Source organism: Tetrao urogallus, assembly GCF_951394365.1.
Source record: "Tetrao urogallus genome assembly, chromosome: 2".
Lineage (NCBI taxonomy): Eukaryota > Metazoa > Chordata > Aves > Galliformes > Phasianidae > Tetrao > Tetrao urogallus.
Genome location: NC_136814.1, coordinates 14,313,461 through 14,457,639, shown reverse-complemented (window position 1 = coordinate 14,457,639; position 144,179 = coordinate 14,313,461).

Genomic DNA, 144,179 nt, shown 5'->3' with positions numbered 1-144,179 from the left:
TTCCTGTCCCACCAAGGATTGAAAGATTAAAAACATTTGAGATTTTCCCTCATGTTTGCTGGAGGCCGTTATACATCAAGTAGCTTTCCAATTTAATCTTTTGATTTTAACAGCCTTTGTATCTAAATTAAATGATATATCCTCCAGGGGACAAGGAGAAAGAATGGCCCCTCTGTTCTCCAGCCATTTCAAATTTTCTCTCTCTTTGCTAAAGCAGGAATAGGATGCCACACGTACTACGTGATGATAGTGACCAGGGAAAGGTTTGACTTCATGCAGACCTGGCAACATCATCCCAACAGTTCTGTTGGCTCTGGCTCAGGGTGCTGGAACACCGTGGGGCTGTGATAGCATCAGTTGAATGGGGCTGTCCAATGGCACAACGCAGCCTGCTGTTTTCTGGAACACCTGGAAAGGGTCACACTCAAATAGTTAAATAAGCCCCTGGATTATTTGTCCTTGAGCAACTTCTTCAAAAGTGCATCTCCACTAGAGAAAGCAGCCCCAAATAGCAATGCAAAACCATGCCCTTTGGGATCATCTTCTTCAGCTCAGCCTCCTTGGGAGGAGGAGGTGGTGATGTGGGTTCAGAATGGAGACGCGCACTCGGGAGGGTGCAGAGAGTACATGCTTATCTCCCCGACAGCTACTCCTCCCATCCACAAATGGGGTTAAGCTCCTACAGCAAACTCTGTTCATTTCCCTGTTTGGCATGCAGCCAGAAGCTTTTGCCTTCCAGTCATGTGAACTTTTCATTGTGATTCCTACAAGCTGAGCTTACATGAAACTGTTTCCTGAAATAACTGTTTTCATTCCCCCTCCATCCCTCTCTACCTCACCATTTCTGCTAGAGCAAAACCAAGCCTGTTTATCGATCAGTCAATAAACAAATACTCTGGAAGCTCAAGGAGTACTTTAAAAACCTACAGTGACAGTCTCCTATCAGATTTGAATAGTTTAACTACACTTCCCTCAAACATTACATCCCTTAACGTGTATTTAAACAAGTCTTGGCCTCTTGGGTACATTTTTAATGACCTTTGTTTTAACCCTGCATAAATGAAACGCTCGAGTCATGAGTTTTGCTGAAGTGGGTACTGGATCACCAATTCCAATAAAAAGAACACACATCAGATCTAGAAAGGAATCTGATTGCTGTTTTTACCATAGCTGAACATAAGGAGCTAAAGAACATTATGCCCTGGGACATAGTTTGCAGCATGCACCATTGACACGAGCAGAAGAAAACTACAGCATGCAATTGTTTCATTCACTCAGAACCAAGACACACTATTAAGCAGTAGGACATTCCAAAGGAAGATGAATGGGTGCAGGATAGGAGATCTGCTCCCAGTTAAAGGCAGATATAGGACACTAGGTGGATTGAAGCAACACACATAGTGGAGTCAGAAAGTCAGCAGGAGCAAGGAATCCCTGCCCACAGGGAAAGCGGCACATTTGCAAGCAGGGATGAAAAAAAGCCATAAGAATGTGAGGTGAGGACAATAAGGTAACAAATTTTATTATTTCACAGGCAGATGGTGAAATCTCATCTGGAATAACATGTCAGCATCTGCTTGTTTTTCTTGAAGGTGAAGTAGATTAGAAAGAATTAAAGATGTTGAGAGCCACAAAGTGAGAAAGCAAAAGTTAAAAGAATACATTTGAGAGTAATAGATACTAAAAATAGTTGGCCTTAAAATTTTTTTCACAAAAAAAAAAAAAAAAAAAAAAGCCAAACCCCCACAAAAACCCACCACCACAAAACCCCTCAACTCCCCCTAGAAAACACACAACTTCCTAGGAGATGTGTTCTCCTTGCTTTCATTTTTTATATCTCTTACATTTATTTAGAAAAATACTGTCTTACTGAGCGGTTCAACATGACCTTAACCCTGACATTCTGTATCCATGCCAGGTCTTGAAAGCACATACTTAAGTTTCCATTGATTCAACTGGGATTTTAATATGCATTGAAGACTGAGGTTTTCCAGGATTTGGGCATCTCTTTGGCCCAAATTCTCAGAAGAGCTGAGCAAAGCATTATGTACCAGTTACTCATATCAAGAAACGCACAGCCAGATGACAGGAAGCACCAATGGCTGGAATTCTGAGAGATGCACAGTGCTTTTGGCTGGGTTTGGACAACCCAAGAGACAGGGGAAAACAAACACCACTTCTCAATAAATCTATTAAGATAAAACTAGTGCACTCCAAGGAAAATGTAGGACCTTAAGGGACAGGAGCACACCATGGTACCGAGCACACAAATGCAGCAGAAAATATTTGAGGATCTTCTGCTGGTCTGCCCAGCCCTAGGGTCTGATCTGGCCAGCTGACGTACAGTTTGACTTATCCAAATTACAGAAGGATTAAAGGAGGTCACTTCACCTTAGCACAAAAGCCTAAGCCCAGCTTTCTTCACAGCAAACTACCTTCCTTTAGAGGCATGCTGATTACAATCAAGAATGCACAAGATTTCTACAGATAGAAAAAGAAAAGCTTATGCTCTGCTCTTTTCAGTGAATGCTTTTCTTGTGTGTGAATGTTTTTCCAATTTAATATTTGTTTTCTGATCTACCTCTTCCCTGTATTTTTTCAATAAGCAGTTCTGGTGTTCAACCCAAGGAACTGTCAGGCTGGGTTGGAAATGCTGAGACTTGACATTTCTAGATTAAATGTCAACCAGATGTTTGTGCACTTCCCTTACAAGCCTTTCAAGAAGCTTCTCAATTTAGTATTGTGTTTCACTATTAGGGGAAACCCAAGTTTGTATGTTACTAGTTTGGGCTGAAAGAGATTGAAAGCCTCAGGGAGGAAAAGAAATCACTGGTACCTGAGCAATAGGAAATATGATTCCAAATTGCAATCTGCAATAGCTGGTGTCCTTTTTTTCTTTGCAACATAGTTGAAGTCCAACTGAAATAAATTAGCTTCAAATCCAGAAACTATTTTTATATAATACTAACATTTTCCCTCAACCACTGAAGCTAGGGAAACACAGAATGGGATGAGGCCCTTCCCTTAATCCTCTCAGCCACAGTGCCAGAGGTGGTACTGCTTCTGACAATGGGGAGTAGGATACAAGGGAAAAACTGAAGAGATTTATTAATGAAAAGAGACAAGAGAGAGTGAGAAGTACTGCAGCTGTAACAGTCTCTAAAGCACCCCGGGTTTTCCACTGCCCTCCCATCTGCGTGCAATCTTGGAAACAGCAAGTCTCAGTTCCTGCTCTGTAAAATGGGATTTATAGTGGGATTTCTTTTGTGCATGTGTTGCATCTTGTACAATCTTCAGGGCAAAGGACTTACTATGTTTCTCCCATGTACTGCAGCAGGGTCTCAGGCAGAGATGGGGAACTCTAGGTGCCAATGTATTCAATAAATAAGGACATAAATAATGCAGTTACAACATGTGGCTAAGAACTGGCTCTCATCCCAGAAATTCAGAGTGAATTTTCCTGTTTTTGTTGGTTTAGTTTGATTCTAGTTTCTTGGTCAAAGTAACAATATTTTAAACTGAATTTTCAATGAGAAATCCACAAGTAGACCTGGACAATGGCACTACAAATGAGCCACCAATGAACATCAGCACAGTGAGGAAAGCATCAGCTAATTACAGTTCATGGGGTAAGAAGGATCAACACTCCCATCCCAAGCCATATCTTTATCTTACAGCTGCATCCAAATCCCAGGATCCAAGTTCTTTTGGATTAAGCCTCTCTGTAGGAATAATAGTAACAAAAAACATGAAAGGTAGTTATACATGCAACATACTCTGCTAAAGTTAAGGTCAAATTCTTATTCTCTGCATGTAACAGGTTCCAAAAATAGTTGTTGGAAATAAAAACCAAAAACAACCAAGCCTACTGGGACAAGCATTCTGCAAGAAGCAAAACACCTCACCAGTCTGAGTCCGCCCTCCCTGTGTGCAGTGGGAGCCATGCTCATCAGCCAAGAGCTGGTTCCTACCCATGAAAATGCAGGCAAGGCTTCCCACTGAATTTCATTACTGAGAAAAAGGAGCAATTCCACTAGACTGAGTAAATGGCTTCCAGACTGTGGCGTGGCGCAACCAGCTGAGAGACTGACCTCGCACACTTGTGCAGCAGGAGGCTGGGAAATATACTGGGTGGAATCCTGGCTCTGTTGAAGTCCATGGCAAAACTCCCACAGACTTCAGGCAGGTCTGGGATTTCACCCGTTACATTTTTGTATGTGAGGGCAGCAACCCAATACCGGATCCTGTTCCACCCTCCCAGGTCTGTTCAGAGCCACTTGTCAGAGATCAATGACCTCTCCAGAGCTGCAACATTTTCCCCCCCACAATCAGCCCTTGAGCCCAGGGGAGGTGAACAGGTTGAAGGACTCTAAAATGCATTGCTCAAAATCAAGTGGAAAGAAAGAAATCTGATAATGTGGAACAACTCCTGCGTTACAAGGACCTGGATTATGCTGCTTATTGTGGGGGAGCTTTGCTGAACACTTTTTGAAAACAAATATGGTTAATCACTACAAGGGCTGGGTGACTCATTGTCTTGTGAAAGTATCTTTTGACAACACAATGGCATCTGAAAAGAACAGATAGAAGAGATGCTCAGAACAAAAAGATATTGAAAAGAATAGTAAAAGGAAGTGAAACCAAGGCAATTAATCTATCCACAGTGTTACAGAACAATTCCATGGTACTATCTGTGCATGAATTCAGAGATTGAGAAAGTGCTGAAAAATGAGTTCATAAACCTCTAAGGAAAAAAAACAAACAAACAAAAACCACCCAAAACACCAACACCTCCTCCATGGGCTTCTATCCATCACCTGCTAAAGCGAATGAAAACTAGTTCAGTGAGTCAATCAGAGCATGTAATTTTGACATATTGTTTTGCTACTTGTTTAAAAAAAATATCAAAATACTTTCTCTCAACTAAGTGGTTAAGTCATAACCATATCCACTGCTGAGGACATAGGGAAGCATACATTCAGGACCAGCCTCAGGTGACAGCTTTCTCTGGGAAGAACCACTATCTGCTCCTCCACTGTAGAGCAGCACAGATAGAAAAGAGTTCCATTTTGTTTACAGAGACAGGACAAGTGGTAGCCAAGCACATAGTTTCTTCAGGATTTGCAGAATAAAGTTTTCTCCAGGGCAACCCAGTTCCAAATATGATGGCACGACACAGAAAATACCCAAGTCATTGTGATCTTGAGTACTTGAAATGAAAAGGCAAACGATCAGGCCTAATTTAATATGAGTAGCATCGACAGATAATATACATAATCCAGCATCTAAATCACAAGACATAAGCAAGTGCTTCCATCACATTTCTGTGATTGGAAAACACCTAATTCAGACAAGATAGCAGCAAATCTCAAATAAGAGGACAGCTGTCTCTCACTGAAGAATCTAGATGTTATTTTATTGAAGAAAACGTAATTTCTAGTTACCAAAGCCACAGCTAAATATCACCAACTGTGCAATCACAGACAAATCTTTTTTATTTAATGCATACTTGAACAGACGTGTTGTCTGGTTTTGTTTACAAATAATTAGAAGCCCCACCTGTAAAAACTGCCTTAGTGAGTTTATATTGCTCAAATGATTTTCTCCAAACCTGACTTCTTTTGTAGTGTTCAGGCCTTAAGTCAAAAAAAGTTCGGTGTGTTTATAATCAACAACTCCTAAGACCAGCTTTATATATAATCACCTTAGCCCAACACACATGCAGGTAAGAACATGCAGAATCAGAGTTCATCTCGCAAGGCAGGAGGTGCTGGAATGCTCACATATAGAACCAGAAAACACGTTCCTGTGCACTGAAATAGTTTCACTGTTCAGGGACATTCTCATGCTCTTCAGAACTACACTTAATTAAAATCTGATAAGAGGAATTGCTGAATTGCATTGGTAGCAGTTTATCAGTCTTTGACCTAGTAAAGCAATGGCAAGAAATACACCACAGCTCCTTTTACACCCAGTCTGAACTGAACAGCAGTGATGCTTCTAAGCATTGCAGACTACCAAACCCACATGGCTAAGCTTTTTCTTCACATCTCATGTTAAGAAAAAACAAACCAAAACCAGAAAAGCAAGTCTTAAACTATGTGCATCAGTACTGTCCAAACACAAAGTTTCCCAGCTACGTGTTGTTAACACAGGAAGCACAAACAGCGTGACCAAACACCCAGTTTCACCTGTAGGTTGTGACCTAAAGAGGTTGCAGTAAAAGCTCTGTGCAATTGCAAGTCATGCTTGGAACAGAGATGGTTCTTAAAGATGCCAAAAGCCTAATGCATTCAGTAACAAAACACACATGCTTTGGAATGACATCTGTAAAACTTTTCACTTGTGTAACATACTTCTATTCAGATTCAAGTTATCCACTCCTGTTAAGCCATTTTCCAAGACTATTTTTTTTTAAATGGATAAAACAAAATAAACGAAACAACAACATATCAGCGCTCCTACAAATTACGTGTTTTTCCAGTCTTTCTAAAGGAAGCTAAAAGGACAATAGTAATTCTCAGTGAATGATGAACACTTACTGTTTGCAGCTAGTACAGTCACCTAAATCCCCCCTTGAATGAGTGCCTAGCATGGTATCACAGAGCAAACACTGAGTAACAAGTGACCTTAAGACTTAAGTAGACAAGAGAAAAAAACACTGAGAAATGCATCATAGATGTCACCTTAGTATTAGAGAAATAAACCACAGAGAACAATTTGCTTGATGGCAAAGAAGAAACAGCAGGTGGAAAACACAGCAAGCCTCAGCCCTCCTAAGACCCATTACAGCATATTCACTGCAGAAGACAAGGTGTTACAGGACAAAGGAATAACTCAAAGCTCAGCCCCATGCCATTTCTTATACTACTTACACAGGCATAGCGGGACATATCCCTCAGACAGGCAAACCTAGTCAATATTGTTGTATTGTCATATTATGTACACACACAGCATATAGTTCTATTATCTCCAGGAACGCTGTGAGAAACTCTGTGTTTAGCTGCACAAGCCTCCCCATTGCTCAATGCTGCAGGAAAGCTAACAGCCAAACACTACAGGCCATACTTCTAGAGCCCACACCACCTGCACCAGATCACCCATACTCCTTACAGCAGCTGAAACAAAGCTCATGGTGAGCACAACCAAACAAAAACCCATTTACTACTACTGTTTTGTCACCAAATTACCACCTGTTCTAAAACTTACATGTAACAAAAATGCGTGCCAAGGTTATATCACATCTTACCTGCTGTCCCCCCCCAAGCCTCAGGCAGAATATCCCCACAGCAGCATGATACCTCAAGCACCACCATCAACTCCACACAAGAAGATTTAACAGCAATATGGACAACGTGGAACTTCACCATCACCTTTAAAATACAAAAGGCTCCTCTCACAGATGGTCTAATCAGTGGCACACTCTCCCAGCATTCCCACTGGCCATCAGCCTTGAGCTGTGCCACCTGTAGACAAAGTTTTCTCTGCATGTGATGATTTCTCGACTACTCTGAGATCAGCTGCTGGATAAACTACAAATCTAGTCAGTAGTATTTGTTCTGTTGGGATAAACCCCAGACATTTGTTCTAAAGGCACAGCACTACAGCCAGTTACTATGGCTTTTGCCTAAGCGCTGCTTAGCAGGGAGGTGAGTACCCTGCACCTGTGGTGTGTGGGTGGGTGCATGGGTGGCTCCTTGCACAGCAAGTGCAGCTGTTTCTAATGAGGGCAGGGAGTGAGCCAGGGCACTGTAGGGGACCTCCTGCCTGCCCTGACTGCTTTCTTAGGTACAAAGCAGGATTTGGTCTGTGGATGTCTCAGAGAATCTCCCTTTGAAATGCTGGTTTCACGCAAGTGAATAAATGAAAACATTTTAAAGTGGCCTCCCATTAAAGTAGTACATAATATTAAAAAGAAACAGGATCAATGGGAAGTGCTCATCTTGAGAAAAAGATATGCCATTGTTTTACATATTTGACCCAATTTGATATTTTCAACCCATAAAAAAGTGTCAGCTTCAGAGCTATCTCCTTTAAAAATGTTGATGATTTTTCCTTAATGTTTGCAGAAATAAAATTCCTTTTCCTTCCAAATTAGTTACAGATCAACCTACGTGACATAATAAAATACATACATATGAAAGCACACAACAAAATTCAGCAGTCCCTGCTTAGCCCCAGTGATCCTGTAATGTGCTATTGTCCACTCACTGACATTTCAGAATGAAAAGTGCCCTCAGAACCTCTCATGCTATCTGCACAGGAGATTGCTGTATATTAGCATTTCTAGATACACTATGTCAGTCCACCCTCTGCTTGTTTGGAGTAGAGAGTAAGCAAAGTTAGACGGCTTATGCAGACACCAACATGTTCTGAACTAGGTTTAAAGTCTCTGGACAGTAAAACATGCTTTATTTATAGCAGAGTGCTTCCTTCACGGTTCAGGCATAGTTCAGTCCCAGTCATATAAATAATACTCTGACTATTTTAATAGGAAAAAAAAAAAAAGAGACTATAGTCCTACTTATTACACCAAGCATGATAAGCCCTTTAGGGCCAAAGTAATTTATTGACCTAGCTGGAACATTTATGGGGTAATTTGCCAGAGCTACATTGACAATGGATTTTATGGACACGTAAGAAAGTATGCAGATGAGCTGCCTGGCAAAACATTTGATGCCCCACAGCTTTGAAGACCATTCATCCAGTACTGGAACGATGCAGCTGCAAAGCAGGAACATTGCTCTCCATGGCTGGGGTTTTACAGGCAGACAAACAACACAAAGCAGCATCTGGCCCTGTGCTTAGAGGGACATAAGGCAGATTCTGCTGCTGATCTCAGCCTCTGGTCTTTCCTGGAAAACTGAAGACAGGAAAATGTTATTTGGATGGCAAATGGCTGCCACTGAAGCACAAAGGCACCAGCACAAAGAAGCAAGCTCAAGGCTGCTTGGAAGGTTCCTAATTCTCCCATATTTCAGGAGTAAGCTATTATCCTTCCTAAGCTTAAAGAAGCATTAAGTCAGTTCTGATTTTTTTAGGTATGAAATTAGTCCAAAGAGGTGACTGCCTTGGTCTCTTGGCAGCAATGGTTTCATGGTGACCTTTGAGAGCGAGGCAACATCTGCTTCTGGAACTACCTGAGGGGTTGCTGGTAGGACTGGGAGGAGGACAGCAGGTCTGGCCTAGGCAAGCAGAGGGGCTCAGGAGGAGAACTGGTTGATTTTCAGGGATCTCCTTCTCCAAATGCAAGAACCGTCCATCCACGCAAGCAGGAAAGTAAGCAAAGGTAGCAGGAAACTTGCATGCTCAACACAGAACTTCTGTCAAATCTGAGACTTGTAAGGAAATGTACAGGAGGTGCAAGGACAATTAGATGAGCTACAAAGGAATACAGAGAGCGACTGGACACTGGAGCAGGTTGCCCAGAGAGGTTGTAGAGTCTCCAATCATTCAGGAATTGAATACCCAACTGGACATGGCCCCAAGAAATCTGTTCTAGTTGTCCCTGCTCTGAGCAAAGCAGGTGGATACAACGATCTCCAGAGATCTTTCTAGCATTGGTGAGTCTCTGGTGTTAGTCAACAGAAACTACTGAGGGCAGAGATGCATGTGAATGGTCACACTGCTGGTGTGCGGAAGCTATCTGAGTCAGAGCAGCTGGAGAGCTGTTCCCATCTACTTCAGACCCCTCTCAGAAGGTCAGTGTTTACAGCTCATTTTCTCCTCAACATAAACAGGCACTGGTGGTGTCTTTTGTACAACAGACAGAGGTCTGTTTTTGTATTTCACGATAAACAGTCTTGGAATAAAACAAAGCAAAACCCAAAGAAAATAATGTCAAGAGTTTGGATCAGAAGCCACGCAGCCTACCTGCTAGCTGGGTGCTCTTTCTCTTCATACATTGGCACTGCAAAACTGCATTCAGTGCCAAACTGCTGCTCCATCAGATGGGTAAGAGTGCAAGAGCAGGGAGAAATGCTCACCTTCCCTTCCTGTCCTTTTCCTCAGGGTATTTTCCTTCTGAGTAAAAATGGAGATCTTCCTCTTTATAGGCCCAGGCTTTGACCTCAATGTTATGAAACAGCAGGTGACAGACACAACTAGTCTACTTCTGAAAGAGAACAGACAAGAAGGCCAGGACCTATGCTGAACCCAGTAGTATGACTGCCCTTTGAACGTCTCAGCTGAGCCAGATCCTTCAAAAGAGAACATGTTCCAACACTATACTCAGCCCTTAGCCATAAACTGACTCAAAGTAGGCTAAAGCACATGCAGAGCTTTGAACACTGTGAACAAGGACAGGAAGGTTCAGAGCTTGAGCAGCAGTAGTTGCTCAGACTTCAGCCTTAGCTGAAACCTTCATCCCTTCACTGTGGCCCATTCATTTCTATTCTTACAGATAACTTAGTATATAGCTGTTTTTTTTTAATCAATCATGTACAACAAGAAACAATCTAAATCTACTTCCTTTATGGGAACTGTTGAGTTATGGCCTGAACCACTGATTGAGCACCTGGGGAAAGGACCGGTCAGCCCTGGGAGCACAGGTGAAGGCAATTCAGCTGTGTGAGCAGAAGGGCTGGAGCCTGGCTGCCTCTCTTAGACCTCATTTAAGGGCCTGACTACCACTAAGGAAAGTTCTCTGGTTGGAGATCTCTTCCTTGTGGAATCCGTTCTGCAAGCCTAGATTTTCAGAGACAGATGACCAACTTTCCCTTTGTAATACCATTTAAATTGTGCTAATCTTTCAGGCTGTAGCACTGTTACATCTGTACCAATCTTTCTAGTTATAAGACTTCCTAATCTTGTCTATATTCTGTTTTCCTATCTTTAAATGGGAAATAAGAAATCCGCTCCCATACAGTGCAAAATGCTCCAACTGAACAGAGTGCCTTATGCTGTCGAGAATTCACTCAGGATGTCCTAATGTGAATAAACATGTCACACCTTGCATCTGCTGAGGTTATTAAAGGTGATGGGTAAAACAAGCAAGGGTTCTTTTACGAATCATCCTTCCATGTGAGGTCCCTGGAACCAGACTCTGCTAGGTGAGCCATTATGTGGCTGGTAAGGATGGTGGGGCTGTTGGGAAAGAGGGTGTATGGGCACCTGGAAGGAGCCACCATGACCATGGGAAGAGGAGAGGGTCTATTCATTAGTGGGATAAGCTGAAGAAACTGGACTACTAAAGCACTCAGCAATATATACATTCAATCTCCTGTTGCTTTCTTTCTTTCTTTCTATTTGCTTGCAGTGCCACATAGCACATTTCAGAGTAAAAACAAACAGCAGGGAGATCTCTCATCCTCTTACTGCTGTTCCTGTGCTGTTATCTTGGGGTTGAAGGTCTGGCTTTGCAGCTGTACATCACCTCACATCTCAGCCTAAAGAGCCTCCTCTGAATTATGGGTGTAACTGAGATTAGAAGAGGTTCCTGTTCAAAAACTACATGATGAAACATAGCACAGTCAGTAGAAATTAATTTGAAGTCCCTAAATGCCACCAGGAATATTCTTGTGCTTCTGAGTCAAACGCATGCTCTGTGGGTTACAGGTATTTCTAAGTGCAGCTCAGCTCCCTGCTGCTCACCTTAAGTGGTATTTTTAAGGGTATTTACCCAACTACAATTGTAAACTGAAGGTAAATGTGACTTTCAGAATCTTCTAAAACAATGTTTACATAGTACCTAGATCATCCAAGAGCTTTGGGAGTTTCCTCTGACTGAATTAGGAGATCTAAACCCCAAAATGAACTGGCTTGGGCATACAGAGCTCAGAGACACGGTCCCTAAAGCATCCAGACCAATGTGCTTTCCCAAAATCTCACTCTGAGACAGCCAAGAGAGCTCCTTCAGGCCAGGAGCACGCAAGTATGCAGCTCCAGGACTTCGCACAGATTCTTCCCTTGTAGTGCTACACAGCATGGATGTAAAATAGCAAAGAGAAAATACTTGACCTAAAATCTGTACTCGTTAGGATATAAATTTTGGGCCTGATAATTAATTTGAGTTACATCTAATTATTGATAGGAAAATAATATGGAACCATGCCAAATGCATATCTCTACATTTGGGTTCACTTTCCAAACTGCCTTCATGTCCGGTGAGACAAGGCTTTTTTATTAATCCCATTTCTCTGCATCTGGAGCACCAGGGTACTTCACATATGGTTCAGAGCATCAGTCTCTGCAGGTGGATATAATCAGGTGAGATAAACTCTCTCTCTCCTGCCATACCCTATTGAAATTAAGCAGGGTGAGATGCTCTGATGCTAAGAGTATCCCACCAGTCTCTACCATTGATTCTTACACACAGCAGTGTAAGACTTGACCTTTTGTCTTTGCATGAGTCTGCGTGGTGCTTGGTTTTCTGGGGCAGCAAGTGATGTAACAGCATGGGCAGAGCTGGCTGAAATTTCTCAAGAAAGCACCTGTACGTCAGACACAACCACCTGTAAATATATGTGTGTATTAAAACAATTCAATAAAAAATAGTAATCCAAAGACAAACGTCAAGACTATCGATTTTTTAATGAAATTTTGGACTTTCTTTCAGTTTTTGAAACACTGAAATGATTTTTACATTATTATTAAGTTCTTTCATGTTCTCCCACTTTTTTTACCAGTGGTAAATGTGGAGAAGTTTAAAATAATCTGATAGGTTTTGGTCACCTTTCACATCTCATAGTGTTTTCCAGTAAAAAAGGATGGAAAACAGGAGAACCGTAAATGAAATATAGGAACCTGGAAATGCAGCTAAACCATGGCAATGCCATAACTGAATAAGGAAGATGAAATGCATTGGTTTGTAGAAACCAAAATATATAAATCTTTCATTGTAATGTTTCATTTTAAAAAAGAAAAAAAAAAAAAAAAACTTCCACTATTTCCTCCTCAGTCTGACTGCAGATGAAAACTCCCGCTGTATTAATCCCTTCCTAGATTAGGTATGCCATCTGCAAAGGAAAAGTGTATGGACCTGTGCTATAAAAGGCCTAACATTAATTGCTGTAATTTCCCCATAGCTGAAACACGGGTGTTGCATGGCCTTTTATTCCCCTAAATTATCTTCATCCTTTTCTTTAAATAGCTGAAGTGTGAATGTCACTTGACATTTCTTATTCTTTGGGGTGCATTTATACCACCCATGACCCTTGGCTGCATCTCCCAGAAGTGACAGTCATTTTCAGTTAAGGGTAATTGGCAGCAGAATACACTTTGTTCTGTGCAGTGTTAAAAATGGGCTACTTTGTTTTGCCAACCTTCCTGAACTTCCTTTCAGTTCAATGAAGGAGTGCAACATTTGTGTAAGAAAGAAATATTGTCTTCAATGGGAAATGTATTCCATGTGTGTTATAATTTATATTATGACATGTCTTTCTTAGCTTACAATATTGTTATTCACTGTCTGGAAAGAAACTTTATCAACTCCTTTCTTTCTTTTTTTTTTAAATGTGTTCTGTGAGGCAACCATAATTTTTATTTGCGGAAATATGTGATAAATTTGAATAATAAATTTATATTAAAACTCCCATTTGTATTCGATATCCTTCATAAATCTGGGTAAGATGTCAGCTGAGCGGTTCATATATAAAATATTAGAACAAACATTGCCTGTCTAATTGAAAAATCTGTCTTCATCAAGGACCTGGAGCTGAGCTTAAGAATGAAAGATAGAGGCTTTATTTAATGCAGTTCTGCCCCGACTGTCATGAATGCTGTCTTTTTCTTCCCCTTCACCACCTCAACATAAATAGCAAAGCTCTATTCCCTGACTGATCTTAAAGGGAGCAATACAAAGATATGCAGAGAAAGGAATGGTCACTGCTGTCTGTAGAATGGTTTAACATACTTACGTTGCCAAGCGTTAATCCTGCTGCACTTAAAGGATGGGAGTTGCAATCCCATCTGTATTGGCTGGCCTGGGTTCAAAATTTGCAGCTAATGTAATAATCTTCCAAGGTCACCCCAGGGGGTCACTTCTGCTATCATCAGAAAACGTAACTGCAACAGTTGTGAAAGATGAAGGTGAAAGCAGGAAGGGAAACGAAAAAAAAAGAGGCTGGGAGGCTTTTGCAGACCAAGAGAAAAAAAAAGAAGGAAGGTAGGGAAGGAAGGAAAGGAAGAAAGGAAAGAAAGAAAAGAAGGAAGGAAGGGGGAAAAAAGGAAGAAAAAAAAAAGTGTATGTGTGTTTTCAGAAACACGGGGATTTTCCTTGCTGATTTAAAGCACAGAAAGTGAGTGTGAAAACTTGTCAAATTCACCAGTGTCCCCTGATCCAGCCAGGCTTTCACAAGAGCAAGTACAAAGTCTCACAGTTTGAAACAGAGGTAGGAGAGTAAGTGTCCCTGGAGCTGGGTGCTGGAGTGTGGGAACACACAGAGCAGCACTCAGCTGGGGCACAGGGAGGGACAGGGAACCTGATGGGAGGGTGCCTGCTATGCTTGCAGGATGCAGAGCTTCACCCTGCTGAGACACATGGTGGGACCTTACTTTGTTGTTATCAGTAAAAATGTGCCCAAGTGACTGGCCTGACACGTAATAATTTGAGGAGGTCCCTGAAGCTATACTGATGTTCACATGATAAATATGTGAGGCTTTTCTTTGCCAAACTCAGGAAGCTCAGAGGTGAATGAATGAAAAACAAATCTGTTTTTCACAGAGCAGTCAACACAGGAGATAAAACCCTACTTTCCTACAGCAGGATACTCCCTAGGACCTAACAAACACATAAGCTCAATGAGATGGGGACCACAGTGCTACAGACAGAAAGAAGCAGAATTTAGATGTGGAGTAAGCTCGCAGCAGGCAGATTTGCGCAACACTTGGAGCTGGGTCAGATCAGAGATACGGCCCTGGCATCTCCTGCAGATGTGAGTAGCTGCTGGAGTGCCAAACTGCAGTTTTGGAAAACAGGTGTCAGTTTTTGTCCCATCACACACTTCTTACTCTTTGTTCAAAGCACTCAGCTCCTCCAAAATATACTACTTCACTTAATTCCTCCTGTGGTGATCCTGATGCTACAACCACAATGTAGAGGAACTTTGCATTGACTTCAGTGCTGCTTTGTGCCCATTCCTAAGCAAAGAAGTTGGCAAGCGACATCTGGAGTTTTTTTGTTTTTTTTTGTTTTTTTAATAAGAAAGGAAATTGGCTTCATCTTCAATAATATGAAGGAATCCAAACAAACAACTAACACAGAGATCTATGAAGATGCAGCATCCAGAAGAAGCAAAAACTCCATGTAAGTGGTGATCATGAGATTACTCTGATGAACACTAAAAACAGACATAATGCTGTTACACTAATTGTTGTCACAGATGACAATGACAATGAAAATAATCAATCTGGATTTGGGGCTCTTTCAAGAATCTCACCAACACCTTTGTGAACAGAGGAGGCACACTCCATGGAATTCCCAGTAATGCATTAGAAACACAGGAACAGAGAAATACCTTGTTTCAACACCAATAATGCAACCAGGGTAAAAGAAAACCACAACTTAACCCATCTGTCAGAAAACTATCAGTCCATCAAAAGCGAATGTACTCCATTCTCACAGATCTCTCAGAAATAAAGTCAATTTCAGCCCAAGCTTTTGAAGTACTGAAGAATATGTTTCTCTTCATGGTAGCTGGAAATTCATCCAAGGCATAAAGCAGACTCATTAGTCTCCCATCATAGGTTTGTGGCCCTAATGATTTTTCATGTAGGCAGCACCGCTGCGGTGGAATGACAGCCCAGCAATGCCTTTCACGTTTCAGAGAAAAACTGAAAGGGAGGGAACGGTGACTTTCTGTAGAAATATTTTTTCTTCAGCCAAAAAGATAAGTTAAAAAAAATAATAAATTCATCCTAGCACAAATTTTCAGCATGAACATTGGAAAACTGGAATGAACATTCTTCAACTCCTTAACAAAACTGCAAATTAAATTGTCTCATTTTCTTGTTTTGATGAAAAACAGAAGCGCTCCAAGGAAAGTAGAAAATTTCTGTGATTTGCATGCTTTGGCAGAAATGAAATAGCTTTTGATAATAATTTTTATGAAGACTATTTTTGCTGGCCTTTGCTCTCACCATTGCTTTATTAAAAACTAGGGAAGCTTCTTATTAAAATATGTGTGAAGAAATAAGCTAAAAGCAAATCATCATCCCTATTTGCACAAGACATTAAAGGATAATGGAGACATTAAGGTGGTGGGTTCCAACCAAAGGTTTAAGAAAACTCTCTGTGTCACCTGAGGCAAAATTCAGCAAACAGTAAAGGTTTCAGCAGCAGCTGATCATGGCAGAGATAGGGACTACTTCCTTGCTAAGAAAGCCTGGCTGGGGACAGGGCCCACACTGTGGGCCTCTCATGTCTCTGTCCATTGCCTAGTTCGTGCTCAAGGGGGAGAATTTCCTGCAAAGATTAGTGCTGGGGGCATAAGCCCTGAATGGTGTTTTAAGCACACCATTGTAGGGTGACAGCTGAAATGGCTATCAACTGTTCTACTTCACCCATACAGCATCCAAAACGTGAAAGGTTCAGCATGAAATGCAGCATCACTGCATGTTTCCAGAGCTCATCAGTGAGTTGTTTCCTTCCCAGGTCTTCTAGCTAAGTGCATAAACTTTGTATGAGTGAAGGGATGGAAGAGGTTAATGCTGGCTCTGGAGGTTACTGACTGTGGAAGATACAGTTGCTGATGAGAACAGTGTTAGCAGTTCACCATTTCAATATGATACTGTAATTTATGTAGTGACCTGCCTATTAACCCTGCCCCACTCCCACCGCATCGGCAGCAATTCAGGTTGGGCTGAATAGCCTCCATCATTGTCCCAGCCTGCCATGAGGTTTCTCAGCTCAATGCCACACTTGAATGACACTCTGTCATTATGCTATATTTAGGTAATGAAAGGTGTAATTAGCTTTGTTCTGCTGCAAGCTGATCTGACCCTGTATGCATTATAAAAGGTAATAAAATAGGTGCACAGATATAAAAACCTGAATAAGCATATTATTCAGTGTAATTTCACGAGCCAAAAACTGATGAAAGAATTGGGGTAGGTGAGCCTCAGCTTCTTCAGTGCCCAACCTGACTTGTCATGAGAAACCAAGCAAAAAGTGCAGCCAAGGTATGTTGAGGCATCAACTGGGGCATATTTAATCAGTTCCCCAGTGGTGCAGCTTTTATATAATTGATGGCATTTTGTGATGATTGCTTTCTTATTACAGTACTGTATCTTATCTCTCCATTGTGAGGGGAGCGGTTTTATGCAATTGTCAGCAGCCCTGCAGAGCCAGCATTATCCAAGGCCCATGCCCTTTGTGAGGCTGTTGGCTTGTCATTAATTGTTCTGCCTGGCCTTTGTCTGGGACTTCGGCCATCTGCTTTATCGCACTCCATCAGCCTTCTGTAGGAATGAATGGAACTGATAATATAAAAGTTCTGGCAGAAGAGATACTGGGCTAGGAGCTCGGGATGCCAAATTAGTCAGTCCTTGGGACATCACACATTTTCTTAGCATGAGTAATACTAGCTGGGGAAAGGAGTTTTGCAGTATTTGCAAAAAAGTGATGATGTGTTTGATATGGATGTTATTTTTTCCAGCAGATCTTCTGTGATTTACACCAGGTGAACAGCACACCCAGTTTTGGTTAGTGCCTTAGTTCTTCATGCAAGATCCTCAAAGCTTTGTTGGTCTCTAAGACAGTGAAAAATCATGCACTGGTTCAGGCACTCTCCCACACCCAAACCTTTCTGCTGAAGATGAGATACTCTTCAGTCCCTGTTTCCAGCTGGACCAAGGCTATGCAGTCAGATACACTAGCAAAAATATCCCCTGCCTCCTCTACCAGAGACTGGTCTGGTACTTGTGGGTGGTGGGAGCACAAGAGACTTGAGCAAAGGACATGAAGCCAAGAAAACACATGCACCCAAGCTACTGGCTCCTGGCAGGGTGGCCAGTACTCCCAGCTTGCACACACCTGCACAGACCCACAGGCTCCTGGGCAATTTTGGTTTTAATGTGGTGCCTCCAAGGAGAAAGGGAGGGCAGACAACCCACCCACACCACTGTCACAGCTCTACCAAGAAGAGCAGAGTTTCAAATCCAGCAAGACAAGGAGCTCCACAATTTTGAAACATCTCACACACACTTGGGTCTGTGCCATGGCTTTGGCAACTGTAGAATACATAGGTTCAACCACTTGTGCCCACCTCAGATGTTGCTTAATGGACATGGTTGCTCATGGGTGTCTCATGGCGTGTTCACCTCACATGGTAGAGGAGCTGGGAGTGTCTGGCCAGTGCACACAGAAAACAGACCTTGGAGGAGCTAAATGAATGGTCCTACACCCTTCTCACATAGTGGCAATGATCAAAAGGCTGTTGGAGACATGGGAAAGAAAGGTACATCTCTCCCATGGACTTCAGTGGGCTTTAAAGCACGGCTTGTGATCAGCAGCATATGAAGTCTCCTTACAGAAGTCTCCCACAATAAAGATGTTCCACCAGATGCAGATGCTTGTAAAACATTTCTCAAGCAATTATAAACAGGTAATGCTTAAATTGCGTGGGAATATATGTACATAAAGTGAAACAGTTCTGCTTTTTTTCACTGATGAACAGGAATATGGGTGTTTGCTTGTGGTGGGAAGAAGGAATTTCTCAGACATATTTCCTAGGTGAGGCCGGAGCTGTTGGTGAATTTAACTGAAGTACAAAAGGCAAATATTCCAGTCATTGCTGTCTGGAATGGCTGTGACCACCAAACAATTCTTGCAAACCCCCCTTTTCCACCCTGCTACACCACCACCTGGGGTGTCTGTAACCCTATTTTGTTTGCTGTGTACAAAGGAATAAATATATATTTTTAAATAGCATGAAACTAGTTCTCTCATGAAAAAAAAACACTGACTCTCACAGAAGTGCATAGACAGTACTAAATGCTTGTAAGCATATTGCCCTATGGCATGGGTGTCCAAACTTCTGGCTTGCCTGGGCTGCATTGAGTGAAGAGGAACTGTCTTAGGCCGCATATAAAATACATAATGTAGCTAATATATACAAGCAACAAATCTTTACTATTGGTTTATTAAATTGTTTATGAAGTAACACGAGTTCAGTTTTAATAATTAAATAAGAAAACATATGTGTCTGCTCAATAAGAAAAAACACGTGTCTTCACAAGCACACACACATAGGTAGGCTGAACTATTATTACAGGCAATCCCTGCGCTTTGCTCACCATGCAGCACAAGCACCCCTAACATGTAATACACAGAGTTCAATTTGACCGTGTGCATGTGGCAGTTATCACCACACTGCTCCCTCGCTTTACAGTGTCTGTTGTCACCCATGCAGTCCACACTTGAGCTACACACAATCAACTCGTGAAACATATCACTAAAAATCACATTACAATGTTATAAGTTTGTGATCTTGTGGAGTCTCTTTACTAGTTGTCATGGGCCACAGGGTGGATATGCCTGCCCTGTGGTAACGTGACAAGAACGACAAGAAAAGGAGCCCTTTAAAGTTCACAGTATTTTTTTTTCTGTGTGATATATAACCAACTTTTCCAATTACGAATTCCCCCATAGCAAATCACCTTTATCACAGTAAATCAGGCTTTTCTACCCACATGCCCAGTTCCCACATGCCAGGACATAGGACTGAGTTCAGGAAGGAGCCAGGAGCATGAAGGAGCAGAGGGGACACAAAACCAAAGCCATGGCTGCCATCAAACACTTAGCCCAGGAATTACAGGGAATAAAGCCCCGCATTTCTTGGGAGGCCAGAAGAGATTTCCTAATGATCCTCTCAGGTCTTTTGAATTAGTACATCTGGGGTTTAAGCCACTACCCACCCATATCAACAGACCGGTTGCAAGAAGTTGTAGCTCCTATTTTTTTTTTTTTTTCTTCCTTTTTTCACCTGAATAGCCAGACAAAGCCGCAGTGAGATCCTCCACATCTACAAGCCCAAGCCTGCCGTGGGCCCAGGTGGACACAGCCTGGGAGCAACCCACAGCAAACAGCTCCCCAGAGCTGCGGTGTGACATTGCTGCCACCCACACTTTCACTCAGGAATGCCTCTGGTCTCTGGAGATGACGGATATTTTCTCCTGATGCTACCCCATGGAAAAACAAACACGTAAACCTTCTGACAGCCCCATAACCTGCCTGCTACCGGGAGGTGGGAAGCCACACCCTGCAAGCCAAAAATTACCCCGGGTTAGGGCAGGCATGGGGAGCACTGGGTACCCGCTCTCATGCATTGCTCTGCCTCAAACTTCCTCCTTGAGCTTGGGAAAGTCACTTACTGCCACCGTGTAGGTAGTAATAGCAGCAGGCATGTAAACATTTTTCCATTTGCTGTTCATAAATAGGGTGGTGCCAGGGTCCTGCCCTGCAGAGGGGCATGAAGAAAATGCACTGAAGGTGGTGACGCAGTTGGAGTGCGGGGTTGGGGGCCACACACATTCCTGAAATAGATTTTCTTGGGGTCAAGTTTCTCCTGAGGTGGTGTTTCAAAAGCTAAATATAAATATAAAGAGGTGAGTTACCTCTTGGGATAAATCTGGTTCTTAGCTATTCATAGCTTCGATATGTCTCATAATGTTTTTATCAGGGCTGGCTCCTGTGCTTATTAAAAATGCTAGTAATGTCCTGTTTGACTGGGTTTCTTTGGCCTTAAGTGATATTGCTTGCGGAGTACAATGAAAATGTGACACTTCAAAATAAATGTGTTCTTTCCAAGGAAATCTGGCTAGGCTGCCTGATAAATTCTACCATTCAGTCAGTTTCTGGAATTTAAAGAATCCCTCCCCATCCTTCAGCTGGTATTTTCTTAAAAGTAACTATCAGGAATTATCAAACGTGGGGAATTCCCAAAGGCACTAACATCCCAGCTGGATCAAAGCGTGGCAGCGATAAGATCGGTGACTGCATACATCCCTATTCTGTGGAAGGTAGGTGGGCGGAAGAATAAATACAGTAGAGGCCATGCCAGAAGCTAATGCAACACAAACACTCAGCTACCCCAGATGCATTTTCATCAGGCTTTGTCTGTGACAGACCGTCTTCCCACCTGCGGAGAGAGGAGCAGTTCAGTTGGAGTTAATCTGGCACTGGGTCACACTCAGCATCTCCACTCCTCTGCTAACCCTTTGGCTGAGAGAAGAGCTGCTGCCCAAACTCCTTCTCCCTTCCCCTTTCTGAGCCAGGCAAGTAGGGCAAGAACCATCAGAAATACTGTGCATACTGACGGGCACAAGCCTGATGATGGAAAAGATGGCATGGGACTGAAGAAGATGCACCGAATGTGGTTTTCCACAGTTACTGCAGAGTTTACATTCCTTTACAGATCCCACAAAGCTGAAGTTCCTTTACAGTCCTTTAAAAGATATTGTGTCTCTGATGATTTCCTGCCAAAAGGTAGCATAGACTTCACATTTCATCCTACATCAAAATAGTTTTAGTGATTTCACATTTCCGTAGCAGATGTTGGTATCTGCCACAGAAATGTGCTTTAGGAGTACAAGAATCATCTTTACAGTCAAAGAGGTTCAGGCAACCTTTGCAAACACCAAAATGTGTATATTCAGATTCATGCATTTATTTAGAACGATAGAATCTTTAGAGTTGGAAGGGACCTCTAGTCACCTAGTCATCTAGTACAGGTCATCTAGTATAATTCCTCCTCTGTGGCCCATCCTTTCTTTTGCAAAAGCTAGTTTTGCTGCAAAATTGCCACAATAACAGTGCACATACCACATACTTGACACAGGATCTCCAGTTCAGGAAATACAGGGACCTAGTGGAGAGAGTCCAGAGGACGTCTACAAAGATGTATAGGGGGCTGGAGCACCACCCTTCTGAGGAAGGCTGAAAGACCTTGAGGACCAGGTCGTAGGCACCTCCAGGGATGGGGCACCGCAGCTGTCTGGGCAGATTGTGTCAGGAGCTCACTACCCTGTGTAAAGATTTTCTGTGTAATATCTTACCTAAGTCTCCTCTCTTAGTTTAAAGCCATTTCCCCTTGCCCTATCATTATCTGCCTGTGTAAAAAGTATGCCTCCTGCTTATCAGCTCCCTTTAGATACTGGAAGGCTGCAAAGAGATTCCCTGGAGCCTTCTCTTTTCTGGACTGAACAATCTCAGCTCCCTCAGAATGTCTTCATGGGAAAGGTGCTCCAGCCCTCTGACCATCCTTGTGGCCTCTTCCAGACCCACTTCAACAGCTGCATATCCTTCTTGTGCTGGGGCCCCAGGCGTGGACACAGTACTCCAGATGGGGCCTCACAAAGGCAGAGCAGAGGGGGACAATCCCTTCCCTGCTTCAGTGCCACCCCTCTTTTGATGCAGCCCAGGATGCAGTCAGCCTTCTTGTCTGCATGCTCACACTGCTGGATCATGTCCAGCTTCTTGCCCACCAGAAACCCCAGTATGTTAGGGCTTTGTCCACTATGGCTTTTATGACTATTTTTACTGCTCATTTCTTTGCCAGAGTTTGCATTTTCCACATACTGATTGCTTTGAGTACATCAATTCATAAAATACTAGCAGAGGATGTGCTTTTAACATGTTTTTTTCAAGGACTGGGAAGAGATGGTTAGGATCATAGAATCACAGAATCATAGAATCATTTGAATTGAAGGGACCTTTAAAGGTAACCTAGTATAACTCCCCTGCAATGAACAGGGATACCTACACCCAGACCAGGTTGCTTAGAGTCTTGTCCAGCCTGAACTTGAATGTCTCCAAAGATGGGGCATTCACCATCTCTCTGGGCAACCTATGCCAGTGCCTCACCAGGCTTATTGTAAAAAACTTCTTCATTACATCCAATACAAATGTCCACACTTTTAGTTTGAAACCATTTCCCCTTGTCCTATCACAAAAACAACAGCAACAACAACCAACCAAACAAACAAACAAAAAAATCCAGCTAATGAGTCTGTCCCCTTCTTTCTTATAGCCTTCCTTTAGATACTGAAAGGCTGTTATCAGGTCATCTCGCAGCCTTCTCTCCTCCAGGCTGAGCAGCCCCAACTCTCTCAGCCTGTCTTCATAGGGGAGGTGTTCAATCCCTTGGCTCATTTTTGTGGCCCTCCTCTGGACACACTCCAACAGGTTCACATCTCTCCTGCACTGAGGACTCCACACCTGGATGCAGTACTCCAAGTGAAGTCTCACAGCTCAGAGCAGAGGGGCAAGATCACCTCCCTCGCCCTGCTGGCCACACAGCATGCATGTCAGCCACACTGCACAGCTTGGTGCCATCCACAAACTTGCTGAGGGTACACTCAATCCCACTGACAATGTCACTGATGAAAATTTTCACACTCTTTGGGGTCAATCACAGTGTTGGCTCTGTTAGTGTTGCTTTTCCATTTAGCTGTTCTAATTCATCGCATTAGGATGCTAATGCGGTGAATTAATATTATTTAAAATGTGCTCAGTGCTTCACAGGCAAGGCACACATCATCTCATAAATGTGACAAACATCAAAGGAAAATGACAGCATGTAATAATATTATCATGCTGAAAGTTTGGGTGAAAAGGCATTAAAAATTCCCCCTGATCAGAAAAGTGTTCTGTTATTTTTTTACATTCCAGTTTGTGCAGAAAACAAGAAAGCACTAGTGCTCAAAGACAAATGTCGTTTTTCCAAGATCCAAGTCAGGCTGCAGTTTTCTGCAAAATGCTTTTCAGAAGAGGAATGTGCGTGGAAACAGCAGTGATAGACAGGTAACTATTAAAGATGACAGAAACAGGATATGGTGCCAGGAAGTATTTCAAAGACACAACCAACAAAATAAAAGTCTGGCAGCTTTAAGCCAAATTTGCATGCATGCTCTAAAGGTAAGCGTATGTCTAAATAGTGGGCTGAATAAGAACAGACTTATGCATATATTCAAGTTCTTTGATGAACAGTTTCTTATAAGCGGGTTTAATTTTATACAGCGGAAAGTGCCGGAGCAAGTTACTAAGGGTGTTAATAGAGAGCGTAGTTGCTGACCATGCTCAGCCAGTGGCTGCAAAGCCTTGTGGAATGGTGTTAAAGAGCATACCAGGGCAAAATTAGCTCTGCTGTGAATTAAATATATTTCAAAACTTAGCCAAACTGCTAATAACAAGATGAGACATCAAGGAACGCATCAAGGATAACCAGTTAATCATTAAGTTATTCTTGTCTGTTTGTATTGTCAGACAAAGTAGCAGTCAAAACATTCAGAATGTTGCCTCGGTGCAAGAAAATCCACAGGGAAAATACCTTTTTGGCACTTAAAATAACAATTTTCATGCTACTGAGTCATCAAAATTAGTTCTGCATTGTTAAACTTTAAAGGAATTCTACAGATAAATGAGCCAATGAAGTGAGTCTGAGAAGTACAGAATACTCGATGCCAATTGTGCTATGATGGAAAATAATGTATGATGGAAAATAAAAACCCCTTACTATTGCTTTTAGTACTTCCTTGACTTCCCTAACATCAAACACTACTGACTGTGTGCTTGACTAAAGGATATTTAACAGACTAACAAAACGAGAAGGATCTACTTAACGCCTGCACTGATTCAGAAAACAGATTAGACCCGCTCCCTGTCTCAGCCTTTGGAGAGGACATTTTTCCTTCCCTTGTTGGGATCAATGGTATCTCAATCAGTTTCATGGGCTTGCCAGAAAAGGTCAGAAATTATGGGGAGAATATCACAAGTTTTCTCAAGATTCACCTTCTCATTTCTAGTAATGTGGCTGGCAAGTCAGAAACCAACCTATCCTGGTAGGCCTATTGTTAGCACAGAAAGCTGTAGAAGGAGAACAAAGGGAAACTACAGATGTCTGCCCTCTGGTGACTGAGCAAAACCACTGGAAAAGAAGTGCCCATAAAAAGCTCATTGCCAGTTTGGCCATAGCTGTCTTGCTGATTGCTGAAGAGTTATGGAAATTGGGAAAATCCTTAGGAAAAGGAAGATATGAGTCTAGAGAATTTTCTGTGTTTCCTTAGGGAAACTCTACAAATAATACCTACAGTGTTACTCCCACTTCACATGAGCATAATGTCCCTGACAAGGAGATCTAACATGTTTGGGCAAAACACTGCAAATTATTTTTATCAGTCAATGTCCTCATTTCCTCAATAAAACACTCTCCTAATGAGTTCCTTAAGATATTCCCCTGTTATTTTCTCCATTAATACTGGCCACTACCATTTCACTTTTTATCTTATACCTGGTATAGCAGCACAGCTGGCTGTGAGACACTCACAGATGTCTAATCCTCTATGATGTCAGGGCATTTCAGAAGCCCAAGCGGCATGCTGCACTATCACAGGCTACAAGCACATATCTGAATGCAATCACCTTTCCTGGGAAACTATTGTGTGTCAGAGATCCCCAGTCAAATTCCTGTAGACGTGATCATTTGTAACTACAGCTTTTCAGCCTACCAGCAAAACGTACCTCTGAATCTAACATGGTAGAAACAGCTTAGACTCCTGTCTCTAAGATGCAGAGAAGTGCACGTAGCCCTTCGTCAGCCCCTTGGGTTGACACGTGAATTTTCCTGAGAGGGTCAGTGGTGGTGTGAGCAACACAAATGTGCCTTAGCCTTCTGCACTCCCACAGCTCCTGCACAAAGATATTTCTTCATCTTGCAGACTCCTCATTACCTCCCTGCAGGGCCATGTTTCTGCATGCAGGGTGGTGGTTCCCCTTCACCCTCGTGCAAGGCTGCAGAATGCGGATGAGATAACTGGTCCCAGGCAGCCTCAGGCAGCCACGCAGGTATTAAGCCCTCAGCCTGCAGTTTTTCAAGCACCGAGAGCAGGTTTGTGATTATCAGCAATTACCTAACTGGGTTGGGTATTTCCACTCCTACCCCTCTCTTGTTTGGTCACAAGATGTTTAATTAGAGAGATGAAGAGAGTTTCATTATATCCTCATTGCTGCCTTTCAGGAGAGAAGAATTGCAGAAATGCAACAAGCCCAATTTCCTTGCAATCAAGATTAATTTGAAAGCTGTCCAGTGAAAGTAGACTTCTTCTGAACTGCAACATATTTGCAGCTACTGGGATACTGGAAGCTGTAAAAGTTCTGGGATGTAAAAGACAGAACAGACAAAGTTTATTTCCCTCAAGTAAGAACAGTTTCAAGAAAGCTTTCAAAAAAGTTAGCTGCAGGATACAGTCACTGTCAGTACCACATGCTTCAGTAGATTCCTTGATGATTATGCTTATTTCCCGGTAAAGAAAAAAACATATATTACTTGGTATGTTCATTTACTGGGCATTTCTGAGTAATAGCTGTGAGAAAACAAAAAAGTTTGTTGTTTTACTAGATAAAATAAGACCTTTACACTGAAGTGAAGAGCAATGAAGTTCTTTGGTTTTCTCAGAGCCATGTGGATCCGTATGTCACCAGATAGAAAGCAGTCTGGTCATTACTACAGAACACAAACACAATTTGCAAAAGAATGAATTTGGAACAGATTTTCCAGTGTTGGAAATAATCAATTTTAAAAAATATTTCCTAATTATTTTGAGCTATTTTCTAGAAAAGATATTTTGAGCACTTCTAAGACTGTCACAGAACAGGAGTTTAAACAAGATTGAGAAGATAATTCCTGACTTTTCCTGAATATCATGTGCTTTTACTTCAGTCAAGAATGATTCACAGCAACTACAATAACTTACAAACAGAATCCTTGTGTATACACATTCACAGTGAATACTTCAACAAACCCACTGGTGCGCAGCTTCCTATGATAATATGCCACATTTCACTACATTCCACACAGTGCTGTGCACATCATAGCCCAGTGAGTGGTGCCTGCTTTGAAGCAACTTTAATCACTAGAGCCCAAATCTGTGAGCTTGCTGCCATGGCAAAACACTCCAGTGGTCTAGAAAAGGATCCACACAACACGAACAAATAACTGCAGAGCATCAGAGCCCAAAGTCAATGAGATGCAACAGACATCTGATTGTCATCGAATTCTTTAATAATGGAGTGGGCAAGTGCCCGTGTGTCCACAAGCAGCCAGGAGGAACCAGAGGAAAGGACCAGAGCCAGATGTGGTGTCAAGCACATAAACTTTATGTCCACATTCTTTTTCAGATAATATTTTTTCCTTCCTAGTGCTGCATCACTATCCCTCCTCCTGTGAATCTGTAGCTGAAAGGACATCATTTTATCAGAAATAATTTGAGGGGCAACAGTATTGCCATCAGGATGTGTATATAGTGTGCATATAATGCGTATTGAGTATATTTCAGCCTACCAGCAAAATATATAGACTCAAATTGACTTGTACTGATCCTAACTGCAGCTAATGCAGCAATTAATACTCATGTCATTAAGATAAAACATGCCAAGTACTGTTGTGCATAACCCCAACTTCACAATTGTTTCAATAGTAGTTGGAGAGCTTAAACCTAATTTTCTTCCATATCTATTAAGAATTGAAAAATGATATTTCTACCAGCATATATTTGTTATCATTGTTTTTTGCAGTCTTACAGGAACCAGAGCCCAAAAGAGCTGGGTGCTAGATGGGGCTCACTGAGAAGACAACAGTACTATGCCCAGATATCCATTTCTGAAACAGAAGGAAGAAGTGCTATTAAGTGCCTTGAGGAATCAGGATACATTTTATCTCCATCTTCTGAGCTGTTATGGGTAAGTGATCACAACTTTTATAGTTTATTTTATGAGGTCTGCTCTGAAAGTAATGCCTCCTGTTTTATGATGTTGGCCCACAAAGTCAGAGGCTGATGCTGGTGGTATGGCAGTAGAGGCTGAACCTTCCCACAAATATCCCATGACATTTTGTTGCTGTGTGACAGATGGCAGCAGAGGGGCAGTCAGACAAAATGGTGTCTGACGTGGAAGCATGTATGAAGCAAAGGTGTGGAACTGAATTCCTCCATGTGGAAAAAACTGCATCCACTGACATTTGTTGACACTTGCTGAATGTTTATGGATGGATGGTGGCCGTGACATGAAAGGCAAGCTATGTTCTGGACAGCTACACACAGCTGTCCCACCACAAAATTAAGTGTCTCAATCAGCTCATCTGCTTCAATCAGCTGATTATAACCAAGGAACTGTGTGTGGAGCTGAATACCGACTTCAGTGCTTTGGAAACAATGGTAAGAACACTGGAATATTGCTATGTTTGTGCCAGGTTAGCCCCACAAATGCTCATGCAGGAACAGAAAGAACACTGTGTGTCAAGATCTATTGAACCAATAAGGGGCTGAAATTGACAGTTTGCTGGATCTCATCATTACTGGTGACTAGACGTAGTGTCACCACTATGAGCTGAAGTCAGAATGACAGCCTACAGAGCAGCAGATATGTCAATTCCTCATTGAAGAATAAGTTCAAGACAAAGCCTTTAGTGAGTAAAGTGGTGTGCACTGTCATTTGGGATAGGAAAGGGGTGATCCTTCTGGATTTCCTGAAATGCAGACAAACCATCAACTCTGACCACTACACAGTGATGCTGATTAAGCTGAAAGTTTGAGCTTCCAGAGTAAGGCCAGAGAAGACAGTCTTTCTCCTGCAACGCTATAATACCAGACCCTGTATCAGTATGAAGATTATGGAACACACTGCCAGTCTTGGCTGGACTGCCCTACAGCACCACCATATAGCATGGATTTGGTGCCTTCTTAATTCCATCTGTTTGCATCAATGAAAAACGTATTTCATGGGCAACGTTCTCCTAGCAATGACATTGTCATAGCAGATGTGAAAGAACGGGTCACCTCTGCTGGTACAGATTTTTGTAAGCGTGGCATGCTCTTGCTTATCGCTGGTGAAAATGCATAGTGATGACTATGTTGAAGAACAGTGTTTTGTAGCTGAGAATTTGTTCTATCAAATAGTGTTATTGTGCTCTTTGTATCTGCTGTAGATTCCATGGAGGCAATACTTTTAGAGGATATGTGCTTCTACATATAGGAGAAACTGTAAGATATTGGATTCCTAGGCTGGTGCAAACAAGCAGACAGATGTTCCTTTCGAAGGCATACAGTTAAACCAAATTCTCCTATAGTCCTATAGGATTACCAAGAGAGCATTTCCTCACTCTCCTTAGTGCAGTTAGTGTTTCTCAGCACTGACTTCTCTTGCTATGCAAGAAATACTTGTGGGTGATTGAATCCCGGTCTTTTGCAGCAGAACACATTGCCTTTTTCACTCAATCCATGGGATTTTATGTTTCAAGGGTTGCAGGAACCAATGGCACCTTGAGTGGGAGCAAAATCCCTGGTTTTGCTATTCTTCGCTTTTGATGAGATAAGACCTGACAAAGCTGATCCCTGATTTCCGGCTCTGCTGACTGCCTCCCCAGCCCACCATGGGGATGAGGACATTGCCCTGCTCACCTTCCTCCCCACACCACTCTGCACAAATTCAGACACATGAGAATTATACATTACGGGTGGAAACACCTTGCAAGCTGGTTTCCCGCAGAGGTTATTTACTCACTTGAAATGTCAGCTGGGCTATTTTGCTTCCCCTCCTTTCCCCTCCTCCTCCCTGATCCTCATCTAACAAAGCAGATGAAATGCCAGGAAGAAATGTCACTCCAGCAAGTAAGTTCGCTTTGGGGCATAAGTTGCACTTTGATAATGGTATTTGTTCTGTGGGTGGTCAAATTCCCCTCCAACTCCCCTGTTTGGTCCCAACCATTATCTCATGCAAAGATAAGGTTCATTAGTAGCTCCTCTAAGCTGTGGACACTGAGGAGCTCGTGAAGAAGCATGTTCATTGGCAATAGTGCCTATTAATGATTGCTGCTTTTGTGCACCTTTTAGATTTATTTTGCTGCATTTTCTGTATGGAAAGTCTTTTAAAAACTTTCAAAAATGGGTACACCTCTGAAGAGTGTGTATGTGTGCTACACATGCATACACATAAGCATACATACGTTTATTAGTACAGTTAAAACTAATGAAGCACAGTGTATCCAAGTACAAGCAAAGGTTTACTAAAAATAGCAGTTTCTAAAACCTAACTTAAACTCAAGTCCATTTATACCATTTATATTTTCCCAAGTTAGGCTTTAAATTCATATATCTCACTTCACTGCAGCCTAATCAATTGCATTGTACTACAGATCTAGTAGCAGAAATAGATCCTCCTGTTTCTGTTGGTTAGAAGGAGGCTTTTCAATTCTGTACCTAGTGAAAATAACACCAAGAAAATGTAAACTGATTTGCTATAATTTCTCTTAAAACTGATTCACACTTCAGAGTTTCATCCTCAAAATATTTACTGGCTTTATACTGGCATAACTTATTCCATGTGGAGGAAAAAAGGGGATCTTGGAGTATATCCTGCCTCTACTCTAGGAGTAAAGTGTAATTTTTAAAATACCAGCCCTGTCCTGAAATTTTCTAGGTAGGGCCTATATGAAAAATAGAAGATGAAAAGGAAGATTTAATATAAGCACATAAAATAAGGAGCAGTACAGAGAAAGTAGGCTGGAACACCTATCTATCCTTTTTTTCTAGAGCATGAACAACAAACTTTCAACATGAAAGGAATACTTTTCCACATAAAACAAATCTAGATAGCACTACTCTTCACCACAAGATTACAGTGCCATCATTAATGCAGAGAAAATAAATTTAAAAAATGGTGTCTATAGGAAAATAAACAATATAATAGGTACAAAGGGTAATATTATAGAAATATAATAGTTACAAATGTTAAGTATTTAACAAGTAAACAAGAGCTTTTGAAAGCATAAATCTTCAGATTTTTCAGTTTGAAATGGGATCAAATTTTGTTCTCAAATTTATTTCATTTACCTTGCTAGAGGTAGTTGCAAAGACAGACATGAACAGCATTTGTTCTGTATGACAAGCTTAACTTATTAGCCAGAGTCTGGAAATTTCTGTTATCTCAACATTAATTTTTACTCTGATCAAGGAGAAAATACACATTGAGTGTTTTTTCTGATGCCCAAATTATGAGGCCATATAGCACTGGGATCCAAGGACCTTCTTCTCTGATCCTCTTATCTGTTCATACAATGAGTGAAGTCTTTTGGATGGAGAGCAGGTTCCAATTTCCCTGGAAATTGTATCTTTCAAAAGCAATCAATCTGGTGGTAAAACTTCAATATATAGCTAAGTCTCTGAGGATCAATATATGAATTATGCATACATGAACACTCAAATGCAAACATATGCATGTTTATCATGGGCTTATCTATCCAGGCTTTACATAATGATGTTGGAAATATGGGAATCAAGTAAAAAGTGACAGCTGGCAAAATTTTAACTTTGCCTATATGTATGTGTAAGGCTTTTTTGCTTTAAGTGACCTCCCCTCTCCTCTTCTTTTGACAACCAGCAGCAATGTTGCCCTATCTTATGGAAAAAATCCATCCCCTCAAAACTGAATCTGAGATAATCAACAATAAAGCTGACTTATCTCCAGGAGGTGACAAATACCAGCTTCTCCATATGCTAATGTGGAGCATAAGCTTTCTGCAGTATGATCACAGAAGACAAATAGTGGAGGTCCTTCCAAACCAACCAGGCACCTCCTTCCTGGCAATCAGTGTGAGATGGGTGTCTAAATACCCCGATGACCTATGTCACTGAGTCAACACAGAGATCCAGTTTTTTGGTGCTAGGAAAACAGCGATCTGGTTGAGAAAGGGTCATGACTGATTCATGCCATGCATATACACATACACATACATATATACATCCCTTTTCCATGTAGGATTGAAGAAAGGTAGAGGAGAGCACAGTACATCCAGAGCTGTCACTGCCACCCTGCAGATACACATATTTCTGTGCTGTGAAAGTGCTCTAAATATGCAAATGCTATGGATTTGGCTGTGGAAGGGCTCTGTGAGGCAAGCTCTCATGGAAAAAAAAAAAAAGATTAAATAAGAGGAAGATAAGTATATAAAACATGAGTGCATGCAGTTTTGAGTCCACAGTGCCTATGTTTTCAGTGTGCAAGCAGATATGGTTAATTCCTTTGCTTCTGACAGTTAGAATCAGCATCAGTGTCATGGCAATTCTTGGAAAAATAATAAGTTGAGTTTTTTTCACAACACTTGTTTGTTACAGTGATCACTCAACTGCCTGGGGTGCAAGTAGCCTGGCTCAGCAGCCTCCAATGCAACAACACGGCAAGCCCAGCAGAACCTTGCTCTGTGCAGAGAGGCAGCAACCATCCAGGCTTTGCTGCCCCAGACGCAGTGCAGACAGCAGTGATGGCCTGACAGCCAACCTGTGGCTTGTTGGCCCTGAGGGTGGTGGCAGGGTGGCTTTGCTGTGTGGGACTACAGAGTACAGCCTTCTTTGTATAGCTGTGTATATATATATATATATATATATATATATATATACATCTTCTATTCTATTCCAGACGTGACCTTGGTCATTGGTATTATTTTTACCATGTACATCTGCATGGGTTGGCAAAAGAGGGAAGAAGAGAATGGGAAACCCAACTGAGCAAAACATTAGAGTTTCTTTAGTTCTTCCCACACCATGCCCCATAAACCCCCATCAGAAAATCCCATCTAACCTTGAAAGCAACAGATACACAAATGGATATTTTGACAGATTCAAAATGATTGTTCACATGGTTCGGGAGCAATCACTTATCACGTTTCATTCCTTGCAAGTATTGCATGCACTGAGAGTCTGAAAAGAAGTTTGCGGTCATATCATCATCTGCAAGGACAGAAAATATTTCTCCAAGTTCTCACGAAGTTTCACTGTTGTCTGCTCCACCAGCAGTATAAGACTGAAAGCTTTATAGAAGCATTCCTTTTCCTGCACCCCTTTGGAGAAATTTCTATGAGATAGCTCAGTCCACCAGATATGGACACCAAATATGAAAAGACTCAGGCAGGTCTCTCAAGTGTTGCACACATGTTCCAACCAACAGCCTTTCAACTTGGAACCAGAAAGCATCACTTAGGAGACTTAACTTGCCATGTGTTTTAAGCAGTCGAGTAAAAGGGTGGCAGTGTCCTAGGATGCAATAAGGATAAAAAGGTGAAAAATTCTGTTTGGCTGACCATAAAATGTTGCGCTGCTAGAAGCTCATGGACAATGCTTTTGAACATTTTTACAGGCTTTGGGTTTAGTTATGAGCTCACCAGTTCATGAACTCCTTGTTGGCCAGGACCCAGAGCTGACACCAGCTGGGCACTTTTCAGTCTTTATAAAGTAAATTATACTTCAGGAGGCTGTCACTTTTTGCACAAATAAGGAAAACCTGAGATCACGCCATACCACAAAATAACGTGCCAAAGCAGAGTCATTGAGGTAAACCCTGCTGTACTCATCTCCCAGCTTTGGAAGGCAGATGCCTGGGTGCTGCTCATGGACACAGGCAACACACACAGTGATGAAACAGTTTGAAAGTGAAGGGTTTGCTGGTGTAACTGGTGTTGCTGTGTCTGTTAGCAAGCAGTGCTTGGTCTGCAGGCTCCAATTTGAGGACAGCCTCTGGTCTACACTGTAAAGCAATTTGAGATTGAAGCTGCTGGCTATATAAGGGGTACAAAATGAGTATAACTCTTATTTCCAAGGAGCTGCAGGTGACAAATTCATCTGGACACTTGCGATCAGCTTTCAGCAGCTCTTGTCACAAAAGGATGAGTACTCTTACGGTGGGTGCAGAGGTCAGTACTTGGGAGATCTGATCTCAGTCCCATTACAAGAAAGTATGTGATCTGCAGCATGAGTCTTAATATCCCAAGGCTCAGTTCTCCCAGCTCTCATAAATAAAAATAAAATACACCTGGACCCTTTCATTTCAATACTCTGATAAGTCGCTGTTGCACTGTGTAACTCTATTGAGTAATTTCAAGAGGAAAGTGAAAATTGTGTTCTTGATTGCTATTTTATGAAAGGGGATATTCATTATCTTCTGATTAGCCAATAAAGAAGAGAAAGTGAGTTCAGTGCAGTAAATAGAGAGAAGAACTGAATTTGAGAAGCAATCTCTCAGTACTTTGTGGGCTGTCTGACCTTCAGCTGAAACCACTACATTTTTCATTGTCCAACCAACACATCTGTAAGAAAAAAAAGCAATGTAAGGTACCACAATTGGGTCTGCCATACAAAAATGAAGTAACTGAGGACATCAGGAGGTTTGTTGCCACTTCTGTTGGTAGTTATAAACTTGCATTTAACAAGCATTGTAGTATTCAGAAGTCTGGATCAGACACTACAACTTATCCTCTGTGCTGTAATGCTACCACACAGCTCCATATAGGTCACTTTTGTTCTATTTAAGGCTCTTTCATGTAGACATATTGAATAGTCTTTCTTTTAGTATAAAACAGAGAATGATGTCTCTCTGACGGCCAGCACTAATGGCAACCCCATGAAACACAAGAGAGGTAGGAGTGGGCTAAGAAGGTAGGCAGGGCTTTGCAAAATTCCACAGAGTATGATGGAGCTGAGCTGGACATCTCGCACCTCTCAAGGCTTCACTCTTGCTCCTTTGGACTATACCCACCAAAAAGCTTTTCTCTGATATATGAGCAGAGACAAGGTCCCATTACACAGCCTGTTATGCAGTAGAGCCCTGGGCTTAGCTGCAGTCCTAGCACTATAAAGGACTCTTGCTCAAAAACAGACTTTCCAATCCAGCTTGCATATTTTCACACAGATGTACTTTCTCCAGAAACAGGTCAACACCAGGATGGCAAAATTTGCAGATGAGCTAGTGAGTTTATATCATTAATACCAATGAAGGCTATAGGGAAACTAAGAACAATCTGGGGCAAGCAGACGAATGGGAAAATCACTAATGGCAAGTATAGGTAATGCTTACTACAAAGTGCAATGGAAAATTACTCATACTTGCACTTGGTGTATACATTACCTGTCACTGTTGCCTGTGGCCAGGGAGAACAGCTTAAATAGGTGAAAGAAAAATCTCCATACCTGATACAGGGAGTCAAATAAGTAAATAGAGTATTAACAAGTATGAAGGATGTGACAGAAAACCAGAATGAACATATTCTAGTAATGGAGTTTTTTTAATGTGAAAGGAACTAATAGCTGCTTTTGACTGAGTCACTGGTCTACAGCAAATATCAGCTCTGCAAAAAGCTAATGGGTGTTATGTATCTCCTTTTTGTGTGTGAAAGGAGAAAGTCACTTATAAGGTAGCTGAAAACAGTGGGAGACACTGTCCATGCCAAGATCCAATCCGGAGGCAAATGTTTGGGCAGAGGTGACTGCAATTGAATGGGTGTGAACACTGCTTGGCAATGTGTGTGTGTGTGTTGTGGCAGAGCAAGGAGAAAACCCAAGAGATGACAGGCTGAAGAGCCACAGAGCTCCCTGCGGCTTAGAAATGATTGGCAGAACAGACACAGAGATTGCAAACAACAGGACTTTGCACTGTATGCTCCTGTTGTGTTCATGGCTAGAAGAGTCATGAGCATTCTTTGCAAATAAACAGGTTATGTCAATGCATGTATCTGGTTTATGTCATCCATTTCTCCTCCTAAAAGAAAAAATCCTACAGGGCCTTAACCAATGGTTTAGCTCTCAGACCAAAGGGAAAGTGTTCACTGTACTTGGTAGCACGCTATTAAATGTGATTGAAGAAGAAGAGAAGAGGGTATGTGGTTCAGGAAGGAGAAAAGGAACGATAAGCAGTTGGTAAGTTTTTGTAGAGAGTCTGGAAGTGTAGGGGTGTTTCCTTTGCAAGTAAGGCAAATAAACAGAGATGGGACAGGAACAATCCCTCTAAACAGTGGAAGAGGATGGGGAACACCTCATATGTACTTTGTATTCCTTAACACAAAGACAAAAGAACATTCAGTGAAACAAACAAACAAAAAAAAACAAAAAGAAAATTAATAATCTGCACCTACACATATAACTAATCTGGAAGAAAAGCATGGTGACTAAATGCTGAGAGACCACTGAAATGGGATTAAACTGCTATAAGAATAAGGATATGGAGATGACCAGTTTATTTCTATGGGGCTAGAAGATCCTATATTTCCATACATAAACAAAACATAGGCTGGTAGAAAACCACCCATAATTATGTACAAGTTGGATATTTTTTGGTACTATCCTGAAAACATCTAGAACTGCTCAGTACTCAATAAATTAAATAAGATACTGGTCAGAAGTACTGGATGAGAATATATATTGGGGCATGCAAGCTAGCCTATGGCTTTCATTAGAATACCAGAACATCTATAAACACAGGCAACTTAATGTTCAGGGATAGAACTAAGTTATAGGGAGAGGTATCTGAGCAAGTACCTCTAGTCCTATTGCACAACCTACTCTGCTGTTTCGTAACACGGTTACAGTTAGGAACCGATCCTAGAGGTTTCCTGACTTTCTGTGGTGCACTCACCAGGTCCCAGTACAAGAGATGTCTCTTGGAGAACAATACTTAGCATGAGCAAAAGTGGCAGAACCAGATTCAAAGAACAAAGGGTAAAAAAGAAGCAAGAGGTTTCTACTTCATGTACATTCAACTGCTTGGTACATCTCTTAAAGATCTGCTTGACTTTGGTTTATTCTTTCAGACTCATAAACCAGGGCTCTGGAAACAAGAAAACTGCAAATGGCAGCTGAGAAATAGCAGCTGATGTAAAAGTAGCAGCTAAGCTTAACATGCCTTGATTCTGTATGCAAGGAAAACCTCCACAGGAAATCTACTGGGCTATGGGGTGAAGTCTAACTGGCTCTGAAGGTCTACATTCTACTGGCTATTCTGGCTAGGAAATCCTTTGAGTACTCTCCTCTGTTCAGATAGCACGAGAGCACAGAGAACTTGACAGCAACATGTAGAATGAGCTGCAGAAGAATCACAGAACCACAGAATCACCAAGATTGGAAAAGACCTACAAGATCATCCAGTCCAACCATTCACCTATCACCAATTGTTCTCACTAAACCATGTCCCTCAACACAACGTACAAATGTTTCTTGAACACCTCCATGGTCAGTGACTCCACCACCTCCTTGGGCAGCCCATTCCAGCGCCTGACCACTCTTTCTGAGAAGCAGTATTTCCTGACAACCAGCCTGAACCTCCCTTGGCACAACTTAAGGCCATTCCCTCTAGTCCTATTGCTAGTTACACGAGAGAAGAGGCCGATCCCCAGCTCACTACAACCTCCCTTCAGGTAGTTATAAAGAGCAATAAGGTCTTCCCTGAGCCACCTCTACTCCAGACTGAACCATCTCAGCTCCCTCAGCTGCTCCCCACCAGACTTGTGCTCCACACCCATCACAGCTTCACTGCCCTTCTCTGAACAAGCTCCAGGGCCTCAATGTCTTTCCTGCAGTGAGGGGCCCAAAACGGAACACAGTTCTCGAGGAGCAGCCTCACCAGAGCTGAGTGCAGAGGTACAATTACTTCTCCAGTCCTTCTAGCAACACTATTTCTGATACAAGCCAGGATTCCATTGGCCTTCTTGGTCATCGCAAGAAAGCATCTTTCCTTGTCCAAAGCAGAGCCTATGACAAGGAGTTCTTTATGGGAAGGGTGAATTGCCTTCAGGTGATGAACCACCTTGGGCAAAATGCTCTCACCCCTCACTGCAGCTGTGATTCAGACACTGTCAATCACTCCCCACAACCCCAAAAATACACATGAAGAAAAGCCCTTGTCCTGTGCTTGGAGAGCAGCATAGTTCCTGGTGTGACAGACTGGAAGTGGGTTTGTCCCTGTCAGGAGTGGCTCCCCAGTAAGACTTGCTCTGAAAGTAGGGCTGACCTGCAGAGCAAACTGCCAGCTAAGTCTCATCCAGCAGAGAACTAATTTGGTCTCTTGTACAGTTGATGAATGAAGAATTTCCTCTTGGGACTAAATTACAGGCCTTGTCAGGGTTGCTCTTTCATGATCTGTTATTTAGATGTAATTTTCCAACGGGGCTGGAACACATAGCCATGAGCGAGAATAGTATTTGCAGTGAACAGCTGCCACACACCGTCCTTCGAATCCCACACCCTTTCCACCCTCCTCGGTATCCCCCCGTCTTCCCTCCCTCTCCTCCATTCACACATGCAAGAACCACTAGGCACAACTCACACTGCGTTTGTTAGATCCTCACTGAGGTCCTTAATTAGACCACAAGAATGGCATTTGCCCACCTTCCCTGCACCCCTGTTGTACAAAGAGTCATGTCTTGTTTGAACATGCTTAAAAACAGATGAGAAGGCTTTTTTCAGACACCGATGATTACAACCCTGTGTCAATCTTTTTCCCCTTTGGCTTGAAGATAGACTTGTGATCCTGCTTTGGCTTTTTGAACTGTTGGAAGCTGTGTAAACACACAGCATGTTAGTAAAGCTCTGTTGACCTAATGGCTTCAGAGCGCAAAGTGATTACGTTAAAACTCCCATATTTCACAAAGCTGCAGTCTCACCTGTTTTGAGGTCATTAACAGTGAGGTCTGAAACTGAAGGGAGGAACATTCTAGCTAGTCATTACCTAACGAAGAAATGGCTGGGTAGGACTATTCAAAGGAGTTTTATAACAGTCCAATAATTGTTTCAGGCTTTAATCCCAGGATGCTATCTCCAATTAAGAGGGTGACTATTTTAATGCAGAGCAGTAGATCTGAATGCTGAGGGAACACATTACATTGCAGTCCATAGACGCATTTGGCAATCACTCTGCTAGACATGCATCATAAATCCACAGGGCATGGAAGTAATCCAAGACGCAGGGCTCTATTCTATCCTCTTGCACACAGTCACGCCTTTCCTCTACACAAACTGGGACTTGTGCTTAGAAGAAAGCTGTATAGCCTGCCTAATTGAAAGTTCTGTGGGTGAAGAGCTGGGATCTACGTTGTATAAGTGACAATGACCAAATAACCGTAAGTAATTTTCAAATGCAGTGGTAGTGTGAAACCTATACAAATCAAGGAGCTGCTGACAGAAGATTATATATTTTTAGAATAGCATAAAGCAGCTCAGAGAAGAAACTGCTGAAGGATGATTTCTGAGCCCATCTGCACACATGAGTAGAGAAAGGGCCTTATTTTATAGTTTTGCTGATGAGATTTAGTGCTTTGACACTATCTGAATGTAAGCCCTGTGATGGCTTTGACACCAGTAGGATGGGTGTGTGCAGGGCCTAGAGCCTGGCTCAGTACACATCCTTGTCATGGCAATGGCAAGGACAGGGCCCTAAGTGCAAGTGCAAGGCAGATGATGACCCCCTGCGGGACTTCCAGGCTTCCTGCTGTCCAGTGGCCTTTTCTCTGCTGAAATCATAGCAGCCCTGCACAGTGTGGCTGGATGAGCACAGAGCAGGGTTGGCACCTTTCTCTTGCCAGCACAAAGCCTTCATTCCCCTGCTTTAGCCCCAAGGCCATGCTGTGCACCAGATGGAAACCATGGAGTTCTCATTTGACTGCATCAGAGGCAAGATCAGAATGCAGAAGAAGAGTGAGGATGACAGATCAGGCATATACACGGATGCTCTCCCAAGAGAGGCGCATAACTACACGGCCCCATGGGCACTGCTCTCTGGGAAAGGGGATTTCTATTTGTACTTGGCCTCTAGGCTTCCTGACTCCAGCTGCCCTCACCACAGGTGCTTGAAATGCTGCTTCCTGAAGAAGTACCATTTCCGCCCTCCTAATACTCAGCTTTATAGGGAGCTCTAGAAAAGCAATGTGGCCATCTTTTTGGACTGGCAATAGAAATAGTGCCATCTACTGACAAGTAGGAATATGTAGCTGTAGAGAGTCAACGAGGTTATTGTGACTGTGACATGTAAAATGCCATCACAACCCACATTTCATATTCTGGGATGAGAGGGTGGGAGCATAAATGTTACGGTGTATTTACACCCACTCTTGACTCTGAACAGCATGTATTAGTGTGGCAAAATCCCTGAAAGAGAGCACGAGGATCCCACCTGCAAACCTATTCCTGTTCTTTCTCCATGCATAAAACTTCCACCACTGTCATTTTCTTAGATGTGTTTGTGATTTGAAAATACCTTCACAGTCCATATGCATTGGCTCACTGGAACATATAACAACCCCCAGCAGAAACTGGTGTCCCACTTTCCTAAACAGCTGCATGAGCAATACAATAAAAAAGACAGATCCGGATCCTGAAGTCCACCAGTATGTGCAGACTTTTTAACAGTGTGCAGGCAATTATAACTCAGTCTTACAAAATTCATTTGAATGCTTTTCTTCCAGTTTCCACAACTCCCTGTGAGACAGCTCTACCTTTCCTATTTACTAAAAAACATCTTCTGCCCACAAAGAACCAAGCAGGAAACCTTCTTTTCTATCTCTTGAGCTCTCATGGCTTTTTGTGTTGCCTGATACACTCTGACCTGTTTGGTAGGATACCAACAGCAGCTCCTGCAGACATCCAAGAGAAGATCAAAATACAGGCTGGCAGCTTTGCACAGAGTGCCAGCTTTCACAAAGCCTGGGTCATGCAGCCACTTACTCCTCAGTTAGGAACAAGGCTTGTCTTAGCACCGCCTCCTCTTGAATGTCTTTTCTCCCAGCCCCTGGGAGTGTACCTGCTCACCAGCAGGAATGTCTGTTGGCTCTCCTTGAAAATAAATGCTCCATGTGATGAACAGTCTTCATCTACCACTGATTTCCAAGTGTTGGTTACAGTTGGGCTTTTTGTACACAGGTACCAAAACTGTTGGTGAATGGCTGCTCGCACCCAGATAGGAGAAGGAATACCTACAAATACTGACAGTTATGCCCTGAATGCAAATGAAAAGAGGACCAAACCCATTTTTCATGTAGTTTCATTACCAGCAACACCCCCTCCATCTTACATTCCTGCATCTCCAAACTTGGGGAAAATGAGGCTCCCCCAGGGCATGATACGAAAAAATGGTGGAGAGGTGAGGGAAAAGCATTTTGCAAGTGCTGCTGGGGCCTCACTGCTTCTCTGCTTCATACACACAGCACAGGTAGACAGATCCTTGCACCTTGGACAAAGCTGTCTTAGAACTCCTCAGCCAAGTTTCCAACTGCAGTTGGTGGCCACAGCCACAAGGATTCCTACACCCCAAAGCCGATAGAAGGCACAATGCTCGTCATGATGGCAAAAGCAATGTCAGGATTGAACCATCCTGCAAAGCAATCCCCTAAGTCAGCTGACATATCATGAGAGACCACTGCATCAGTAAGATAGGAAAAAAAACTTAGATTGTTTTATATCCTGCTGGCACACAACTCAATCTCTTTCCCAAATAAGAGAGCTTTTGACCAAGATGAGAATGTTCTCTGCACCTCTGCCCTGCCTGCACCCTGCTTGTGCTGAACTGCTCTGTACTGCCTCCTTTGACACCATCAAAGGTGAGAGGAACAGCACACATCCCTGCCGTGCAGAGTCACTGAGCAGTGAGCAGCACCAAGGAACTGCAAAAGCCTTTGCTTCTTTGAGGTGAAAGAAAGGTAGGCCATGTTTCTCCTCAGTGGTGTCCCCAGCTCTCATGCTAGGTAATGTGAGGAATTTCGCAGAGGGGTTGGTGTTTTCCTGAGAAACCAGATGATTACGTCCTTCAGAATGCTGCTGCTTTTTCTCATGCTCACTATTTTTCCACCTGAAGTCTTCAGGTGATTTGAAGGTAGTTCAACATAAACTCAGTAAAAAACACCCTCAGATATATGGTTTTTTTTTGTTTAATCCCACCACTTTTAAGGCAGTCTCAGAGCCAACCAACGCCTGTTAAAGCATTGGCAATCTTGCTTGGAGCATTCTAGAGCAGCTTTGATTCTTTCCATTAATGGCCTCTTAAGAGCTACACCCTACAGCTGCCACATTTTTTGCAGGCATAAACCCTGACATTTAGCATTTAGCACTGCTTGTTTAAGAGGGACTTGTTCTTGCTCTTCCCCATCAGTCTCAGTTAATAATTCTGTGGTGATTTTATCTCCTTTTTTTATCTGCTGCAAACCTCTGGGTGCTTGCTGCATTTCCCCAGCTAGCAGCAACGCTATCAATGCCAAATCTTTTAAGCTGTCAGGACATTACTGAACCAAAATTCCTTGAAGCCTAGGTAGTCTAAATGTGAAGGGTTTACCTGCACTGAATCGGGGTTAACAACCTCGATGGCCTCTGTGTAAGCCTATTGGTGATAGCCAGCTGCTGCTGGTGGCCGTGTGAGGACAGTGTTTGCATGGTCCCTCCTAGAGGAGTTCCGCCTTCCAGCTCCTGACTGGGAACAGGAGCCGCTGGGACTTGCTGTCTTGATCTAGATTTCTCTGGATTTTCCTGAAAGTGTGATGTGTGTTGCATTTTTTCATGCTTCTCAGTTAGTCTCTAGTAGGAGAAGGGGTGGGGTCAGGTCTGTTCTGTTTTTAGCATATTTTTCCTTTGGTTTTAAAGTTTATTTAAACTGACTCACATTTAATTGTCTTAAGGTAAACAGATGAATCACCCAGGGGGGAATACACCTCCAAAGGTCAGGGTTCAGAGTAAGTTTTTTTTCTTTCTTTCTTTTCCTTGGGTTTAAATAAGGAAAACTGGGTTGGTTGGAAAATAAAACTATTTTATTTGGTACTTTAGCAGACAGTGACTCAGATTTTTTAGTTTCCTGAACTTTTTACTTTTATATAAGTAAGTCTCTTGATAAACAGGTATTGGGCCCACACCTGCCATGGAAAGAGCAGCGGGAGTTCAGTGCAGCGTGTTAACAGAAGCTCTCTTGTTCTGCCACTGAAATTAGCTGCTTGGCTACAGGGAGGTTCTTGATAACTCCTAATTCAAGCCCTTCCGACCAAGCACGCTGCTGGGCCCCTTTTTTCCCATTTTGGAAAGATCGTAATCAATCAATGAGAAAACACTATTAAAAAAATAAAGCCAGTAAAAAGACACAAGTTAATTTTGCTACTGGAAAGTTAGCTGTGATCCCCTGAAATCCCTTGATAATCTGCTGCTCTAATTTTTCTCTGCCATTAAAAGCCTTTTACAGTAACGGGTTGCTATTTCTAACCTTGCTTGTCTGTGCAGGACATGTCTCCATATCCCACATGTATTGATAGTGTCAGAAAGAGAGGTGCTAGTTGGTGTGGTGTGAGACTGCCAGAAAACAGGCTGTATATTTGTATTTCCCAGCATTTTAACTTTGATCTGGTGTAGGGGCTCAGAGCTTGCTGGAGTCTATCTCAGGTCATGCTAACAGCATGCTGCATTCCTGCAAGAAGCACCTTGCTCATTTGGGTTTTGTTGCTGCTCCCTTTCCTCCTCTTAGTAACAGAAAAAGAAACCCAGTTCTAAAAACATATGGCTGTAGAACTCATGCTAAAGTAGGAGAGATAAAGAAAGATATTTGTAGCAATGGTTGCAGCCAGATTTCAGACCTTCGTATCTTTTCCCCACTAAGATAACTAGGGTTAGGACCATCACATAATCTATCAGATTTGTAAATGAAAGGATAAACTCATGTTTTTGGAGCCCTTGTCCCATCTAGCTCTAGGACAATTGACAAAACTCTTTGGATGTGCTGTCTGGACCACGGTCTGGGAATCTGGGACACATCTACTTCCCTCTTTTGCTTCATCAACAGAGAGGTCCCCAAAGTGCCTCTCCTTTCAGCAAATGAGCCATATCATTCTGCCAGCGTGACAGTCAGTCGGATATGGCAGGCTTCCCCGAGAAATTCCTGATTTGCTTGGCTGTGAGTGCGTACTCATCTCTGTAAAATCAGGAGGAGTAAAAACACTTCCAACTGAGATCCCTCTGAGACACTCAACTACCATAGCCATGGTTTGATGAGATACATTTCTCTGTGCAAAAATAAGGTGATAGTTATTTTCCCACTGCATTTCTCTTGATGATTTTGAGGGTTCAAGACATTGGATATGAGAGGAAAAGAGTCCACGTTTCTAAATCATTCAAAGTGTTCACAGAAATGAAATACTCTCACCATATATTTGCATAACCAAAAATGCATTTCATAAATTTATTTTGCTTTTTTAATTACCACATTCTTTTTCTCCAGATTGCTAGGAATATTTAAACGTGAACTAGTAGCTGAATTACTTGGTGAGAATTAAAGCATTTGTGACAGTAGTGACTCTAAGGAGCAAATGCTGCTACATTTTGCTAATACTTAGGGAATTAAAGATTGAGGATTTCACTGCAATTACTTTGGGAGAACTCACTTCTGTTTCTAGTTATCATTTTGATTGTAGCATAAATCCTTGTACAGTATTTCAGAGTTTACATGTGTGTAACTGAAAATTTTCCCCAACTTAACTTAGATTTGATGTAATTAGCTTTCAGTTGTTTAATTTTCCATAAATTCTTGAGTAAATTAGCAGAAATGACCTGGAAGTACCTACAAAGAATGTATCTTTATTTTTCACAAAGTCTTTGATCTGCTATGGGAGCCTGGTAGTTGGTAGTTGGTAGTTGGTTGGTAGTCCAGGTTGCTCTCTATATATGCAGTGAACCTTGCAGACCAAACCTGGAATGCTGTTCTGAGCCTCCCATTAAGATGGATACGTTGATAAATCAGAATGATTTGATGTAGAGCCATCAGGGGCTTCAGCACTTAGCCTGACGGGGGAGGCTGTGGGAGCAGGGGTTGTTCAGGCTAAGGGAGGGGGAAATCAACAGCAGCCCCCAGAACCCACAGGGAGGTTAATGAGCAGACAGAGCCAAGCCAAAATAAGAATACATTGAGGATCTGATTGGACATAAAGACAGAATGTTCCGCAGTGAGGACACTGAAGCACTGGAGCAGAGTGCCCAGCAAAGGGACCTTCATTCTTGGAGATTTTCAAAACTAACCTGGTCAAACCCTATGATCTTCCCTTCACTCAGGGTGACCCTGTCTGGAACATGAGGCTGGACTGGAGACTTCCTGTGGGATGTGCCAGCCATGGCAACTCAGTCATGCTATATACAAAGACGAAATAGAAGAACATCAACCTATGAAGCAAGATTGACCTTGTGATTAGTGTACTGGGTTCTAACTCAGAAGGTCTGAGACAAACTCTTGGACTTCTTGCTTGATCTTGGATGAGTATTTTACAGCCAGACTCATCTATTCCATATGTTCTTAGGGATTCAGCTCAGAGACATCCAGGTTGCTCTTGGCACCCTTTGAAGGTTCCCAGCTCCTTGGAGCATGCAGGATTGCATAAAAATCCAAGAAAAGGATCAGGAACATTATTTCAGTGTGCACTTTTAGATGGGATGTATGGGACTGGTTTCAGTACTTGGGCCCGAACCATCACTGTACACCGAGGAAAATTCCTCATTTCTTTCCCTTGTTTCGCTTCTCTCTTCGACTACCAACTCTGCATGCAAGGCACAACAGATCTCAGGCTAAGTATTTTGAACTCAGCTGGCCAAAAATAGACATCACCAGCAATTGGCCTTACAAAAGTAAATCCATGGTGAAGATGTATGGAGATCCTTAGGGAGTTTCCAGCCGTTCAAATCACATCAGGATCTGGACAATTCCTCAGCTGGAATCAGTTAAAGGGCTTTAAGACTACCTAAACAATATATACTTGCCAGGTCTCTGAACATCCACAGATAGCCCCTTCTGGAAACAGAAGACAGGTCCTCTGCTATAACCCAGTATGACCATTTCCATGCTCACTTGTCCCTCTGTGCTCACACTAAATGCCTAAGTGACAGAGACACTTTCAACAATCAACCTAGAATGGAAGACTTTAAAATTAATTTTGTAAATGTAGAGGTTAGGAAGTTTAAGGGTAGCAAACTTGGAAACATAGTCCACAAATATTCAGGAATTTGTCCACCTACTGTCTTTGGCTTTGAGCAGCCCCAGGTGCCTACAGGTACTGAAAGAAGTGGAAAGTCACAGCCACAGTTGGTTTGGTATGTTCTGCAATGGTAAGCATTCTTTATTACTGAGTTCAAAGACCTCCTTCTGACTATACATGAAGCCCAGCTACTGTTTCCATGTGAAAAAAAACCTAATAACTTACCTATTTCATCCCCTAGCCCTGTTAGGTTCCTCAAAGCAATCCCAGAAACCACTGTATCTTGCACCTGAAAAGAATCATTTGATTCCAGACCTACTGAACATCCTTCACGTAATGTGTTTATATTTGTTTTGCACATGTTTGCTGTTTCAAATCGTCTTAACCAAAACCTTGGGAGGACCCCGTGGTTTTCCCTTCCTTACGCAGAAAGCCTTGGTCTTTGCAGAAACACCTCAGTCCTCTTGTAGCGCCTTTTCTCCCGGAGAAAGCAAAAGCTAAAAGCCAAGATGTTTCAACATTTTGGAAATCTAAGGGAACACATAGCAACATGGGGTCTGTTTGTATTTATGCTGTAGTTACCAGAGCCTGTTTGGGCTTTTTCCCCATGCTCTCTCCTTCTTGTTCTTGCTCTTTTCTTTCAAACAGTGAATGTGTATTTGGTAAGACTGGAACTGTTCTGTATATTTCTTTAGTTCTGCCTCTATTAGTAACTTCCGTCCGCTCTTCCAGCCCCAAGACCTGGCAGTGAAGAGATCAAACAAACACAGCTGCTCCTGTGTCCCTCCAGCTGCCAGCCGGCTCGCCGCTTGCCCAATCCTTGAGCCCACGGCAGCCAGGGTGCAGGTGGAAGCGGATGGCTTTGAGGTTGAGGTGTAAATACCCATAATTAGACATGAATTATACTTAGTGCCTATGACGGGGTCTGGTGGGAAACAGGTGGGGCAGAAAGCTGAAAGATGCACACTGGAAAAAATTCTCCTTACTCAACTTGATCTCAAGCCTGTGGAAGCACATGGAAAGAATCCCCCGGAGTTATGATGGGCTTCAGACCAGGGTTTTGTGCAAAAGCAAGGGGAATGCAGTAGGAAAAGCTGTATATACAATATGGATTGGCAATTTTAGCATCCTCCTCCTTGGCAGGGAGAGTTAAAGGAAAAGGGGTTGAGGGGAGGACATTAAAAACAAAAAGAAGAAAGAAAGAAAAAAAAAAAAGGACTGGAGGGCAGGGGGGATAGCAGAGGGATGGCAATGTACATCTTCATTTCAAAGCTGCTCATATGCTGTATGTTGAGACACCTTGCAGAAAGTAAAAAAACAGCCTGGGTTGCCATAAATAAATAACTGTTACGGCTCTCATGTTCCGAGTTCATCTCATTTTTCCACAGAGCTATTTCAGACATTTCTTACAATTTGACCCTTGAGCTGCTTGGAAGATTTACTGAGTGCCTCAAATGCAGTCATTTCTGCAAAACTGATGTGTTAGCTATAAGAGAGTATTCCAGTGACGTGCAAATAGGCTAAGGAAAAAAAAAAGTGAACCAATAAGGTAACCAAACAGGAATGTAAACTGAATGGAGCCTTTTATGCAAGGGTGAAAGGTTCAATTTTTTCCAGAATTATAAAATATTGAAAAGCTTGTGTCAGAGCTCCCATGTGCAAAACCTTTTGATAAGTAGAGATGTTTTTAAAGCTACCCAGGCTTTAGTGAGTTTGTCCTTACAGCTCTGAAAATGTTGCTCTTGGAAACTCACCTGTAAGTATAAATGCTTGGTTGGAAAACATAGCTTTGTTGTAGCGCAAAATCTAGGGTAAATCTTGAGTAATGTTTGCGTGGCATAGTTTCAGGATTGGCAATGTTATCTGTTATCACTTCTACCTTGTCTTTTTTTTTTCTTCCAGTAGAAAGCAAGTAATCTGCCTCATGCTATCCTATCCTTAATCCCCTGCACTTCCACCTAAGTTTATCCACACTCCTCCTTACAGAACCTGTGGAGGCAGATCCCCAGCTGATGTTAACTGACACAGTGGTTTTGATACTTACTTAAACTCTAACTTACTCTCTACCCGAGTAACATCCATGAAGACCCCATGCTCATAGGTTTGCTTAGCAATAATCAAGACTCAGTTTACAATTTTTCTTTCCAGGAAGACTCATCCTTGTGAATTTATTCCTCCTTTTTCATGACCAGAGTACCATTTTTTTCACTTGACCAGTCAGGCAAATCCTTCCTGAAAGTTTATGTTCATATTTTAAATCCCTTTGATTTCTTCCATGCTCACACTTGAAGTTCTAGAAATTTAGTCAAGAAACACAGGTGACACTCAATGACCCAAACAGCTGAAAACATACCACCAACACCGAAGTCAAAAGAAACAAAAAGGGATGGATACATGGAGTAAGTCACTATTTTTTTCCCTCATTTTAAACGATCTGATAATTTCAAATTAATGCCAAACTTTGAAAAGTGAAAGTCTATTCAGAAATATTTCTGAAATCATAATTGGCTTGATAAAGTATTTCCAAACAGTGAGTTCTCTGCTGTATTGTGTTTTGTTTCTTCTTATGGAAAAACACCAAAGGGAAAAGAAGGAAAAGACACATCATGCCCACCTACAATGCCCTCTTCTTTTCAATGGATACCTGTTTCTCCAGTCACAAGTAAAAACCCTTTTGTGCTCCACTAAGTGCCACTGAAAACACGCAATTCCTATTAGGAAAAAGCCGGATTTTGTCATCAAATTTTACAAACTTAACTGTGCTTATGATACATTCATTTTTTTCCTACTGAACTTTTTTTTTTTTTTAAAAGGCAGTGCCAGAGATGCCAAAGTCTTTACAGGTCCTTTAAAATATTTCCACCCATTTATGGTGGACCCTGCGGTGCCTACATCTAACATGTAGTTTGCAAGGAGCCAACAGCTGCTTAAATAAATACATAGCTAACGTGAACCTGCCCTGTGAGACTCTGCAGCATGGAGGCATTGCTAGAGGCTGACAGGCACTCTGTATCTACAGATGGTCTCTCTAGAGATGGCTGTAGGCTGATGCCTGCTGGAGAAGTAGCATTGGGTTTCTGCACCACTGAGATGCTTGTCTTAAGGGAAACTTGCCTGGTAACTGGTATAAGCAAAAGTAAAGAGTCACTGAAAGACTGTTGGCGTTTCATTAACACCAAAGAGTCAAAAATTTTCATGACTAGCCTTCTCGTGGCTTTTAGTCATACTTTAAACCAGAGAATAGAAATGCATGTGATAATTAAAGAAAAAAGATTTTTTGAACATTAAAAGATTTGAGTTTGACTGAATTTGAATTTTAGACAAAAGTTCACATGGGTTTTTATTTCATCCAAGCCAGTTTATCCGCCCTTCCTTTTCAGACAGGCTTAGATTTTAATTCTCAATACCCATGAAGTTATTTATGCTAGCCTGTTTGTTTGTTTGTTTCCAACTAACTTTTAATTCATTTTGGGGTCTGAGCAGGATATTTATTTTTTTAAATGTTGGGTGTAGTCATTTATATAAACAAATCTGCCTGGTTTATTTTTTCCATTGCCTTTTGATGTTGAATCTGTTGATTTCCATTACGTTTAGCACCATGTGTGATGAAGGACTCTTCTACATGATAACCCCCTGATGTCCCCACTCTTCAATACCCATCAATCACCTGATCTATTCCAAAAAATATTAATTGATCAGAGCACATGAAAACAGACGTGATTAATGATAGCCAGGACGTTTAGTGTTAGAAGCAGCTAGAAGTTGAACCATGTTTAGATTAAAAGCATCTTTTTAAGCAGTTGAATACATCTGCAGAACATGACTGGTTTTGTCAATCTGTCTGTTTAATTTACATCTGAAAACAATATTCACAATTTCAGCTCAAATGGACAATTCAATCTAGCTTTCTAGATTAGGGTATGAGAATATTTTTTATCTCACTATGACTCTCAACCAGCCTTTACTGTAGCAAATTTAGGAACAGACTGTGGCCCCCCATAAGGCCCCCAGAAAAAGCTGTGTGTGTAACACCCCTGTCTACAAGGATAAAGAGCAGGAAAATGCACCCGGTCCTATGTAACCTCAAATATCTCTATTTGCTACCTCCATCCCTCTAGGAAGCCCTGCCTAAATGACACAATTGAGATTCATTTATTTAGAGGATAAAATTGTATACAAGTGGTACAAATTGATTTGAGATTTATGCACACATGGAAGCCAGTGGAGATGAATTATCCCTTGGGTCTGCAATGCTCTTTACAAATGCAAGGCACTACATGAACTAATTATCATTATTTCTCTCTGTTTGCCTACTAGCAGGCTTTTACATACCAGCTGATAGCCAAACTATTGTAAAGAAACTAATAAAATTTATACACTGGGAATACAGACATATTTTCAGCTGTCCAGGGACCTCTTTTCTATCACAATCTGGAGCAGTGCTGAATTGTTAATTCAGGTTCAGCTTTTTCTTTAGCTGAAGGATGATGCATTCCATCTGCCAGCAAATATTTGGTATCTAAAGGCAAAAGGTAGCCATCAGCCACTACAGCTGATTTGTCCAGTGCTGCTATGATACAGATGAAGGAGCTCAGACACCAGGAAATGAAGCTTCAAGGTAGCCTAGCCAGAATTGACACTGAGTCACTGAAAACTTTCTGCCTCTGAACGCTAGAGTGATATATGCATATCGTTCCTGAAAGGACACTGACACAGGGAAGGAAGAAGGGTCCATATAGATGTCACAATGAAATAGCTCACTTTAAGTTTTTTTTTTTTAGTTTTTTAAACACTCAAAACCAGGCTTAGTCCATCTATGAAAAAAAAAAATAGTAGTAAGGCTGAGTAGAGCATGTACAAAACTCTCAGTTCCCCTTGAGAATTGTTGAGATCCTTCATGTTCGTGAGCAAAAGTAACTTTTTTGTGATACTTCATGGTTCCCTGCAGATACAGGTCTCAGCTGTGTCCTTGCTGAATGGGTTTGAAAGGACACTGTGCCACAGGCATGAAGGGATTGGCTTATTTGCTAAGACAGGATGTGTATTAATACCTAATGCCTTGATTACACACACTAATTCCTTTTCCTTTTCTTCTGGCAGTCAAAAGGGGACAACAAATTTATACCGATGCAATTTATGACTACTCCGCAGCTCTGGGAAAGAGAATGAGATCTATAGATTTGAAAGTCCTCAAATCCTTCAGCTTGAAAATGTGAATAGTTCTGGCTTGTAGTACTTAAGGTTTTCAAGAGTTGTGGTGAAGAAGGTAGGTACGTAATAGGTCTGTTTGTTTGTTCTTTGGCTACTTGAATGGTTCTGCCATTTTCCCAAGAGTTGAAAGGCCGATACTATCATAAAGATGACTATGAAGGCATACAAATTTCATATGTGCTGGTGAATAAAAAATTCACTTCGAAATATTGGGTGTGTTCCTAAACTCTCCACACCTCCCAGATGCGGTCAGGAAACCTCATAAGAGCTGACTACACTATAAATGGTCTGAATCCAGTTGGGCCACAAACATCATGAGAAGAAAGTTTCTCATGCCACGATAAACAATTTTTCCCATGTAGACAAGGCCTTAATTAATCTTTAAAGTGTTCTACTTTTAATTTTAGGTCACAGTTGGGGCTGGTTCTTACCGTGGCTCTCATCCAGCAAAACTCTTAAGCACATGCCTAATTCTAGGCATTTAAAGTAGTCTTGTTGACTCTTACAGGATTGCTCACATGCTCAAAACTATGCAGATGTTTAAACTTCTGCTGGGTAAGGGACTGCCTCTGAACTTGACTGTCATCCTCCAGTCACAACAACAAGGCAATGGAAGAGAAACTGCTCCTAAGCCAACCTTCAAAGTTTTGTCTGAAGGCGTACTGGAAGGGCCAGACAGCTGGAAGGCTTTGCATTATTTTTTTTCACCACAGTATAAATTACCTCCGATTTGCTTAATGACTGTTTGGAATCAGGATGTCTCAGCCCCAATAATACAGTGCCCCACAGGCAATAATCCTCTTTTTAGAAGAGTCATAGTCAAAGTACATTTTCAGCAGAATAAATCACTTCACACAACTCCAGGCGAGCTATGTGCTGTGTAAGTATCCTGGCCCCGGTGAAGAGTGCAACAGCAAATTGGTGTGTGCTCGCTTTATGTGCTTGTTTTTAAGGAGTGTGGTTTATATCTTGCTAAAAATAACATTTCTTAATGAGGATATATTGGCCAAAACATTGATTAAATGTGGATTTTAACAGGTTACTCACGAAGGTATGAATTTAATAAGCCCTCATCAAAGTGAAAAGAATTAGTGTGAAGCTGTTTTATAACTCAGTTCTCCTGGCTGGGGGACAAAATGAAAGGAATCATTTTTTAAAGAGAATGATTGGAAAGGTGATTAAGTGATTCTGTCATGTTTGCTTATGTTCCAAATAAAAAATTTGTTTTCTAAAAGCAGAAATATAGAAAAAGCAGTTGTTGAAATGCTGAAGGCCTCCATTTGTCATGTTGTGGATGCTGTAAGCCTGATTCTCCCACTTGCACTACATTAAAAGGCATCACGAAGCAACACAACCAGTTAATGTGAATGCAAAGTTCAAACAGAAGGTATCCTATTTGTTTAGAGGTCTGCCAAATGATGTTCAAGAGATGCAAACTAGCTGACTTCAAAAAAACGCTTTTTCTCACCTAGACAAACCATCCTTTCATATTGCTATAGCACATCCAACAAAATAACCTGTATTCCATGCTGTGAAACATTAACACTGGTAAAAATCAAATCAAAACCTGAAATCTAAATGAGACATTTTTTTTTTCTTCATTAGTATTGCTCCTTGAAAAAGTCTTGGAATTTTTAATCATTTTCGCATCATACTTCTAAAAATGTATTGAAGGTGCTGAATGTCCTAATGGAAGCTGACAGAAATTACCCTCCTATTGACAGAAATTGTCCCTCCTACCTTACTGAACAATCCCTACTAATTGCTTTCATTACCAGCTGAGGCTCTATACTGAGGTAGGAGATGACCCACCTCCTATCTGGGCCTCTCTGAATGCCCCTTCAGAAGAATCTTCTGCCAAAAGTGAAGCCAGGTGATGCTCCCTGCATGCTATTAGGACTGCATGGCACCAGCAGACCTTTCTCTGATGACTTGCAACTTGCCCAAACAGTGTACGTAAAGAGATCCAAGTGCACGTACCTTGGAACTTCAAAATCTAACCTGTGATGTTTTTGCTGTTGGGACCAACTTGGTTCTTCTTATGTCAGCCTCTTTAGCTTTGGATCAATGTCACTGATTTAAAAAATAAATAAATCAAAATGACAGAAAAGCTGCTGAGGAAGGGCTATAAACAAAAAGAACCTACTTAAAGCAGGCTTCAGAAAGCCTATAGCCAACAAGCAGGAAGGAAAAAACAAGAGGAGTAGAGACACTCTAAAATACTGAAGTTAGAAAGGGTAAGGATCTGGAGTCTAAGGTTGCACAGAGAAGAGGGAATACTTGAAGTTTTTCTGGCAAAAAGGCTGCCAGAAACAAAGCGCTTCCACTGTCAGGGGCCCCCAGGGCTGATAGAACATGCTAACACTGAGCTGAGCAAAACCTGGAGATTTTTAGGACAACTGTGGCTTTTTTGGTTGATGTATAAGATAGGCTGAACTCTGCAAAAGTAATTGAAAGCAGTAGCATACCAAGAGGCAGATCCCATTTTCAAATGATTTATTGTTATTATTCAAGATGTACACCTAATTGAGAAAGGTATGTGATCTTAGATGAAGGAAAGCTTCTAGCCCAGGAGATCTTACCACGGAAAAAAATCCACCACTGTGATTTATTTAATCCTTCTTATCCACAATGAAGTATAAATATGGTGACTTCCAAGAACACAGGCAATCCAGCTTGGAAGAACAATAAATGTAAACAGTCTGATGGTTTATCAGGATTCACCAGATGGCTCTGATGTGGAATTGGCCCCTTCCAACTCCTCCAGCCCCAGGCACAGGACAGGAAAGCTGTAACTGAAAACTGCATGCTCTCCTCCCAGAAACACACAGAAATGCAAAAAGGCCTTGGTGAGCAAAACACGCCCAGCTGCTCATGTAGAGTCCACATTGTGAAATGGGAGGCTGTGGACCATCAGTGTGAAAACAGAGGCAATGAAAGTACACAGTGTAGGTCTAACAAAAATCTGCACCATTGTACCAGTGCTAATTATTCCTAATTAGGGTAGGCATCAAGTCTTTTGGAAGGAAGGTAATAGTCCTGTGCATGTCCACATGCTGCCAAGTAAATCTTACTTCTACAGCCATTTATAGCAAAAAACTCAATATATACAAACCCTATAAAAAGAGTCAGCCAACCTCCTCTTGCTGGTTTCAGATGCAAGTAAGTTAGAGGAACTCTTTTATAGGTGGTTACGTCTTTGATTAGTTGTATAATGGCACACTGCTTTACTAAATGATCAACACGAAAGAAAGGAGGATGCACATCAAAAACCCATATCGACATCCATGAACTAAAAACCCACAGGTCTGCCACTAGTCTGAGGACTTTTAGAGTCTATAAAGTCACCAGAAACCCTAGGAATTGCAGCCCTACAATTCAACACTTACCTAGTTTTACTCTGTGAATGTAATCAATATTTTTATATTAAATATAGATCAACATTTTGGAACTATGCCTTGCGCTCCCTGCAGCTGCTTCAAGCTATGACTACACCAACTATTGCCTTCACAGCGGCTGCTATCTCACCCTGTTTTTCTGGGAGCAATGGAAATGTGTCCCCTGCATAACACCTACTCCCTGCTCCAGTCTCTTTGCAGCCTGCTCATGTGCTGTTTCTCACTCTTGGTCCCCTGCTGGGTACAGTACTCCTGTTTACCTCAGACCAAGAGATATCAGAGAAGTGAACTGCTGTCCTGGATACATTTGCACAGTTTATCTCTTTTCAAATGCAAATACTCATGAGGTAATTCCTAACCTCATGGAATCTGCTGATAAATATCCCTTCGCCTCACTGCAAGAAGTGAACAGATGGTGTTCTCTCTGCAGTCTCTCAGCCCAAGTATTTGAAGGCTAATCTGCCCCCATAGGGGGCATGAACACAAGGCAACACCCACAGCCAAGTAAGAAACATTTCATAAGATCTGCAGCATTGGTTGTTATTGGAATGGATAGCTGAAGAAATGATTTATAACATGAAATACCACACTTACCAGTTGCTTTTATGTATATGTATATATATTTACATATATATGTTTACAGATATATATATTTACATACATAGACTTATATACGGCAAAGAAAATCATATTAGTTAGCTGAATCCACTTGTCTCTTTATTGCAATATTAAAGTGTCAACAATAATGTATTAAAACTTGTAGCCAGTTGAGCAATTCCCATCACTATTTTTTTACAGGATACCTCAGGTTTTCTCCTTGCAAAATAATCATCTATTGCCCAAAGACTCTGATCTCTATGTGTTTTCATCTGTGTTTTTGACAGATGAAAACTGGTCTGCTGTAGCTGAATTTTAAATTTTAATCTAGATTCCCAGTAGTAAAAAGACACGGTTTGGATTTTGTAACAGAAAAATTTCTAGAATCATAAGGCTGAAAAGCTTTTGTTTTCTTAATAAATAAGCCATATTCTTCTCCTAAAAATAGAAATTTCACATGAATAAATAATGTGACCGATGTCTTTTAGCTAATGTACTATAACAGTAAGGTTAACTTCTAGGGGAAAATGCTCCACACTCCAAATGAATAAGACATGGTTTAAACACTGGCCCTTGAAACCAAAAAGGAGTTCCAAAAGTACAAGCCTTGTTAACCATGTCAGCACAGCGCTTTGGTAAATATGCTTTGTACTGTGTGTATCTTTTCTGACCATGCATGTCCAGCGACCCATGTTCCTCAGATCTGCTGCTCACCCAAGGACAAATACCACATTATCCAAGCAATCTACTACTGGTGATTGGTCTGGACACAGGATGTGGGCAGTACAGGTGAACTGTGTAACAAGCTTGCTTTCCCAAATATACTATGATCTTGACTTGCTGACAATGAGGAATTGCATTGTTCAGTGACTAAGTAGCCACAGAGAATAAGCTGGAGGTCACTGATGCTGGGAATGGTCCACAGGCAAAAACAGAGAAAAAAGTCCTGCAGTGACATAAGAAGGACGATGAGAGGATTTACAAGAATGAGAGATGCAGAAAGGGAAGAGGGGATTTGTAATCTAATAAAGATGCAGTTTTGTACCAATGAACAGAAAGCAAACAACACTGATAGAAGTCAACAGTGCTGGTCATTACTAAGCAGATGCACAATCACAGCCCTGGTGCTCCTCCATGCATGGTCACAAGGACCCCACACAAAGGATGACATTACATGGACAACTTTTCTATGCAGGAGCAAAAAAGGAACTTGAGGGGAATGTGGGCAGGAGCAGCAGCCAGCCATGAACCACTTGGTGAGAATTTTATGACTTCAAACTCTGTACAGTGGAAATCTGATAACTCTCAAGCATCAGCATTATGAACTGACACATTTTACAACCAATTCCTGTTTGCCAACACTCAGAGCCTTTCCTTGCTTACTTTATTTCAACTGGGGACTTTATAATGCACTAATAATTTAATTCTAAAAATATAATTGCTGTTAAATGGTATGTTAAAAAAAAAAAAAGCAACAGGTGACTGAGTGTAAGCCATCAGGTTCCTGATCCGGGAGTGTTGTCCACTCAGGTACAGGAGCAGTTTCTTGCAGCAGGCATAATACCATTTACTTGTTTTTCTCTGCTTGAATTTACAAAGCAGCAATCAGCAAACTGATTAGATGAATGAGAAATCTGTGTTTAAGCTCACTATCTGTCTTTGAAAAACAACCCTTAATGAATCTCAATAATAATGTTATTATATGCACTTACAAATGAATTTTCTGGGCAGCAAATCAACACAAAAAATAAATGCTATGCTATCTGCTGTCACTAGCTATCTATTTAGCTACTACTGCTATCTAGCTCAGTACCTATCTCAAACTGTTCTAATATCTGGCTTATATTAATGGAATATCCACATACCATTGCTTGTTTATGCATACACGTTCCTCAGTTCACACAAACCTCTGGTATAGACTTTCATATTAATCCCTTCTATTATACTGAGTAAGGATCTATAAAAATGAATTAAAAGACTCATTTTTCTCCACTTAGGAAGATTCCTTCTTCCTATCATTTTGCCATCAAGGTTATAATTAAAGACACTGGCTGCTGTGGCCTGTACACATAATTGCAGTTATATGATCAAGGATCACGAGCACTAGGATAAATGCATTATCACACTAATTACTGTGTTATCTGACCAACGGGAGGCTGTTTTATCTCTACCTAGAGATGAAGGACATATCTGACAGACACCAGGACTTCGCTTTGATGTCAGATTTGTGTACAAAAGAATCAAAGACTCAAACCCTTTCCAAAATGGTTCCAATGCGGTTTAATCCTGCCAGATGATTCCCTGCCTCCCTGCCGGAGCCTGCTTTGAAGTGGTGCTGCACAGCGTGTGCTGCTGGTGCGTATTCCCAAAAGCTGAAGCGCTGGGTGTAGCCGAGCAGAAGGCCGTGCCCTCCATCTCACACTGCTACTCCCTCATTTACATCATCACAGGGCAGAGAGGGGATGTGATGAGGACGGCAGGCAGGGATGGCTGAAGGGGCACTGGTTAAAGTGCCGTCCCTAGGATGCTCCTGGGACATGTGGCCAGCCACTTCCTGCTTTTGGCCTTGCTTCCTATAGGAGCACAATCACCCTGGGCTCATCACGCCATCACTGTCAGCACACCAGTGAGACCATGTTTGATATTGCCTCCACCACAGGGACCTCTGCTGCTTATCTCCTCAGTGACCTGCAGCCTCTGCACTTCAGATTGTCAAGTAGCTCAAGCCCAGGCAATGGCACAAAGGTTAATTTTGTCATCCTGTGCACATTCATTGTGATACAATCCCTAGCTACATGATCCCTTTAAGTGGGTTTATCCTGGGTTGTCTTGATGCATTTTCAGCCCACGGCACTAAAAACAAATGTGCATCCCCACACATCAGCAAAGCCCCCAAGATTCCTATGTCAACAAATCATTTCAGAAATGGTTTTTATTATTAGATCAAACGCATAATTATGATGAGATAATGAACCAGATTTGTACAATGTTCATTTTTTTCTTGCAAAAAAGAAACCATGCCAGGAAGCTGGAAATAGTTTCTAACCATTTCTACAGTATAGGAATGAACAAATAGTTTTGTTGTCAGGGGTTTTGTTTCTTAATTCTGTGAGTTTCATCCTCCTTAGCACATTCTTTACACACCCTTTGGCCACGTATCAATCTGTAGAGGTGGATGAATCCTGTGGAGTCCAGAAACATCTTAAGTCTGAAGCACCTAACTTGGCAATGAAATATTTTTCCCACATGAGTTTTTTGTATGTTTAATCTTTCAGGATTTCAAGTGCAAAATGAACTAACTTTCTTGACCCATCCCAAAAATCTCACAATTTCTCTGTGAATGTTCAATTTCCTATCATCCTTGGTAAAATCCAGACCAAAAAAAAAAAAAAAAAAAGCCAACAACAACAAAAAACAAACATTTCCAGGAGCAGGAAGGAGCAGTTTCAGCACTGGGGCATCTCTCCAGGCACAGGAGATGACTTCTAGCCCATCACCTTCCTGCCTTTCCTGGGGGGTAGGTATGAACATTTCTTTTTGCGGGTTTTAGTTGTTAGGTTTTTTTGTCCCTCAGTACAATATCTAAACTTTTACTGAACACGTCCAAGGACAGTGACTCCACCACCTCCCTGGGCAGCCCGTTCCAGTACCTGACCACATTCTCAGAGAAGTAGTATCTCCTAATGTCCAAGCTGGTGCAACTTGAGGCCATTCCCACTATTCCTATCACTAGTTACCTGGGAGAAGAGGCCGACTCCCATCTCACCACAAGCTCCCTTCAGGAAGTTATAGAGAGAGATAAATTTACCCTTGAGCTCCTCTTCTCCAGACTGAACAATTCCAGCTCCTTCAGCTGCTCCTGATATTTCTGTCTTCAGGGGTATGTGTGAAGGGCTCCCCTGTTTTTTATGCTGCTGTGGTTTATTTGTGGTCTCTGCTTTCAATCCTTAACAACTGAGACCCAGAGGTGTTCCAGGTGTGTAACTTTGACCACTGGGAGCAAAGCATCCCAGTACCTTTAGGGATTAGAGCCAGTGTGTGCGATACACCAGCGAGAAGAAAAAAAAAGGCGCAGAAGAAGTGAAGCCACAGCAAAAACAAACAAAGGAAAGACCTCTGGATCTTCCTAGTTAAAAACTATTTCTCCCCAAGTCTCTGTGCATTAGATACAGCCACAAGGCTTCTTTCCTTGCAGGTGCAGGTGCAGGAAGCTCATATCACCCTGACTTTCTCTCCAGCAACAACAAAAAACTCTTACCATTTCTCAGTGTGCCCTAGGAAAGACAACAGCACCCACTAGCTTCTACCACTCAGTGAGTGTTACCATGCAACCTACAAATAAGCCTTCTACTGCCAAGTGCCAAAAATCCTTTTCAGCCATAAGCAACATCCTGCCAGTACCACAAGTTCCTATAAACACCTCTGGGAATACATATGCCTGCTTGTATGCATAAAAATCAAAGCAGAAAGAAAGAGCAAATCAAACTTTGTGTCTTACAATCATTACAGGTAACCTCAAACTCTCTGGGGAGCCACTCACACCAATAGAGAAGAGGTTGGCTCCATCTATCAAATCTGTTTTCTCCTACGGCGCAGGGAGGACATCTCCCCCAGCAAGAATATTTTAATCACATTATTCACAATTACAAACCTGAGAGATTCAGCTGTTCTTCTCCAGAAGTACTGCTAAAAGAATCTGGGAATATTTACGTATACATACAAACATTTTAAGACTAACTCTTTTGAAATAGTTTGAAGACCTTCATAGATGGTCTCAGCTCCATGTATTTATTTAATTAATTTTTTTTCTCTCTATTACTGGTTAAAAACCATCTAACTTAGAAATTTTTATGACATCAAAGTGCAGCTTCCCTTACTTATAAGTTGTACTTGTAGAACCCGTTGGTCATAAGAAACCGAGGCATGGCTGCATTTTGTTGTCCCCTGCATTTCTAGTAATAGAAGTCTGAATTCTCCAAGCAAAGACCTTGTCTTTCAAAGCAAAGTGGAAGTAAAACGGGCAACAATCAATAAATTTTGTTTATTTATATATGTAAATATAAATGTATACATACCCACTAGCATACATGAAGAGATTAATTATGTTATAAATTTGCATTGTCTTTATTGTTATTTGATCTGCCAATGTGTTTGCTTTACATGGCCAGACATTCATTACCACCTACTTATTTTTAAAAACTTTGTTTGTTAAATGATAGGAATCTTCTTTTCTCCCCTTGAACACATGGAACAGATCTGTTTGAATGAATATTTTGATTTCTGAAAAAAGCAAGCAAAAGTGTTCAGGTTTCAAGGGAAAAAAAAATGAAAATTTGAAATTTGAAAAGTTGAAATCTAAGACATTACTTACTTCTTGGAGAGGGTACACTTTTACTCAGTTCTGAAACAGCCATTTACTCATTTTAATTGAGGGACAGAAAATGTATTAGGTCAAATGTTTGTACCTATTGCTAAACAAGTACAAACAAGACAGTGTTATCTAAATAAATCAACTATCACTTCATGCTAAGCATTCCCAATGTGTTCAATCAGCATAAAAACTACAGAAATCTTTATATATCTTGACTGAGGTTAATTTTTACTCTATTTTAATCAATACTTTAAATTCATTTTCTGTGCGAGCTGTAAAGGCTATGCACTGCTGAAGAAGTGCCTTCTCTGCCCTTTACTCTTTATCTGATTAGCAGTGCAGAAAAGGAGTTACAAATATTTAGGTAAGCAAGTAGGGTGACCACAGGATTTCTTTGTCAGAGGTATCCTAAGTATTTAAATGCCTTAAATAAGACAAGGGTTCATGAGTGACATCTAGAGGTAATTCCTTAAGATTACTGGGGCAACTGCCTACTGAGATTCAGGATTATGCCCTAAGAGCTGATGTCTTGCCAGCACAGGTAATGCTGGTACATACTAGGAGAGCTGAATTGAATACAGCAACACGGACTTTAACGAGAAGTTCAGGACAGAAAATTTTCTGATGAATTGTTATCTGTAGAACCTCCCACCCAGTGTTGCAAAAGAAAAATGAAGTAGCTTATATGAAATCTTTCCACTTGAGTCAAGTATGAGATCACTCTTCCCTGCAGAGCAATTGAAGTTCAGGTGTCTCCTCCCTCGCTCCCTTCTGCAGGTCTGATATGTCTGGCCAGACCTCATCTCCTGAGCTATCAAGTCTGCCTCTCTTTCCCACAGAATACAGAAGAAAAGCCAGATAAATAAAGAGTATGAAGGAAGAGTGAAACACCTGGGCTACAACTCACAAAGGTCATGAGAAGTCTTAAAGGAATGATATAAAAGGACCTAAATCTAAACACAAATGCCATCTTTTATTTTTCTGCTAGAGAAAAATGCTGCTAAAACATGCTATCCTACTTTCAGTTTGAAACTGTCAGGACCTTCTCACTCCTGTGGCTTTTAAGATCCCAGCAGTGCAGGCAGGGTTTCAAGGCAGCTCCCCTGCCCATGCTGCCCACCCATGGGGGAAACTGAACCTTCTGCTATGAGAGTGAGGGCTGTCCAGGTGCCATTGCTGGGTTATCCCAAAGTGACACTCAGACCACACCATTCAAAAATGGAACATCTGCCTCTACTGGCTTACCTATCCTGCTTGCAAATTCCCCCCTGCTGAGTTCACCATCCCTCAGTTGTCTTCATCTCTATACAGCACAGCGTTTGGAGGTCTTATCCATGCACAGATTTTGGTATCAACAGAAAGGCCAGCCTGACTTCTTGTCATTGATGTTGAGAAAAAACATTGATATATCTGAACTTCTCGCAGGATAGATATTTTCAGTCCTCTATAGTGAAAGGCAAGCTACAATTATACATTGAGCCAAAGATAACTAGATAAACTTATATCAGAAAAAATAACAGGACAAATAATTGTGCTTGAGCTTTGGCTATTTTGCACATTGCCAACAAGAAGAAGGGGTGAAAAGGCTTGATACATAAGAAATGAATGCAAAAGTGAGGAATATCAATGAAAAGTGAACATCTTGTGCAATGTCATATATGTAAGCATCTCTGCACAGGAAAGAAGGGCCAAACAGATAATGGAGTCTTTGCCTGAAGTCTCATGGATACGCTGCTGAGCGTTAGTATCAGCCTGGGTGTGCCTGATAGCTGAAATGCTCTGGAGAGCAGGTGGCTCTTCAGCAGTTAATCTTTCTTTTTCATCATCTGCATTTGCTTGGCATGTTTGGACACATGCATCTCATTTTTGTGCCATCAGGGAGCTCAACTGTGGTTCACCTATATCACATACCAGGAAAATGGTGGGTCTCTTTTCATTTGCTCAGTATGGAAATATTTGAGGTACCTACAGAAAGCCTTTAATCTGTCAGTTAAAATCTCATTGTGATTTAATTCTTAAGGAATAATGTTATTTTCATAGCGTGCCAAGAGCACTATTGGCAGCAGTGAGGCAATTATTTATGTGGGTTATCAGTTCACAGAACTGATTAAGTAACCTGAAATGTGATGATAATGGCTTCCAGTAATGGCTCCATATCAAAAGGATAATAAATATTATTTGCTGCTCTTTCTTATGAGAAATGGGATATATTTCAGTCCTGTTGAAATAAAAGCAAAACTCCTATTGTTCCTTGGAAAAGTCTCCCAATAGCTCTAATTTTACATGATGTCTACTTCAGTATGCTTATTTTTCTGTGTAAAATTATGAATGATATATTGAATATTACAGATACATCTGGGTAACTGATGTTAATTCCCAACCCACTTTCAGAGAACCAGAACGACCTTTCCATGGTGGTGACTCAGTTTTTATTCCATTGTAAGGTACAGAGAACCAGCTGTATCCCTTTTGCTCAGCCTTATCCACATAGCATCACACCCTGACTCTTAGATACATTTTTGAAATACTCAAAAATTATTTCCTGCTGTGTTTTACCAGAGGAAACTAGATCTACATTTTCTTACAATGGGGCTTGGTAAACTGGAGTTATTTAAATAAAATAGCCTTGCCACAACATTTCTTACGATGATTTGTGGTTCTCTCCATTGTGAAGTTGCTCTGACCTATCTTAAACCCACAGAGTGTCCAGTTATGAAAGCCTTGCGAGGGACATTCATCAGCAGAGGTTTTTCTCACTCATTTAATTATGGAATGAATAATGCATAGCCTATTCACAATTGCCTCTGATGCACAGATTTGGATCACTTGCAAATGGCTTTGTTGCAGTATTAGATCATAACAAGGAAGAAATACAAATCTGGATTAATGTGAAGCTACAGGTATAAAACATATTTATTTTAGAACTTATTTTAGAATGGTTTACAAAGTTTGGAGAAGTTTCTCAAAAATATCCTATCAAGGAAAATGAACACATAGGAAAGTACTTTGGAGGGAGGGATGTTGCAATCACTGGAGAGCTCTTCTGCTCTGAGGGTTACTAAGTGGGTGTTAGGTGGTTTGAATGAGTGCCCGCAGGCTTTTATTAACATTTCAGCTTATATATATATATATATATATATATATACATATATAACATACTTATGTAATACCTACAGGTTAAAATACAGTTTAAAAAAAAAAAAAAAAAAAGGCTACTCTAAATGCTGTAGAAAACATTTGGTTTTCAGTAATACAGAAGAGCAGGATTTCCATGAAGTCACAGTATTGGAAACTAGGTTATTTGGTTACAACAAAAATATCCTTTGCAGAGACAAAAGAGTACCATATTGCCAGGAACTGTAGGCAACAGTATTTTTTTACTTAACCTAAAGACCTGTTCTGTAAATTTTAATTAAAAAGAATACTTTTTAATAAATACTGATTTTTAATGGTAAAATCCTCATTACTAATTTTTCACACATCTCCCAGCAGCTTGGATGCCAGTCCTTGTGTCTTAGTGCTTTACTTGGGAGAGTTTGTCCTGAATGAGGGGCCAGTATCTGATGATGTTTAATGGAGAACACTGACTGGGATATCATACGGATACAAAGAACACAAAGATAAAGACAATGACAGTTGAAAACATCAGACAAACTTTTATCTCATATTAGAGAGCAAAAACAGGATAAGGAAAATGAGAATGTCTGACAGTGTTTTATCTACAAGGCGTGCTACTTCCAAGGTCAAATGTAAGGTTGATAAAATTACTTCATTATTTTCACTGTAATGCCTTTTTTGACTGAAACTGAAAATTTATTTTTAAAGAAAGCTTGTGATTTTTATTGAGCTTTTGAAAAGTGTTAAGTGCTTAATGTTAAGGTTGTAGGGGCATATTTTGGAACTCAATTCAACATTCAAATCAATGGGAAGTTGATTCAGAATTTAATCCTAAATGTGGTGTTGAATATAGACAATGTTAGCCTTTAATTACTTAAAATAGTAATTATTCTTGCTACATATGGATTTTCCATTTCAGTATGTAGAAATGTGAAACTACTTTAAGAAATGATATCAGATACGATGGACAAGTTTACGAGTGCTACCAAAAGCAAGAAGCAATCACTATGCAGTTCACCTACAGAACATATTCAGTAGGTGTAAGAAAGCACATCACAATGTTTCTAAATTATTTACACTTTAAAGATTATGCATCTATTCATTACAGATACTGACCTGTGTGAAAGAACACTCTGCTTCTTGATTGAACCAAATCTTACCAATCACATGAGGGGAAGAGGGGAAGAGAAATGCCCATAAAACTGCATGCCAGCTTGTAGGAAGGATGCCGCTGCCCTTCCTGGATACGTCAAATGTGACTGATCGTGTAAAAAATTCCCAGCTCTTGGCTCTGGGTTTGTACTCTATCAGTGAAAACATGTGAGATATTACCTGCTTGTGGTAGGAAGGCTTATCAGCACAGGGTTGGACAAAATGAAGTTGTTAGCCATTTTTCTGAGACAGCCTGAACCGAGGTAATCACTCCATATTTTATACTTCTGTTCAGTGCCTGTGTTGCTGCTGGTAGCTGCACTGAAAGCAAACAATTCCCACTCATCCCCATGAACAGGGAATACAGACACTTGAACTAAAGCCTGAACTAAGCAAATGTGAGCAGAGATGAGCTTGGAGGCATAATTGCAGGCACCCGACTAGATCCATGCTCAGTTCTAGCCTTCTTTCTTCTAATCCACTGCCTATGGTAGTATTAGCTGTTTTATCACAGAAAGGATTGTTGTCAGAGTGTCAGCGTGGCTGGATTAATGAAGCGTGTCACAACCAGCTATTTGATAATACAGTACAACAGCAAAATAGGTTTAAAACATTTTATCTTGTGAATCCTATGCTGTGAAGCTACAAGACAGGTTGCATTTCATTGAAAATCTCTGTATGATCTGCCAGGAAAGCCAAGACTAGATGAAGTTTGTGGAGGAAAAATGTAGGGTATCTTTTCTATGTCATTTAGCTACGCTTAAGAATAAGCTCTGACAAACCTTTGTGAATACTACCAATATTTATGGTGACAGTTGAATTTCATTCAGGTGGTTTAAACTATGAACATCAGAAGCCACAGGTGACTGACAAAGGAGGCTTCACCTTAGAGACCAGGCAACTAGGAATGGAATAGATGGGTGGCCTTTTCCAACCTCCAAGCGCTTCTTATCAATGAAACTCCACTGATAACCATCTGCTAAGCTACTCTCAATTGATGCTTGCCCAAACAATTTCTTAATTGGGGTCCTGATCTTTATCCTCCAGTTACCAGCATTTGCATTTAGCTTAAAACAAAAACACCAAGGCATGTTCTCTGGGTTCACTGATCACCTCAACTTCTCCCATCTCTTGTCTTCATTAGCATGTATCCACACTGCTCCCATATGACTTCCATGCCTGTAATTCAGTGATTCATCTGTCGCCTCTGGGAAGGGCACCTGACTTCATTGCTTAACTGCTGTTACAAGTTGCTGCACAAATCACCTGGCAATGCAGGATCAGGCTGCCAACAACTTTCTAATATAGCTACAGAGAGTCAGTTTGCAGTGCCAACATTCTTAAGAAAATCTCCTTTCATTTTATTAAGGGGTTATTCCAAGAGTGTTGTCCAAAATGCCACCTTTGGTACTGCTGCACCACCAGCAACTTTCCACTTCTGAGTACACACAAACGAATCTGGGTAGCTAGCAGAAAGCACAGGAAATTTATTTCCTCTGCCATCTTACAGAAGAAAATAGCTTTCTATCCATATTATTTTTCAGCTTAATTTCCAGTTATTTAAAGCTATGTTTTAATTAGGAATCTCTTTTTTTAAAATACTAAGTCAATGCCAGTGCAGCAGTCCTTTAGAATAAGTCCACATAGCCGGCAGATGGCAAATCAAGCCAGTTTTATGAAAAGCATCCCCACAAAGATTCATCTCATGCAGTCCTTGGTTTCTTTGCTAAAACTGTTAGCTGGTGATTTTTGAGCCCAAAACATTCATATTATCTCCCATGTCAGCTTTTACTCACTGCCATCACTGTACAATTTCTGCTGCCTTCTTCCCTCCCATGTCACTCGATATTTTACTTTCAGAGAAGGGATAGAGAGATCAAGTGGCCAATTCGTATGACATATTAATTTCCTTTTCTCCTCTCCTCATTCTGACATCACAGCAAAGAAGCAAAAGTCTGCCCTGTGCTGGATGCTACCAGAGAGTGATTGCCAAGGGGAAGGTGGGAAAAGAAGGTCCAGCTCTCCCATAGCCCATTCTACCTCAAATTAAACATACTGGACCTAAATTAGGCATCCCAATTCCTGATTGTTTCAGGCACAGAAAATGCAGAAGTTCCAGGATTATAAAGGAAAGAAGAAACATCTTTGAAAAATTAATTAATCTATGAGAAATACTGATGCAGAATGAATAATACCAAAGTGCAAGCCATCGTTTCACTTCAGACCCAAAGATGGAATGAACAGCTCTGCCAGCTGAGATATGATTGATTGCTAGAAAAATAGGAGGCAGACTCAGACGTCGTCTTTCACAGTGAACAGATCCATGCTGGGCTGTGGCACCCTATGTTTTATAAGAGCAAGAGTCTTGTCCTGATGTAAATCACACTGCTGCAAAGCTAGCCTGCTGCTATTGTCCAGAAATAGCTGTACACTGAAGGACGCTTGTTTCAGAGACAATCCTTATCTCATTTACTACAGGATCCCACTTTGTTTTAATCATTCTGACGGGATTGGCTTGTAAAGCCATTCTCTTGTTTTTCTGTATGTAAGTAAAATACATGTGAACATCCACCCTCAAGGGCCTAAAGCTGCAAATGCACATAAATAACTTCAGCTGAATGATTGTTCTCATTGAGTAAACACCAGGGAGGAAGAAGAGGTACTTAAAATATTGACACAAGAACAAACTGGTAGAAACCATCCATGACTAACCTGAGGCTGAAAATGAAGCAAGAGTTTTTAACTAGCAACTGAACAAGGTAATGGAAAAGCTTTCCAGTAGAAGGGATGGCAGGCGAAAACTCAGAAAGCTTTAGAATAAAGCTTGGCTATTTTATGAGAAGCACTATATGACTTGCTGTCATACCACAGGACTGGAATTAGTGACCCGTAAGACCTCTTTCGTCCCAGCGTTTGTACGTGACTGGAGTTACTCAGAAGCGTAAATGTTTATAGGATGAACCTGGAGCTTGCGTCAGTGTAGCTGGCAAGCTTTCACGGGTGTTTCATTCAACCCACTGAAATCACAGAAACTCTGAAGGACATATTCCTAGTAAAAATGCACATATAGACACACTACATACATATATGTATACACATTTTTGCATGACAGTTTGAAAATACAAACAAGTTACTAGCTACACATCTTTTAATGTATACTGCAAACATTAATCTATATTTCTGGTGCAAATTATATACACATTTATTCACACATGCTAACAAGCAAGCCAAATAACTTTCACTGAACTCTAACATGGATTATATTAACATTCTTGTTAAAAGAAACTGAAGAAACGCAAGAACAGATAATTTCTTCAAATACCCACAGGGTATTTAGGAACATTTAAATGTACTATCTGAGCATAATCTGGGCACTATGCCCCACAATTTGCAACAGGGATTAAGCACCAGGGCATTAAGGATACAGACTGTTACAGTTTAAGTCACATAGAAGAGCAACAGGAATTAGCCCTATGGCAGCTACTACTCCATAGGTCCCCAGCATGACTCAGGACCCTTGACAGTGTTACTGGTAGCATATACTGAATCAATAATTGAAAAGAATACCTGAATGCACATAACTAAATAACCAGAAATGAGAATATTGGAAAATTAAGTCTGAGCTGGTAACCTGAACATTACATTCATATACAGAACTTCATCCTGAAATTTCAACAGTCTTCAGAGCACTGTGCTAACTTCTAAGTCTGCACTTCAGCACTTGAGAAAATAACTTCTCTTTCTCCAAAGACTATTTCAAACAAAACATTCTGTTAGTTGTATAAGAAAACACATTTGGGGGAGATAATAATGAAAAAGATACTGTACATCTAAGACAAGGGTTGATTTCCAACAGGACAGAAAAGCTTTCCTGGAAACCAGATAAGTTGAAATACTTATGAAAATACAACTAATTTTACCACACGTAAGACTTGTACTTAGAGTAAAAGAAGCAGAGATGTATGGAAAAATTACATATGCTAACAATTTTTAGGAGAACGAGATCTTTATTCCCACAGAGTAGAAAAAGGTAGGGTTGATAATTATGAATGGAGGGGGACTTCCCCAGCCATCATTATTTCTAAATGCAAAGATTTATTCACTTGTTTACTTTTATTCACCTTTGCGTCTGTTTTTTTGATCAGTGGAAATGCTAGCAATGCAGCCAGGAGAGTCTGTGAGTAAGAAAACCATTTAGCAGGTCTCTTTCTTATGTTAGAGATTCCCTGAATGACAAGTGAGTTGCTCCCAGAGAACTAGTGTGGATGGAGGCCTTTTGGCCTGGGTGGTTTGTGTAGAAGAGGATTTCTGACTCCTGTTGTACATGGAACTCCTACTCATCCTGTCCCAAGGGTAAAAGATACTGCCAGGGAACTACAGAAATAAAACTCTTAAGTCCCTCTCAAGCTCCAACCACCCCAATGAGTTACTATTCCCCTAGGATTCAAGAGACCTCGAGGAGATTTAAAAGTACTGCTTTTCTTACAACTGACCCAATCCATAACAGTGAGGATCAGGCAGAAGAGCATCCTTTACCAAAGCCAGGGTTGGAAACAGTGGGAGCCTGGTGAGGCCACAGGGCGGGCAGCTCAAAAGGCTCCTCTGCCCCATCTGGAGGCCAGTGGTCCCCACTGCATTGCTTGCCCATCAAGGCATGGGCTTTGCAATCAGGCCAGATGCAGGCAAGTTAGAAAACAAACAAACAAACAACAACAAAGCATGGAAACCTACTCTCTGAGCTGTTGAGACATCTCTGCACCATATTTTTCTTGGCGCTCTGATGACAGCAATGCCTTAAACTTTACCTTTTTTGTTTTCTCCATCATTTATAAAGTTTTCATTTACGTGCTTCATGCAATAACCCACATTTGAAGACAAAAACTATGTTAATTTGAAGCTGACCCTCTGCCTCGCCAGATGTCTGCATAGCAGCAGCAAGACCATGCTCATGTATTTGTAAAATAACAGCAATGCTAGACTGAGCACTCAAACAGACAAATCTTTCTACACAGCTAGACACACGCTGACCTCAGAAAAGCTCTGCCTCCCTGTTGCCATTCAGTCTCAGTGAGAGCAGGATTTTTTCCACTCTCCCGAGAATTCATAAACTTCACCAACCTGCCTTCAAATAAACAGCAACTCATACAACTACTGAAGGAAAACCTGAGCAAAACTTTCTGTAACCACTTAAGATTCAAATATGCCAGAGGTTCCTAAGTCATCTGATACTAATTTCTGAAGCATTCAAACAGGACTTGCACTATTTCATATGCCAGAAAGCATAAATACAGTGCTTTCTCTTATCAGTATCTTCTCTTGCTTAAGGTAGCTTGATAACATTAGCTCAACACCTACAGTATTCCTCTTTCCTTCCTACAACAGGGTTCAAGGAATCTGTGGGACTTTTCTGCCGGTTTTTATTCAAAGCTCAAAGTGAAACTGCTGTACTAGAAATTGCTCCAGTTGTGAACTAGAAGCCAGGCCATACAGATTTTAAGGGAAGAAATCACAGAAGAAGGGAAACACAAGAGAAAACTTTGAACATCGATAAATTAGTAAACGGCAGAGTTCACCAGAAGGTAAGGCTTGAGTGCTGGTCTTTGTGTTTACAGGCATGCTTGTATCATGCAAATCTGCTCTGATGTGCTCTTGGAGAGAAAAGTAGCTGGGACTCTCAGTCCCACTATCAGAACTAGTCTGAAGACAGGAATTTCAGGTAGTGAAGCAAACAGAGAGAATTTAGAGTCACAGAACTGTTTAAATATGCTGATGGATGAAATAGGTGACACCTAGAGCTGAATTTTAGCTTTGGAAAAGAGTGCACAGTTCAGTACTGTATGTTTCTGAAATGCATTAAGGATTTTCATTTAAAGCTAAAACCTAGAAGTATTGACTTATAAAAATATAGAGATAGAACCAAAAGGTATTTAAATACTTCTCTTTGTACCAGACTGGAATCTACAGAGCAGTTTGCCTCCCATGAGGTTACACAGGGACCTTTAGTCTGAAATGAGGTATCAGGAGAATCAGCTGAGTGTAGGTACGCAGGGGAACGACCAGCCAGTGAACCAGACTCATAGGAAAGACTGAGTCAATCAGACTCACCAACTGCCTCAAAACATTTCATGCCCCTTGATTCATATGGCTAATTACAGCTGAGTTATCACAGGATTGAAAATGAATCACTTTGCAGTCATATCAAAAAACAAATCCAGCATATTTCATTCAAAGAATATATTTGATCCCTATTCCAAGAACAGACTTTCAGCTAAAGAAATTCACAGAATTCCAGTTTCACTGAATGCTGAACTACTAAATTTTAATTTGTGATAGGGATGTGAAATAGTTCTTAATTTTTCTCAGCTAGAAAAGGGTTTCTTTATAGAATCTGAAGAATTCAGCATAAACAAGCGGTTGTGTTATCCATTACAATAAATGGAAATAAGATATAATGAAGCTTTCTACTATAAAGTTATATAAGAATCTGAAGCAAATTTTTTTGTATATATGGGATAATACTGCTGTGCTATCCCTGGGTAAAGCAGATTTCAGGAGTTCCATTGTTAAACCAAACTGCAGTATGCTTTCCCCTCAGAAAATACTAAAATAAATTCATGTTCATTCATGGCCTCAATTGCCCTATTCAGTTTCCTTTCACGTTACTTAACTCTTCTAAAAATCTCTTAACATTTAGGCAGCTTTTCAGATAAGAATTTCATAACAAATGATTACATATCATCTTTTTATAACACTGAAGTAAAACATTGTGTATTTACCTGAAAGATAAACTGGTATCTGACAAAAAATGAACTGTTTCCATATTTGTAAATGTGTCCTAAATTTTAGGTAAAACTTTGAAAAAACTGACCTCCAACAGCTCTAAAATATCATTGTTTAGGAATTCTGTTGTTCAATGTAAGTATACTGTAATAAATACAGTGAAGTTTTTATTCAGTATTGTAGTCACTCCAGCAGATGCTAGACGCATAAATAAGAAGAACCCAACAACTGTCATACCATCAGGAAGATATTTTCACTCCCAGGAACTGAAGTGGCTGAAGAAACTCCCAATAGAAGGATCTATTTCACAAGACTTCCAGCCCAAATCAAAAACAAATTTTTTAAATCAGTTTCAGTTAAATATCTGAACCAAAGAGGTCAAGATTCATTAGATCCGCTGATCTACTTTCTTACTGAAACTTATCCCTCTTATCTTTCTAAAGCCATTGGCATACTCTCTAGACACTAGTATACTTAAGGTGCTAGTATAGCTAGGATACCTGAGAATACCTCAGAGGCACTTTAATGAGCACTGTTTCATATGTTACTCTGGCAATTAATATCCTCAGCAAAATTATTTTTTGTTTGCTTGCTTTTTTTGCTTAAAGGCAAAAATCGAGAATGGACCTTTATGAGAAAAAAAAAACCCAAACCATTCAGTTTCAAATTAATTAGACATTTCTTTGTTGTAAAAAATATCTACCAAAATCATATCTGCCATAGTGAGGGTATTTGCCAGAAATGTTTGTGTCACCACAATGCAGGCAGGCACAGTTTAGGACAGAACAGAAAAGAAGTATAGTGGCAACAAGAGCTTCCACCTCCAAATATGTCTCAAAAAGTCCAACATGGTAGAAAGCAGCCCTGTTGCAGTATTCTGCATCCCCATCTGGTGTCATTTAATGGTTTTAATGAAAGCTCTTACACATGGTTCTTAAAACAACCCATCTGTTTGCTGGGGTGAATTAAAAGATGTAAATGCAGTGTAATATGCCAAAGAATATAACAGTCTCAACACAAGATCTTACTGTGTCAACCAGCAAAAGGTTCCAGCTGGGGCAGCCTCACGGAACAAAGACAGCCCTGGGCTTAATATGAGTATATGCTTCTGAAGTCCCAAACCGGGCAAAAGAGAAAAAAAATCTCAAGACCTCGACCAGATGTGCAATACCCAGCCAACTGTGCAGTAAGCATGCTTCCACGGCAACCTCACTAACAACACAGTGAGGCTGTTACAAGTAGATACAAGTAGACATCTGTTTCAGATGGCTAGTACAGGCAATGTAGTGTACAATCACAGATAATGCTTCAGCAGCGCTGATACTTTGAACTGCCTTTTCCCTCTCTGCTGGTGCTGGCCACAACTTGGATTAGCTCATGTTCTATTTTAGACGAACAGGGACAGAGGCACAGCAGCTAAGCTCTGAACTCTGCAGTTTAGGACGGACTGTATTCCCTAACGTGCTCCAGTATAACACCACACCAATATGGCCAAGCTTGCAAAGCTCATAGAACACCAGTCGCGTTTACCTTTCTGAAAGCTTTCCAATCTCTTCCAACAAAATTAAATAAACAGATGAAAACAAACTAAATCTACAGATTAACAGTTATCATAGTAGGGTCCACAATGAGAATGTATCACATTACAGTGTTTAGTACACACTGTCAAGAGCATAATTAAGACAGATTCTTTCTAATCATCATCTCTTGACCTAATGACCACTATATATTACTCAAACCACTTAAATACATAATGACATGTACATTCTCCAAGTCTCCTAATTCACTGAAAAAAATCTAGGATTACCTCAATTTTCAGAGCTTCCAGTTCCCTGCAAAGATAAGGTCAACGGCACATCTCATGAACTTATGTAATCACGCAGTGCAACAAACATGCCCAAAACAACCTAGATAAGACATCACCCCTTTGGAATGGCTTGTTTGTTTGTTTGTTTTAGAAAAGGACTTGCTTTTTGTTTTCATTTCTTATTTATCACAGCAAATTCCTGACCTGTGGCTAGAGCTTGCAAGGTGTTAATATCACACAAATTATATACCATTCTCTAAATATGGATTAAATCAGACATACCAGACGCTCTCTTGTGATGATTTTCCCTTGAAGGTTGATTGAGGTGACAGAAATCTTGGAGGTGATTACTCCTATCTTCCTATTACAGCCTCAATGCTCTGATAAAGTAAACCTTTGGTCCCTGAATTCCCCTTTGGTATTTTTCTTTGAGATCACCTAAACGAGATAAACAAAGATATGAAGAGCATGTGATGGAACTGTTCCAGCATCAATACTGATAATTATACTTGGCTTTGCATTTATGCTAAGATCAATTAAGCAGGTTTAATTAATAATTGATATCATTACATGCAAAGTAATCCATAATATAAGCTTTCATTTTGCACTTAAGAAAAAATGTAGTTTTTGCACCGTATGTTCTATATCAGCAGGATGCAGCCTTTGAGAGACTTTTATCAGACAAATTAAAGTAGAAATGGAGGAAAATATTCTATGTTCACTCCTACATCTATACTCCTAAACACTGGTCAGAAATGCCGTGGAGCTTAAGCCATATATCTTGAACAGTAACCAACTCCAAATCTGCATGGGGTAGCTACAGAAGTGTTTCTACCCCTTAGCTTCAACTAAACAGCACTCAGACTAAATTCAACAGCTGCTGCTAACTTTTGTCTTACTTTTGTTTATCTGTAGAAAGTTTGCCATTTTACTGTAATTCCTTCAAGTGTTTTTCTGTCTGAAACTGCTGGGCCAGCATCCCTACAATACTATTCTTGAAATAAAGTTGCTTCCTTTCTGCTGATAAAATCAACCCTTGCTAGCAAATAGCACTTCTCCCTGTACTACATGCATGCTTTTTACCTTCCACTGGACATCTCAGTTTACCTTCCCGACTCCTAAATTTATCAAGGAACTACTCTGATCTGATGTGGTCCACCTGACAAACAGAATAGAGCAATAGAGATAATTGAGAACCAGTGATAAGTTAACCCTGCCAGAAGTTTTCTTTTGTAGAGTGGTTATCATTTACTATCTACTGAAATTGAGTGCTTGTATGACTGATGGTTACATTCACCTTAGCAATAAAAAAATAATATGATACAGTGTATTTTAAACTTCTGTAGCTCCCATAAACCTTCTGTGAGCACCTCACAGGTTTTGGCCCACAGTGGTGCTGAAATCCTCATCTAATATGGAACACTGAGAACATGAATGACTTTTCCAGTGCACCTAGAATGCTAGAAAACCTGGAGCAGAGTATGGACCTGAAAGTCATATTAGAATCATAGAATCATTTGAGTTGGAAAGGCCCTATAAAGGCCATCTAGTCCAACCCCCCTGCAACAAACAGGGACACCTACAGCTCCACCAGGTTACTCAGAGCCCTGCCCTGCCTGACCTAGAAGGGCTTCCACATCTCTGCACAACCTATGCCAGTGCCTCACACACTTACTGTAAAACACCTTTTCCTTACATCCAGCCTAAATCTCACCTCTTTTAGTTTGAAATCATTTCATCTTGTCCTACCACCCTAACCAGCTGAATATGAAAAAATCCAAACTATTCCAAGACTTTAGACTACAGCCCTGCTGGATATTCATGTTCTCTTGCTTACCCCAAAAGCATACTAAGACACATCAGCCTGGTATAACTAAAATGTAGATACTCTGAGCTTTTACTGCCCTGCTCCTCAGAGCTGTTTTGCTAGCTAAAATTTATCTCAGCTATAACATTTTCACACACTACTTTTCAGGCATAGCTTTATTTTATCATGTATTTTCTGTATTTTGAGCATAAGGTACACAGCAAGCACTGAGACCTGTTATCCTCCCAAATGCTCTAGGTTCACTTGAAATCAGCCTTCCTGAGCTCACCTTGATTGTGTCCTCATGACTCTGCATTAACTTCAAAGAACACTGTGAAGACCACACAGCTCTCGCTGCAAACAACCTAGCAGGACAAGTATAACCCCTACAAATATTGTCAAAGATGCTAGACCACACAGAAGATTCCTGCAGTGCCCTTTGGGCTTAAACATGTAGGGGGTCTGAACTACCTGTTGCTTAGACCAACTCACAGCAGCTCCGAGAATCCCCTGTGTAAGGCATGCAGGGAGTTTCATGCCTATATGATGAGTGTAGAGCTATAGATCTTCCTGTTGATCAGATAGCCACATTAATTTTGCCCCAGCTTGCAACGTACCCTCCTCAAAGTTTAATGTAGCAGAGAGAGAGGTTCACACCTGAGTACCTGACAGTTTGCCAGCTAAGGCACTCTCTCAGCTACTGTGGAAGTCTCAGGTCCTGGGTGCAGGACTTGCAAGATAGGAGATTTCAGCCCTATTCATTCCCCAAAGCAAGAAACTGCAACACCACTTTCTTATTTGAACACAGTAAGACACACAAAGCATAATGACATCCGTCTTCAGAAGACTCTTAAGAGAGGGAGGGAGGAAGGGAAGGATGTGAAAATGTCTGGTTTAGAAGTTCTACTGTTTTCAGGACACCAAGTAGTGTAGTACAGTATAGTCAAGATTTAGGGAATTGGGAAATGACGAACTATGGAATTTGTGGACTAATGGAAAAAATACTGATGCAAATGACAAGCATCCAAAGAGGTCTGACAGTGGTATATAAGTGTCAAATTTTTTGCTTTTGGCTTTTCAGTTCAGCAAGTTGCTGCTGCTGCAAAGGCTCCAGATTTGACTTGTGAAGGCAGAAGACTGTGATGTACTATTTGGTTTTGGCTAAATGAATGAAAAGTGCCATTCATCCTTCTTCACATTATAAATTGTCAACAGGTGTCTCGCAGTTGTCTTAAAATGAGTAGTCACTAAATAAGTTGTTGTGATGGGTAATAACTATTAGTAGTGATTGTCTGAGCATTCACCACAGCCAGTGCATCTGCACTGCACTCACTGAAATTCAGCCATGGAACTTGGGAGGTAAGTTTTGGCTGGACAAACAAGCTACAGGTAAGGTTTCTTCAGTATGTTCTGAATTTCTGACAAATGTATACAGTCTGAGCTAATCGTTGTTTCCTCAGTGCCCTAGTTTCAAACAAAGCTTCTTGTTTGAAACTGGCATTTTATCCAGGTTAAATGGAGGCAACTGAGAGGAGAAAGAAAGAAGGTTAACATTTTTCATAGGAAAGACTGACAGAGCAGGACAGCTTTTCTAGGGAGGTCAGGAAGAAATGCTGCTTCAACTCAGGATTCAGAGGTGCACGGATCTGTTCAGCCTGGGGAAGTGAAGACTGCGGGGGGATTTGATAAATGTCTATAAACATGTAAAGGAAGGAGGGAGGCAAGTGGATGAGGCCGGGCTCTTGGCCGTGGTGCGTAGTGATAGGACAAGAGTAATGACCTAAAACTTGAACGCGGGAAGTTCTGTACTAACATGTGGGAGAATTTCTTTACGGTAAGGATGACAGAGCACTGGAACAGGCTGCTCACAGAGGCTGTGAAGACTCCTCCTATGGAGATATTTAAGACCTGCCTGCACATCTACCTGTGTGACCTATTGTGGGTAACCTGCTTTAGCAGAGGGGTTGCACTCGATGGTATCTTGAGGCCCCTTCCAACTCCTGTGATTCTGTCATTCTCTGCGCATCTTCAGAGCACTAAGATGCTTTGAGGAAATCGCAGTTCTGGACCATTCATATGCTTTGTTCACCTCTATACGCTCCATGAAACAAGGTGGCTTTTTTTCTTGCTGTATACTTATTTCCTCTTCATATCTCCCAGAGCACAGATGTCGATCCTTCTGTTCTTTGTCCTAATTTGATATACACTAATTAAACAAAACACTGAAATTTTGCAGTATTAAAAATACCTTTTCCCCCACTTGTTTCCAGTGCTGTGTTGGAACTTGCGTTGTCCCTGAATGCGACACAAAGGTTACTTAACCTGCTCAATTACTTCCTGGTAAGGAGCCCAAAATAAATCACAACTGTTGCTAAAACAGATTTGTCTGAAAACATTTTTTTTTCAGTGCAGTATTTATGGAAAATGTTGACAGAGGCATTTATCTCTAGATTAGAGCCAATTATCCTCAGAAAGGCAAGGAGCCATAGTCATTTCTTCCTGCTATTATGAACAAGCCTCCAGCTTTCTGAGATGGTAGTACACTGAAAATTAAATAATAAACAAACAAGCAAACAAAGTAGATGAAAGAAAAAAACTTCTGCTCAAACAGAAGTTGCGCTTTGTATTCCAGGTCTTTTGCTACAGAATTTTCTCCTTGGCACATAAGCCAAACGGCAGACCATGAACGAGATCCCTGCCAAAACTCTGATTAAAGACTCACTCTCTGCACCTGCCTATTATTTCACTGCTACACACCTGCAGACAGGTTTCAAGAGCCTCATTATTGCTCACTTGTCTCCAGCCTCATTCTGACAAACTCCACAGACAAAATACCGCATTTCCCTTCTAATGACCATCGCAATAATTCCCTCTCTAAAAATAATAATAATTTCTCCTTTTTTTTTTCCTGCTCTCTGCTTACCAAATATGTAATAATGAACAGAGATATGGTAAGCTGTAATTAGAGTTAATGCAGTTCCCAGAAAGAAAAAAAAGCCATAACCATAAAAATCCATGACACTAGGTAAAAAAAAAACAACAACAGAAAAAAAACCAACAAGGGTATAAATGAACACAGTTGACCTTTTCACAATCCCAGATCTTCTGTCTAGAAACTCCTGAATGTTTCTGCACCTGGAGAGGCCTCTTCTGAAACCTTCAGCTTTACACAACCCTTACATTGTGTTTCAACCCCTGATTTCTGTTCAGGGTTAGAGAGAAATGTGTATGTATGTGTATGTGTATGTATTGACTGTATTCATTGCTGCTTCTCCTGCCACTGGCCAGACTGGAACCCTTGCCAGAGTCAGGCAGGGAACAAACTGCTGAAACTCATAGATTTTTTTCAGCTCTGGCCCTCCATATAAGCTCTCCCTGCCCTTAGAAGGAGAATAATAAACAAATAAAATATATTTCTTTTCTACTTGGACCTGGGCTATGTTGGGCAGAAGACAGCCCATCTGTGCATACACAAATGGCCAGTAGTCTCCAAAGGGCTTTGATTCGTACTTCGGTTTGTTCTTCACCCAAGTAAATATAAATATGAATAGTCTGTGTGCCAAAAACTTAATGACATAATTGAAAGGCAACAAGTGGCTACAGCAAAAATCTGCCTCGATCCACTGTGCCCAAAGAAGCGATTCTGCACCTAGAACTTGAATGTTTTCTTTCCTACAGTTTTACTTACGCTTGTAAAAATGCTCCTTCCAGTATCAGCTTCATGGTATTGCTGAAGCATGGGTAGGTGGGAATGTGAAACCAGCTGGTGTTTCAAACAGAAATCAGTATGAAACTGTAACAAGGAAATCAGATACTGATGCCTCTGTTTTGTTCTACTCTGTTAGAAAGTTGTTCTTTAATCCTCCAGACAGAGGGCACTCGAAGATATTGTTCAATGAATGTGCATACCAGAGGGAAGCACAGAGGAAATATGACCAAGTTCTCATTGGGTATTTAGCCTAAGGGTAGCAAACCGTCTCCAGAAGAAAGGTTTGCGTGCAGCTGTGGCGTACACAAGTGACAATTCAGTTAGAGGTGTTGGACCAGACTGAAGCGAAGTGTTCAGATTCAGCTATCAAAAGCTCTAGAGCCCTTAGTACAAGCTTCTGTGTTATAAACCAGGACCAAAATGGGAGAGGAAAAATGCTGACCTTGGATCTGTACCATCAAAGAGAGAATCAAGTTTACCCTGTGAGTCACAAGTCACAAACCAGTGTGTATTAATCTTTGCCCTGACACATTTCTTCCACCGATCAGATCTAGCATTGTGCTAGTCAAACAGCAAGGATACATCATGTCATTCATGACACATGATGATTCCCAGATGTTCAGAGAGCTGTGTTGCCCAGTGGAACAAATGGGTGTTTACAATAAAGTGAGTATCAAATTTAGCAAAATTGAAGACCAAGTTATAAGTTAATTAGTGCAAGAGAACAACACAACAAAAAAGGTATATATAGGAGTTCGTATTTCTTGAGTAAGTCCAGAAAGGGACTCAGGTGCTTGTAAATGCAGTCAGATGGAATAACTACCAAGACTGATTTGGTGATGCTTCAGAGATGCTGGAGCAAGAGCCGCATTAGGCAAAGAAAACTAACTGAAATCCACATCAGAGAGACAAAGTCCACATAAATGTAAGGAGTGGAGAATGATAAACTCTCAAACCAGCCTAACTCCTGCTAAACCCAGTGAGATTGAAAGTAACTACCTGTGTTAAAGCTGCCCGCCTAGAATTTTTAATGTTCTCAAGAGTCATTACGACTCTCCACATCTTCTCATAATGCATTCTTATTCACATAGACATTTCAGCCAGTACTGAACGGAACCACGCAGACAGTAAGCCCGTAAACCCACCCTATTCTACTGAACTCCATGCCAAAACCAGAAGGCTTGAACAGCCTATAGAGGAGACTGCGCAGCCCCGCAGTGGGGATCCTGCTGACCCAGAACTGCTTGCTGCAGCCAGAGTTCACACAACTGCAGAGGGCTGGACACCAGCGCTGGCCCTGGATACTTTCATTACTCTGTGCTAGAGCAACAAATTCCTTTTCCATGAAGCACAAACTAGGCCAATTTTTAATCTAGACTGCAGTGCTGAAAACAACCTGCAAAAAACAGGTGGCAGTCTCCTACATGCAAGCCAAAAAAGAGATAAAAATAGACTTGAATTGCCATTGAAAGTATGGTAAAATAATCCTTTTCCATCTGCTAAAGCAAATCTTGGGAGTAAGTGAATTAACAGATCTGCACTACCAAACCTAGTGAGCTAGGCATTGTTGGTCATTAATTAATATTAACATGACAGCAATGGATTGCCTGCATCTCTTGCACACATTAATCAAGCCAGAAGCTTGATTGCACCTTGTGTATCACTCACAAACCCTGCTGGCATATTGCCCATTTCCTTCCTAAATGTTCACAGCAGTCTGCCCACTGAAGATCCTCTGCACTGTGAATACACTGTATCAAAGTCCTTTCCTCTCCTGCCATCTCAACAACCGCGTGTATTCCCCGTTCAGACTGTGCCCAGCGCATCGTATTGTTGAATGCACAGTGCCACCTCCTCTTTGAAGTCAGCCACAAACGACAAATTCAAGATGCAAAACCGAGGTCATTTACAGAACGGGTTTTTAGAAAGAAAAAAAACAACCCCCCAAAAAAGGGATGACCTTCCAGGAAGATTAGATCTGAAGGCCACAATTAACAGCACGTCTCTGCTGCTGCTATGACAGCATAGCAATGATCACCCGTGCTGGCTTTCAGCTAAACAGCAGGAGTCTGAAGGAAGGGTCCTCAGCACTATCTAATTACCCCTAATTACCCCAGCCTTCAGCCTATTGCTCAAGAGAGTTGCTTTTGTGGGTAGACTGTTATAAATACCCCAAGTACTCAGTCATGGAAATGCAGACTGTCCCTCAATCCAAATACAACCAGTTTAATCAAGTCTGAATGTGACCTGTCCCATCCGAAGGAAGAGAGAGTAGTTCTGTTTAAAAAAGGGGAAAAAACAAATATAGGCCAAATCCTTGTCTCATTTATGCTAATGTAAATCTGGAATAACTGAATGAGCCTAACTGGAATGAAAGCTTTTATAAGCAGATACAAATTAGATCAGAAACAGCTCAAACTTATGCAGAGGACTATTTGGCATGCTTTCATCAACAGTTACTGGTTAGATGTTTTGTCAGCCCAAACCCGATGTTTAAGATATCAAGAATTTATGTGACTATTCACCAAACAGAGCAGTCACCAAGCCAGACACGTCTAACTTGCATTCACACAACACTGAGTAGATGGGTGGGCTGAAATGCTGGCAGAAATTTGAGCATGTCTATCTGTGGGACAGCGGTGCAATAAAACACCTGTGATATTGAATAGAGCTGATCAAAAAAAATCACAATTTCCTCTTCAGGAAATTATGATTGTCATGGCAAATCAAAATTAAATGCCCAAATGGTTTTCCCCACAGAATCAGGTTCAGAACATTTCTGTAGTCTGAAGTGTTGAAATATTTTGACTGAAAACAAACATTTTGACATTTCCAAGTCAGAATGTATACATATGGTTTGTCAACAAAATTACGTTACAGATCACAGAGGAAGAGGTTTTCATGTGTGATTTATCTTGTACTTCCTGCCTTTTGAAGAAATATCACAATTACGTCCAGGCCAAAAAGTTAAGAGGTGCTCAAAAAACACTAATAATGAATTGCCTCTCCTTTAGTATCACATCACTTTTGATCTCTGTTTGGATTATCCATGATTTTACTCAAGCTAAATCCTTTCCTTTTCTAGCTGAACATCCAGGCATAGAGATCTGGGCCAGTGAAGACTTTTGTTCATGATCCAGGATTAGAAAAGTAGGAAAACACAGAAATACTACATCACCTTTATGAACGCTTCCTTGGACGAGAGGTTGTATTTTGCACCTCCTGAGGGTGAACACTGGATCCCATTTCAGATTTCTAGCCTGTATTTAGCCCAGTTGGATGGAGCTGACAGATTTCAACATCAAAAATGTTTTAGAGCTATGTGAATTCCTTCCAGCTATTACTTTTCTTGCATGTAAAATGATTCCGCACTCACAGAGCACCTGAGCATCCTACTACCAGAGCAACTAGGATAGCAAAGGATCTGAATGAGTAACTACTGCCAGTTCCATTTTTTTTTAAGACTTTTTTTTTTTTTTTCCAGCTGCAATGCAGAGAACAGCTGCTTTCTGGAGACTGGGCCATAAGCATTCAGGTAACAGCATATTTTAAATCTGTGTCCTAATCTTGAATCTGAACCGTATGGTCAGAAGACATAAATTTGTCATGCTTTTATTCCAAATTCCTGTATCTATTCACCGTGTTGACTCTGGCAAGAAGCTGAATTGCCCAAAGTAATTCTCTTTTCTCAGTATTTCTGGCTTGCTTTCAAGCAAAGTAGCTGGAAAGACCAGAATCAAAGAAGTCATTTCCATCTATTCTTCTGTCTTATCAGTGAAAGCATATAGAGTTATCTAGATTGCTGATGTTTGTGCAACAAATGTTGATCTAAAAAGCATAGTATTCATTTTGTGGCTTTGGAAAACTTTACTCAGAGAACATTCTGATGCACATTTGAATACATAAGTGCATGTGTGTATATGCATGTATATATAATATACCAAGACTTGTTTTTCTTTGCCACACATCTATCTCTAGCAGGAGTTCTTTGACAATGTATTATTTTTTTTTATATAATTCAACAGTCCCTTGGAAATAAACAATGTCTTATCTCAGGTACTGACACACTCAAAGCCAAAAAAAAAAAAAAAAAGGGAAAAAAAAGGAAAAAGTAGCTCCCATATCTAGATTGCTAGGAGAAAAGACCTGGAAAATTCATTGGAATAAATCCTGAAGTTGTAATATGCATAACAGAGAAAACGCATTTGATTAAACAGATATTTATTTTAGCTGGTATTTCCAAACTTGAGTTTCAGATTTGAAAGCCAACTCTCTGTTTATTTCATACTGATTCCTTTTAAGCTCATTACTAAGTTAAGAAATTATATCTACAGCTGAATCTGCCTGTGCCCATGTTTTTTAAAAACAAACCAACCAAATCGCTGGAACTTCATCTTCATTACTGGTGTTCAATGTTACTAACATTTTCAGTGACTGAGAAGTAATGTCTAAAACTGTATTAAGAACGTAATATAGCTTCCTGTAAGAGCTGTCTTCCTGATAACCTGCCATGCCTTCCAGCCCATATCATACCATACGTATCCATCAATGTTTCTCATTTCTTCCTCTGAGCGAGCCCACTTTAGCAAATACAAGGTACATCAGACTCCTCATGTACAGACTCTTTCTCAGCACACAGGGTTAAGGTAGTTTGATTTGGAGAATCTTAAATTTTTGCCTCCATGTCAGTCCTGAAAAGTACAGGTAGTTTGGAGAAGGGATGATGTAACAAGTATTCTACAAAGTATGTATTATTATCTGTATAAGACATTCTTGACTAAAAAACATAAGTATATTTAAAAAAAGGTAAATGAAATAGGCATAAGTAGGAATGCTTTCACTGAAAAAAAGTTATCGTACATTCATAAGTATCAAAACATAGAGATATTTAACTTTATTTCATGAGATTAGAAATGTTACTACTGATCTGAGGGTTAACTTTCAGATAATTGTAGATGTGCTTGTTGATTTCAGTCCACAACAAAAGAGATCTCCTTTAGAGAAAAATCTATTTCATCCATTATTAAGCAAAATGCTCTAATTTTAAGAGGCAAAGAGCATTCCTAGTCTTAATTGTTGTGCTGCTCTGTGTATCCAAACTAAGATGTCCTGAATCTCAGGTACCAGAGAATCCCACGTTGATATCCATCAGAATCACCAAGCAAAATGAGTAGATGCAAAATCAGGGTGCAAGTTTGAAAATCTATGCATTTTTTGTATTTTTTTTTTTAAACTTAAATTTCATACCATTCGATTCTCAATTCTTTTGTTTGTTTGTGGTTTTTTCTTTTGTTTTGTTTTGTTTTTGTTTTTGTTTTTTAATCAAGAGAAAACTTTAGACCCAAGTATTTGATGCAAGATTCCAGTATTCTGCAGTACAGGAAGTCTGGACTTCTCTAATTTTTATACTCTTCTACTCTGAAACTCATTCCAGTTGCAGTGACTTAACTTTTTCTTGCTAGAAAAAGGCAGAAAAAAAGGCAGTTTGGGAGGACAGGTGAATGAGAGGCACCATTTCATCTGTTTGACCAAGCTGTCTCTCTTAAATGAAGGATTCCTTACTGAAGTAATAATCAATTGACCACATCACTATAATAATAAGCCTCACTATGCACTAGCATTATTACTTTCAGACAGTGTTTAAATTACACTCCATAATAGTTAAACACTAAGCCAACATCCAAGGGAATTTGAATTGTTGTGTAAAAGCAAAGTAAAATTATTTTAGGGGAGAGGAACTTCATCTCTTATCTTTGAAGTTTTTGATGCAGAAATATCTCAAGAAGTGGAAATTAATGCAATGGGTGAATATAATGTATACAACATTTTTTTATTTTGGCCCAGAGAATCCAAAAGAGTCTAAATTATTAAATCTACTACGTCTTCAAGTAAATAAGCACTAATCTAGACTGTCTCTGAATTTCAACTTGCTTAAAATCACATATATTCACCTCTGACTTTGGCCCTTGGAACAGCACCTACTACACAGCATTTTATGATCTTGTGGAAATAAGATGAACAGGTCTTGCTCGTGGTTTGTTTTCTGTAGCTCTAAAATACATTCTGCTAGGGAGCCACTGAGCATGAGACAACCTCATCTTCAAGAGCTCATGGCTTGTGCAGGAGTAGGATTGTCGATGTACCTCCTGCAGCATCACACATCAGAGGGAAGAATGCAAAGCAGACTGGAACTGTGGGTCCTTGTATTAGGTTCAGATTATCCTGCCATGTGAAACCTGCACCATTACTACGCATTCCCATCTTGTCTCTGTCTCCTCAAGGCTTCTGCACACTAATGAGAAAGGAAAGGAAGTCCTCTCCCTCAATGAGATAGCTGGTGTACAGTAAGAGCAAGAAGATCCAGGAGCTGGATCTTTTAGTTTGCAAGCTGTGCAGTCTTCAGAAGCTCACAGTGGCAGGCAGGGCCACGAATCTGAAAACTGGAATCATTCTGAGTTCAACCTACCATCCCATACATCATCTTTGTTGGAAGTACCCTGACTTCATTTTCCCACAGATAGGAGAAATAAAGTTTTACGTCATGTAAAGCTAGAAACCTTTCGCTAAGTAGACTGACAGCCAACTTCCTGGTCTCTTAAGTAAGCAATATAGGAAATTTTACTGTAATTCAGAAATGTCTGAAATAAAATGACTTTTGGCAATGCTTAGGCTTGGTCTAGTATCAGAGCAGTAATTTTTGTGAACTTTAGAGTATCAAACTGCGGCCAATTAGTAGAAAAAATACATGAGATTTAGTCAGTTGCTCTGGGATTTTTTTCCAGTTTTTTCTCTTTGAACTTTTCCTAGCCTATATCATCTTGTAATGCTACTGCCTGTTATTTCCAATAGTTGTTAGAGCAGAGCTGGCCCCATTGCTATGATTAAAGGTCAGTCAGTATTTCCACTATAAACGTTCTTTACTGCAGATTCCATGCAAGTGTGTGATTTTAACTCACACTGGAGGAAATGGCTGTTTTGTTCTGGTCTTTAAATCTGTATGGTCATTTTGTTATCAATGCAAGACACCTTGAAATAGGAGATCTCTAACTCAGACTATTACATAAAGATTTTGAGCATAGATCATCCCAACTGGATAACTGATTCCTTCATAGCAACGGGCAGTGATTTCTGGTTTTAGTCCCAAAGTAATATTGGCAGCTCCCTGCATGCTATCCAAGAAACTATGGTTATCAAGTCTTATTATTCCATAGTGGGTGGATCACTTCTGAAAAATGAAAATCTGAAGGGAAGGTATTATTAACTGGAACCATTTCAGTTTTAAAAAAACCCCTCACATTTCAAAATGGGCTGTGCACACAACCAGCGTACAAGAGACAGCGCAGTCCCCAGGGCAGATTATGAAAACGATCTCTGACATTGGGCAGGAAACAAAGCACACTGAAATCAAAATCCTGCACATCTGAATTTCTCCACAAATTAAGTACTCCGTGGGATATTGCTAAGGCAACTGAATGCCCCTTACAATGAATAATCACCAAGGAATTATTTGTAAAGTCCCCTCATTATACACCCACACACATCTTCTTTCCCAATGAAGCAATAACTCTCTGCTGTGTATCTTTTGCCTCCCTCTATTGGAAAGAGGCCTCCTCCGCAGGTAGGAGAATCAAAGTGCCATGCTGGTGCCCAAGTTCTGATGGCTGATTTATTTACTGTTCTGCAGGTGGGACACGGTCAGCCTTGTAAGATCTCCCCTTGCAAGAAGGGTCAGGAAGACCCTCTTCTCCCCACAGAAAACAGCTGCTATCAAAGAGGAGGAGACCAAGCAGAAAATACAGACCTGATGTCACACACATTTCACAGAAGGTTATAAGAGGGGACAGTGGGGGTACCCATCATGCTTACAAATTTGAAAATGGCTTTGCATCACATACAAAAACCTGCAATAATTTTTAAGAGGAAAAAATCAAAACATGTCCTGATTTCTTGTGGTTTAACTGTTAGATAATAACTGGATGGAAATGAACCAATTTGTGAAGTTTCACTCCGAACAATCCAAAAGCAAAATTCTTTTTCAGCAGCTATTTGCCCATCCCTATTTCCAGCTTTAAGACTCAACACACGCACAACGCATGTACGTACATTTGCTCATACACACACCCGCACACCTGGTACTCCATTAGGATTGACTTGGCAAGGCCCCAGGAACAGTGGATTGTAGAGCCAACACCCATTTCTCATGCACAGGACAATCCCATACCTATGGCTATGCTTTCAACCTACTAAACACAAGGTATCTGCAGAGCTCAGTTGTATCAGAACAACTCGCAGTGTAAATTTATACTGGTATAACTATCTTGATGAAAATCAAATGAAATTCTAACCGCATCAGAAGGACTGGGTTTTGTTTCAGATCCTTTGGAGGAGGCTGAAATAAAGTCCCTGTATGACTTTCAGAGACAGAATGGCCACACAGGGCATTATGCTATCACAAGTGCACCGGTAACTGAAGCAGATTAGATGTGTCTGTGTATCTCTGTAGCTATTAAGAATAACCTGCGTTTTCATCCTGATCTTCCCAGACCGGAGGACTGGAAACCTGATACTTCAAACCAACAGACAAATGAGAGGTTGTCTCTCAGGCTTCCATGAGCTGACACCAGAGTGAGCGTACAGCGGAACCCAAATGTTAATGCATCCACACACGTGCACACAGCCCTCCATTTTATCTAAAATCATAGCTCTTCAGCTTCTTTGCACTCCACATTGGCTAGAAACAAATTAGCTCTAGGAGCCAGAAAGTCATGTCCACACAGTTCCATACTTAAACTAAACCACCATGTGTCTAGGAGTGATTTGCTTGAGTTGTAGGCAGTATTAACATGGTGATGATGAGCACAAGTATGACTGGGACAAGTTCAGATCATGGTCTTTCATTCACATCTGCCAACATCAAACAAAGTAGTCATGTCTTCCCATCATAATTAATTGGTGTTTTACAGATCGGATACCAAAGAGACTTTCCATGCTTTCCATTTTGAAAAATACTACCTTATTATTTAATTTACCTAAAAAAGCATGACTCTTGGAGGTAAACCCTCTTAAGGTGGGAACATTTCATCCTCCATTTGTCAAGGGCTTCTCCAGTTTGTACTTTTGCCTCTCTCTATAGGATGAATAGCCCTCTCCCTCTGAAGCTGTCATACACATGGTAGGAAAACCCTCTAAAACATCCTAACAGAACAAGCTTAAACAAAGCCAACAGGATTTTACTATTGGCTTTATCAGCAGGTTAGTTCTATTGCGTAACTCAAATGACTGACAATCAGCTATAGAAGAACAAATGATGTGTTTAACAAAAGAGGGGAACTTTTCAAGTCCTATGACATGATTCTCTGTTGTTTTTGGCTCAAACTTTTAGTGCCATAACAACACACACAAAAAAAGACAGAGAATGTCCAAGAGCTAAGGTAGCACAACTGCCTTGATGGAGCAGAAACCTTTCTATCCAAGTGCTGTATGACTGATGTCACCCTACCCTTTTGCTTTCTTGTCCACATGCTAACAGCCTGACACCATCCTAATACTTCTCATTTCATATTTCCTCTCAAAATGCAATAGATCTTGCTTTCATTCACTCAATTTTATTTTATTTTGCAGATGGAAGCTATCTGGAAATAAACCATTAAAAAGAGAAAACATCAAGTTGTGGAATGACTGCAACTGCTTGGAAAGAACAGACTCAAAGAGCATATGCTATTTATCTTGTATTACTCCACTTTTTTCCAAATGTGTTTTTATATAACATGACAGGTTATCACTTCTTGCCTTTGGCTACAGATGGGTAGGACTGCAAACAATCAAACGCAAATCAAGAATAGTCTACAGCAGACGCACTATTGTATTGTCATGGCATCACTCCTACTCACTCCGATTAATCAAAGCACTCCCTTTGGTTTGGTTATTTGGATGGAACAGCTGGGTGGAGGAGCGTGTGGGTGGATGGCTGGTTTCCAGAAAAGCAAATGTTCTCCTTGGGAGACGTCCCTTACGACAAGGAATTCCTCATGACATCATGGTCTGCTTGACACTGGAGTGATGTGCTTGAGCTGGAATTGCTCCCACTGCATTTTATAACAGCCAAAATAGGATGAACAAATCCTACAAGAATAATCAATACAGAGGCGTGTCTGTACTTATACCTTCCTTTCTCAATAGTAAGCTCTGCTTCAGTAAAAGCAGTTTCTAACCCCGCAAAAACTGCAAAAGCCAGATACACATGCTGGCCATCGTAAAGAGAGCTTCTATAAACAAAATACCAGGTCCAAAATTTTTTTTTCTTTTGCAAGACCAATTAAAAGAAATCACCTTCATACAATCTCACGACACAGCTTAATTTTCTTTAAGAAAGAATTAAGTTGTTTTAAAATCAAGTCATGAATAAAATCACAATACGGATTTGAAGATACTAAAGGTTTGATATCTAGAAAATGGCTGGCACTTTCTTAAATTAGTGGGGATAGGGGGGTGATGGTGGAAGGAATTGCCAACTTGGGCTCAGTGAGTTAAGGAACTCTTTGTCCCAGCTAATCCATGGGAAACCCAAGAAACATTTCAATTATTATTATTGATGAAGCCACTGAACTGTACATTCTGGGCTGTCATTGTCAGTAGAAAACACACTGTTAAAGCGTAACATGTTCTAGAAATCATACAGTAGGCAGCATCACATCCTGGCATCTCTGGGATGAGAAAAATCTTTTGCAGTTTTTGTCTAACTCAGCAAAGTAGTCACTGAGCAAAACTCCTAAACTACAGGACAAGTCACACTAAGCTGTGGATACACGATCTTCTCCAACTCCTGGGTAGAGCTATAGGGCAGGAGCTTTCATTCCAACTTTCCGTGGTTCACGTGGCTTAGGACAACTGTCATGAGTGACTCCCACATACTCTGGTCATTTCAGTTAAAGCACGTGTGAAAGAACAGGTGGATACAGCTACACATACCATATCATGTGTGTTCCCCTATATTCAGCACTCGTCAGGCCGCACCTCGAGTACTGTGTCCAGTTTTGGGCCCCTCACTGCAAGAAAGATATTGAGGCCCTGGAACGTGTTCAAAGAAGGGCAACAAAGCTGGTGAGGGGTCTGGAACACAGGCCATATGAGGAGAGGCTGAAGGAGCTGGGAATGTTCAGCCTGGAGAAGAGGAGGCTCAGGGGAGACCTTATTGCTCTCTATAACTTCCTGAAGGGAGGTTGTAGTGAGCTGGGGGTCGGCCTCTTCTCTCGTGTCATTAGTGATAGGACCAGGGGGAATGGTTTCAAGCTACGCCAGGGGAAATTCAGGCTGGACATGAGGAAGTATTACTTTTCAGAAAGGGTGGTCAGGCACTGGAATGGACTGCCCAGGGAGGTGGTGGAATCACCGACCCTGGGGGTGTTCAAGGAAAGACTGGATGTTGCGTTGAGGGACATGGTTTAGTGGGAGCTATTGGGAATAGGTGAACGGTTGGACTGGGTGATCTTTTAGGTCTTTTCCAACCTTAGTGATTCTATGATTCTATGATTCTATGATCTGGAACTATGAAAAAAACATTCTGGGACGCTATTATGAAAGAGCTGAAAGTGCACTGGACCTGATACGGAAAACAAAAAACAATAAGCAATCTTGAGTCAGAAAATTAAAGCTTCTGTTCTCTGGAAAGGACAAAGTTAAGGCAGAGCACACAGGACTTCGCTGATATACCATAACCTGCTATTAACAAAATCAAATTTCCAGGCAAAATATTACGCACTAATAAAAATTCTGCAAAAGTTTTCTGTAAATGAGAGAATTACAGGAGCGTGTGCTATGACCAAGTCTTTGTCTAGGATCTGCGCAAAACAAGTTTGGAGAAACAGATGAAGAGAAATTTGGCTACTGGTGAAAAGACTTCCTTATTCTGCACTTCAAAACAGACTGAAAACCCAAACACAAAGTCACAATATGACAGTTTCCTGTAATAAGCAAAATTACTACACATAATGACCTGTATCACTCAATGGCTGAGTAAAATGAGCCAAAGTATTTTCTTTTTCTGAAAGTTTCTTCCAGGATAATGATTTCAAAATGACCCACGCTGGCCCAAACCTGAAGCAACTAGAAACTAGGTTCCTGCTAATCAAGCTATTTCACATCATACACAATAGACGTGCTCAGAATTTGCAGGAAGAAGCAAAGTACAGCAAAACTCTTATCTCCGTAACTCACCTTTTCTCCCTGCCCTGAGGAACTAAGGCAAACACCCAAGGCTGAAAAACAAGAGCCTTGGATCCCCCTAAAAAACCCAGAAGGTTCTTGACTAGATGCAACTTCCCCTTCATGTTACCACTTACTTTAAGTGTATAAAAGTCATTGCAATACCAGTTGACAGAGGTTATTCTCTGTTTACAGAGTGCCAAACATTGGCTTGTGAGCAGTACCTGTAAGCAAACCCTAGAACCAGACAATAGCCAAGAAGTTGATAGTAGCAGAGGCAGCTCACAGGTATAGTATGATTTGAATACTGGCTCCCTTCTCATGCTAGTTTTCTGTGGACTGCAAGAAATGATCTGTTTAGTCCTACATATCACACCATTTTATCACACCGGTTCTAAAAAAAAGAAATGTTTCTTTATAAAACTCAGAAGAACCCAACAATATTTGGGTCAGGAGACATCCTGCAGCAGCGTATCAGTACCTTCTGGAAAGTTATCACAACTTGTATTTATCACTTTCACAGAGCACTAACTGAATCTATCCTGCAAAACAACACTACTTTCCCCCTCCGTTTCCCTCTGTCCAGCCCGGCAGGCTGGACAACCCCCATCACCTTGGGCCAAAGCCCTCACTTGGAATATATCAGCAGGTTCCTGAGAAGATGAATCTCTGCTGTGCTTCTCATGACAGCAGAACAGGCTTGCCTCCCACTGCCCTCCACATCCCAGGCTGTATTGTACAACTCTTCAGTGTCGTTCTACACAAGCACACCTCCAAGGCCCAACACACCTTTCAGATTATGGTTTGAAATGAAAAACACACTCGCAGTATCACAAATATGGACAAGAGCCTAAAAAGTCCCAGAGGAGATGCAGACCCTGTGCCGTGGAGGAGAAACACAGCCAGTCAGCTCAAAAAGAAACTTGCTTTGAGCAACACTTGTTGGAATAGCTGCAAACCAGAGGAATCTCTTTATATCTGAAAAGCACATATTTGAGAAGTGCACCCACTGCTAATGCCTTCCCCAGCGGTTCCCAGGTGTGCCTAGGTTAGCTATTTAGCAGCTCCAGAAGATGAAAACAAACTCTGGCATGGGAAAGAGGTAACACCACATCACTAAATTCCTTTCTTAATCCCTGATATTTAAGGGATCGTTTTAATCCCTGAAGCATAAGATTTTTGATTCATGACAGCATACACTCTGTATTTGGGCTATTTGTTTTATTCTATCCATGTGCAGTCATATTCTCCCCAGTCGGAGCTCTATGAGCAACAAAAGCAGCGCGGGTGATTGGCAATTTGAAGCAACGCTTCCTCCTACCATTCCCACCTCTCCTAATTTAATCAGCTTATTTCCCTGCCATTTTCTCAGCCTGCTATATCATGCTTTACTCTGTAAGACACGCTATGGCTAAGACTCACCTACACGCTGTCATGGGCACCTTAAATCACGTTCTGGCTGCGGGGCGATAGAAGTACCAGCATGTACCAACTGCCCCCACCGAACCCAGCAGCGCCGCGCACAGCGGTTGTGCAACCCCATTGTTTCTGCTGCGTGATCTCAGGCATCCCCATAATCTTATTACGAGACTTCTGGGCGGTTCGCGTGCGTATTTTCACTTGACTTTTCAGCACTGTAGGTTGAAAGAAGTGTGTAAAGAAGTATTACATGGTACTGGGGGGGGATTAAAACAAATACAAAGTGATGTGACGAGCACCAGAGTGCAGAGCCAACCCTGGAGCATGCGTTTCTTAAGAAAAGCTGTCTGTAACCAATTCCTGGGAAAATAGCTCGCATTTTGTTTGTTTGTTTTGAAAGGAGCTTCGGATGAGGTTCTTATATTTCAAGTCTGATACAAACTGAAGTGAGGCCTTCGCTCCCTTTTCACAGAGCAGATGCACACTGTGCTCGCCACAGAGCATGCCGTGCCTACCTCGGGGATCTTGTGCTCCCGCCGTCCTTCTGCTGACCTGCAACGCGTCTCCTCATCCCCAGAGAGGTCAAGGACCCCCCTGCATCCACCAGCCCCACACGCAGGCACTGCTGCAGAACACGACGCAGCGCCGGGGAAGCACCGAGCCGAGTCCGTCTGCAACGCCGTGTGGCGAAGGGCGCGAGGCTCCGCCTGCAGGACAGGTGCTGCTCATGCTGCTAACGGCTGGCGCGTGGCAGCTACGAGCAGGAGGAGCCGCCCGGCTGCTGCGTCCTGCACTGCGCTGCCCTGCCGGCCCGGGCTGCGGCCCACAGGTGCTGCTGCGGGGCAGGGGAACAGTAGGTGGAGTGTATTACCTGACACGTCGCATAGAGAATTACCACTCAGAGAAGAACTTGGCTGGGTGGTCACAGAGAGCTGAGATCAGCTGCTCTTTGTCCAGGTAGAGGCTGGTGACGAGTGGAGTGCCCCAGGGGTCTGGCTTGGGACCTGCGCTCTTCAGCATTTTCATCAATGACATGGACACTGGGGTTGAGTGCACCCTCAGCTGGTTTGCTGGTGACACCAAGCTGAGTGCTGCAGTTGGTAAATTAGACAGAAGGGAAGCCTTCCAGAGGGACCTGGACATGCTCAGAATGTGGACCACAAGAACCTAATGAGGTTTAACAAGGCCAAGCACAGGGTGTTACATTTGGGTTGGGGCGATCCCAGATATAAGAACAGCCCTGTGGAGAAGGAGTGGGGAGCTCATGTGGACAAAAAGCTGTACGTGAGCCAGCAGTGTGTGCTTGCAGCCTGGAAGGCCAACTCTATCCTGGGCTGCATCAACAGAAGGGTGGCCTGCTGGGAGAAGAAGGGCCAGAAAGATGCTCAGAGGGCTGGAGCACCTCTCTTATAAAGACAGGCTGAAGGAGCTCACTGTGGTTGTGGTTCCTATCCCTGGAAGTGCTCAAGGCCAGGTTAGATGGGGCTCTGGGCAGCCTGGCTTGGTGAGTGGCAGCCCTGCCCACAACAAGGGATTGTGACGAGGTGGACTTTAAGGTCCCTTCCTAGCCCAAGCCATTTTATGACTCTAGAGGTAATTTCACATGAAGAGACTTGTCAGAAAGAGAGGAAGGGAAAATAATAAAGAAGTTAATTGTGACAGTTTCTGCATATCAACAACATAAGGATTACTCAGTGTTTTGAAAATTTGCATAACGTGTCTGGAATGATGCACACCAGCAAGCCTTGTAAGATTAAAAGGAACTCGGCCTGCTAGTGACTCCCAGAAAAATGCTTTTGTCAAGCAAATACAGTTGCAAGCAAGATAAAAGGAAGTATTTAAAGGAATCCTGACCTGAAGAGAAAGAGAGCACTCTGTCTCCAGACCTTAAAATTGTGCTGAGTTAAGCTGTTGGAAACAGAAGTGTTAACAACTGGTTAAGACATTAGCAGCAACAACAAGGTACAGCATTTAGATTCTCAGCATTGTTAGTCACCATCCTTCTTTAGAGAATGTGGCTATGGCATCTTTGAGGTTTCACAGCATGGTTAAATTTACTTATGCCTTCCTCTAGTTTTCCTTGATTAACCTGAAATAAAATGTATATGCCTCAGCACTGGTTTAGAAGGAGTCCCAGACCACTTTCCAGTTTATTCTTCTTATAACTCACCTATATTATTTATATGCACTTTCATTTACACAAATGCATTTACATGTCTATTTCTATATGCTTTTTGAATATAACACACATAGAGATCTAATGGGACATATGGGAGAAGAGCCAGAAATCCCAGGCTATTTCTGTACTCCAAGACCTTATTCACCCCAGCTCTTGGCTTCTCCATGAGGACCTCCAACAGAGGCAACAGCTGAAGACAAGTGCAGTAATTTTCTTTGGAATACAAACAGGCCTATGAGGAATTCAGCAGACACCAATGCTAGAGGGATTCTGGACAGTAGATTATATATCTGCCAGGAAAATCTAGCAATTTACGAAGGCGACTTCCGCTGTTTTTTTCCCTTCATTCCTCCACTTTTTCTAATAAAAAAAAAGCTGCCCATCAGATAAGATCATCAGAGCAAAGGAATATTTAAGTCAGGCAAGAGTTACTGTGCATCGGTAGCATAGTGGATTGCAATAGTGAAACACCTACCAGTGGTCTTAGCTCCAGCTCTGGGAAGCAGGACAACCCCCTCCATGTTCCCATCCCTTTCAAGCACAGACTACATGGCTTCTTTCCTGTCCCCCTCTCCCTTCCCTTTTTTGAAAACATTGGCGAAGTAAAGAGTAGCAGCAGCCATGAAATTGATCCTTTTTGTGGTTTTATGTCAAAGTGTGTGATCTCAGGCAAATTAAAAATACACCATTTTTGGTCACAAGTTGGCAGGTACAGCTTAAATGAGGCTGCTGCAGTGGAAGTGAAATAGACAGTCTAACAGGGATGGCTGGCACAGATGACTTAAACAGAAAGCCTTGTGTTTACTGGTCCAAGATCAAGCAAACCTTGTTGGCGTAGACACTCTCCTATACATATTAACCTAGTTCATTACATAAAGTCCTTGACCATAGTAAGTGAAACATTACCAAGGGGAAATCCATAGAAGTTGGAAGTCATAAAGTAGAATGTCTTGATTTATTTTTGCCTCCCTTCTCCCAGGAGTCAATTAAAGAGTAAACAGAATTTTACCTTTACTGAAATTAATTATTTGTAACATCTCCCCCTTCAGACTTCCCACTCAGTGCAGAATAACATACCTACCCTCACGAAAAAAAAAGAATCTTTAAATTCCAGAGAAAACACTTTAGCACCTTTTGCCTGGCCCAAAGAAAATAGTTCGTAACCCAGAAAATCTTTATTAAGAATAATGGGAAAGGAAATGGCTAGAAAAGTAGTTTCTGAAAATCCAACAGCAGAACCAAACAGGAAAATGTCTGGGTTTTGCATCTGTATTTTTACAAACACTCACTTTCTAGTCAACTGTCTGCTTTCTTGAAATGTGAATTTCAGGCTTTATTTCCTCACACAGATTAAGCCTTTTCGGTTTTGGGGGCCGTTTTCAGAAAGAAAAACATGGAGATTGTTTACAGATAGAGAAGTATGACAAGAGTTCCTTAAGTTAGTACAGAGGTTCCAAATAAAATCACTATTGAGGGAAATGACAACTTGTTCATTAGTTCCAGGGACTTTGGAATTCTTGAATTTTTTTCTACATCATTAAAACTTAAGCACATTATATTTTCACCAGCACTTGTACTGTAGAAAAAATTTCCTATATTTTTTCATAGCAGCAAGAATACGCATAGGCATTAGTTTAATAAGCATAACCTTTTTGTACAAGGAAGTTAGAGTCCAAAGCTGTGATAAAGAAATCTAAATGTGAATAAAATTGGAATTGAAGTGTGATTAAAATTGAGAACAGCTAAAATATGTCTATGGGGTACTTTTTGTTTCAGAATATTTTAAATCAATACAATTTCTCTTCTGTAATTTTTCAGTACACTTCAAATGGAAATATTTGAAGGTATGCACCTTTTCCTTGATATGACATGCATTATCATATTTAGTTTTAAAAAAGATCATACTTTTTTTAAAGCCAAGTCTAATAAGTCAAACAGCAACAGTGATTTTTGTTTTCTTTCCTGAAACATTTAGTGTTCATTAAGATTTTTTCCTAAGAAACTTGTCAATAATTTCCTTTCATATTCTATAAAATCTGTATCAGAAAAGATGTATGCTGTTAGAGTGATGTGTATTCTAGCAGGCAGGACAAGCAGAGCTCCAGATTAGAAGCTGAAGCTCATGTCATTCAAGTAGGAAATACTTTTTGTTTGTTTAAACAAATGTGAGTAACTTCTCTTGGGTCTTGTAATTCTATCATCACTTGGAATCTGAAATCAAGATTGGATGCCTTTCTAAAAGATGCACTCATTGCTCAATTGCAGATTAACGTCATTGATATTTCATGTACTTGGTAGGGGGAAAAAAATGTAAAAATAGCAAGGTCAAATTCTTTGCCTTCTTCTACACCACAGGTCAAAGCAGACAACCATATTGGTCCCTGAGGAATTTTGTATTCATTGCCATCATCAACAACAATAGCAACAATTAATTAATGTGTGTCTGTATTCTTGAATTTAAATCCTGTTTGCAGTCAGTGAAGGGGATGTGAATAGCATGAGGACGTCAGGACATCAGGACCACAAATGACCATCAGGGCAACAAATTGTCTGAATCTTTGCACAAATGTTTTAGCAATTCTCCCAGCTCTGATTCCTTACCCTGGTACAAAGCAATTGGTATCATTACCATAGATGAGGTTCTCCTTAGGTAGATAACAGATATCTACCACATATTTTGCACACGGTAGACGAGAGATTCTTTCAGCTGTATCTGCCAGATCAGGTTCAGACATTCAGAAGTTTTTGGAATGAAGATCATCCATCTAACAACTCATAAGGGTAGGGATATTGGAGATGGCACAAAAATTAAACTTCCACAGGTAGACTTTTCCAACAGCATATAATTCAGGTCAGGTTGCAACTGTGCAGTAAAGAACAGTGCAGAGGTCCCCCATCTAAGGTGTACAAGCAATAATCAGGTTTGTTGCTTAAGGAATGTAATTAAATCATGGTGATCCTGAGAGTAGGCTTCTTAATCCTGTTGATAGAGAGAGCTGTAAATTTGTGCTGCGGAAACAGAGCTCATGATGTTGTTCCAGGTAGATAAATCATCTCCACAGATGTTGGCTTGGGAATAACAACACTTACAGGCTTGCTTTAACCTCTGAGGGAGCTTGTTGTTTAGTACTAGGTTGAGTAAGGTATTGGTTGTGATTTATTGCTAACCTCCTCCAGTGAGAATGGAGATTAATAGAATCATAGAATCGTTAAAGTTGGAAAAGACCACTAAGATCACCACGTCCAACCATCATCCCATCCCCACCATGCTCACTCATGTCCCTCAGTGCCACATCTCCATGTTCCTTGAACACCTCCAGGAACAGTGACTCCACCACCTCCCTGGGCAACCTGTGCCAATACCTCACCACTCTCTGAGAAGAAATTCTTCCTAACATCCAACCTGAAGCTCCCCTGGCACAGCTTAAGACCATCACCTCTCATCCTAGCACTGTTAGGTGGCAAAAGAGGCCAACCCCCACTTTGCTGCAACTTCCTTTCAGACAGCTGTAGAGAGTGATGAGGTCTCCTTCTCGAGACTCCTCCAGACTGAACAATCCCAGTTCCCTCAGCCACCCCTCTTAAACAGTGGGCAGATAAGTGGGATGAGAGGTGCTGAAGCTTGTATTTTCCCTTAGATTTCATTTTTCCCCTACTTGAATGGACAAGGTGAGTCAAACACAAAGATATCATGGAGCCAGTGTTTTAGTCCAGCAGCAGGTAAGTTAGCACATCATCCACTACTGCCATAGAAGTGGTGTTGTCAGGCAATATGAATAACGGGGATAATGCTAAAACTGCATTCTAAATCACGCCTATCATGCAGATTTCTTCAAAAGCAGATTGAGGAGACAGCTGAGAGCTTTGCAGTGCCAGATCCTCTATTATGCAACACTGCTAGCACTGGGCAGCAGGCAGTAGTGTTCCCTATGGATATCAAAGATGCATGTCTCGCTTTGCTATTTCCTGCTCAGATTTAAAGAAAGAATGAAATCCTGGCCAAGCCACTGTGCCACAAAATGTGCTGGCCACAGGAGCTGCTGCACTTTGCTGGAGATACTCTGAGTCAGCTGCAGGTGCCTGGAAACCTCCCCTGTTTTCTGTTTATGGCAGAAGTAGGGACACTGCAGTGACAATCTAACCCCGCAGGAGAGGCTCTGAAAGACAAGCAGCTGCCCCATGCCTCTAATGCTACATGCTACCTACTGGCAGTCTCCCAAGAAGAGGACTCAGAAACAAATTATGGCCTTATCTGAATAAAAGTCTTCTGACCAAATCTATTTTATAAAGCAAAGCCAGGTTCTTAGTAAATTAAAGCATTAGAGAAATAATAACTGAAAAAGAAAATTAGAAACAAACAAACAGCAGTTCATCCTTGATGACCTGGTAAAGATTTGAGTCTTCTGAAATTTGAGGATTGAGGACATTGTGTTTGTTTTTAAATAGAAGTCTTCCTTTGTTTAGTAAAGACAAAGTTCTCAAAATCAATCGAGATCATGAGATTTATATTGGAGATTTAAAGTCCTTGTTCTCCTAAAAGCGAAATAAATAAATAAGTGGAAAAAAATACTCTCAGAGTTTGGAATTTTGGAAGTTTGTGGGCTTTTTGGAGTTGTTTTCCTTGAAATCTCAGACAGGATAAGAAAATAGCAAACTGGATGTCTAGGCCAGAAGGGGAGAGAAAAAGAGCAAAAAAAAGTGCACATCTGCGAGGTGCTTCCCCCAGCCACACAGCATCTGTGTCCCCTCTGACTCTCACCTGCTCTCAGCTTCCCTCCCAAAATGGCGAGCTCTTCCTCAGCCTGTTCCTTCTTCTGGGAAAGCATTATTTTTTTCTAAATTAATCGTAACATTTAAAATCTAGTTTTGTCAAGTTAAAACCTAGTTCCACATACAGGCATGCAAGCTGTAAAACCGGTGGAATCGCCCAGAGTTCTCTGATGTTAATTTTCTAACCATATCAACTGCCTCCTATATCCATACCAGTTTTTGAGCCTCTTAACTTCAGGACTAAATTTGCAAGGAGTTCCATAAAAGTAAATCCTTTTGGTTCTGGAGAAACCACTGGGCTACATACATTTTTGGCAATATAAAAATTGCTGTAATGGCCAGCTGCAGCTGTGAGTCTGCCATTTGAGAGGAGGATAAAGAAGACTTGGGTGTTGTTTAGTCTGGAAGAGAGGAAACTGAGGAATGAATGTGACAAGAGTCTTCCAATATGCAGGGACTTCTAAGAAGAGAAGAATGATTGATTGATCTTCGTAGTCAGCGGAAGAGGAAAGATGAGGGTTCAGCATAATCTCTAGCAAAGACAACTTAGATCAGGTATTAGAAAAACATTTCTGCTTCAGTGGTGAAATACTGGAGCAAGCAACCCAGGAGTGTGGAATCTCCACTGAAATTATGCAGACAAAGTTTAGATAAATACCACTTGAACAGGCAACCTAGAAATGTGGAATTTCCTTTGCCAGAGTTTTAAAGAAAATGTTAAGACGAATGTGTGCTGGGTATGGCTTAGCTACATTTGATCCTTTTTCATCCAGCTCAAAGACCTCCAAGAATCCTCCCAGCTCTCAATTTCTGTGACTCTGATTTATAGGACAGCAGTTAATACTTGTACGATGCCTGCACCCACACCCCACTTCATGAGGCACTGAACGCGCTCACCATGAAGGTGCCCCAAGCTAAATGAGTGTGGCTATTAAAAAGCAATGGAAAACAAAAACATAGCTTTGGCAGTCTTTGCCTACACACCAAACTTGCAGCAGAAAGACAAGTATCTCTTGGATCTCATAACTCACAGACCAGTCACCTCACCACTGGGTCATTTCCCATCAGCCAGCAGCACCTGCAGTAGACTCTCACCATAGACTTTATCAGAGCTTTGTTAACCTTCTTCCTCTCATTTTCCCTTTAAGTAACAACAGAAAGAACAGGTACTAGACAGCTGGGGAGCAATCAGTTGCATCTTTCCTAGCATGGCTGAAGTTATATATTTGCATTTCAGTTTTTTTTCTATTACAGACCTCCCTGCACTACCATAAAAAACACAGCTTCTAATCCCCTATTAACTGTATTTAGCAAACCTCAAGTGTTTCCTCCATTCGCAATCTGGCTGAGCTTCAGCCCTGAAGCAAATTTCAGGTGGCTGTGGTCTAAACATTAACTCTGGTCTGGAGCGATTTGAATTACAAACCAAACAGACTGTAAATGGAATCCTAAAGTGCAGTCAGAACTCAGTCTGGGAACCTGACTTTGTTCTCCTGAGCCTGCAAACCTACTCTTGCACTGCTCCTCAGGCAGTCAAAAAATGGGTCGTTATTCACAGAGAGGAAGCACAGGTGTTACATTAAAGGACTGCAAAGGGAGCCATTTGGTACCAACAATATAGATTTATTACTCATAAATTTTTAAATTTTCCTTGTGTTTTGTGATTAAAAACACATCATACTTTGATTTTCTAACCACCTCCTGTGTTTTGCTTCCAAATTTTTGACAGCCAGTTAATTATGAAGTTTTGAACTTGTTTGCCAACGTCTGCTGTGCACGCGTTTTCTGTGTTGCAGTTAAGAAAAGTATTCAGCCACAAGTACAACCCTTTTATAAAACTGCAACTACTAAGACTTAATGTGTGCTTTAATTATTCATGTCCTTGAACAATCCAGAAGCATCATCTGCTACACAGCAGACATTAGTATGCCTTTATCCTCATAAAAAAGCAAAGACCAAATTTAAGCTTGTGTTACTACTTCACTCATACTCAAAAGTTAGAAGAAACATAAAGGAAGTGGAAAAAGCATGTGATTTTATACAAATATTTGACACTGTGTTTGCTTTTAATAGAATACAAGAGGAGATCAGATTAGGCACTTAAGTTACTAGACCTAAGAAAAGTTTTAAATAAGAAATGAGCTACAATTGTAGGCAACAAATCAGTTATTGTTTGTCAGGAAGGAAGCTGCTTATATGATAAAATACAGTTGGACACATTAAATTATCAGTCACTGAAGGTACTGAATTCAGGAATGCTTCATAATCATTAGGATAGTAACTACCTTCATATTTGCAGGTTGAAATCAATGGCACTTTTTAGGTACTGGAAATCAGTCATGTCCTTCAACAGCCTCCCAGATGTCAAAAAAGGATAAAGCACATGCTAATGTAAATTGCTGAACAGTGTCCTCCACTACTGCCGTGCCCATGGGGTAGCATGAATTTACTAGTAGGCCCAAGGTGTCTTTGAAGCATGCATTCTATTCTGGGTTTATGTTACACACTAGTCATTCCGTTTTTCTATAGCACAGGAAATATTTTCTGCAGAAAATGGGGTAGAATATAATGACCCCCCTTTGAAGGATCCTCCTCTCTTTCCTTCTCAGCTCTAATATTATACCCACATGCTGACTGCTCTTGGACAATCAGTTGTTTTCTTCAAAGGCATCCTACTGCATTTACGTAACTCTGTGTCTGAAGTTTGCTAACCTTGAAGGATTTTCCACAATGCATAAGGCACGACTGAGCGAGGTTGCTCTGCAGCTACTGCTTGTGGCCAAAGTCAACAGAGAACAGTTTGATTTCTTTAAAGATACACAAAGGTAAAATGAAGCCTGTGTTCTCAAGCAATCCACACTTTGAGCACATCTAATAAATAAATAAATGTGAACTACTTTGTTTGATTAGCTTCCTTGTACAAAGAACAGGTAGTGACTGTCTTGTAGTTGTGGGCTTGTGACAAGAGTTTTGATTCAAAGCTTGGCTCCAGTGCAAGGAAAGGACGATATGAATAGGACTGGACATCATACTGGAGGAATGTAAATATTCATGAACATTTGTGTTCCAAGCACTTGTTTCTCTCAACAGACCTAAAGGCCTTGCTTACTGTGTGCTGGGATTACTCCTTAGGATGTTTTATATGTCGGGATACATGCAAAACACCTGATCTCACATCCACATCGTAGAATCATAGAACATCCCAAGTTGGGACGACCCATAAGGATTACTGAGTCCAATTCCTATGCAACTACAGAAAAGGTATACTTACACAAAACAATTACCTTATTTGGCATTTACTGTTCCCTGATCCTTCTTTATCAGGTGCTTAAATGAGATGTTGCATAGATGGAAATACCACCACACTATAAAATTAGAAATTATATTATGCACTGTGTATTACATTTCCTACCTATAAAATCTCACAACACTTCCTGACGGGAAGGTTCAGTTAAAACATTTCACAGCCAGCGAAGCAAGACATAGGAGCTGCCCTGTGTCTCCAAGCAGGTGAACAACAGGGTGGAGAACAGCCTCCTGCCTCCCAGCCTGGCATGCTCAGCAAGAGACACACTTACCACCCCTCCAGCCTGGATTGTCACTTATCTAGGTGAAAAATTCACACGTGACTTCTTGTTTGCTTGAGAAAACAACCTGAAACAAGGCAGTTTGTTCACTACATGCATTCAACTGTGTTAACTACCACTGGTAAGAACTGTCAAAAGGCTGTTGCTCAAGAGGAAATTTTACATTTTCATGGACGAAAGCAGAGAAAATAAACTGAAGTAAAATAAAATGAAGTAAACTAAACAAAACTAAACTAAACCAAAGCAAAATAACATTCTGTACCCTTGGTGGTGAAGGTTTGCTTAGGCAGACAAGCTGAAATCCCTTACGCTCTATCTTGTCAAGCAGCTGAGCATGGGTGCTTAGATGAGCCATGCAGAGAACATCAGACTTCTTCCAAAATCCCACTGGTCTCCTGTAGAGCAGTGCAATGCAGCACCATGGAAAACATGAGATGGGAGGGTATTTCTGCAGCTATGCCCTACAACAAAAGAGCTGGGCACAACAGCTTGGTACCTGCACAGAGACCTTGGCATCTCTGACCTCCTCTAAGAAGCAGGAGCTGGAGCCTCTCTGGCTTGCACTCTGTGAGCAAAAACGTCTTGGAGAAAGACAGTGTAACTAAAAGTGTTGCTGTAAAGATGGTAATCATAGAATCGTTGGGTCAGAAAGGACCTTAAAATGCACCCAGCCCCACCCACATGGGCAGAGCTGCCCCCACTGGCTCAGGCTGCCAAGGACCCATCCAACCTGGCCTGGAGCACATTCAGGGATGGGGCACCCACAGCTCTGGTGCCAGGGCCTCACTGCTCTCTGATGGTGACTCTTAGTGATGGTGACCCTTTTCCTCCTAATAATTACCCTAATTATCACTTCTTTTAGCTTTAAATTGTTCCCACAAGTCCTATAACTATCAGTCTCTATAAAAAGTCAGTCTCTCTCCTGTTATTAAGCTCCATCCTATTGAGTAAAGCCCAGATGCCATCTATATTAGTGAACAACAAACTAATAGTGGGAAACGTGATTAATATCTCCTTATGCTGGTTACGCCTCTTTCCACCACCCTGCTCCATGGCTTTGTGGTTACTGGTAACAGCACATTCATCTCTTTCATTCTGAATCTCTGCATGGTGCCCAGTGGTTCTGTTTCAGGATAACTTTCCTGTTGTGTAATCAATGGGTACAATGATATTCAGAGCATAACACTGCTTTTTCCCCCTCCCCATGGCTTCTGTGTTACAATTAATCTAATTTATAGTGACCGGGCAAGAGAACACTTTCCACGTAATTTGGCAATGAATTGTTAATCCAAAGCATTCATTTCTACATGCCAAGAACTGGATTTTCTCAGCTTGGTCCAGGTGCTAACAACAGGATGCAATATGACCACCAACACCAAAGACTTAGTGTATTTATAAAGCATGGAAATAACAAGTTAAAATAGAATTTTCATTCTAGATTATTCCAGTTGTTTGAGGTCTTGGCATGGCAGCTAATCTCCAGACCCATGCTGATTTTGCTGTAGCTCAGAATGTTTTATAATTATTTCATAATTCATTATCCAAGTACAATTATTTTTAGCTTTGCTTTGGATGGGGATGAGGACATCTTTCAGTGAGAGGCCCCAACTGCACCCGGAGATTTGGGGTACCAGGGCCTGGGTGACACCAGTGCAGGACTTGGGGAAACGGCCTTTCCGCCTTCAGTGTTGTATTTCTAAAACATTGTAGCCTTATTGTTGGCATACAAATTGACATGCAAACACAGCCCAGACTTCTAATTTACTTTCACTTGCTCGATGAATTTAGGAATAAATAATATTTGCTGGGAATTCATTCCCTAGATGCCTAATTCTTCATTCTAAGGACACACATTTGAAAGCTTGTGTTTTATGCTCATGTCTGAACACAACAGACTCTGAAATGGATTTCTTTCTACAGCTGTGCAAAGCTTAGGGATTTCAGGTCACAGCAGGCTGTAAAAATATTTTCTTCAGTTTCAGTCCACAGTGCTTTTGAATCCCCAAACTCTCTTCACATTTCAAACAAATACTGCAGCTAATAAAAAGCTCTCCATTGTACAGAAATAAAACTAGACAAGCTGAAGTTTGCATCATTTACCTGCACCATCATGAAAGGAAAGCTCCAGGCTGCCTAAGCATCTCCAGGAAACTTAACTAAGCAGGCAGCATACTTGGTCTCTTTTATATGAGTATTTGGGCAGGTTTTACATAGTTTAGATTCCGCTATGATCATTTTCACAAAATTCTTGCTTTATTTTCTCATCAAACTTGAAGAGAAGAACTTTTGTAGGTCTGAGATATTTTTACTGAGACACCTATAGACTTTTTTCTTATTTAGAAACATCAGTCTTCCATGTACTGTGAACCAGGGGAGATAATGAGACTCCTATATTTGGCCCACTGGGGAGAAGCAAGACAAGGGAAGGCAGATGGAGAGGCAATTTCACAGCAGTTTTCCTTCATACACACTTGTCTCTTCTGCTCCCCCATTAGCCACAGTAGCAGAGCTGACGCAAACTGTCAGTTAATGGCAGTGGTGTTAAAACTGCTTTAGACATGTTCCAGAGCACACACAGCTCTGCAGGGGACACTGTGGAAGAATTTCCAAAAAGGGCCCAAGACTGGAGAGGCAGGGTACAGCTTTGTAGTTCCCACTGCATACAAGACTTTGCAGAGGGAGCATCCGGGCACATAACAGCCTGGATTGCTCCTGAAAGCCCCTCACTACTCAAGGTGATATTCCTAGCTGCCTTGACATGCTTTTCTACAGACTGCCATCTGCCTGATCACACAGAGAGACTTCTGTGTTAAGAAGACTCTAGCATGAACAGACAACGCTTGTCTCACAGGAAATCATACAGTCATAGAATCATAGAGTGGCTTGGGTTGGAAGGGACCCCAAGGATCGCCAAGTTTCAGATCCCCTGCCACAGGTAGGCTTGCCAACCATTAGATCAAGTACTAGATCAGATGGTGCAGGGCCCCGTCCAACCTGGCCTTAAATACCTCCAGGGATGGGGCACCCACAACCTCTCTGGGCAACCTGCGCCAGCACCTCACCACTCTCAGTAACAACTTTCCCTCTGCCATCTAATCTAGTGGAAGGCAAATACAAAGTCAAAATAATGCTATTGCTGGTTTATTTAGAGTTGTAACCTCTTACATTTAATCAGCATCACGCTAGTAATATAATTGTGTCTACTTATGGACACAACTTTATTAGCAAAGGGATCCCCCTTCCCTCACATGAAACACACACTTATTTCCCTCACAGGTATTTCTGCAAAAGCACTTTCAAATAAAACAAATGATTGCTTTTACCTTCCCTCTCTCTCTCTTATTTATCTATCTATCTATCTATCTATCTATCTATCTATCTATCTATCTATTGAGATTGCTGACTTAATATCAGTCCTACAGCTACTGACTATAAATTGTTTAACAGAACTGAAGTCGGCAGGTTCTACAGGATGTTGCCATCTGGGCAACAGACGTAGGGCTTTGTATATTTACCATATTATGAAGAATTAAAATTCTCATTCATGTGCCTCTCGTTCTTGGTGTTGTAGCCATCTGCAGAATCTGAAAACGTGAGCTGCATGGTGGGAAAGGTGTGTGGAAGAAAAGTGGGGCTTCAGATTTAAAAGGTTCTGGCACCATTTTCAAGATCTGTGACAAACTTATAAAAAATTGTTTTATTAACCACATTAGCAGTGTTGCTGAGTGAACTACTGATTTATTTATGTCCTTTCCAACAAATTTTCAAAGGTAAGTTCAGCTGTGAAATACAACAAAACCTCAATAAGTAAATTACTTGTGTCAGAAACGGGAGAAGGGAGAAGAGAAGCTGTCATGGAACAGATGCTGATGTTAAAAAAAGTATGACTAATCCCTATACAACATTACCAAATAGAAAAGGAATCTTTAATTTATCTGGAAAGTGGGCACACAAAACCTTGTGGAATGAACACCTTGACCTAATAATTGAAACAGTAATAATAATAATACTTCCATGATTCCAGGTGAACATTTATAGACTATGATGCAATAACTACAGCTTAGGGACTCTTGAAACTCTTTAAGTGGCCATCCTGATGCCCAGAGAGCAGTACCAAATGGGTGATACACATATTGCATATTTGTCTCAAGGAAAGGACTTTACAATTAAACTACACTCATCAAAAAATGAATATCCTTTGCATCACTTTTTCTACAGCAGATACATCCTGGGAGTAATGAGACTCATGCTCAAAAAACAAACAAGACAAACTTCAGTATTTTGGAAAACTCTCACTTCCAAATATTTTCATATTGTACCCATGTTCTCTTATGCATAAGAATATCAACCAAACTTGAACATGGAAGCTGATGGCTCCTTTCCCACTGAGACTGTTGCTCTCCAGATCTATTCCACACTATACATGGTCCTTCTTCAGTGGTTTACCGACACTGGACCACTGCATCACAGGTGGCTGCCAACACATTCACGTGCTTGCTCTGTGAGGAGCCCTGTCTGATGGCACTTTACAGTCTTCTAATTAATTCAGCTCTCCCAAAGCCCTGCATAAAAGTTAAAACGAATTTACCTGCTCCCAATAGTACGTCTCTCTTTTCTACCCTGCTTTCAGCATGGGAAGACTTCAAACCTCTGGAGTTCTATGTGGCTGCCTGCTGGAATCCCGTGCCCTCCCCCCCCCCCGATGCTTCCTGGGTTGACACCAGAAGAGCCAGTATCAAGTGGTAGCACATATCAAGTCTGTGGTGTGGTCTGTTTGCACCTTTCAGAATTCTTGGATGAAAATCTTGCCCTACTTCAACCCACAGAAGCTTTGCCTTCACCTTCGCTGGCCCCAGGGTTTCACTTCTCCCGTTTTCCCCCCTTGATCACAGACTTTAATTTAATTCCTCCAGGAATCAAAGGAAAAAGAAAAAGAAAATCCACAACAACAGTAGAACAGCAGCAGCCACTAAAAACTTAGACGTTACACAACCTGTGTAGAGGTGTCTGGCAGTAATAACTGGTGTTAACAGCAGGGTTGCAGAGGGGCTACTTAACAGGAACTACTTAGCCTGGCACTTCATCCACAGAGCTATTTCTGCCACAGACATTGGAAAAACATTTTTGCCAATTAAAATAATCCAAGAAGATCTTTTATACTGAATAAAGAAGCAAAACTAAGGAAAAGAGCATCTGACATTTTACACAGGGAATCACAAAAACAGAAAGTATTCCTGATATTGGGGATATTTGGGGTAAAATTCTCACCCCTCTGAAATCAACACCAAAATGCCCATTGAGTTGAAGAGAACCAGGATTTCACTTTCAGATTCCCCAGCTAGTCTTAGACTCCTTTGGCTCTGGATGACGGACTGGGACAGCCAAGTAGGCAGTACAGTCATTTCTGAATAAGAAGAATAGGCCAAATTCAACAATACTGTGAGCCCTGCAAGACTTGCTTACATCAGGCCTGGACAAAACCCAACATCTTGCCTTGCTCCATAGCACTGAGCAACATCTGCTCTTAGATTTGGGATCGTCATTCACAGTGGTGCTGTGGCTAAACCTGACAGGGAAGCACAAACTTCCTAGATGGCAGTTATTCTGGGGGCACAGGCCACCATGGGGATGCCAAATCACGAGGACATTTTAGAGCTGGAAGACAAAAGAACTGATCAGAAAACCTGCATTATAGGAAACTGTTAATCAAGATATTATTTTCCCATAAATGACTGCCAGGAGTTTTTCAGTGGAAGCTGTGTTTCCTCAGGGGAACTGAAAATATTGCCTCTGCTGTCATCATTCTCTAGTGATTTACTTAATGAGGTGCTTTTACAGATGACATCTCAAAGCGCTCTGTTCCCATGGTGCTGAACCACCGTCTGGTTCATTGATTCCCAGGATGCTGACTCATTTCCTTTGCCACTGTCATGCTGCATGCTATTGCACTGGGTCATGCAAATACCAAAATACTTCACTTTAAGAGCAGACTCTGCTGGCACATGTCTGATACCACTCAATAGCCGAAGCAGCCAAGAATGTTCACAATAGACCTAGTTGTTTCTTCCTCCTGATGTATCAAACCCCACTGCAGGAATTGAATATCAGGAAAGGGTCTAAACAAAGTATCATTTGAGGTAGATTTCATGCAATTCTTCCAGCACAGTGAGATCCACAGACTTTACAGAGGTCTCTCCAGGAACTCCGCAACAGAATTTCAACAGCAGTCAGAGTCTCCTGGTCAGAATCTGCTCGGTTCAGTGTGCAACTGTCTTATTTCCTCCTAGTCCAAGGGGTTCTGTGGCTATGGTTGGGATTCGATTCCTGCTTGATCTCCATAACTCAGCTAGAACTGGGAAGGAAATGGTCTTGGCCATAGCAGAGATCAAGTACTAGCCGGATGCCATAAAACCAATAATTCAGAATGACAATTATAGCTAAATTTACTACAGATTAAGAAAAGATTGGTGGAAAAAATGTTAGATGAAGAAGTGAATGAGATGACCAGGAAAGCTTTCTAAATTCTCTTTCTTTGAAAAGAACTAATATTCAAATTCTTGAATTATATGTATTCTGTAGAGTAGTATGCAGAAATAACGGGATTGGTAAAAAGAAGCAGAAACTTCTTGGTTATGTTTGAATAGCATAATATTCCTGAAATATTTCTCTCACATTAGCAGAAAACTTTCCAGCTGCAGTGGCACTATTTTAACCTGCACCACACAGACAAGATACGTTGAAGATTTATTCTACTATGAGATAAAAAACAAACAAGATAAAAATACCTGGGTTCTGGCTTTCTCTGTCTTTTCAGTAGGGAGCCATCAAAGTTATTTGCGTACTGGACAAAAGGATGCCAGCACTAACATTTACTGCACTGTTAATTTCTGTAATAGTTGGAATGTCAACAGAAAGGACAGTCTTGTGAAATGTGAGCAATTCCCAGCTCTGCAGACACGTCTCTGTGCTAGGCATAGACTGTACTCAGCTCTGCTCCCATCCCAAGGTTCTGAGCAAAGCTCCCATCCCCTCTATGTGATCTGTTTTGATTTCATGCTTGTGAAGTGGGTCTGGACGTCACTGGAAGTATACAATGGGATCTCATTTTCAGACACAACCTCTGACTTCTGCTGGAAAATGAGTCATAATGATCACAAACAGTAAGCATCAAAGGAAAACATTAGAGCAATTTCAAATTCCCAAGCATTTGGCAACATGAGTTCAGCTTCATTTATAAAACCCAAGTCTACAATACTTGTTCTTTGCTGCTTGAAAGCAGCAACACAGGCATTGTAATCAGGTTTTTATCACTGAAAAGAGCTCTTGCAATTAAGCGTCTCTCCAAAATTATCACTAATGCATGATTCTGGGCTGTTTCTTAGCCTGGCCAAAGTGGGAGGTACAGGCAGACTGAAGTGAGCTACTGGTTTTGTGGTAGTATAACACTATGATGCCTTAGCCCAATACAATTCACATTCTGGCCACTGCTAGCAATAGAGAGGAAGGGCAAGGAAACCCCTTTCCCTCCCTTAAATTATCACACTCAGCTGCAGCCCTTTTTCTATCCTGTCCCTTCAGCCCTGTTACCTGGTCTAGCCTGGCAGTGCAGCTGAAAGACTTGATTTTGTGGTCTTTGACAGCAAGCCACACCACGAAGACCCACATCAGAGATGTCTTGCTCCAACCATGCTCCACAAAGCCTTCCCAAAAGGCATCCTGCCACAGCCAGGGGTACGAGTTGAAGGGCAAGCAGAAGGCTCTGCCTGGGAGCCTCCCAACTGGCTTTGGAGGTTTTGCTTCAGATAAGCATTCAGCCATTCTGATACTTGGAATAATTAGAATTGAATCTTCTAAGCCTTTTAAGGTTCAGCCACCCCTACACACAGCCATGTAATAAACAACGCCTAGAAACCTGCCAATGATAGCAGTGATCACACAGGACTTAACTTGCTGATTAATGCCTCCTATCCTAGCTGCTGAGGAAACCCACAGAGACAGGTATTCAGGAAAAGGCCTTCTCTTTGTAATTAATTCACACAGTTTGGCATATTGTTGTTTAGGTTCCAATCACGTTCTCTGCATTTTATCTCAATTAACAGTTAAAATACAAAAACCAGCTACTGTAACTACAAATAGAGGAGTACAAAAAGTCGGTATTTTAACTTTCTTTACTGATCAGGAGAATCGATCTTTGCTGCTATCGCTGCTTCAAGCAAGAAATCCAAGTGGTAGCTTTAAAAATACATTATGTTTAATTTCAAACTGTTCATTAAATACATACAATTTTGTTCTGCCAACTGATCTATCGTAAGGATAATCTACACATGCCTTTCTGGTTATCCTGGAAAAAACACATGACACAGTTCTGGATCTGTGGGTGGTTTCTCACCAGTGCAGGAGAAACGTCAGTACTGACACATGCAGGAATAGCTGCCCTCTTGCAAGTGTGCTGGGTTCTGTTTTTCCAACCTTGGCCTTTGGGTCTGAGCATCAGCAAGGATTTTCCATCCTGACTTTCCATTCCACTAAAGTCCAGATGGGACCACTCAGAATTAGCACCATCTGGAGACTTCTGAGTGACTGGTGGAGCTAACTGGACTATCTGATATCCCGTAAGATAGAAGCTCACCATACTATTACCATGTCAAAATGATACCCAGTAGCTGAGGCAGAGAAGACATATAAAAATACATCCCATCTTGACTCAAAGATCATTAGTGCAGCTGAAATGAACTGATTTAGACAAAAGGATTCAGTAAATTAATCTTGGCTTGACTCACACCAATATTAAAGGACTGGCTCTCCCACTCAGCCTTGCAGGGGACAGTCACAGTCTCTCTTGTCACCTCCCTGAGGTTCAAATGGAGTGGAGAGGCTGGGAAAAGATCTTCCTCATACCATGAGGTACTCAAAAAATAAATTGATGAAAAATATGCTGAAGCTGTTTCTATTCCTTAAGATTGAAACCACAGATAATCTCAGCTTCTCAAAGTATGTGTGTTTACATTCTGTGATTTTGATTCTCCTCACTCCTGTTTCGTTGTTGTTTTGCTCAGTGAAAGCAAATACTATCCTGTCCCTCTCCACATTTTTCAGTTTCTTTCTCCAAGGATTTTTCCTTTAACATTTCAAAACATCTCTGGTGGTCTTAAAGCACTAAAAACTGCTTCAATTTTTTTTCTTTCTTCCTTTCTTCTTTTCTTCCTTTTTTACTTCCTTTTTATGTTTCTGTCTTTCTTTCTTTTTATTCTTTCCTCTCCCACTTTTGCGTATTTTGGTAAATTTTGAAAAGTTACAAGATAACAATAGAAAAAAATACTGGTGATATCATCCTTTGTACGGAAATGGGAAAATTAAAATCACGTAAGGAGGCACAGTGCATTTGCAACACTAGAGTCTTTCTCTTTCAATATAAGAAAATCCATCAGCAAAAGGGAAACACATATTACTGCCTTTTTTTATATAAGCTATAGAAAATCCTGTAATATCGCATCACTTTATTCATATGCAGTTTCAGAAAGTTCATCAGAAGTAACAGAGATGACCAGGAAAACCAGATAGACTGCTTCCTAATCCTGCATTCTACCAGTCTAAACAAATAAACAATTTCTGACCCAGTTAGTCTAGTAAAAACTCTGAAATATAGGAAAGAAGCCAGAAAATTCACATCATGACTTCACATAGAGGTAGAAGGAGTTATCCTATGATAAGAAAAGACAAAGTGAGGGTGACTGGACCTTCTGCCTGACTCTACCACAGGCGTCTGCACAGAGGAGCATTAGCAGAGCCGTGGGGACAAGGCACTGTGTTGGTGTTATTCTGATAGCAGGTTCAATGGGCAACTCAAGGTTGAGACACAGGGCTTTACTTTAGAGGAAAGCACTGGAAGAGTGCATGTAGCACAATGGTGTTCTCGTGTCATGATGCGTCTGCACGCAAAATTACTGAACAATGTATTCTACTTTCTAATTACAAATACAAGTTGTACAATAACATACTGATACACAGCTCGGTCCTTTGAGAGCAAGCTTTGAACAGCACCTTCACCTTCCTCACAGAAGAAAGGAGTAATCAATTTCCCAAACTAAGATCATTATCTAGGTACTTTTCCCAGGACTTAGTCAATTTATATCAATCTGCCCCCACCTGCATTTCGGCCAATGGTCCGAGCATGTTGGAAGCAGAGACAGCAAAGAGGCCAATTACTGGTAGCCAGGGCAGTTAGGAGGTGTTTCCAGAGATATCAGCTCTCTGCCCGGCCATGGGACCACAGCCTGAATGATGAGAGACTGCAGATTCTTCAATATGAGCACCCAAACTCAATAGCTCAGATGTCCCGTCACTACAGGTTCCATCAAATGCCTTTTAAAGTCAAAGGCTTTTACAGAGGACTTTGAAAGGTACACCTCCAGGCAGAGTTCCCTTTGGCTGCATTCATTTGGCTACGTATCAGAAAGAATAAGATCTTGACCAACAATTTCTTTATTAGTAGTTCTATTCCCCACTGCAAAGAGCTTTAGTTCCATCATATTTTATTTTCTAGGAGAAACAGATTTTCCACATGAAAGCATGGAAGTTCTCAAAAAAAACCCCATTTTCAACATGAAACATCTCCTTCCTTATCACAGCAGAGGACTTAAAAACATGTTTGATGTTCAGCACATGCATAGCCCACATGACGTAGAAGCTTAAATTAACCCATCTGCTTAAATGTTTTTCTAAATCAACATCAGGATGAAAATTCATTCTCAGCTGACATTTGGCAGAGACGATTTAAGCCTGGAAACAAACTTTTTAACAGATTTTGAAAAATTTAGTTCAGCTATATTTGACTTTTATAGAACATACAAAGAAACAATTAAGTTTCCAGACTCGGTTCTTCTTTTAGATCTTACATGATTTAAAAACAGCCTTGCTTCTTTGAAACTGAACTTGCCACATGATTAATGGAAGACAAAGCATTTTCCCAGCTTGAAATAATGTCCTAAAGAACATTTATTTTAAAACAAAAATTAGTGTTGTTTTAAAATGATGTTCTTAGTATGCAGAATATTGGTTTGAATCTTTTTGATCCCATGCAATGCAAAAGATGGATTTTGCACCTATAATCAAGTGGAAAAAATAAGTTTGTTTCAAGTCTCCAAGGTGAAATATTTCTGTCCCAGATGGCCTGGGTAAGGACTTCACGAACTCACTGCAGACTGCTGTGTTGCTCTGTGTAGCACTGAATGCACACTTATCTGGGACTGCTATGGCAAATGCACAACCCAGATCTCCAGTGATGTCACACCAAGCTAGAGAGAAAAGCTGCTCCCACAGGGGCAAGAGAATGATGTTTTTCTGTAAAGAACAGGAGTTCAGCAGCACTGCACAGGTAAAAATAAACCATCTGAGATGCTAACTCTTCTCAGTTGAGTATCCAGCCCAAATAATTCTAAACCGTCTAATTAATAATTACTGTGTGTTATTTCGAAGTACGTACATTTCTCTGTAGAATCTTTATAACTCACGATGCGCATATGGTCACACATACAGCCACATGTATGCACTTAAGCCCCCTGTGAAACCCTTCACTCCACTGCTGTTGTGCTCTTATACCCTGCACTGAGATGCAGGCAGGGACATGGCCGGGCTCAGCAGTGTGTAGGGCAGAAGCACATGAGGTTAGAAGGCAGCAAAATGCAGGCATCCACATCCTGGTAAGATCAGGCTTATCTGATTTGATCTTTCCTTGGGTCACATGTTGACTTTTGCTGCGTATGCCATTTGTTGAACTATGGCTCACGAGTAACCCTTAGGATTGAACTGGACTCATTAAAGTTAAGACAACATTTGAGCATAATGTAATTGATTCTGAAGGAACCACCATCCACAGTGGAAATGCCACAGGCAGAAAGCTGGTCCGTGTGACTGCAGCTCTGAGAACCGGCTGAGTCAGCAGTTCTCCGGCACTGCTAAAGACTTCCTCTACCTTCAGGCACTAATTTGTCTGAAGACTTTTTTAAAGCTCTTGCTAAAGAGAACCAGAAAGACTATGAAAACGTGCTTTACTAGTAACACTTTCCATCTGTTCTCTCTAGGCAACAGGCAGGGAATGGTGTATTTGGAAATACCTCAAACCAAGTGCTGGGGCTATCAGGTCGGCCCAGGTCTTTGCAGCTGTCAGTGACTTCACTGGGTGGTAAACTCAACCCTCCCCACCTCTCAGAAAATGTACTTTTTTTGCTCTTTACCCTGCACTCAGATTTCAGGGGTTCTCCATGGAGTCTCCATGGAAGATTCCTGTGCTGTGTGCATGAGCAGCACTATTGGTGCCATTTCCCCACTTGCTGTTTGGAGGAGTATCAATACAGACTCCTGGAGAGCAAAACTGCTTTGCTTTCTTTTGCAACAATATGCTTGCATCTCCCCTCATTTACAGCACTGTCTGCCTGGAATAAATGTTAAAATCAGCCACATTTGGGTGGGGAAACTGGTCACCAAATTCCCAGATTTGGAACAGAAATTTAAAACAAAAAATAATCAGTGACAATTCTCTTTTCTCCGGGAATTTGCTTCCCTTTGTATCTTTAGCCTGTAAAGCTGTTCGCAATTTCCCAAAGATCGGAGATTTCACCTTATTTTCACTGGCAATGACAAAGTGCTTCAAAAGAATATTCAGGCAAAAGTTCACATAAGCACTAGATAGCAATATATTTCATTAAGGTGAATTCCCAAAGCAGGTAACACAAGGGCAAGAGAAGTATTCCTATCACTCTGTCCTTAAAAGCAGTATTTTGTTCTGAATAACTTGTGTCTCATTGGCTAAGTGGCTCTAATTTTATTCCACATTGTGCTTTTCCCAAACTTTAAAACAATCTGTTTATTGTTGGAAATCTTTAAATACTACTTAACATTCACAGAGAAGAAATGAGCTGATCAATAATGCTATTTCATTGCTCTCCTCCAGTTTCAAAGGTTATTACTTAAATGGCTTTATTACTCAAGCAACATTCTTAGCCTTTCCTGATGACAAATAAACTAAATCCTACAGCTGTAATTCCTAAACATCTGTTCAAAAGAAAACTAATATAGATGTTCTGGTATCCAAAAGATAAGGAATTACTGTCACGTTCACAGAACCAGGTCACAACTACTTCCTTGATGTGTACAAAGCCAAGACTGAGTAGGAGTATTTCTCATCTTGTGCCCACACAGAGCTCAGCTATTCACAGTCCTCTCCTAACACACGTCCATTACAATCAGCAGGCATGACATTCACAAGTGCATATGCCTTCTGATCCAATCCTTAAGAGATCTACATCATAGTTATTGTACGTTTCTTTTTAAAGCATTTGGAACCTACACCAGCATGTTTAAACACAATTTCTTCAATCTACAGTGGCCAACAAGAAAAGTCAAAGCTATACCATGTCTTGCAGTAGCTGTACCTAAAGCTAATGCCATTAACATGCCAAACTACACTTGAAATATGACAGTTTCAAAGATATTTTCTTTTTCTCTATTGTTTTGGTAAATCTGCATTAGCCAGAAATCATGGGAGGAACAGGCTTAAGCCAAGCTGTGTTTTTAGCAGCCAGATCTCCAACTGTTACACCGGCTGAAGACAGTTGCTGTGCTTCACAGTGTTAGGCTACTGCTGTTTGATGTTCAGTACAGATATGGCCTTGCCCACCAGGATAAACTGGTAGAGCAGTAGTCATTGGTTCTTCTTCTCACCTGTAACTGAAACACTGAAGAGATCTTTAACATAGTAAAGAACAATAAATCACAAAAAAAAAAAAAAGGGTAGTTGACCTTGAAAAAGAAAGATTTGGAGAAAAGAAAGTTGATGTGATCTGTGATACTGCCCAGCATGAACATAAGTTTCCAAAATACTTGCTCAAAATGTATTAGATTGGGCTTTTTAACTGGACTTATAGAATTAGTAGGTGAAAGGAGCAAAAGACTGGTGAGGAAGACCTGCTGCTGATGTACCACATTGCAATCAAATGTAGACATCAGAGGAATTCCCAAAAGATTTGTCCCCCATGCCAGAAGCCATAGAAACCCCCTGGCATCCTGGAGAAAAATCTGAGGAAAAGGATAATAGCTATGACTACATGTATATATAAATGTGTATGACAAGTGATGCACATTGCTCAACAGCCACTGACTGATGCCCCGTTAGACCCCCAGCAAGAGGAAGAAAGAAACATAGAAACAGGTCCTGGATGAATACCGAGATAGACACAAGACTACTCTGCTTGTAGTAATTATTCCCATTCCTAGAACTACCTGGTTGTCATACATGGCTTTCAACAAGCAATGCTCCTCTGCTAGAGGAAAACCAGGTGTGTCCAAATCACAGTTACTTCCACCTGGACTCCTGCCTGTGCAGCCTGCTGTAGGGAGCCTGCTTCACAGGGGGACTGGACTTGGTGATCTCTGGAGGTCCCTTCCAGCCCTTACAATTCTGTGATTCTCACATTGATACCTATTGAATGTCTGGTCTCTGTTTTTATTTCATATCCCCTCTACTTTTTCTCTCTCTTTGCCATGACCAGGCTGCTTTGACCTCGGAAACTAGACTGAGCATGTTAGGTAATCCACAGATACGACATGCAGTCATTTTTCTCTTATTTCCGTTATCCCCTTTCACTTTTATCTATCCCCATTTATCCTCCTCCTTCTTCCCCCTCCTCCAATTTGTTAATAAACAAACTCCAAAATATTGGAGTATGGAAGGAGAGATGGAAAAACAGAAGTGTAGGGTCAGCAAAGATAGGTTCAGCTTTGCAACTCTGTTTCCCTACTAACTTGAAGCTTTTCCCCCCACTGCTGAGCTGGTGGTTCAGGCTCCAAAGGCTGCACTGTGCCACTGTCCCACTGCCAATGCTTCCTCTGCCAGGCCAGTCCTCATTAATGAAGCCCAGCTGGGCTTCAGTGACCCTGTACCAGGTACCCCAGGGCTGGCAGCAGCTCCTCATTAGGCACTGGGTTTGTCCAATCCACTGGAGGGTGAACACAGCAACTGAGAGCCATCAGCCCAGCACACAGAGGCTGCTGAGCAAGGAAAAGGCAGAAACACACAACAGGTGCTGGTGGCATGATTTCCTGCGTGTCACTCTTGTTCTGCATGGTTTCCCCAAACATTCAGACGTGGCACAGAAATAGAGTTACAGGCACCTGTAGCTGATGATTCAGCCTCAATAGCGGGAGCTTATACAGTTCTGAAGTAGCAAAGGAAACTAATCACACTGGCTCTAGGAATACAAATAAGCACTGAATAGGTGCCAAACATGACTTGGCACTTCCAGTCACCTTGCAGTTCATTTCCAGTGCAAGCTGGGAGACAAATGCAAGACGTTTTCTTCCTGTTTTGCATGTGTCACCTTGCAGAGAGGTCTTGAAAATTGTCCAACAACAAAAAAAGGAAGACAGCAGATGAAGTAGCACAGAGCAAGGAGACGAACACATCAGCCCTAGCGATCCTCCAAGGCAGGCAGACCCAGAGCCACTTCTTTGGGCACCAAAACCAGCACTGCCCCAGCAGATGCCAACTTTTCCCAGCTGCAGGTGTAGCGGCCACACAGAGGGGGGTGAGCAGGGAGCAGGTGTGCACCAAAACTTGTGCTGCCTGCAGGAAGCCCTTGCTGCCAAAGCTGTCTTCAAGTGTTAACGCTTTAGTTAATAATGCTCTGGAGGTTCACGCAGGGAAAGTAATACAAACGGTGGAAAGCTCAGCGTTTAACTGTAGAGCAGATACCACAAAGGGGCTGCTGGGTTAAAATCAGATGACTTTGAAATAAAGTAAATAAATAGGAAAATATGAGCTGCACTAATGATCCAGATCACAGATCTGGAATACAAATTACGACGGGCTATTGCTAACGTTGATCTTGCTTTCTTTTTCTTTTTCTTTTTTTTTTTTTTTTCAAATCCTCCGTGGAGGACAGACATACCACCTACTGCCTCATCCACCAGACCAAGGACCGAAGCTATTTTTGGCATTCGTTATGCTCCAGGTGGCCCATCTGGCCTGATTCACTTGGCCAGTTTTCCTTTCCATCTGGGAATTTTGACCCTCCTGCTTTCCAACTAATTGTATCACATTATCTCCTTTTTGTTCCCCACTTCCCTCGCTGCAAAAGGTTGCAAAAATCTCATGCGCTGCGTTAGAAAGTCTCAATTAACCTCTAACCCCGCTTCAGTGCATGCGGCTTGGGTTACTTCTCACACCCAACCGCGGGCCCATTAACACGTTGTCGTAAAACAAAAACTGTTTTGACGGGCTGTAATTGCTGCTAAGTGCTGCCGAACAAAGGCTCGCTTGTCCCGGGGCGGCCGGGCCGAGCCCCGCTCTGCGGAGGGGAGCCCCGCACCCCAAAGCGGGCAGCGCCGAGCACCCACCCCCGGAGGGCCGCAGGAAGCCCGGGGTCCCCCCCTTCCCCCGCCGCAAATATAATTAGTTTATGTTAACTGGAAAGGGTCGCGGCTGACCAAAGGGCAGGGCCCTTTTTGTTTTTAGGCAAGATAGTGGAATAATTGCTTGACGCTCGGATCTGCAGGTGCTTTATGAAGCTCATTTGGTGCTGGCAGCCTGCAGCGAGAGCTGATTTCCCTGGAAAAGGCCGGATTCCATATGACAGGTCTGATTTGCTGCGACGGGAGTGATCGTCCATTCACGCCATTCACAATTACGCTACCTGTTCACCAGCACTTACCTCCACCCTCCTGCTCCCCGCAGGTGGATCTGCAGCTGAGGTGGGACCGAGCCGTTCTCCCTTTGGAGCCTCTTGGGTTGCTGGGGTTTGTGCCCGATAACTCTTTCCCTGCCCAGGGGGCTGAGGAAACCTTCCCAAGCATCTCCTTCAGAATGAAGAAGGATTTTGCTAAAAATTTCAGTTTCATGCCCACTTGCATTCATGTTTCCAAGCAAATACATCCATAGGATAGACCCATCTGTTTGAAACGGTGGATGCTACTTATCCAAAAGACAGAGAGCCCTCAGTTCTTGCTGACTGGCCTGTCCCGTGCTCCACTTGATCCTTATGAGTCCTTTCCAACTTAGATATTCTGATTCTACGCCTAGACCCTTTACTGCAGCAGCTGCCCAGGACAACCATGATGGCTGCACAAGTTCTCTGCAATGCACTTGCCCTCAAAAGCATGTCTCCTGCTGGCTCTGGCCCTGTCCTCTCCCCTGCTCCCCATCCCCACGGCCACCAAGGGTAGGGCAGCCTCTCCTGCCGGCATCTTCTGGGAGTGTCTGGGAGTAACTGGTGCTTTGGTTTCAGCTGGGACAGTGTACTGTTTTCAACACCAGAAAGTTCCTCCTGCTGTTCAGCCTGACTCCTTCAAAGCAATTTAATCTCATTACCATAGGGATATGAGAGCTTTTCCTTTCTGCAGCACTCTGTATATGTTAGTAGATCCTCATTGAACAGTATCAGTAACTGGTATCAATGGAGATCACAACCAGAAACTCGTTGCCTTCTTGTCATCTTGTCCCTTCACATGAACAAGTGATGCTCAGTCACTCTTTGTAATTAAATAAAAGCCACATGGCTTTTTTGTATTATTATTCCAAGCATCCTCCCATTCCTTCAAGTTTCTAGTTATCTTTATTTCTTGCTGTAAGTACGAGTAAACACCTTCAAGCATTAGCATTTCAAAGCAGTCTGCACTTGGAAACACACCAAAATGGCTATTTCAGACTATGTGTAGTAGCTGTTTTGGTTAATTTCCAGGCATAGACAAATCTGAAGATCTGACCTCCTGATGCTGCCTGCGGAGGGTTGCTGACCCCAGATCCCAGTGCTAACTTTCTGTGCCTGGAGGTACAACTTGGCCTTTAGGAAATGAAAGTACCACAGCCAACAATTACATTTCAGACGTTTCCACATCAATATGCATTTCTGGCCTATTGCTCTAATCATTGGTTTATATCTTCTTTAGCTATTTATCTTCTGGCTAAAGAACATTATCCAAGCCCCGATTAATAATGCACAGATATTTCCTAACCAGTGTAGACTGGCACTTCTCCATTGATTTGCACAGAGCTACTTTTAATTTATATCAGGTGAGAATCTAGCATGTTTAAAAGCGTGTTAAAAGAAGACAAAGCCCAAATACATTTTATCTTCAGTGATAAACACTGCATTATACAGAACATGTAGAAAATACCTTTTCAGAAATATAATCCTGGCTGTGGCATGTACTGGGTACAAGAGCTGGAGAAGTTTGGGTGTTTTGAAGCAGGGGTGGTTAGAGGTTACCAAGAACTATCACTGGAGGCCTGAATTTAGGCAGTTTGATACTGCCTTAAATAACAAGTGCCCAGATCTAGCTGGATGTTTAAAGGAATTAAAGTCAGGTTTCTGGATCAATTTTGCTGTCAGGGGAAGAAGCCTTTGAGGGAAACTTATCCAGGTGAAGGCTGGGCTCCTTGGAGCACTGCAGAGCTACATACGCTACTGCTAGCCAAGGAAGGACCCATGCACAAAAATCAGAAAGTACCACTTCTATGCCTGTTTTGGAACTGGTATTACATACATAGAGAAGGTTAAGATCTGAAAAGCAGGCACAAAAGAAACTGTAGTGCCAAGCAGATGTGCAGCCCCAGAAACATCTGTGTTCTGAACCAGTCAGTAAAGTTCAGCATCCAAAGTCACAAATACTCTGCCAGCCACCTAGTCTCGCTACTCAAGTGTTAAGAGTGCCTGCTTATCACCATTTCACTTGTGAGCCCTAAATTGTGCCAGATGAAAGTGGGCAACTGCACCATTCCTCCTGCTACAGATCAGGATTTATATCGCTGTAATTTCAGGTTAGTTCATTTCCTGGCCCTGTTGGGTGACCTTGAGTAAATCTTTTTCGTTTCTGCTCCTCCTTTTATTTTCTCACACTTCACTGCCTTTAGGATGGAAAAGTTCTGCTCTAATACAGATGTTTGATGGTAACTGAAACTATATGAAAAGTAGCAGTCACTTTTTCAGGAAGACCTAGTGCTGTGCATTGAATACAGCTGTCAACAGTACCTTGCATGCCATCAGTGTCATTATGAAGGCTGTTCGGTGACTAAGGCTAGAAAAATAATAAGAGGATTCAAACAGACAAAATTAGAATAGCAATTTAGCAATGTGGCAATAAAATTCCAAAGCAAACGTAAAATAAATCATTTGTATCTTGAACTCGCTTTATATGTTGAAAAGTTCACCACAGAGACATAGGATATACAATTCTTTTTTTAAACAAGGCCCATGTTACAGATATTTCTGTAATTACATAGTGCTGTTTGTATACACAGTGAAGGGAAGCTATGTGTTAATGCATTTTTAATCTTTGAGAAAGGTCACACTAAATTCTTCACAGGGAATCACAGCTTAGTGATATTAGTATGATCATGGAGAAAAGTTAAGAGTGGTATTTGACTGTCATACCCTAACTTTTTTCCTGTATGTCTGCAGAATTCTCCTCTGCTCCTTTCACCCATGATTCGCCAACGCATTCCACTGAATTGCTGAAGTAAAGCTTATAATTACATTATTATGTTTACAAAAAGAGTCTAATTGTAGGACAACTGTATACACAGATTACTTGAGTACTGTAAGCATATGACAATACCTTCCAACACACACTCCTTTTCATGTGTAGAAAACTCAGATTGAACCAGTCAATCTGCGTGAACCACTGACAGCTTCATGAAGTGACATCTGGAAGTAGATTATGTCACATATTGGAAAGGAACAATAAGATAGCCACAAGAACAACGTGATTTTCCCATGAGTGAGGGAAAAAAAAACCACAACAAAAGAATCCATCTGTATACAAGGTAGATTTCCAGTCCAGAGGTAAAACATAAGAGAACCAATAGCAGAGGCAGAAGGACAACTGTGATACCAACGATGTGAGGAGTTTAAGTAAACTAACAGCTGCAGGAAGATGAAACAATTGTCAGGCAAATAGTTTTGTTGTGGCCTTCCCCTTCCCACTCCCCAAAGCAATGATTACTAGTTAGTTGATACAGATTCCAATTAATTTGCCTCAAATAGATCAGAGAAGCTTACCTATGGATTGTGCAAGATCTGAGTTGACAAAAATAATGCCCAAGCTCTTACAAACAAAGGCTCAAGATCCTGAAGCCCAGTTCTTCGGAATAACAACTGATTACCCAGGGCATTCATGCCTCTGGATTCACCAACTTGCCTCATTCCACAAGAATTCAGACCAAATGACCTCCAGGAAGATTTTTCAGAGGTGCAGAGCTTGAATTAATCTCCTCAGTCTACAAAAGCACACTCTTCAGCTCTGTCACCGCTAAATTCAGTGAGAACTTCCAGGACTCCTGCCCCTAGGAAGACAATGAATATTATAATATGGAATTTGCAAACCAAGCTTGCTGTTTTTTTAAAGCTGTTTCTTATGTTTGCAGTAACTATCAGAGAAAATGTGATGGTTCCACTGAAGCACCTTGGCTAGAGTGCTTGATGTGCTGAGGGGTAATTAATTTTTTCAAAATCAAGGCTATTTACTGATGCCCCGAATCAAGCAAATTGGAAGCAAAGCTAAGGGAAATTTCGTTTCTTGTACCAGAAGAATCACCCATGCCATTTCTACAGCATTTGACTTGCTGATCTCCTACAGCAGTAAGACTGACAGAGTAACTAAAACACTACATGAAAGAGTACATTAGAGCCTTGTTGATATTCCTCTCTTTAATCCACACACCTCATAATTCATAAATGGAAAGCAGTGGTCTTGTCCTCCTTCTCTGCTAAGATTTAAGACTGCTTTGAGGAGGTTTCACCTTACTAAAAGTTCAAGAATATTGCAAAGCAGGCTCCTGAACATTTATTCCCGCACATGAAGGATGAAGAGAAATCATCACAAAGTCTACTCACACAATAATGGACTGAACCCATGGGTTTCATTCATTTCCTCAGCTGTTAGTATGAATTATCAAAACTTTGTTCAATTCTGCATTTCTTATACCATCTAAACAAGGTTGGCTAGTAATAGACATCATCTCATTATGAAAGGAAGAACCAACCAATTGCTAATGTCTACTCCAAAATTTGACAGGCATCAGGAAAATTCCTTCTAGATTTTCTTCACTGCAAAATTAGCTCATGCTGTAACTTGAGTCCCACGTCAAATGAAAGTAGAATTCGTAATTCAAATGGGTGGGCTCCTTAGCTTACATTGGCTGGCCTAGAAACAACCACTTGAGTCGTGACCAGATGAATACTGCTAATTCTCCAGTGTTTTCCCATAACTCCTGTTGGGAAGCCGGAAGGACAACAAAGATTTCCCGGATCCAATTAAAACAAAACAAAACAGCTTTTAGAGCAGCCCAGTAGAGCTGTCTTGAAAACTGGGAGCCTATGAATTAATTCTTTCATTGGGATTTTCAGGAGAACAGTTGCATCATTTCTGGACCTAAGAGAAGTTCAGTCTTAGTCCTCATGAGTTGTCTACCCAAGCCAAACAAGTTCATATTCCCTTTTCTCCTCACAGGGAGAAGCTCTTGCACAATCTTTTCCCTATTACTCATTTTTTCACATCCTCAGCACTGCTAACCACAGAGCTGGGGACCACATCCAGAGTCTGCAGCAGTTCTTGGGTAGATCCTTCTTAAGTCAAACAGAGAAAAACCTGTCAGAACCTTTACGCTACATCTGTCACTATATTAAGTAGAAACTCTCACCAACTTCATGCATGAATTCCTAGTTCTTCCTTCCTTCCTCCCCCTCTCCCTCCCCCCCCCCCCCCCAAAAAAAAAAAAATATCCAAGGAATTCAGAACTCATTTGGGTACAATAGAAATCCTGCCTATTTCTGCCAACACTTCTACTCCGTTACCAGAGCCTAATGAAATTAAACTTTCCTGCCATGTACGGCAGTAACATCTGCTTTACTGGCTGCCTTCACTTAGCTCCACTAAGCTTTAGCTTACAACTTCTTGCTTAAAAATAAAGAAAAACTTCAGGCCCCTCTTTAATAATGAAAATAAAAATCTGGAAGTAAACTGTAACCACTTTTCTAACATCACGCTAGCATTACAGAACATTATAAGGCTGAAATTTATCCCTGAGGCCAAGCGCCTCAGCTGTTCAGTGGAGTCAAACCAGTTAAGACTACTTCATTCTTAATTTCTTCTCTTCTTACTGTTGACAGAAACCATTTAGAATCAATAGCAACTTCACCATCATCTTGCACATGTAACTTCCCAAAACACTGATGATATTGAAATTCTACCACCAATGATCCCAAAACATTCTTACTGTCAGCATCTCCTTGCTTGGAAAAACTCCTCTCCTAGGGCTCAACCCATTATCACAAGCATCAGCCTGATTTTCCTTCCTAAGCTTATACAAGGGGATTACTCCCCTCTAGAGCATCTTTATTGCTCTGACTCTCGTAGATGAAAATATTTAAAATGAAAGCTAAACACGTAAAGAAAAGGCAACACAAAAGCCCAGAACTTGCTTTTGTTTGCTTGTTTTCAAGTGTTGAAGACTTTCATTTTGGGGTGGGTGGGGGAAAAAGGGAGCAATGAACATTTTTTATTAGCAAACTAAAAGATGATTCATAGAAACATCTCATTTGTCAGAGAGCTGTTTAGCTTAAAAGAACTTCTGGAGGAAAAAAAAAAAAAAAAGTGTGCAGTGTCTCCTTATGCAGCTCATCACCAAAATTCAGCATTGTTGAGTCCAGAGTGGATTTTATCCCAAATCGTGGCAAAGGTCATCTTGTTGCTGCTGTCATCCTTCAAACCTCATGCAGTTGCCCATGGAGAAACCAAGTGATGGACTGCATTTTTGGTGGCTGCTGAGCCCCAGGGCTCAGACACAGCTGATTCTTACAGCAAACTGGTCTGATGGGGGAGAGGCAGTTTCTAAAGGCTCTTCCTATAGTACCCAATCTCTCTCCTCACTCACAAATGCCTTTGTTCTAGTCTCCCTGTCATTGCCTTGTTACATCTTCTCACTGGTGACAGGATGAGAGGAAATGGCCTGAAGTTGTGCCACAGTAAGTTTAGGTTGGATATCAGGAAGGGACTGTATAGCTTACCTAAACACACTGGACCTGTTCCATAGGGCTTCTTGACATTTACTAGAACAATAAAACAAACTACCCCTTGTATTTACAGAAGGGGTTGTTAAGCACTGGAATAGGTTCCCCAGGGAGGTGGTTGAGTCACCATCCCTGAATGTGTTTAAAAACCGTTTGGATGTCATAGGACATGATTTAGTGGTCTTTTCCAACCTGAGTGGTTCTATGATCTTCCTATTTAAAGAGGTGTGTCAGCTTGTAGATGTGGCATATCCCACATACTTCTGTTTCCAGGATCAGAAATTATACTGAGCAGGAGTCCTTGGCAAATGCCAGCTAAATCACCAGCATCCCAGTCTTTCCTGCTGTTGGTACTGGCTCTGCAGCTGCATAGTGAAATTTCTACACAATGCCTCTGAATTATGTTTGCAGTCCCTAATGACCTACTGCATGCAAGCTGCTCCAAAGTTTCTTCCTTGAAGACTGACTCGGGTCAAAATCAAACCTGAGTCTTCCCTTTAAAAAATTGCTTCTGGAATTCAAGTTTCTTTCCTCATTACTTTCTCCAAAAAAGCAGGCAAGATTTAGACATAGCTGAAGAACCACTCAATGGACAAACACTGGGATGATCTTTGCTGCTGGGCAGGAGGCTGACTTCTAGCTTGCTTCTTTGCCTCCTGTTCAGATCTCTGATTGTGCTCAGAGTTGTACTAAGTGCAAATTCCTGAAAGCTGAGACCATCCAAACAGCAGTGGCACCAAAGGGGCCAGCACCTTCATCACAACCTCCCCATGCTGCAGTGCATGGGAAAGAGCTGTGTGAACACTCATCAAGACCAGTTGTGAGCAGTTTGCAAGGTGCAAAGCAGGAATTATTTTAAACTTTGAGGCATCTGCCACATATTCATCAGTAATTGCTTCAGGAGTCATCTGTAGATTAATCACTCTATTAATCATTTGTCCATCATCAGCCTAATTTACTTCCCTAGTCCTACTCCCTTGAAGTAAAGCTTAGAGATACTTGAGCTGTGAATACTGCTGCAAACTATAAGCAAGGGCCTGAGTTCTCAAAGCTGGCAGAAATGGAGCCACACTCCGGGCAGAGCCAGGTGATGTTTGGAGAGCTGATGGTGTGGAAGGGAGGATATTCCATAGGGCTTCTTGACATTTACTAGAACAATAAAACAAACTACCCCTTGTATTAACAGGCCTTTGGAAAGTTATTGCAAACGTAGAACTCTACAGCTCACCTCCTTGCAATTTGGCTCAGAAAATGAATTCTGCCTGGGCTGCAACTGCTTATCTACAGGTAACAAGCACTGCTTTGCAGCTCAGCTCTGCTTCTGGCCACTACGAAGGAACAGCTATAAGTCTCTCTGATTCACAAGGATCAATCTTACACAAATGTCTTTTGTTCAGAAAATACTTATAGCAGAGCAACAGGTCCAGTGTGTTTAGGTAAGCTATACAGTTCCTCTAAGACCACCACCAAGAAAAAGGAAAAGCCCACAGTCATTAAAGATACCTGCATCTACGTCCCCTCTTGTTGAGTGGGTGCTTCAGGGAGGAAGGCCTATGTTTTATTTTCTTAGCTTATATAAAAGCTATTACTCTTAGGAGCACGGCATATACACAGATATCAACAAATAAATCATGAAGCTCTGAATTCCACAAATTAATGCTGGCTTAATCTTGCCTATCATAAGCCGAGAACAAGTGTTCAGATAGAGCCATCGCAGTTTCAGTTCCACTAAAAGCAGAAATTTTAATGCTCACATTGTAATTCTGTATAGTAGAAGTAAAGCCTAAAATATTGTCACTGTTAAAAAAAATATTAAATAATCTCAAAAGCTTTTTTCCCCCCCTTGTATTTATAAAGGAAGTTATCTCTATTTTCCTTGGGAAATTAAGCTTGCACACCTACCTAGAATGTAATTCGCTTCCCTTGTTTAGTACCTATAAATCAGATTAGATGTCTTTATTATGCTTCTAGATTTATCCTCAAGTAAACACTCGCTTGTTTAAAATGACTTAATGTAGTGGTTCAAAACCACTGGGGCCACCAGGGCAAAATTTCAAATGTTACTTTCCCAAGAAATGTATGGCTTTAAACTGGAGGGGTTTTTTTGCAAGATCACATTTAGATTACATTTAAATTGTCACAGATCTAATAATGGGTGGCAAAAAAGACCTGCCTTTAGCTACATCCTTTACTTTCCTCCTAGTTAACAAAACAGCAATATCTGCAGTGGATAAGAATATCTGCAGTTGTAAGAATTGAGTTAATTATCTGGGATAATCTGTATGCATTAGCCAACAGTGTCCCACTAGGTCAATACAAAAATGAATTGTGAGATTCTTGTCAGATCCACATTGTTTCCAGGCACAGTTGCAGGCCACTCAATTAAACACCTTTCAAGGCCTTTTGCTGGTCTAGATGTAGCTAATTGCTCTGGATGTGAATGATTCATCTCCCAGATGTCTCAGACCTCTCCCCAGCTTTGCTCAGCTAATATCAACACATACATCCAGTGGATAGGATATTATTGTGGACAGGATATTTTTACTCATGTCTCCCTTTCATATGATTAATCCCAAACAAGGAAGGTCTCCTGAATCACGCTCTTGACACAGCAACTCCTTTGCATCTGCAGGCTTCCCACACATGAGGGAGTGAGCATGAATGCAGTCTTTTTGTCAGCACTCCCCAGGTGCAGCGCTATTCACACTTGAGCTTGACAGCGTAACATAACAGTTTTTATTTGCCACTCTCCTCTGTCAAGTATTATTTTCTCTTCTGCTGCTTCCTCATTTGTCCATATATCTACGGCAGGGCTGGCCAAATTGAAAATGAGTGAAACACAAAGACAGACTGTAGTTTCCACAGTGACAGTCTATGGGAAAGCAGTGTGCGGTTCAGTTTTTGTTATGGAGTCCTCAAAGGTCACTGGTAGCATTGTAACTGCAAGCCCCCAGAGGAAAAGATGACAGCATCTGGTCCACTGGTTACCAGCTTTCCAGGAGAAATCCTCAACAAATTGTTGCTTAAGAGCCATGGATGAAGAAGTGGGGAATGTAACAGAATACCACAGGCTTGAAACCTCTTCCCAGTCTTCTTTGTACATGAGTAGATTCATGAGTACAGGAATGAGGGAGAGAGAAGCAGATGGTAACTCAGCCCCTCAGCCCTGGATGCAGCATTGTACATGGGAGGCACACGCCTCCAGCCCTGGTGGGTGGCTGCAACTTGAAACTTTAACAAGATCTGTCATGGCAGCTTTGGCTATATAAAACCTCAGCAAAGCTCCCTGAGAGGAACACGCACTCACCTGCCATTAACACAACCAGCCACCGGATGTCTTCATTGCTCCATGCCAATAGCCATGGAAAAGCATTTCCCCAAGAGCAAAACATCAGGTCTCTTTACGTTAGCCATATACATAATGCATCCTGGAATGTAACAGCCCAGCTCACACAAAAATCACATCTGCACTTCTGTAGGAAGCAACACGCAGTGGTATGGTACAGATGCTAGCATGAAGAACAGGCTTTTGTTCAGCACAGCACTACGACCTTTGTGTGTTCAATACATCATCACAATTTCTCCGTCAGCAAACTGGAGCACCAAATATTCCTTGCTTGTTCAAGCACCAACAGAACCGCACAGTGTCCCAAGAACATTTTGCAGTTCCTACTCAAGAACAACAAAGCAGTAATGATCATCATGCTTGCTTGGTGATGCTTGCACCTTTCCCTCCTCTTCCCATCTGTGCACACAGCACCACTATCTCTACAGAGAAGCAGCACCTCTAGAGCTGATTCTCATCCATCTTCCCCTATTTGTAAAGAAGGCAAGACAACAAAGTTGATTTTGCTTATACATATTCACATATAGACAGAAGGACAGATGTTATTTGCAGTACTGGCAACATGGCAGTAGGCAAAGGCCAGCTCTGAGCCAGACAGTATCTCTGAAATGCCCAGCACTGAGATAGCAGCTGTTGCTAGACCCTTGGAATGTACTTAATAGATGATGGAGGTCCCTCTATTTTTTTTCCTCTCCTAACGCTCCCTCAGTTCATGTTGAAGTTTGCCAGTCCTTTTTCTTCTCCTCCTCCACTTTAGAATTATAGAATCACAGAATATCCCAAGTTGGAAATGACCTACAAGATCACTGAGTCCAACTCCCAGCTCCGCACAGCACCATCCTAACCCAGTGTCTGAGAGCAGTGACCAAACACCCCCTGAGCTCTGGCACTGGAGCCATGCCCACTGCCCTGGACAGCCCATTCCATGCCCACCACCCTTTGGGGCAGAATCTTTTCCTAATATTTAACCTGGTTCTCCCCTTTGAAGGTCGTAATCCTGGATCACACTTCTCATGCAGCCACTTTTTCTCAGGATGAGAGCTGATCAAGACCCCCTAAAAATCCCCCACTGCACATTTACTTCTATGTAAAACAGGAGAGGAAGTTTGTTATGGCTAGATGCCTCACCCTACCAACGCCTCCTCCATGGTAGCTCACATTTCTGGTCATTAATGCTGGGGTGGAGATTGCTCAAAACAGTTTGGTGGAGACAGCTACTACAGACTGCGTCCAGCACATTCTATTCCCACCTTTATTGGTTTTGCTCCGCTGCACTTAAACATCATCTTCAAGCTTGTACCAGGCAGGTTCGCCGTGGACACACTTCCGTAGGAGGAGCTCAAGAGGTATAGCCCAAAAGCTTAAATAAAAGTAACAATTTTGGTAAAAACATTTTTGAGATTTCATGTGGCCTCAAGCTTAGTGTTATAAGTCATCTTCTCTTACAATAAAATTCATATGCAAGTAACTGCATCCACGTTTAAATACTTTCATACAGCTGAGTCTATGACTGATATGGCAGCAGGTCAAGGTCCTGCAGAGTAAACCAAAAAAGTCTCAGTGATTTCAATTATCTTCAACCAACCTGATTTGTCCTGCAGCATTAAAAACAGAATCTACTTTTTTGCTGTCATTGTCCTCTTGGTATCCTAACTCCATTCATACAAATTACAACAAAAGTTGATATCAGATTATTTCTGATAATTCCCATGCCATTTTAGGTCACCATGATTTTATTTTCTTTGTGCAAAAATCATTATGCAACTCTGGCACTTTTTTGCAGTGAGTGCTGTAATCACCTTTTGTACTTACAGTGAAGCAGCAAGCCTGGCACTAGCTAACAGATGCCCTGTTTCTATTCCTAAAGGAGCTCAGGCCTTGGAGACAACAGACACCATCCTCAGTACACCTTCTGACAGAAATACCAAGAACCTTCTAAAATTTCTCTTCCAAAAAAGTGAGAAAAAGCCCAATGTTTCCAGTGACTGTTGTATGGTAACCTCTTGAAGGGTCATTGACATGTTATTCCATTAATCCCACTACCATGTTATATGTTGCTACATAGTTATCAAACAGTGAGCAAAAGTAACTTCAATGTGATACAGTGCAATCCTTACCATCAACTGGAACTGTTCTTACTAGTAAAATGGAGAATGCTGTATAGCTCCAATTTAGTTTCAGTATGTTCCTCGTTATTTATATTATTAGTTGTATGTAACACCTTCCTCTTTGCTTTCGGTATCCCACTGTCAGACTTTCAAACATTCTCTCCTGGTTTTTATTTCAGATTGAATGTCTCATGCATTTATTTATTTATTTATTTAAATCACCCTAGAAAATAAACTAATAGTCATGTCCTTTGTTCTGGTTTGCAAAGAGTAAAGCTTATGAACATTAGGTCAAGCTGTATCCTGTGCTCCCATGCATATTCTTGAAATCTGTTAGCACCTTGTATCTCTACTCTTCTCTTAGCATTACAGTGTTCACAAGTTCTCTAACCATGCATTCCTATGCCAATTACGCCAAATAGATCACTTCAGATACGAGCAATGAATCCCAAGTATAAGCAAGTAACTCTTTTGGGAAGCTGGTTTAAAAAATAAATAAATAAATAAAAAATTCACTCAGATTCACTTATTTCTTTTTGGCTTATTTCCAGGCTGCATTTTAAATACTGAACAGGGACTAACGCAGAACACATACACAGGAGTCTGTTATTCCACTGCAGCTCAGAGAATTTAGTGCCAGAGAGAGCAATGCAGTGTGCGCAAGGGGACAATAGCCCCTTATAGCAAGGTTTTGAAATTTAAGATGAAAAAGAAGGTGTTGTGCAATGCTCACAACTGTAATCCTTGTTCCAACAGGCATTGCTACAAATCCCTTCTCAATACCAGCACAAGAGCTATGCCCAGGTGCACTGCTGCATAGTTCTGCATCTGCGTGTAGCTTGCCCATAAGCAGGGAGCTGGTTAACATGAGCACAGGTTTTGGCTGAACCCTATAGCCAGCAAAAGCCCATTCCTTCTGCTCCAACACTCCTACAATCTCATAAGGCACAGCTTGTTCAGAAGCACTCAAAATAAGCAGATATTGCAAGAGACCTTACTCTAAGTATTTAATAGACAGGAAACTGAGGCACAGAGCAAGTAAATAAGTGGACATAGAGAGATCTGTGGTGCAGTGTAAGTGGAGATGCTTTTTTTCCTACTTACTACTATTATTTCTTCCAATACTACTGCTTTTCGTAAGCTGGTATTGCTTTCTCTATGCAAGTAAACATTCCATTTAGCAATTTTGGTTTTGGGATGCAAGATGTGGTGGATAGATCCATATTTCTCAGAATCTTCCAGCAAGAGATGACATAAGGGACTTCATAGAGCTAGCACTGCTCAGGAAAGGCATAGCTGCTGCTCATGAATTTTGCCAGAAGAGCAAAGCAAGAAATCAACACTGCAAAAGTGAAATATGGTGGATTTCAATAGGAGCCTGTGCAGTCATCCCTTACAAAGCAGAAAGGCTGTTTAGCTAAGCAGCAGGCTGTGGCCTGCATTACTTTTCCACTGTGGGTCACTGATCCAAACCTGACTTGGGTAACAGGGACAGAGCTGTGACCACGTGGCAGCCACTGAGTAGCTCATGCTAACTGAGCTACAACTGGCAGCCTAGAGTATAGCAGACAGGTACAAACACCCAGAAATCCTAGTCATGAACAGCAATTCCACCTTGCTGTGCATAATACTGGACTAAGACTGGGGTGCTTCTCCCAGGTCAAGATGAAGGCACACTGGGACAGAGGTGCACAGAAAAAGCTCCATGTTGTGGACCACATATAGAATTTAAAAAATCTTTGATCACTGCAGGAAGAAAAGGATTAAATTTGTGGATTTTAACAGAATTAAATCAATGGGGCCCTCAAGTAGCAAAACTGCAGTAAGAGCTATCATGTAATTGATGTTAGTATGGTTATTATTCAGCCTCTTAGCATTTTTCTTTATTCATGTTAATGGATGGTTTCTTATCGCATTCTGTTGTAATTCTCTTTTATGAAAAGTAATTGTATTTCCACAAACGTCATGTCTATGGAGGAAGCATGCCAGAAAGCTATTAGAATAGCACTTGTCTTGCTGCTGTGCCAGATGCTGGATGCAGTGATTTTCTGAAGACCATGAGGTGTCTCATTTTGCTCAATGCTCTCTATCTGCAGGAAGGCACACACATAGATATCAACACAGTCAGTTTATAAAGGTGTCAGTTCATAAGATCACCAAGTTTAGTTTGCTTCCACCTATGTTATAAGGCACCACTAGAACACAGTATTAAAATAACAAACTACTATTTCCACAGCAGATGACTCAGACCTGTTGTAGTCATCTGAAAGTCAGGGCTGCACAAGTGTTAAAATACACAGTACATTTTCCCACTCCTGGATTCCTGAGGAACAAATCTGGAATTTTGCCTTGCCTTCTTCATTTTAATATTTTCACTATCTTTTAGCATCTACCACATTAGTAAGGTACCAAAAGTCATCTTAGGTAAACTTTGGTATTCTTCATTAATGCTCTATAAATCAGCCTCATTATAAATCAGGGAATGTTCATTAATCAATTCTCAAAAAATACTTTATTTAGCTAAGAGTGTCAAATCATTGAAGTAACAAAGAAAAAATTAAAACCATGTGCTAGGAATGGGTTCATGACTGCATAGTTACATCAACAAAACTCATAACTACACAAACAATTGCTATATATCATATTAACTTTCATTAAATAAAATAAAACCATGATGAAAACCAATTGTACAATCCTGATAGAACACACATGTTATTGAATACACTTACGCAGGACTGCATGCTACACTCAGTCAGCTGCAAACTTGGGTTGCATACCTAGAGCTGGGCTCAGAATTTCTCCTCTTTTCTTTCTATTCACAGCTACATTAAAAGATGTTGTCTGAAATCCCCACCTTTGGTAGTTGACCTGCAGACAAAGCAATATTATCCTTTCTTTAAGGCAAGCTATCTCGCAGAGTAACAAAAACAAAAGGCTAAAGATCAGAGATACCCAGACTTCTGTCCTTAGCTTATTACTATCTAGCCATTTAATCTTTAATAAGCTGTTTAGAAAAAACTATTTAAACCTCACCAAGACCAGATCACACAGTTAGTGTGAATAGATGCGTTCACTGATTGAGGACGTAGTCTCTTAACTCCATACTACCTGGAATCAGCTGGGGTCTGGTTTTCTTATAAGAAAGGCACCACTGTCTACATTTAAGAGAAGTCAGTAACAAAAAGCTATGCCAGTAATAAGATGTAAATGAACCCTGCCAGAGAAGGAACAATGTAAACTAATGGAACAGTATATAATTTCCCTGCACAAAATAATGGTGCCAGTGAGAGCGTGATTTAGTTGGTGCCACTGCCTGTGTAAGTTCCTCCTGGACAACTGGAAACTGAAAAAGAAAAATAGTTGTCACATACAATAGACTTAAACCGATCTGACTCAGGATCTGGGGTAACAGAAGAACACAGTCACTTCTCTAGATGACTGAAAACCACATAAGCTTAAAATTCCAGCCTGGGACCATTTGTAGGTCAGTTTTTTGTTTTTGTTTTAAATGATAAATGTATTACAGTAGCTCTTAGAGGTGCTGAGTGATAGCATACTCCTAATGAATGAGACATCATAAGAAATAAATACAGCAAAATAAAGTTTATTGAGAAGGTCTACAGACAGCTGGCGATGAAAGCAGGCAAGACAGAGAGAGAGATCCATACAGTGTTCATATATGCATGAAGAGACCAATTTACTCAGCCCTCCCTTATCACACACTTAAAGCAGTGAAAATATATAGCTGGAAAGAAAGTACAGATACAGAGCCGAGTTAATAACTGTAACGCTGAATGCAAAGCAAAGTACAGCAATAATAGCAAAGCAGCACAATCCTACACTGCAGCAAATGAGAACAAGCCCAAATGCACCAGACACACAGACAAAAGAAGACAAACCACTCACCTTTGGAAAGCCTCCAGCAGGCAGAGATCTCCAGCAAGGTACCTTAGCCCCCATTGCCAACCTTTATATGAGATCTGGGAAGGGGTGGATACTGGCTCCAGCCCTTCCAGTCACTCAGGTACATTGCATGCACCTGAGTTCCCCTGGGTTGGCCCTGCCTTCCTACTATGTGCTCAATCACTGGTTCAGGCTGTGGCTTAGCATTTCCACTACAGTAATAATAAAAACATACTTGTAATCTAGGTAACAAAGCCCAAAAAGAGATCCGCTTATGGATCATCCTTTGGATGATAGCAAGCTGGGCTGTCATCACTGGCCACTGAGGCACGTGCAGCCTGTCCATGCAGCACTGCAACTCTTTGCACCATTGTTCTTGCAAGAAAATCTGTTCAGGATTCATCCCTCTCAAAACTGCAAGGTACAGATCCACTGTACTGGAATGCCTGAAGCCAACTCCATAAGAAAAAGCAAAACTCTGCCAAAATGCAAGGCACAGATTTACATGCATCGCCAGAGCCTATGCACTGGTTTTGCAAGGTTCCACATGCTAATGGTAATAAAATGGGTAGCTCTTTTTGTAAAGGAAAGTCTACACTGTGGAGCTTTAGACAAACATAGTCTACAAACACTCAAGTGCTGCATTTCTCAAGGCTTTTATAAAAGACTCATTTACATTCAGATCTCTAGGAAAAATAAATGGAATGGAGGATAATTTAAGCCTTGTGATGGTGCTTTATCTCTGAACTTCAGAGCCTGATGCTTATTAATCAGTTGTGGCCTGTCAATATCAGAGTCAAAAACTCTTCTACCAGAAATTTCATTGGAGATAAGCACTAATTGCATCTACGGAATAATTCTGATTTGGAGTCCACAATTCAGGTTGTGCAAAAGCCTCTCTTGATCTGCAGAAAGATGGCCTATTCAGCACTGGTGAGAGTTTGAAAGCCCCTGGTGAGCAGGGAAAACAAATGCCTGTCTCTTACAGGCCTATTGCACATAGCACCCATTTGCTGATGAGCTGCATTGATTCTGTGAAGTGTCCCATGAAATATGCCTTCAGAGCAGCAAAAAAAAAAAAGAAAAATCCACCCTGAAAGGGGACAACCACTGCAAAAGCTACAGAACTTCCTTTGTGTGAGAAGAGCACAACCTTGCTTCTTCCCTTTAAAATGAGGTTCTCAGCTGGAGGAAAACCATGGTTTTCACTAGATCTCGTGATCCATTTCCTTCTTAACCTGGCTATTCATCTGTATTCTGAAATTTCAGAGCCAAAGTTGCACCTTTAAATCACCTGGAACTTTACAGCCCATCAGGCAGACTATTACAGCAGCATACTGGATTCTCAGAGCTACAGATGGGCGCTGTATGTAACTGCATGGCAGAGAAATCTTTCTGACAGTTTCAAGATATAAGATGTAAGGAGCTGCTTCAAAATGCCTGTGGTTCAAAAATAATTAAGCTTTCTTTGGACTTCACCTCCCTGCGTTGTTTTTTTTCCACTTTTTTTTCTAAATTATCTAAACAGAGGTAGAAAAGGAAAGGGGGGAAATTCCACAGTAAAAGGAGGAAAAAGCTAAAAAATTATATCTCCAAGGGATGTTAAAAAGCAGTCCATGCATATGCTGCCTACAAACATTTTGACCTTTCTAGCTGTCTCCACTTTCTCATTCACAGAACTGCCATCTGTGCAATTTTCTCCATGCACTTCAAGCACATACTGGGTCCATAGATGTTGAACTTGACTTTTCTTTTTTCCCCCAGTGGAAAATTGGATTTTTAATTAGAGGAAAATGTCTATTTTCCTTGAAAAAAGTAATTACATTTTTTCCCCTAGTCACAAAGCTCATTTGGGAAAGTTTTACTTGAATGTCTTTTTTTTTTTTTCTTTTTTTCCCCGAAGTGTGTGGGGAGGAGAAATGTGTGAGGGCAAGTGAGAATTATTCTACATGTTTTGAATAAACAGCTCAATTTCCTGAAAAGGTTGAGATGAAGAGAGAAATAAAATCTGAAAAATTAAATTGAATATTCAAGTATGTGTATATTTGGTGAACATTTCCCTCCCTGCGTAAGGGACAAGCCAGTCCTGCACTGTTCATGTCTGGCTGTTCCATCTGCCCCACACTCAGAGACCAATCCTGATGCTACCTCAGATCAGTTTTTGTTTCAGAGGTGGAATTCGTCACTTTGAATATGCTGAGCGATGAAAACCACTCCACCCATTTCCAATAGTGAAAAGAAAACCTGAGGAAATTCCTATTCTTTCCTAACTGAGAAACTCCCATACTGTAAGATGTCTTTTGTGTGCTGCTGAGCTCATTCTGCTTCTCCCTGAGCTCAAAGGCAATTATCCAGGTGACTCAAACAAGACAATTTCTGCACTGTGTGTCTAGGCAGTATCTAATAGCGACCTTCATCAATTTTGTATTTATCCACATGACCCTTCCTAAAGATAGTCTGAATCATGGGCCAAATCTCCACTCCAAAACCAAAATCAGTATGTACGCAAGAATCCCAATTCAGTTCCACTACAGGAAATAGAAACCATCTCATAGACTTCAATAACAGAAAAACCAATCCTTCCAGTGCCTTCCTCCTATCAGGAGTGCATATTGATTGTTATATGTATGACAGACAGAAGTAAGTGTTCCAGACTGAACCTTTTAAACCTCAAAATCAGTCTGAATCTCTTACTTAAGGCTGGAGTCCTACAACTACAATAACAGCAAAAAGGGCTTGTTTCTGAAAGCACAAAGTGAGCTGCGCACAGGGAATGCTTCACCATAAGCCAGGACTAGTGAAGCTTTGCAAGCCACAAAGGCAATTTTCAGCTATCACTGTATTCTTGAGGGGAGCCTGTCCATTGGCAATCATTTGATGGTCTGAGGTACCGATCTTGAGTCCAGGACTTAGCTCTGTTCACAGATTAATTACATTTATGTTCAATATATAGTTCTACTAGTAGGCTTTTTAATTAATGTTCTTCTTACATTGCTCCTGACACTTTGAGAATGTGTTCAACTACAGTTAATGAATGACTTTTGGGAAAGAGACACTGCAGATAAAATCAGGTGTAAGAGGTGAGAAGAGAGCTTGTACTAAGAGGAAGAAAGACGGGGAATTCAAACAATTCAGGACCTCAGCCAAACACTCATTGTATCCAGCATGCCGTAGATAAAACTTGTGCTAGGTTAGATGCGCATCTGTGCACACTGCAAGGGGAAATGGGCAGAACTGATCTTCATACAGAGAATAGAGAGGACGGGAAAAACGGGATTAATTGTGAGAAAACGTAGATGGAAAAGTCCTTGAGAGGCATTTGAGGGATGGAGTCATGATGGGAAGAAATAAAATGGCACAGTCCTGCAAGAAGATAAATACTGCAAGCAGCTTGGCTGGATTGGCTCGGGAGTAGGGAATTGGCACCCAGAGCCAGCCATCAGTATGGGTGAAAAAATGTTTCCTTCAGTACCTAGGCCCTTTTCTGGAGCAGTCTAACAAGCAGCACTGCTGGTGGAGCTGGAACTGCCCCAAACAGTGCTCTCTAAATCATTCAACTCACTTTGTGCTCTGCAGAGCTGGGAGCACAGGGCTGAGTTTACTTGCCAGCATCCCTACTCAAACTTCAGGGAGAAAGGAGACAGAATGGGCTCTTTTTCGCTATATGTCTACCAGTAGATACATTTAAATAATCTTTTGCTGTTAGCATGAGTATCAGTTCAAGAAAACCTACCCTGCCTTTGCAGCAATGTTTGTTCATCTCTCACCATTAAAAAGAGAGAATAATTCGATTGGAAAGAAAGCTTAAATAAGGCTTAAAAACAGTCTAGGAGTGCTTAGGAAACATTCCTCTCCCACAGGAATGCCCACAGGAAACACTTTTATAGGAATAGCCATTGTCAGCATTTCACATTTCAACAACAAGAAAAAAAGTTTATATTAGCATTGAGGGGTGTGAAAGTCTTTCAATAAAGTGCACCTAATTTTAAAGTGAAAAACACAGCCTTGCTATAGAGGAAAAATGCCCTCCCTATTAAAAAACAATATGTAGTCCATGTAGAAAAAGCTCTCAGAAATGCAGTGGGTTGCATCCAACCTGTTTCACCACTCATAGTACTAAAGCCTACCTACCCTATTTTCACCTGCACATAGGGTTTGCTTCCACTTTCACACTTGCCTTTCAGATGTGGAAATATTAAAAGAGAAATAAAACTCTGCAACTGTTTTCTAAACCATGCTGGCTTCTTCTGAATTTATTGTCAAGATCCATTTTTTGGCAGGACTAGCAAGAAAGGTCAAACTGGAACACAGCTGCAGGTGTGCAACTTCAATCCACTCAACTTTGTGTGGAGATAAATGAAAGCATGAGTTTTTTTAAACTCTGCCTAACAATCCAGAGGCTCTTTCATCTCTCCTTGAGGGACGCTGAAGGGGAGCCACTCAGCAGCTGAGCTTTCAGATATATTTTGTTGTGCTGATTTTCGGGCTGTGAAGCTTTATATTACAACTGATCTTTAAATCTGGGCTTTTCTCCTTTAGTTTTCATACGTCTCTGTGTGTTTTTGGAAAGGCAAATAAGAAAGAATTAATTTGAAATGAAAACCAAGTTGGTACTGAGAAGGGAGTAGAATAAGGTTTTGATAATTTCATTATTAGAAGAATACAGAGAAATTCAGCAAAAAAAGCAGTGCAAATGCTGCGGAGTATGTGGAAATACTGACACTTTCAGTAATAAAATACAGTGATCTAGTTAGAAAATCAGTTATTTTTGTGTCTGCCCGAAATGAAATGCAGCCAAGGGCATATCTTTACTGTTGGTGTAGACATCACTGAGATGGTTCTGCTAACGCCCAGACAAGAAATTCTAACAAGATCAGAGCAGTCATTTTGCAGAAGAGGCAGCAGCCGCATGGTGGAACTCTGAAGCTGACAAATGCTTATGGTTGCTCACCTAACTGACATTTGAGGTAACATCAAAGAGTTGTCTTCAACCACTTAGGTAATTGGGTCCAGTACCTTAAAAAACTTGTAACCCCTAACTAGTTTGGCAACTCAACACTTTTTGAGGATTGAGGACCCCAGATAACTTCACACATCGTTCTCAGAAACTAGAAACTAAACATTTTCTCACTCTGGAAAATATTATCGTTTAATCAAAGCCACAGCCTACAATTACTGCAATAGGTTTACCTCAAGGTTCTTTTTAGAAAAGTCACCCTGTAAGCACAAATAGGCCAGCTTTACCTCAACTACCGTTGCCTCTATTGTCTCTGCTGTTACTCCAGCACAATCACAAGTAGCACTATCCAAAATATATACCAAATACATAAATGCATGCTCCTTTGGTACAAGTCCTAAGAACATGACAACATTGTGAGTATAAGAAACATGCCACTAAGACTGCCTCTAATTTCCAGTACTCATAACTATGGTCTAAGCACAAATTTTGTCTCTTAGTTACTTAAATAACTACTTGCTCCTGAAGTACTAATGTCCACACAAGCTACCAGGCTTTTTTTTTTTTTTTTGGGTGGGGAACTAAAGTGCAGACTTGTGAATTGTCCAAGGCTATTAAAAAAAACATTAATAGTGGAAATTTATGTCATGGTCAACATCTGGTGTAAATGATTTACAAATAAGTTGGCTATCTAAAAAATAATAGTTTTAAAGTTTGTTTACAAAGCTGATGAACGTTGTTTCCACTATTTTATTAAGAGCACATGGAATTATGCTTCCAAACAGCAGCATTAAAAATAGACTAGGATTCATGGTGGACGAAATTCAAGCTTTGGTTTTGATAAATATCCAAAAGTTAGGATTAGCCAAACTTCTTTGGTCAGCCAAGAATTTATAGTAAGACATTTATAATGGAAAGCTAAAGTACGAGAAACCTGAACAGAAGTGAACCATGGTCTTCCAGCCAAATCTGTCTACCATACAAAGGACTGCCAAGACTCAACATTTAGGACACCTTACAGGGGAGACAGCAGCACTGTACCTGGAATGAAGCATAGCATCTGGGTTGACATAAAGGGAAACAGATGGTTTCCTTTGGGAAACTGTCCTTGGTGGCACTCCATGGATTACCATCAGGCCTTGGTCAGTCAGGGTCAAACTCTAGTGACTTCATACTGGGTAAAGTCTTGGCTGTGCTGAAATTGGCACAGACGCTGCTTACAGCTTCACATCATCCATAACATCATCTGTTCTGACACAGTACAGTGTGTTACTGATATTTTGCCACTAAGAAGCAGAAAGAATGAAAATGCCTAAGAAGTTTTATCTGAAGACTTAAAAAAGGTCAAGTGTGCTTTATTACAGACCAGTTGTTTGCAGCAAAACCAGTTTTCCTGACCCAGGACTTACAGCTGGTAATGACACCTCCTGACTATGGGTGGAACACAGTGTTTTCTAGCAGCCCCTAGAATGGGTTGAATGAGAATATCCTAAAACTGGCAAAAATGCACTGTCCTAAATTGAAACAAAACCATGAGCTTAAGTAAAGGGATGTGGTTAGCGGCTGGCTGCTTACCCTCCCTTTGCTGGCTCATCTTAGCTTATAGGATATTACAAAGAAAAGTCTCCCTTTCCTCCCGTACCCATGAGCATGGTGGCAGACTCTGGCAGATTTAGAGAAGCAGCTGCTGGATTTTCCCAACAGTGGCAGATCCCATTTATCTCAGCCGTGGTGCACGAATGCACAGGGGCACCAGGTATGGCAGAGGAGGGTTTGGATACATTGCTCGGATAAGGGTTTGTCTTCTATGCCAAAACAAATTTTCCCCATGATATCTCGTAGCATGTGGATACAACAGAAGAGAGCACATTCAGTACTTAAGAATTCAGCAAAAAAAGCAGATTAAAAGAATGAGAGTGCACCAAAAAATACAGCTCCAGCCACATGATATTTACCAACATCTGGAGTCACTCTGCATGGAAGGAGATCACAGCTGGAGCGTTTTTCTGAGTTTGAGTGGGAGACCTTTGCCCACTTGCATGGACAGGCTGATTGTACTTCCATTTTCCATTTGATTTACAAACAGAGAGCAAGTGTCAGATGTGCAAATACTGACTTAGAAGGCAGGTAAAACATGGCTTAACCAAAACCTTGCTGCATACGCTTTCTATGGAAGACTGTAACCATCTCTCTGCACATCTGTAAGAAACGTTATCACTTGCCTTGAAAACACAACCCTCTGTTCATAAGTTTGGTACTAAGGCAGATTGAAGTAGCTTGCTTTTTTCAGGACTCTGGTTAATGTTTAATCCTGCCAGGCTCCTGCAGACTTGGAAATGGCCAGACCTGTTTCTGTTACATGCAGGAAGGATTTCTGCAATTCTTTCTCCCAGGTCTTAGTATTTTTACAGAAATTTCCTTTCGCCCTGAACAAAGATGAAGGCTTTACTGTGAGCTCAATGTTTGGCACTGTAAAGAACAAGAGGCAGCCTCGCGTGCTCTGAAATCAAAACACGGACTCCAGATTTCAGCCGGACGCTGCTCTGAAATGGCTTATGAACAGGGAAGGAAACTCTGTTTTCTTCCCTCATTACTCTGTATCCTCAGATGAATTCAGGAAGGCAGCACTTGAACCAATACCCATGTTAAAAACTACTGTGATTACACCGGACCCCAGCCACTCCTTCTGCACCTTTTCTCCCCTCATTGTTCCATTCTCCCCTGTTGCCACCAATCATATTGTGAAAATCTTGCAGCTTCTACCTACTGTCCAGGTTCTTATCTGCCTCACATTCTGCTTTTCTTTGCCATGGCCAAACCTATACTAGCTTGTGTGTCATGCAACGAAGCTGGTGTAAACCAGCATTATCTGGAAGAGCCAGGGGTGATTACACTTACTGAAGCTGAGGCCATTTGTTTGCAAAAGGGGCTTACTGGCAAAACAGGGCCAGGCGCTGAGTTGCATGTTACAGAAAGTGTTAACTTTTTAACAATAGTGTAATTTAATTCCCTTCCTCAGATGATCTATGATCACATGAGCAGGCGTATCTGTTCAGTACAGCAGGGATAAGGGCAAATGATTTTTCCTTCACCTGCTCTTATGCCTCACCACAATGTACACAGATGTCCCTGTCATTCTCAAAGCTACAGCATGAAATCAAAGAAGAGAGAAAGTTAAAGCTCTGTTTACGAGGAGTTTAAATTTGTTATAAAAGCAGGTTCTGTCCACCTGGCATCATTTAAGCAAACAGGTGAATATCACTCATTGGAAAATAATGGACTTGCATCTCCAGTCAGCTATGATGGATTTACACTGTTGTAACTCTGAACAGCCCTGCAGGATGTTTATGCCTTACAAATAAACAGAAGCTTTTCTTTCAGCAAAATACAATCTGTTTTAGTCTTTTGATCGATGTTCCCACTACTGAAAGGAATCCTAGTCCTACTTGGCTAACCCCAGTATTAGTCAATAATGACTAACATTCAGCCAATATTTTGGGAAAAACAATGTTACATATGTTTTCTGCCAGTACAAAAATATCAGACCAGCTGACATAAGTTAGCATAGATCCACTGATATCAGTTGCATAACCTACAAGTTTTGCAACAGAACAAAAACCTTAAATTATAGTACCACTTGTGAGAGAGAATACTTAAAATTCAGTTTGCTTGTTATCATAAGGCTTTAGTAACAACGGTTGGAATGCTTCCACTTTTTTTCCATCACAAGAATGCATAAACCCCCATGGCTACCTTGCTCTAATCTGTGAAATAATAGCCTCTGTTCTTTACATGTAATACACATATATGGGAAAAAAATAAAGGAAAAGGCTACTTGTACAGTTTTTGTAATCAGCATGGAATTTTGGAGAGGTGTATGAGAGTCTCAGCTTTTGATACGTTTCCTGAATATCACAACAGTGATGTTACAGAAGGCAGACAAGGCTCTCTGGGACTCAGCTTCTTCAACTGTAA